Genomic DNA, 144,179 nt, shown 5'->3' with positions numbered 1-144,179 from the left:
ATCGGACCGAGGCCCCCAGTTCATCTCAGGTTTTTGGAAGGAGTTCTGCCATCTCCTGGGTGCCACCGTCAGCTTGTCTTCGGGTTACCACCCGCAGTCCAATGGCCAATCAGAGCGGATCAACCAGGAGCTGGAGACCTGTTTGCGGTGTCTCGTTTCCCAGAACCAGGCATCGTGGAGCAAGCACCTGGTGTGGGTCGAGTATGCTCACAACACACTGCCCACCGCAGCTACTAGACTTACTCCTTTCCAGTGTGTTTATGGTTATCAGCCACCCTTGTTCCCTGCCAATGAAGGTGAGGTCACGGTCCCGTCGGCACACGCCATGGTCCGTCGGCACCGCCGGATCTGGGCAGGTGCTCGTCGTGCTCTCCTGCGCAGTGCCAGCCAGATGAAGAAGGTGGTGGATCGGCATCGCAGACCTGCTCCATCCTATAGGCCTGGACAAAGCGTTTGGCTGGCTACCAAAGACTTACCCCTTCATGTCATGTCCAGAAAGCTAGCCCCAAGGTTCGTGGGTCCTTTCCAGGTGTCTAAGGTGATTAACCCAGTGTCTGTGCACTTACGTCTACCCAGGTCGCTCAAAGTCCATCCGACGTTTCATGTGGGGAAGGTCAAGCCTGTAAGAGAGAGTCCTCTGGTGCCCGCCTCTAAGCCCCCACCGCCTCCCCGGATGGTTGATGGTGGTCCTATCTACACTGTTAAGAAACTGCTTGGAGTCCGTAACCGTGGTCGAGGGAAACAATTCCTCGTGGACTGGGTTGGTTACGGTCCCGAAGAAAGACAATGGGTCCCTGCAAGCTTCATTGTAGATCGGAGTTTGATCACTGACTTTTATCAGGATCATCCAGGAGGGCCTGGGACTTCCGGAGCAGTCCCTAGAGGGGGGGGTACTGTGGTGTCTCGTCAATTGTGTTAGTCGTGTTTGTTTTATGTCTGTCACTTCATGTTTAGTCAGGTATGTAATTCCAAGTCTAGTAAGGTTTCTATGTAGAGTCACGTTTTCTTGTTACTTCATGTCTTGTCTGTCTATTTCATGTCATGTCTCGTTTTCCCATTTCCTGTTTTATTTTGTACTTACCTCTTGTCTTTCCTTTCAGGTCCTGTTAATTCCTCACTTTGGGTGATTTTCCGTCATCGTCAGTGTCTGCCCCGCCCCTGATTGTTTCCACCTGGTCCCTATTCCCTCATGTATAAATAGTCCTTGTCTCCCTTTGTCTTGTGCCAGTTCGTCTTGTTTCAGTGTGCTTCCATGTCCAGAGACCCAGTATTAAAACCAGAGAGAAGAGTTTTGTTTGTTTGAAATCGAGAAGTTTTCTTTTGTCCTCGCTTGAGTGATCTTTTTGTTAAAACTTTGTTTTATTTTTTCATTAAAATCTGAGCCGTCGCATTTGAGTCCAGTATTTTTGTACCCCGTTCTAACACCAAGCTGCATCCCCAAAACGTTTATGTTACATCGTTTCAGATGTGATGTTTCAGTTGTGCTCTTGATACGCCATTAAAACAGTAAAACACGTTCAGTTTCCTTTTGCTTTTTGTGTCTCCTGTTCACCAAAACATACCCAGGAAAAAGAAAGTAATCAAAAAGTAATCTAAAAGTAATCTGATTACCTTTTTTAAGGCACGTAACTGTAACTGTATTCGGATTACTTTCAGAGCCATGTAATCAGTAATCGGTAACTGATTACATTTACAAAGTAACCCTCCCAACCCTGTCTATACGCTATCTATCGCTCTTCCCTCTACCGTTCTACTCAGGGGGGGGGCAAGGGGGGGGCAGCTGCCCCCCCGACTGTAGAGCCTTGCCCCCCCCAGCTGCCCCCCTAACTTTTGTTTCCCTAAAACTGTACTAAAACAAACCTACACTATTTCCACAAGCTTCTCAAGCAACGAAACAAGCATTACATTAGTTAAAAGTGAATCATTTTAAATATAAATTTAGGCCCGTTAAAAACGCAGCTACGGCCCTGCATTAAACTGCGGAGCGGCGTTCACACAGACCGCGTCTCACAGAGCTGCAGAGAGGGAGCGAGCTGTCCCAGCACCTATGGATCAGCTTCCCCTGGGAGCATTTCCCCTTCCACTAGTTTTGTTTTTTACTAAGGACGAGAGCTTGAAACTAAATATTAATAAAACGCTGCCATTTGAATCGATAGCGTTTAACAGATGGGCGCTGTTTGGGGCGTTACGTTACAAAATACTACGCAGACAGCGTTAGCTGGGAGATCGATCACTTTGCTAAACTACGCGGTAGCCTACTGTTAAATCCACGTAAACTACACATCACAGCAATGAGGCCAGATCAATGAAACCAGGATACGTCCTTTACCGTAAAAACTGGATCTAAACACAGAGCCTGTGTGCATTTGATAAATACATTCTGATGTTATATTTATGATATGCTACATATTAGCTACCTACATGGCCCTAACGTGTAAAGTTATACAAGCATTTGTACCAGTGCTTTTCACAAGTAGACTCTTGCAGGCCAGAGTATAGGAGTGATTCAACAACAACAAAAATACATATGATCAGGACGAACAGAAAGAGGAAAAGGAAAAGAGAGTTCACTGAAGAGACCAGGAGGGTCAGAGCAGGAGGAAGAAGAGGAGATGAAGAGACCAGGAGGGTCAGAGCAGGAGGAAGAGGAGGAGATGAAGACATTAGTGAAGAAGAAGAAATATATGTGAGGAATAAAGATGAAGTATCAGAAAGAGGGCCAGAGGCAGGGATCAGGAGGCAGATGAAACTCCAGCTGGACCACATGGTATGTTCTTATTCTCCTCATATTCCATTACAGCAGCACAATCTAGCAGCTCTTAGTATTGACAAATATTGATTGAAATGTGTTGCTGCACAGGTCACCTGTAGCTCTCTGAAGAGATGGGTGATGTCATTTGTGTACTTAATTATAATTAAGTACTTACAGTATGCATAATTCTGAGTATTCTCTGAATCGGGTGCCTTTTTTGGTCTTTATATCTTTGAAAAATGAAACCAAAATGTTTGGTCATAACATCTGGTAGTGGACTACTTACATTTTCCCACCTCAGGCACAACATATAAATAATTACTAGGAATTTCCTTGAAAAAATGGAAGAGGGTTGAAGTTTTTGACAAAAAGTAGGCATGAGACCTTGTTTGCTAAGATATGGCACCACATGGAAGTCAAGGACATTACAAAACTGTAATATTTTGCAAAACTATTGTTTATTTTGTAATAAACAATTATTTACTATTATTAATTCATATAACAGAGTTGAAATGTTGAGCTTGTAAATCTTAATCTGAAAATACAAAAACTGAAATATAGGTAAGAGAATAAACTGACACTTTTGTGATGTAATTCCCTCCCTGCAGATCACACATGGACTGATCCATTATTTTAATAGGAGGGTAAATGCTATGGCATGACGGGGTTGAAACAAACTGAGGGACAATATTGTAATTTCATAGATAATTCAAGTATTTTTTCAGAATTTCTTTTTGATCAGTTAAAGTTGACAAGCATATGATTATATTAGCAGCAACATGTTGGGATAATTGGCCATTTTGATTTGTTTAATATTAAATGAATATGTAATAATGCTTAGTGATCTAATACTAAGACAACCCATTTTTTTAAAACAAAATATATCTATTTAGTTTTACATTGTAATGCAAAACAACCTGTTCCATTAATTCATTGTTTTAAAATACATTTTGTAGTTTCCTTTCATTTAAAATTATTGAAGTAAGCTTGGGGGACTCAAAGGGCACCCGATTGTTTGTCTGAACACCTTGTTTCTCTTGTGCATTAAGAACACTTGTGTTAGGGCATGAATGAACAATAAATAGGTTATATACAGTATAAAATACCACGTACTGTCCGCCCTCCCATGCCACCCTGGCATGACCTCTTGACCACCCATGTAAAATGTTCTAGAACCGCCACTGGCTCTACTGTAGACCGGAAGTTTACAACCGCACACCCAGCCGCCGGAAGTTGATAGACGCCATCTTGTGCAACGAGCCAATTATACAGAGATCGGGCTCAGAATAGACTGGAAACTATTCTTTCACCGTTCAGTTTGAATTTCACAATAAAGTTAGTAGTAATATTTTGTTTTGATATTATTGTTTTTGATTAATTACTAGACTGCTGGGTCATGTTAAGACCATCTTTTCTGTGTTGCTGTGGGTTTTTTCCATCGCTTTTGTGTTACAAATATCAAAACAATAACTAAATATATCCGTCGTAAACTAAACCAGAAACAGCAGTATATTTTATTTTGTAACACTGTAAACTTGACAGCTTTTTAACCCAAACCACCTACTGGTTAAAGCACATTATTACACGTCTAGAGTAATGCAATGCAGGTAGATTGTGTTGCTTTTTAATGACTGTTTAAAATGACTTTTTCTTAATGTCTTTTATTATTATTAACTACTTGTTACTTGTTGCTAGGGACGCTGCTATCGATATTATTTCTGTTATGTTGTGTAACTGTTTAATGGTGTTATCTTTATTGCTACCCCCTTCCCCGTCAATGTGTTGGTCCACAGCGCAAACGTATTAGTTTAACAAAATCTGCATCTAAAATGGTGGCATAGATAGCCTACATTATTTTCCCCTGTGCAATTCTCCATTTACTCAACAATAACACAGAATTATCCTTTTGTTTATTTATTTGTTTGATTAATAAACACAAGTTGGAGTCCGTCAGGACCGAGGGTCGGAGCAGCTCATTTGCTTTAGAGAATATTACACCCGGAAGTAAGTATTATCTCCTCTTCGCTTGACAAACCCGTGATAGTCCTCAAGCTCTGTGATTGGAGAGTGTGCCCCGAGGGTTACGCCGAGCGTCGAACAGCACTTGAAATGGGATGGAACCACGGCAGACTGTCCAAAACTGGATTTGAACGGGTCCACCGCGTGCCCCCCAACCCCCACCCCTACACATGCTGGCTATTCTGTTTCGCAACATGTTCTCTTTGGCACGTCTCTACTGGGAGTTGTAGTTTTAAAAGACGTTTTCGTATTTCCCATAATAAGAAATTGCCAGTATTAAACTGTGTACATTCCTGGAGGTTTTGGGGATAGGAAACACTCAAATTTAAAACATATAATTAATAAATGGGTGAAATTTGCTTGTGCCCATAATGGGCAGCATTAATATATATACCCACATGCCAGCTAAGGTCAGAAGAGCTTTATTTAACAGCTGGTCTTATGTTTGTGACCCCTCCTGTTGTTCATTGATAACATTACATTACATTAATTGATAAGCCTGAAACATGCACTTGTCAAGGTTCAGAGGCAAATTTTGCAAATATGGCAGTAGCCATCGATCAGCCATAAGATATACTTTATTGATCCCAAGTTGGAAACATTTGCGTTACATCAGCATCTGTAACTTTTAAATATGCAGAGGTGTTTATTTGTAAATAATTTAGTATAATCACACACATTCTGTGTTTTATATTTAACAATTCTGTGTTCTTTATTTATTGATTGTTCAATACCTGACAAGGCCGGAGATGAAATATCTACATACTGTCACGATATAATTAATAAATGGGTGAAATTTGCTTGTGCCCATAATGGGCAGCATTAATATATATACCCACATGCCAGCTAAGGTCAGAAGAGCTTTATTTAACAGCTGGTCTTATGTTTGTGACCCCTCCTGTTGTTCATTGATAACATTACATTACATTAATTGATAAGCCTGAAACATGCACTTGTCAAGGTTCAGAGGCAAATTTTGCAAATATGGCAGTAGCATCGATCAGCCATAAGATATACTTTATTGATCCCAAGTTGGAAACATTTGCGTTACATCAGCATCTGTAACTTTTAAATATGCAGAGGTGTTTATTTGTAAATAATTTAGTATAATCACACACATTCTGTGTTTTATATTTAACAATTCTGTGTTCTTTATTTATTGATTGTTCAATACCTGACAAGGCCGGAGATGAAATATCTACATACTGTCACGATTCTCATGTTATGTCACGTTTGTAGTTTTGTATGTTTGGGTGTTTGCTGTCATGTTTTCCTTCTGGGTTATTGTCTGGTCCTTTTCCCTGTGTTTTTCCCCTGTCGTTAGTTTCCCTGGTGTGTCTAGTTGTCTGATTGTTTTCACCTGTTGTCCTTGTGTTTCTCCTCCCCTGCCCGGCTGTTTCTCGTCTCGTGATTACCCCTCCCTGTATTTAGTCTTGTCTCTTCCTGTGTTCAGTGTTGGTTCGTCTTTTGTTGGTGACTGAGTTCACCGGTGAGTGTTCTGTTTTGTCTATGTTAGTTTCATTATCCTTGAAATAAAGGTTTATCAGAGTTTATTTGGGTCCTGCTTCCTTCACTCAACCGTGACAGTACGAACCAACCAGAAATGGACCCAGCAGATGATCCTTTTGAGGTGGAACTACAACATTTTTCCTTTTATTTGGCCTACTGCTATGATTGGTGGAAGGGAGCATCCAGTGTTCTGCAGAAGGAGGCCGCTCTGGTAGTGGCGCACCGGTTGGCTATGGAGAAACCAGACTTGGTGAAATTCTTACCTGGCTGGATTTTGAACTTCCTCTGGGTGTGTAATTTCCAGCCTGCTGACTACAAACGTCTCAGTGTGTTCCGTCTGGAGTCAACCCATGGTTCTGCCCCAGTTCCTGCTCCTGTCCAGGAGTCGTATTCTGGAACCCGTCTGGCTTATGGAGGTCCACGGAGTATTCAGGCGGCTGCTAAGAGAAGGAGTCGCAAGGCCAAGCTAGCAGCCCGAGCCCCAAGAGCCATGGTTCCAGCCCCAGTCCTGGCCCAAGCAACCATGGTTCCAGCCCTGGTTCCAGCCCCAGCAGCCATGGTTTGGGCTCCAGTACAGGCCCCAGAAGCCATGGTTCCGGCAACAGAACCGGCCGACACAGCCATGGTTTCGGCCTCAGTTCCGGCCCCAGCAGCCATGTTTCCGGCTTCAGTACCGGCCCCAGAAGCCATGGGTCCGACTCCAGTTTCGGCTACAGGGCTGGCTCTCCAGCCGACGCCAGCTCCCTGTGTCCTGTCGGCGTACCGACCGACAGTAGTTCCCTCTCAAGTCCCCTCTCCACTTCCCTCTCAAGTCCCCTCTCGAGTCTCCTCTCGAGTTCCCTCTCAAGTCACCTCCCAAGTTCCCTCTCGAGTCACCTCCCGAGTTCCCTCTCGAGTCCCCTCTCAAGTCTCTTCTCCAGTCCCCTCTCAAGTCTCCTCTCAAGTCACCTCTCAAGTCACCTCCCGAGTTCCCTCTCGAGTCACCTCCCGAGTTCCCTCTCGAGTCACCTCCCGAGTTCCCTCTCGAGTCCCCTCTAAAGTCTCTTCTCCAGTCCCCTCTAAAGTCTCTTCTCCAGTCCCCTCTCAAGTCTCTTCTCCAGTCCCCTCTCAAGTCTCTTCTCGAGTCCCCTCTCAAGTCTCCTCTCGAGTCTCCTCTCGAGTTCCTACCCGAGTCCCCTCTCGAGTCCCCTTTCAAGACAATTCTCAAGTCACCTCTCAAGTCACCTCCCGAGTCACCTCCCGAGTTCCCTCTCGAGTCACCTCTCAAGTCTCTTCTCAAGTCCCCTCTCGAGTCACCTCTCGAGTTCTCTCTCAAGTCCCCTCTCGAATCACCTCTCGACTCCCCTCTCAAGTCTCCGTTCAAGTTCCCGCTCAAGATCCCTCTCAAGTCATCTCTCAAGTCGACTCTCAAGTTTCCTCTCGAGTCTCCACTCAAGTCCCTACTCGTGTGCCGTGGGAGGTTCCGCTGGGGGTCCTGCCAACCCTATGTCCTGTGCCGTTGGAGGCCCCGCCGACTACTCTTCTGCCGGGGGTCCTGCCAGCCCTATGTCCTGTGCCGTTGGAGGCCCCACCGACTACTCTTCTGCCAGGGGTCCTGCCAGCCCTATATCCTGTGCCGTTGGAGGTCCCGTCGACTACTCTTCTGCCGGGGGTCCTGCCAGCCCTATGTCCTATGCCGTTCGAGGTCCCACCGACTACTCTTCTGCCGGGGGTTCTGCTAACCCTATGTCCTGTGCCGTTGGAGATCCCGGTGACTGCTCTCCTGCCGGGGGTCCTGCCAACCCTATGTCCTGTGCTGTTGGAGGTCCCGCCGACTACTCTTCTGCCGGGGGTCCTGCCAACCCTATGTCCTGTGCCGTTGGAGGTCCCGCCGGCTACTCTCCTGCCGGGGGTCCTGCCAACTCCTGGTCCTCTTCCGTGGGGGATCCTGCCGAAGCCTGTCCCACCAGCTCTGGTTCCTGTCCGGCCGACACCGGGTCCTGCCCGGCCTCCGGAGCTGTCCCGTCAGCGTCTTCCTGCCCGGCCTCCGGAGCTGTCTGGTCTTCGCCCTCGAGCCCGGCCCTCTGAGAGCCCAGCCCTCTGAGAGCCGCGGTCTTCGCCTTCGAGCCCGGCCCCCTGAGAGCCGCGGTCTTCGCCTTCGAGCCCGGCCCCCTGAGAGCCGCGGTCTTCGCCTTCGAGCCCGGCCCCCTGAGTGCCGCGGTCTTCGGCCTCGAACCCGGCCCCCTGAGAGCCGCGGTCTTGGGCCCCGAGCCCGGCCCCCTGAGAGCCGCGGTCTTCGCCCTCGAGCCTGGCCCCCTGAGTGCCACGGTCTTCGCCCTCATGCTCGGCCCCCTGACTCTTCCTGTTGCCGCCTTCGCTCTCATGCTCGGCTCCCTGAGTTTGCCCGCTGTGGTCTTCGACCCTCCATGGACTCTACCTTGCCCCCGGGCCGTCCGCCCGAGACCCCCACCTTGGACTTTGCCTTGCCCCCGGGCCGTCCGCCCGAGATCCCTTCCGGGCCCTCCGCTGTGCTCCTGGGCTGTCAGCCGAAAACCCGTCCTCCAGACCCCCTCCACCCACCCTGGTGTCCCTAGTGTTGTGAAATAGTCATTATATACAGTCTTTAATTATCTATTAGTAGAGAATAACGAGTAATGAATACTTTATAGGGATCCTATTAATATCTAATAATAAAAATAATACATTTCAATAACATGCTTTAACCACTAGGTGTCCCTTTATATCAGCTGTGCACCTTTATGGTGTAAATACAGCCTATCTACCAATTGGATCAAATATATAAGTCAGCCGAATTAGTGTTGATACTGCAAGGAGACGTATTGTGTGAAAAGAAATGTAAGATGTTTAATGGCTGATATATTTATGATCCACGTCACGTTTTCAGTTCCTCATGTTTGTCTAGAAGTCTTCTCATCAGGGCTCTATAAATAGAGAAATACGGCAGATATGTAATTTGTAATGCAGCCGAACCGTGTATTACAATGCCGGTATGTGATGACTTTCAAAGAGAAAAGCAAGCACACTCGGAATAAAGTATTTTTTTTTTTTTAAATGTTTTCGGTCTGTTTCCGGTATTTGTTAATGACGATGTGCTCTGAGATGTGAGACTGGAATTGCACAGGGGAAAATAACGTATCTTTAGATGCGGATTTTGTTAAACTAATACGTTTGCGCTGTGGACCAATACTATACTTTGACGGGGAAGGGGGTAGCAATAAAGATAAAACCATTAAACAGTTACACCACATAACAGAAATAATATCGATAGCGGCGTCCCTAGCAACCACCTTGGTAACAATGAAAACGTTCTATGGACGCAATTTCCTGAAGTAATCTTCGTAATAACTAGCAAACTAAAGATCATGTACATCCACTGCACACATAATCTGAAATAACAACTCATATTTCTCTCATCAAATGACATCAAAACGCATTTTAATGGCCAAACTAACTTTAAAATAGGCATTTTCCACCGAGAATAAAACGAAGTTCAGCCATGTTTTTTTTTTCTGCATGGAGAAATTTGAAGATCACGTGACAGCCATTGGAATGAATGATGAAAAAAACGGGGTTTCTCAAACAGAGCACATGGTGTAGTCCTAAACGATAGCTGGGGATTCTGGGTAGTGTAGTGTCTTCTGCCATCCTTTACTCGGAGGCGAAAAATACAAAAGCATTTGTTACGTGCCGTAGTGTGTGTGTGGTCGTGTGTGTGTGTTTTCCTCTCTCTCCCACTGATTGTCCCCAGGTGCTCCTAATTGACAATCAGGGCTTCCATATAGGACCGGAGGAGGACGGCAGTGAGGCCTTCTTTCTCTCCTTCTCGTCTGGCTGCATGTGTGCAGCATGTCTCTGTGTGAGACCCAGCATAGTTGTGTGCTGTTTATTGTAAGCTTGTTTTGTAATTTGGCTGGTGAGCCGCCTTACTTATTTTCTAATTAAAACCTCACTTAAACTCCTTCAGCATTCAGTTTCCTCTCCTTTTTCTCTCGTCCGGCTATCTTGTGTGTCGCTACTTCCCTTGGTACCCCTAGATCTACAAGGGAACGTAACATGGGGGCTCGTCCAATCTTTGAGACAAAGAGTGAGTATTTGGTTGTTGGTTAGTGTTGATATTGTATTTGGTGGTGAGCAGTAGTGTATATAAGTGTAGAATTGGCTGTGAAATTATTTACTGTTGAACAGCTTCCTCAGTTTAGACAGGGGAGTGTCTAGCTGGACTGAATCAGTCCTTCCTTCAGGCACTCATTTTTTATTTTGCCTTTTTTATTTTCGGGGTAATCCTGGGTGGGGATTTATTCCCTGTTGGGGGCAGGCGATTCAGGGTTTCGGCCACTGATGTTTGCCTTTAAAGTCGCCTCGAGCCCGGCACGCTCCAGAAGATAGTTGGGTAAAGTTTGGTAGGCAGGATCTGGGGAAGTTTGTAAATAAATAAATAATAATATTTGTAAGTAGCCGTTGCTAAGGATGGCTTATGTGTTGGAGCAGTTTCTGGCCAGTCCTACTGTGGGTCAGCTAGACGGGTGCAGGAAGGTTGATTTGCGATTAGTTGCTGACCATTATCATGTTTCTGTCTCCTCGGCTCTGGTAAAAAGTGAACTCAAGGCTACTTTGATAACTGGACTAGTTGAACAGGGGGTTTTGAGGCGGCCTGCTTTAGTGGAATCTCCTGGCACGGTGGTTCAGAGTGCTACGGAACAGGCAAACATTTTCACCACACCTCAGTTTGACTCGTTTTCGGCAGGATCCTCACCTACGGGGTCTAAATTAGATGCCAGGGTAAAAGTGCGTATGGCTCGTCTCCAGTGTGAGAGGGGTGACCGTGAGCGAGAGTTTCAGCTCAGGAGGGAGCTGGAGATCAGGAAGTTGGAGGCAGACACTGCTGTCCGGATGCGTCAGCTAGAGCTCCAAGCAGCTGTGGTGGGTGATTCTGCCGTTACACCTTCAGGTTCTGCTGCTGTTTTTGATGTTGGTAGCAACATTCAGCTGGTCCCTGTCTTTCTTGAGTCGGAAGTGGAGATTTTATTTGGTGCATTTGAGCGCATTGCTGCTGCTCTGCGCTGGTCCGAAGACGTGTGGGCCATACTTGTACAGTGCAAGCTAGTCGGCAAGGCTCAGGAGGCTTGCTCTTCTCTTTCCGTTGAGGATTGTTTGGTGTATGACAAGGTGAAAGGTGCTATTCTCAGGGCATATGAGCTTGTGCCTGAGGCCTACAGGCAGCGTTTTCGCGGCATGAAGAAAGCTGCTGGCCAAACATACGTGGACTTCGCGAGGGAGAAGAAAGTCCTCTTTGACAGGTGGTGTAGAGCATGTAAAGCGGATGACATCGCTTCAGTATGTGAGCTGATGATGGTAGAGGAGTTTAAAAACTGTGTACCGGAGCGTACGGTAGTCTACCTGAATGAGCAGAAAGTGACTACCCTTCAGCAGGCTGCCACTCTGGCAGACGAGTCTGCGCTGATACACAAGAGCGTTTTTTTTCAGCGGGATCCTCCTCAGCGGGACACTTATCGGAGAGCTCCTGATAATTATGTTCCCTGTGCCAGTGTTCCATTGTTAGGTCCCAGGATAGACAGAGCTTGTTATTTTTGTCTTGACCCAGGTCATATGATAGCAGACTGTGCAGCTCGGAAGCGAAAGCAGGCCACCACTATGGCGGATGAGGAAGGGCTTGAGCTATCACACAGTGGTGTTTTGGCTCAGAGCGATTCTCCTCATCGTTTTGGTTTCCGGAAAGCTCGTAACAGGCGTGCCACACATGCTCATTCTGCTTCTCTTCCAGGACCCAAGAAAAAGAGATTGTGTTTCTTTTGTCTTGATCCTGGTCATCTAGAGGCAGAGTGTGTAGCTCGGAAGGAGCAGGTGGCAGCTGCTCTGGAAAAGCCAAAAGACCGGCACCCGGTTGCGATGCGACAGAGTGGTGAGTTGCAGTTAAGTTCTGCATCCATCTGTGACAGTGCTGTGGGTGTGGGTGTTTCCGTCTCCGAAGCGGTGGGTGTGGACCTAGCTCAGAGCGATGTGGATCTGTGTTCAGTGAGTGGTGTGTGTGTGTTGTGTGTGTTCCATGTGTTGCTCCGGTGTTGGCTGCTGGTGAGCAGTATAAGGTGTGTTTTATGGGGGGAAGTGTTACGTGCCGTAGTGTGTGTGTGGTCGTGTGTGTGTGTTTTCCTCTCTCTCCCTCTGATTGTCCCCAGGTGCAGCCTTTCCCCAGGTGCTCCTAATTGACAATCAGGGCTTCCATATAGGACCGGAGGAGGACGGCAGTGAGGCCTTCTTTCTCTCCTTCTCGTCTGGCTGCATGTGTGCAACATGTCTCTGTGTGAGACCCAGCATAGTTGTGTGTTGTTTATTGTAAGTTTGTTTTGTAATTTGGCTGGTGAGCCGCCTTACTTATTGACTGATTAAAACCTCACTTAAACTCCTTCAGCATTCAGTTTCCTCTCCTTTTTCTCTCGTCCGGCTATCTTGTGTGTCGCTACTTCCCTTGGTACCCCTAGATCTACAAGGGAACGTAACAGCATTGCACACAATTTAAACCAATCAATGTTGTGTAATTAACAAGGATAATCTGGTGTTTTTGAGTCGATGAGTAGTGCAGATATCACTGTAAAATCAATCTACAGTAAGGGGAATACTTACTTCAGGGTGTACAATTCTCCGTTATCCAATGGGAGTGGACGCTCACATTGCCTTTAAGGGCAGCCGACACAAACGAATGCCGTGCTTCCATGAGCGTCAAATCCCGACGCAGATGGGAATACATTGCAATCAGTTGAAAGCTATTTGCGTCCCTTTATGACGCTGAAGGAGCCTAGGAGCGTCACAACTGCACGCCACGGACACTGACCAAACGTCGCTCCTGGACGATTATGGAGTGAGAGTGTGTTGGTCAGATAGGAAAACATTCAGGATCTGGATCAGTCTTATGCGACAATGGAAACTCAACTAAAGAGAACATTTGAAACTTTAGCAGTCTACGTAATCTGCCTGTAGGGAGGGGAGGGCCGGCCCTGCGAGTAAAGTAACGAGTAAAGTAATGAGTAAAGTAACTAATTACTTTATGTAGAGAGTAACGAAGTAGTGTAATATATTACTTTTTTTAAAGTAATATGTAATATGTAATATATTACATTTTTTTAGTAACGACCCCATCTCTGGATAGGGGTTCAACAAACGCTTCAACCTGTACAATTTTGAATCTGTATTTTTGAATATCGGTCTTAACTTGGCTTGAAGTCGTGCGACCCTGCTGTCCTCAGCTGTAGTTCGTTTATAGCATAACGTTAGCATGTTGCTTCTGGCGATTAGATTTATGATTATAAGATGTTGGTAGACATGTGGATATTATCCGGCTGAACAAAACGTGCATTTATAAAACAGGTTTGTTTTCCACAGACCTTATTTCAAGCTACACTGAACAAAAATATAAATGCAACACTTTTGTTTTTGCTCCCATTTTTCCTGAGATGAACTTAAAGATCTAAAACAATTTCTATATACACAAAATAACCATTTATCTCAAATATTGTTCACAAATCTGAAAGAATCTGTGATAGTAAGCACTTCTCCTTTGCCGAGATAATCCATCCCTCCTCCCAGGTGTGGCATATCAAGATGCTGATTCGACAGCATGATTATTGCACAGGTGTGCCTTAGGCTGGCCACAATAAAAGGCCACTCTGAAACGTGCATTTTTCTTTATTGGGGGGGTCTGGGGCGGTCCAAAAACCAGTCAGTATCTGGTGTGACCACCATTTGCCTCACGCAGTGCAACACATCTCCTTTGCATAGAGTTGATCAGGTTGTTGATTGTGGCCTGTAGAATGTTGGTCCACTCCTCTTCAATGGCTGTGCGAAGTTGCTGGATATTGGCAGGAACTGGAACACGCTGTCGTATACGCCGATCCAGACCATCCCAAACATGCTCAATGGGTGACATGTCCGGTGAGTATGCTGGCCATGCAAGAACTGGGATGTTTTCAGCCTCCAGGAATTGTGTACAGATCCTTGCAACATGGGGCCGTGAAATATCATGCTGCAACATGAGGTGATGGTCGTGGATAAATGGCTCAACAATGGGCCTCAGGATCTCGTCACGGTATCTCTGTGCATTCACAATGCCATCAATAAAATGCACCTGTGTTCGTCGTCCATAACATACGCCTGCCCATACCATAACCCCACCACCACCACCATGGGCCACTCGATTCATAACATTGACATCAGAAAACCGCTCACCCACACGACGCCACACACGCTGTCTGCCATCTGCCCTGAACAGTGAAAACCGGGATTCATCCGTGAAGAGAACACCTCTCCAACGTGCCAGACGCCATCGAATGTGAGCATTTGCCCACTCAAGTCGGTTACGACGACGAACCGGAGTCAGGTTGAGACCCCGATGAGGACGACGAGCATGCAGATGAGCTTCCCTGAGACGGTTTCTGACAGTTTGTGCAGAAATTATTTGGTTATGCAAACCGATTGTTGCAGCAGCTGTCCGAGTGGCTGGTCTCAGACGATCTTGGAGGTGAACATGCTGGATGTGGAGGTCCTGGGCTGGTGTGGTTACACATGGTCTGCGGTTGTGTGGCCGGTTGGATGTACTGCCAAATTCTCTGAAACGCCTTTGGAGACGGCTTATGGTAGAGAAATGAACATTCAATTCACGGGCAACAGCTCTGGTGGACATTCCTGCTGTCAGCATGCCAATTGCACGCTCCCTCAAAACTTGCGACATCTGTGGCATTGTGCTGTGTGATAAAACTGAACATTTTAGAGTGGCCTTTTATTGTGGCCAGCCTAAGGCACACCTGTGCAATAATCACGCTGTCTAATCAGCATCTTGATAAGCCACACCTGTGAGGTGGGATGGATTATCTCGGCAAGAGAAATTTGAAAGAAATGGTTATTTTGTGTATATAGAAAATGTTTTAGATCTTTGAGTTCATCTCATGAAAAATGGGAGCAAAAACAAAAGTGTTGCATTTATATTTTTGTTCAGTGTATTTTCCAAAATCCTATGGAGAAATCTCATTGCTTTTTTGTCGAAGGAACCCATGCGCAGCTTACTTCCGGGTAAATACATCATCCCTGCACCACTCTATTTCCAGATGTAGTTTGCAGCGCTGTCATTGGTTGAGATCAGTCCGGCCGTGCGTCACACCTCTTTTAAACATCACTGTTGCCTCCGCGGAGGATCCTCGATATAGCTCCTCCAGAGAGGATGCTCCTCTCTGTTGCTCCTCTCTGATGCTCCATGCTCCATCCTCGGTCCTCGATGTGCATTTAGAGAAATTAAATGTTCTTCAACATGGCGCACTGACATCGATTTCCGGATCACTACCGGAGGACCGAGAAGTCGAGGGGTCGATCTCAAGTTACTTATTCTTCATTTCCTCACTCCTCGGTCCTCGGTCTCACCAGAAGTTGATTTTTCTGCACCATCTTGAGGAGCGTCACATGCAGGCTTCGATTTTCGTCATTTTAGGGGCAAGGCCATTTGGCCTTTGGTGTCACACATTTTTTCAAGGCGGAAAGGCCACATGCCAGGGCACAAAGGCCATTGAGGGAACAATTAGGATTTGGAGCTTACAAATAAATAACTTCACTTTCTGATAAGAAAAACACACGAATGACATGAAAAGTCCCAGAACCTTATTCTCCACCATCAACCCCACCAACACAGGCCCCCCAGCTGCCTCTCCAGAACTTTGCATTGATGCAAAACAAGTGACATTTGATCTTGGTAGAGAGGTTTAGCAAAATAAAAACCACTTCTGGGGTCATTTGGGTGGATTTGCTCTTTGGGTGGATATCTCTGGCCCACCTCGGTTGATTTTGATGATTGACACCTTTTTTGAACCGTTAGAGCCAATATAATCGAGGGGATGTTCCTAAAAGAGGAAGAGGGTCTTATTAGAAGAGGAGCTATGGGGTAAGACCCTCTTCCAATAAGACCCCTCTTCCAATAAACTTTTATCATGGTACACCTGGAGTATTGCCATTTTTATCGCTATCTCTGAATTTTTTTTTTTTTTCACTTTTTATCTCTTAAATGTTATCAGTGTCTTTTGTTGTGAAGCGCTTCGGGATTTGTCTTGGCAGATGAGAAGCGCTATATAAATTGAATTTATTATTATTATTATTTAACAGCGGAGTGAAGATAACACATTAAAGGTGGGGTAGGTCAGTTTGAGAAACCGGCTCGAGATACACCTTTTGTTATAATCCATGGAATGCTCTTAACATCCCGATACCAATGAATATCTTAAGTGCTTTGACAAAAAATCCATACACATTTTTTATCAGTGGAAGCCGTAGTACTGTAAAAAGCACGACCAATCATTTTAGCCGGGCCGGCTAAAATAACTGGATGTCCTACCTGCCTATCAGCCTTCCATCTGTGCACAAACTTATCTCGTGCCCTCATTGGTCATGTGCGCGTTCGTGCGTGTTGGAGAAGTGGCACATTTTTTCCGGTTGTGTATTTTCAAATTCTAGTGCACTCGAGCTGGTCAGCTCCCTGGTTTACTCCCTGTCAGGAAGTAAATACAGCAGCAAGCTTTGGGACGGCCTCCCCTCTCTCGGGCAGAAACAGGAAATGCCGTAACTGTATGTAACAACGGTTTCAAATCAGCATCTCTTAGACAAAAAATGTAAATTAATAACTCAAATAAAACTCCAAACATCTTTCATTGTGTTGCTGTCATTAATGTCATCAGGCTTGAAGTTGACTGGTGTATTGCTGTACAGATCAAAATGAATAACAAGGAGTTTAGCATTCTCAATGTATATACACCATATGAGTCACAGCATAATGAAGATGAATACCTGAACAGACTTGCTTTTATACATTCTTTTATTGTTGATAATCATTCCTCCAGTGTTTATGTAGTGGGTGATATGAATGCTGACATATCAGACAAAAGGTCCTTGTTTGCTAAGCATATGCTACAGTTTTGTGATGATAACAATCTTATATTATCAAGCCAAATACTTCTGCCTACAGATAGCTATTCATATATAAGCGAGGCCTGGCATACAACTTCATGGCTTGACCATTGCATAAGCACCGCTAATGCCCATGACATTGTAAGATCAATTGAGATTGTGTATGAGGCATCAATGTCAGATCACATTCCTTTTATAATGTCACTAGATTGTGATAGTCTCCCTGAGATGTCTCAGGAGGCTAAACATGCCTGTACCACTAAAGTGGACTGGTCCAAGCTCACAAATGAGGATAGGCTATTGTACTATGGGAGAACTGATGTCCTATTAAGTGATGTATATCTACCCAAAGTGGCAACTCTGTGTGTTGATGTGGGTTGTAATGAAAGCTCTCACCGTGAAGACCTCTGTAACATGTATGATTGTATTGTGGGAGCTGTATGGGAGGCCAGTATACCGTGCTGTACCTACTCTAGGAAGAGACACAACGTCAAGCCAGGGTGGAATACACATGTGGCTGATCAATACGCTGAAGCCAAGAATGCTTTTGGGGCCTGGGTCCAGGCAGGAAGGCCCAGAGAGGGGCCTGTCCTGGATCTCAAAAAGCGTACACATGCTAGATATAAATATGCAGTTCGTTATGTCAACAAACACACAGAAACATTGAGAGCGGACTCGATGGCTGAAAAGCTCCTTCATAATGATGTGACTGGCTTCTGGAAGGAGGTGAGAGCTCTGAACAGGGCCAGTACGTCATTACCGTGTACCATAGAGGGAGTATCTGGAGCCGATAACATAGCTGAGATGTGGAGGCAACATTACTCTACTATACTTAATTGTGTTAAAAGTGACCCCTACAAAGTTGGTAGTGTTGTGAAAAGTGACACAGTGGGAATCACAGCTAAAGAGGTTTATCGAGCAATTGAACAGCTAGCTGATAACAAAGCATGCGGCTCTGACCGAATCACTGCAGAGCACCTTAAACTGGCAAGCCCGAAGGTTGCAGTTCTTCTTGCCATTTGTTTTACCGGCCTCATGACTCATGGTATGTTGCCAGACTCCATGTTGACGGTTACCTTGGTCCCTGTCATTAAGGACAAAGCGGGCAAGGTAGGGAGCTTGGATAACTATAGACCAATTGCTCTGGCCAGTGTGTTATCCAAAGTCCTGGAAAGAATTTTGTTGGATAGACTATGTTCTTATTTATGTACCTCAGATAACCAGTTTGGCTTCAAGGCTAAGCATGGTACTGAGCTATGCATCTATGCTTTGAAGGAAATGGTAGAAACATATAGAAGACAGAATTCCACTGTTCTGATTGGTTTCATTGATGCCTCGAAGGCTTTTGACCGAGTTAACCATCATAAACTGTTTTTAAAATTGAGACAAAGAGGTGTGCCTAACAGTATAATTAGGATCCTGGCTTATTGGTATGCCAACCAGAGCATGCGGATCAAATGGGGGAATGCAGTCTCGGCGCCATTTGGTGTTGGTAATGGAGTCCGCCAGGGGGGGCTCCTCTCACCGAGCCTTTTTAATATCTATATGAATGATCTATCGGATGATTTAAGTGTCTGTAAAACAGGGTGTGTGATTGGTAATGTGATTGTAAACCATCTTATGTATGCCGATGATCTGGCAATTGTTTCTCCTAGCAGTGCTGGTTTTCAACAGTTGCTAAATGTTTGTTCTGATTACGGAGTCAAATTTGACGTTAAATACAATGCTAAGAAGAGCGCTGTAATGATCTGTAGAGCAACAGGGGATAAGAACCTTTGTTTTCCAACATTCTATCTGTCAGGACAGGTGCTGTCTGTTTGCTGTAACACGAAGTATCTGGGACACATCATCACAGATGAAATGGCTGATGATGATGACATGTATAGACAGCGGCGTGTCTTATATATACAAGCCAACATGTTGGCTAGAAAATTCTCTTGGTGTTCAGATAAGGTTAAGGTGAACCTCTTTAGAGCGTATTGCACTCCTCTCTATACTGCCCCCTTGTGGGTCAAGTATAAGAAGGCGAGCCTCCGGAAGCTCCAGGTTGCATATAATGACTGTTTGCGTATACTGCTTAGAAAACCAAGGTGGTGCAGTGCAAGTGAAATGTTCTGTAATGCACGAGTCAACACGTTCCATGCTCTTTTGAGAGGTCTGATGTACAAATTCATCTGTCGATTGAATGTTTCTCATAACTCTGTCATTATGCTGCTTTCAAATCCGTGTCTCAGTGCTGTACGATACCAGTCACCTCTGTGGAAACATTGGTATGGCTGCCTTTTTTTAGTTTGTATTTGAGTGTTGTATGTTTTGTAATAATGGACCAAGAGTCTCTTTAAATAAAGATGATGATGATGATGAAAGCTCTTTTAGTTTTAAACATGATGTTTATAAGCTTCTTAATTTTTGCAACAGTCTGTAAATATACACAACTTTATAATAAAATGCAGACATTTACCTTTTTCTAGACTAAACACAGGTATGATCCTAAGTTAAAACATATGAGGTTATCATGAGGTTGTTAACATTACCGTTTATCAGTGGATGTTTGCTGGAACTACTTGTTAACAGCTTGTTTCCTGACGGACACACACAGCGTGACTCCGGTCAGGTAGAGACCGGTCTCAAGTCAGCACCGATGCAGACTCGCTGTTTGAGGGCTTGATAGCCCACTCCCCCTCCACACCGCTCCACACTCGTTGCTTTGGAACAGCCCTCAATATGGCGGACCCTCCGCGTGAACGTGTGGGGTGGGGTGTAGGGGGGCGGTTTGGGAATGGGCCAAAATGGCCCGATTTTTGAGAGAGCGAAACGTCACAGATTACCCGTCATGCCTGAGAAGTACCCGTGTGTGCGCTCATAGAGCATGCGCAGCTTTAACCACGGCCCCCAAAAGGCTCATTCACATTAAGCACGTCAATTTGTATACGTAACAGCACCGTGCGTTCATGACAGCATGGTACTGGATTGTTATATGATGGATTTTGATATTAACGAGGCGGCAGCGGCAGTTAGCAGCTAGCGGCTAGATAGTAATTATGCTAATTTACACATCAATCGTTATGTACTTTTATATTACGCTGTAACAGGATCTAGTGATATCCAAGCAACAGAGCTTAGTGTAACGGGTCACAACCGTAAGCGACCTGTTATCGATCAGGAAACGACAGCGAAGCATCTGGGTGTCTTTTCTGGCATTTATTCTGAGAACAAAAATAATATTCTCTTTGCATCCGCGTTGCACATCCTCAGCAGTGGTCACTTCAATGTCATCTAGTATTTATTTATACATTGAGAAATTATTAAATTACCAAGAAAATCTTATTTTTAAGTAATAATGCAAAATACAAACATACCTGAGAACAAATATAATATTCCCTTTGCATCCGCGTTGCACATCTTTACAAAAGAAAAGAAAGAAAACTGAGAAAGTGTTGACATGTAAACAAAGAAAATAACGCAGATCACGTGTATTTCCCGCCAAAACCACACCGTAGATATTACTCAAAAATACAATTTCTTACGGTGGAAACTTAACAAAAACGGGTTAATAATATACCCAAATTGACACTTAACACCATACGTCTCATACAAATAAAATTCACAACCTGTTATAAATCGTAATTTATAACTAATAATTATGTCTACATATTTGTAACTCCGTTACACACACCCCCACTGAATTGTACTCAATATGAGCATAAACTATATAATAGTCACCTGACATTACACCACATCAGAACATAAACAACACTGTGGGGTTTTACATAAAACAAACCAACATGAAATGTATCCCTTTAGTATGAAGTTGTATGAGAGCAGCGCTTATCTCTCAACCCAGCAACTGGTAACAGGGTGCCTTATACACCCCCACTAAAACCCCTACACACAGTGTAGTACAGCTCATCACAAAAGAAAAGAAAATCAGCAGAGTGTAACATCAAAGTCAATATCTCGGAAAACAAACAAAAATAGAAATAAACACATATTACTGTCCAAGACCCTTAAACAGTAAAAGCTTGAAATGCAGACCTTCAAACAGACTTAACATTAAACCTGAACGGTATAACGCCCTGTCGGGACATGGTCTGTATCAGTCTGTCCATGGGTTTGACCAGCCGGCCAAGTCGTGTTCTAAACTGAGTCTGCACAGTGGAAAAGAGAGACTGTGCTCGTGAAATCTGGTCAACGGAATTTAACACCTCTGAGTCAGTACCCCAAGTTACGGTGTCAGAGTCCGACAGTCCCACTTGCGATCGAGAGTCCACAGCAGTCACAAGCACAGGATACAGTGTCATCCGGCAAAACCGAGATGCCTCTGGGGTTAGAGGACGTACTCTGCAGGTCAGAAACATCCACAGAGTTCGGACCAGTCAACGGGCTCTGACTTTCGCCACCATGCACAGATGAGTTCATGTCACATTCAACATCAAGACTCCCACCGGCTGTACTAGGAGACACTCCACCACCCTGAGATTCGGACTCTTCATTCACCCTCACGAGGACAGCCTCTGAAGTCGACGAATCTGTAACAGGCTTGGATGAAGCAAGTTCAGATGTTTCACTAACGTCTGATCCGTCTCCAGCAGGGAGAAAACTAACCAGTGTGAGAGAATAATTGTAGCTTTACTAAGATATTTGACCTTTCGGCCTGTTGACGTTTTACGACCGAGCCGAAGTCTGTTATCTGTCTTAAGGAATGGGAAGTGTCAGCTATCTTGATAAACCAGTTCAACTCTCGGTCACAAAATGGTTTATCGCTGTGGGAACGCTGGTTTCTAAACACCACTGACAAGTGATTGAGTATTTCTAGTTTGGGGATAATCTCCTCTAGCTCCACAGATGTTTACGCCTCCCCCAATATGCTGATTAGCTCTCTGAAGCTAATCAAAAGGTCTGCCAAGGCAGATCGCGTCTATTTCCCGCCAAAACCACACCGTAGATATCACTCAAAAATACAATTTCTTACGGTGGAAACTTAACAAAAACGGGTTAATAATATACCCAAATTGACACTTAACAACATACGTCACTTTCATAAACTTAAATAGCCGGTTTACCACACAAAATGGTAATGAACTATAACACAATTCCTAGCACAGCTTACCCTCAGCAGTGATCACTTCAATGTGAGGGGAAAGCGAAAATGACATACAGGAAATGGGAAATGATGTGCAACGGGAAAGTGTTCCCACCAGAAACATAACTCAAAAACATCAAAAGGAAACAATCTCATAAATATAAAATTCACAACCTATTATACATCGTAATTTATAACTAATAATTATGTCTACACATGTTTAACTCTGTTACATTAATGAAAGAATTATTGCACTGTATATATGTATATATATGTATATATTGTGGTGACCACCTATTTATACACTGGGTACATAATTCATACATGGAACTACAGTTGGGGGTATTGTTCCCACACGGACATGTTATGTGTTTTCTATATATGTTGTGTGCCCTCCTGACTTCACTTTCTTCTTCCCGGACTGCAACCGGACAACATGACCTTTGCTGTTCCCAAATAAAGTACCCTTTTGCACCTTCCTTGCACCGCCTCTGACTCCCTATCTTTCGGCACTACACTGGTGACCCTGACAAGTCTCGAGAAGTTTCCGGGACGGACCCGAACACGGCAAAAGGAACTCAAGTTTCTTTCTCGAAATGCCGGGGATTTTTTGGAATTGTCCATGGCTGCCACCGGCACGCGGACTGAGGCTCGGTGCTGTTGGAGTCAGAGTGGTTTTAAAACCCACCTCGGCTCCGCGTGTTCGTTTGGGGAGCATCTTGTAATATACGTACCACGACAGCCATTCAGGAAGAGAGCACAGAGCATAAGAATGTTACAGTATTTATACACATAAGCGCGGAGGAGTTTGGCTGGTTTTACTTCTGGGCGAACCCTAAGCAATGAGTCAGCAGTTTGTTGATTCCATCTCCTTACAGTGTGTGTGTGTGTGTGTGTGTGTGTGTGTGTGTGTGTGTGTGTGTGTATGTGTGTGTGTGTGTGTGTGCGTGCGTGCGTGCATGCGTGCGTGCGTGCGTGCGTGTGTGTGTGTGTGTGTGTGTGTGTGTGTGTGTGTGTGTGTCTACCCTTAGGCAGTCCCACAGTCATGCTTTGGAGTAATTTCACAGACAGGGGAGTCTTTAACAGAACGCACACACATTCCCCCTAAAGCATCTTTAACACACACATCTGTTTAAACTAGGGATGCACGATAATTATCGGCCCGATAATTATCGGTCCGATATTAGGAATTATGACGTAATCCCGATAAACCCGATACCAGTATTAATAGCCCCGATAATATACAATATATTTTTTGGGTAACAAAAAAGAAAAAAATACTGCGGTGTGGGTGGATTGGGATGAGGGGCGCTTGTTTTTCACTCGGCTCCTCCCGTTTTGCCAGTACTGTGGTATTAGTGGTTTAGGAAGAGGGGAGTTCTTCACAAATCCAGCGCTCCCTAATACTTAGAACCTGATCAGTCACCTGAAACATCGCCATCGCTACGATAGTGTATTAAAAGCATACGAAGACAATAATACAATACAGTGTGCGGGTCCGTGATCGGCACGGGGTGGGCCCCTGCTCAAAAGGAAAAAACCCCCGCAGGACTTGAAACGCCCCCTTGATAAATACATTTAATTATAATGAAACCAGCTGCAATGGATTATGGATCCACCAGGGGGAGCCGTGAAAAGCTGCCACACTGAAACTCATGTGAAATAAACAGCTGATCTACAGGTATCTGATATAGCGGATATTTGTTAAGATCCATATATGTCACGGATAAGATCATATTCTGTGCTAAGTAAGAGACATGTAATCATTTACTAAACATCACCATGTTTTTATTTAACAAAATAATGTTTAATTCACGTTGGCGTAATATACGCCGCGTAAGTACAAAACCATCGCTATGTTTTTAGATCAGGAAATGCATCCAGGGTCAAACAAACGATGTTCGATCGTCATCCTCGCATTCATTTAATGTATCATATGTTCGCGAGTTGAAATGAATGCACTACATTTAATCCAGGTGAGTTTACAACAACAACAATAATCGCTTTGTTTTTATATCACATCCGACCGGAGGAAAATGCAGCGGCTCTCACTACCGATCACCCTAATCCCACGGGCAAACAATAATATGTACAGTGTTAATAGTGTACTGTATTATTAGTGTCTAATATTACTGCTATAATAATCACACATTGAGTTGTTGAAATCAGACCGTCGTTTTTTTTAAACGCTCTGAATGAAACGGCAGCTCTCAGGTGATCATATATATAAAATATGCATAGTAATTTAATACCTTCCAACACACATTGTAAGAACAGTTCTGTTTCATATGAGTGTTGAGAGCTGTATCCACAAATCTACTAATTTTGCCCTCAGTGCACCAGATTGATGCATTTAACTTCAATTTAAATAAAAACATATTCTGTTGTAACAACAATAACATTATAAATAGTAACATAGCATGGTATTGCACATTTACTGTAGCTTTGAGTGTTACTGGCCTAAGATTTTTTTATTACATGAATGAAGGTGACTGAGGCTTTTTAATATAGACTTTTCAGTGTCCCACATTTTGCACAGAACTGTCCCACATTAGGAAAACAGATTGTCTGAGACAACTTGGCACTAAGAGTACTAATATGTCTACCATTTATTTTATGAGTTTAATATCTGCATGTTCTCTTTTGGTTTGATTAGGACACATCCTGGGGATTTCAGAATGTTACTGGATTTTGATTTATTGTATCGGCTTCATGTCGCAATATATTCCCGAAGTCTGAAATGCAAAAAAAATCCACATTAGGGCAATTCACCCTACATTTAATCATTTTGTTTATTTTTAACGAAATAAATGTGCTTTAATCCATCATGAAATTAATGTAGGCTATTTACTTAGTACATATCTGACATAAACGATTAACACACTGTTCATACTGCTCACAGGCTGATATATAGTGTATTCATACCCCTCACTGTTTATTCATCATTCAATTCATTATATATTTTATTCTGTAGATTGTGAACATTACTTTTCACTTTACTGCTTGTTGCTCCTGGTTAGAAGCTAAACTGCATTTTGTTGTCTCAGTAGGCCTACCTGTAATCTGTGCAATAACAATAAAGTTGAATCTAATCTTGAGCAGGAACTAATGTAGGCTATTTATTTAGTACATATCTGACATTAACGATTAAACACGTTTGTGCATTCTTTATGAATGCAAACCGAGTCAACCAACCCCCCATGTGTCCTATGTATGTTGGGGACCCTTTGTTTAAAACTAATTGGCCATCGGAATGTGTGGAGTCACATTCCACAGCTCTCCCCCCTCCTGTGATCCCCCGCACACAGAGAGAGAGAGGGAGATCGCTCTTCTGGAGTGAAGAGAGCGGAAATAATGATATTGCAAGTTAGAAACGTAAAATGCATTTTGACAGACACTTGGGGGAAATATGCTGCATTTTGAATGTCCGATAGTCCACCATTAACACCTTAGTCTGTCTCGTCTCATCAACGAAAACTAAATATACATGACATACTCTGTTTTAGTAGATTTCGCATGAGAGCAAAAGAAGAATATCCGTGTGTAAGAGTGAAAATGAATGTATGTAAAATGAGAATATATGTGTGTAAGAGTGAAAATATGCTGCATTTTGAATGTCTGATAGTCCACCATTTCCACCGGAAATATCAAACATTTAATAAAAGTGAAAAACAATGAACAAGACTTAACGTATTCATCATAATTAATTATATTTATTTCGTTTGGATGTAGGATTTTTGACTTTGTTTAGAGCAGTGATCTTCTACTATATGAACATGTTGGACCCAAAATCACAACAAAAAAAACGTAAAAACAGATTTTGAAAATGATTTTATTTTTCATAACACAAACATACACAACGAAACCATTTAAAAGCTGGAAATATATACATGGGATGTGACTATGATAATGTGAAAGTTTGATTGAGGTAGCATTGGATTTCATTCTGATAAGGCAAAAGTGTTATTATAAATATAATACAAATATATATATATATATATATATATATACACATTATGTACAACAATCTGTTTTTTCTGTCTTTATCTGTGCCACGCTTCAAAGCGGTTTCTGTCAACTACGACACAGAGGGCAACATCACAGATTTCTCCTCCTCCATGTCAAAAAACAAGCTTAAAGCTTGACTCACGTTCAGAGTTCTCTTCATCATAGTTGAGTCTTCAAAACTCAAAATCTATCTAACTATATCTAAATTCTAAATGTTTGTCTGTCACTTTACTTCAATCGCAGTCTCCCGCAGCCTCTCTTCGTCTCCCGCCGCCTGTCTTCGTATATCTTCGTCTCTCTCCATTTCCCGCCGTCCCTCTTCGTCTCTTTTCGTCTCGTTTCGTATCACTCCGTTTAACTGATTACCTCACCCCCTCCCTGGTAAATACATCCTGTTGAGCAGAATCTACAGTTTCAGTTTTTTCCGTTTCGTAAAATGATAAAATACGGCGAAGATATTAAAATATGTGCTTCCATTATTCATACTTCTGAAATATATCTGTATTAACTTTATATCATCATATGTCCGTGTTTATTGGGTATTTTTGCATGAAACAAAGACTGGCATATAGTTTCAAGCCAGTACTTTCGACAGAAATACACATATACATCCTGTTGAGCAGGTAGAGATGGCAAATCCGGATCATTTTATGGACTCGGAGTCTTCTGAGTCAATCATTGAAGAGATCCGGATCATACGAGTCATTTGAGTCATTTGAGTCATATGAGTCAGCATGACCAAGACCGTAGAAATCCTACAGGTGAAACCGAAAAGTTGTTGCATTTAACCAGCATATTAAACTAACGTTACATTAACCTCCGCTACACAGTGTCTTTTGCTTTAATAAAACATGTGTGTGTGTGTGCATTTTAAAAAATAAGTGTTTTGCATTATATGTATATAGTTATTTTAATATGTTCCTGTACTTAAGCTAATTTTGCACAATTGTGTTTTCATTTAATAATAATAATAATAATAATAATAATAATAATAATAATAATTGTATAATTACATTTTATATATTCTAACTGTTTTGCAATTTTCTATCATTTGTTTCTTTTTGTGTGCCATGTTCAAAATAAACGAGTTTCCAAGTAAGATCCTTATTGGAAATGCAGATATTATTACAGGAGACTGTTGCACAACATGACCATTTTGTTAGAAGTCTACACTGAAACTTAATTTAGAGCCGGAAAAATCGCGGGATCCGTGAATCCAGGTCAATGATCGAGAGAGACCAGTAGCCTACGAGGACTCAGAGCCGTAACATATAGCAGGCAGCAGATCCAGAGATCCAGCAGACTCGTCCCCATGCACGAATCTACAGCAGACTCAGCCCCTCCTCCGAGTCCCACGGCTCCCGCGAGTCCCACGGCTCCCGCGACGAGTCGCAGCAGACTCAGAGATTTGCGGACTCACGGCTCACGGCTCACTCACGGCTCACGGCTCACTCACGGCTCACGGGACTCTCGCGGGAGCCGGAGGAGGGGCTGAGTCTGCTGTAGATTCGTGCATGGCGACCACCATAGACTGTATATAAAGATGGCGACGAGTCTGCTGTGGATCTGCTGCTATATGTTACGGCTCTGAGTCCGCACGAGACACAAATATGTCATGATGGGGTCAAATAACTGAAAAATAAGAAATTAATTAAAATGAACTGTTCATTTTATTAATTAATTAAAATGAACTGTTCATTTTAATTAATTTCTTATTTTTAGAAATTAACTTTGAAAAATAAGAAATTAATTAAAATGAACATATATACTATGTTCATTTTAATTAATTTCTTATTTTTCAAAGTTATTTTATCATGGGTGGAGATACTTAGTGAAGTTGTTGCAGTGGTGATTTGTTGACCCCTTGACCCAATAAGGTACACTCTTCAAGACCTTTCTGATTGGAAGGTTAGGGGTAGTCCCCCTCCCCCTACTTGTCACCAACCATCCCCCACTATCAAGATTCTCCCAAAACACCTCAGACAGAAGTGACAAGAGAAGAGAGAGTGACATTGACTGAGGATTATTTGCTAAAGATAAGAGGATTTTTTTTGTTGGAGATGAGTACTCGGAAAAGAAGTGATATATGGATGCATTTTGTTGGAGTAAATCAGGCACAAGCAAGATGTCAGTATTGCAAAAACCTGATATCTGTTCATGGAGGGAGCACATCAAATATGAGGAGGCACTTAAAAACTAAGCACCCCACTGCACTTTTAGCAGACACTCAGCAGACAACAACAGGGACAGCAGAAGCAGCAGCGACAACATCTGCAACGGCATCAACCAGCACAGATTCAGGTGTGGCAAGTACATCAACTCAACTTGCAACAGCCACCACCACAGCACCACAAGCAGCCAGAAAAAGGCCAAAACAAACCACTATGGGAGGCTTTATAAACAGGCCCATTCAACCACTGCAGCAGAGTAAAGTGGACCAGGCTTTGGTTAAAATGATAGCCACTGATTTTCAACCGTTCACAATTGTTGAAGACAGGGGGTTCAGAGCATACACAGCGGCACTGGACCCATCATATGTGCTGCCAAGCAGAGGCACTATATCAAAGCGGATGCTGCCCAACCTTTTCGAAAAGGTCAGAGCTGAACTCCAAGAGCAGATTAGGACTGCTCCTGCTGTATGTTTGACAACAGACTGCTGGACCTCCAACACAACAACAAGCTACATGTCAGTGACATGCCACTACATCACTGACTTTAAACTCAGATCCAATTTACTGGACTGTTTTGTTGTCGCAGAGTCGCACACATCCCAAAATCTGGCGCAAGAGTTGAGCCGGGTTGCAAAAGAGTGGGGCATTCAAGATAAAATTGCAGCCTGTGTCACTGACAATGCAAGCAACATTGTCAAGGCCGTGAATGACATTTTGAAGTGGAACCATGTGAGATGCTTTGCTCACTTGCTGAATCTGACGGTCAGATCTTCAGTTCACCAAACTGAAATCCAGGCCTTAATTCTGAAGGTCAAATCTATCGCAGAGTATGTGCGCAGAAGCACAGTGGCCTCTGCAAAGCTTCGGGAAATGCAACTACAAATGGGGCAGGTCCAGTTGCGAATGAAGCAGGATGTAGCCACACGGTGGAATTCAACCTACTTCATGATGCAGCGTGCCATCGAAATCAAGGAACCTCTTGTCTCCACAATGGCACTGCTCAATCCACTGCTACCAGCCTTAACTCCCGAGGAATGGGATATCACAAAGGAGGTGTGTGATATTCTTAAGCCCTTTGAAGAGGTGACTGTGGAGATGAGCTCAGAGAGGTATGTAAAAATAACGCAATTTTATGAATTACATTTTTCATACATTATATGCTGTGTTGATGGTCATTAGTATAAGGCCTGATGGTCATTAGTAAAGAAGGCTGCAACTGCAAGAAACACAATTTTTTTTCACAGGTTTGTGACAGGCTCAAAAGCCATTCTGATGGCACGGGGGCTCCAGAGAATTGTTGCCCACAGGCAGAGAAACCCCTCCACCCACGAACCTGTCAAAGGGATGGTTAATTTCCTTGCAGCAGATTTGGAGAAAAGATTTGGGCAAATTGAAAGGGTCAGAGTGCTTGCTGAAGCTACACTTTTGGACCCTCGCTTCAAAAAGCATGCCTTTGTGATTGAAAGGAACGCAGAGGAAACTGTGTCAAGAGTGGTGGGAGCAGCAACACATGCGGCAACACCAACATTACCCAGCACAGAGGAGGAGGAGGAGGAGGAGGAGGAGGAGGAGGAGGAGGAGGAGGAGGAGGAGGAGGAGGAGGAGGAGGAGGAGGGTGGCACAACTGTGAATCCTCCAAGTGAGCCAGTGCCTCAATTCTGGGCTGACTTTGAGGAGCGAGTGACCACTCTGAGGCCAGGGGTCCAGAACCCGACCACTGGGGCCATGCTGGAGATCAAGGGATTCTTGGCAGAGCCACTTATCCCCCGAAAGGCTGACCCCCTGGAATGGTGGAGAGTTCGAGCCCTGGTGTATCAAAATATATGCACAGTCATGAAGACCAGGCTCTGCATTGTGGCCACATCTGTCCCCTCAGAGCGTGTTTTCTCGAAAACTGGGCAGATCATTACAGACAGGAGGAACAGGCTCAGCCCTTCAAAAGTGCGTGAGCTTGTCTTTCTTAATGCCAACTTGTGAGTGACACACTTAAATAATGCACTTGCACAATGCACATTATGTATATAGTTATTTGATTATGTTCCTGTACTAAGCACATTTTGCACAATTGTGTTAATTTAAAAAAAAAAAAAAAAAATCTTAGCCTATATGCCAACTGATTTGCACATTGTTCTCTCATTTGTTGTTGGCAAAAGATATGCTTGATTTTTTTGTGTGTGCATTAAAAAAAAATAAGTGTTTTGCATTGTATGTATATAGTTATTTTAATATGTTCCTGTACTTAAGATAATTTTGCACAATTGTGTTTTCATTTAATAATAATAATTGTATAATTACATTTTATATATTCTAACTGTTTTAAAATGTTCTATAATTTGTTTCTTTTTGTGTGCCATGTTCAAAATAAACGAGTTTCCAAGTAAGATCCGATTCCTTATTGGAAATGCAGCTATTATTACAGGAGAGTCTCCTGTAATAATAGCTGCATTTCCTGAGGAGACTGTTGCACAACATGACCATTTTGTTAGAAGTCTACACTGAAACTTAATTTAGAGCCGGAAAAATCGCGGGATCCGTGAATCCAGGTCAATGATCGAGAGAGACCAGTAGCCTACGAGGACTCAGAGCCGTAACATATAGCAGGCAGCAGATCCAGAGATCCAGCAGACTCGTCCCCATGCACGAATCTACAGCAGACTCAGCCCCTCCTCCGGCTCGCACGGCTCCCGCGAGTCCCACGGCTCCCTCGAGGAGTCGCAGCAGACTCAGAGATTTGCGGACTCACGGCTCACTCACGGCTCACGGCTCACTCACGGCTCACGGCTCACTCACGGCTCCCGCGAGTCCAACGACTCACGGCTCACGGGACTCTCGCGGGAGCCGGAGGAGGGGCTGAATTTGCTGTTGATTCGTGCATGGCGACGAGTCTGCTGGATCTCTGGATACAACAACGTTGTAATGTGATTGTACACGTTATAAAGAGAGTAAAGAGTGACGCAATTTATAGTTTTAATTGTTACGTCACATCAGGTGTAGGACTCAAAGGACTCGGGTTAATCGAGAGGGAGACTCGTCACGACCGGCTCATTACTAGGATCCGGGTTAATGATCCGGATGAATCATGACTCGCCCATCTCTATGAGCAGGATCTACAGTTTCCAGTATTTTCCGTTTCGTAAAATGATAAAATACGGCGAAGATATTAAAATATGTGCTTCCATTATTCATACTTCTGAAATATATCTGTATTAACTTTATATCACCGTATATCCGTGTTTACTGGGTATTTTTGCATGAAACAAAGACTGGGATATAGTTTCAAGCCAGTACTTTCGACAGAAACACACGGCAATGTTGTCCGGACTGTTGTTTTTTATGCGGCACCGGCTTGAACAGGTCATGTGATCTGATCACGCCGGCGTGACGGTCGACTCCAAAGGGTTAATATTAAATACATATAAGTATTTTTACAACTTGTATTTAGAAATACTCTGTTGTAATTATTGATGCATACATGTGTTCATCCATTCAATGTGGCATCTGCTATAATGGGGTTAATGTATGATATTACTTAATAATACAATACATTATAATATATGATATGATAATTACATTTTAGTTTTATTCATTTCTTATTTCATCGTTTCTCATTATTATTATTTTTATCGCTCATCTTATTTTTGATTTTATTAATCTGTGTGAATCTGTGCTGTCCTGTTTTTCACTCTCACCCTGTTGCTGTTTGAACTATATACTTTATTTGATCTAAAATATTGATGTTTCTACAACACCCATTGTGTATTTTGTGAATGAAGCGCCATCTCATGGTTAAATCCTGTAATTGAACAAATAGGGAAATTGGGCAACACCCTCTAGCAATTTGGCAACACCCCCAGCCACTGGCATCCGCTGGGCTTTTGACTGGGACACACCCATTTGAGTCTGATCTGGAGTGCTACATCTGTAAAGCTAAGAGCTTAGACAGTAGTTTGAAGTCTACATTCAGCAAGCTTATAGGACGAAACGAGGCACAGGACAAAGGGTCCTTATTCTTTTTCAAAATGAGGGAAATCGAGGCCTGAGTGAGAGTCTGGGGTAATTTAAGAGATTCAAATGAGTCATTAAACATGTCAATTAAAATAGGAGCCAATTTATGTAAAAATGCCTTATAGAATTCAGCAGTGTAGCCGTCTGGTCCTGGACACTTGCTACTTGCAGTAGCCATTTCCTCAATAGTAATATTTCTTTCCAAATCATCAACAAAGTCAGGGTGAACGGTGGGTATATGAAAAATTATCTGTGCACCCAGGTGCTTGAGATGGTGCAAAACTTTGCTGCGCTTAACAGGATTGTTAAGGCCCCTACAGTTCCAGGTACAAAATTGAAGCCCCTCTCCATCTTGTTGTATTAATTTAGGTGAAACCATAGAAGCATCTTAGGAGGCAAAGAGTGAAGCATAATATAACATATTTAGCAGAATGAGGTATAACGAATAACAGCATTTCAACATGTACAATGTTGATAGACCAAGCCGACACGAAAAACACAAAAAATAAACAACCAAAAAAAAAAAACACAATATAGAACAACCCTTTGTGGTAAAAGAACCACGTTACTCCCGCCCACCTTGGCAGAAGTGCCTCCCCATGCGAGACACGCCGATCAAACCTTATAGGAATTGCTAAACGCTCCGTCGTAGCTACCATCCTAGGCTACTACTAACACAGCCTAAGCTACCCAAAGAGAAAGGTGACTGGGTAAAACAAGAGTAAACACGCACAAAATAAACAGAACATTAGTACGTTCGTCACACGTTTAGACATGTTGTCAGTGACTAATTATCATGGAAAGCTACAATGACTTACTGGGAGATGCAGTCCAAGTTGTCATGAACAAAAAAAGAGTGTGACAAGGAGCCGGCTCTGCTCCGTCACACAGCACTTGGAGTGACTGCTTTCTTGAGTTTTGTATTGACAAAGTCATTTGCAGCTGTAGGATCTTCAAACTGATGTGTGTCTCCGCTCAGCAGCGTGATTCGGAGAACCGCTGGGTAGAGAAGTCCAAACTTAATGCCCGGACATGAGTGCAGTGGACGCTTGACAGTTCCAAAAGCAGCTCGCGACGGTGGAGGTGTAGTCAGCAAAGATAGAAATCCTCTTACCCTGATAGAGGAGGGGAGACAGTTCCCCGGCCCGACGTAGGATCTCATTGCGAATGTGAAAGTAATGAACTCTTACGACGAATGGTCGGGGTGCATCTCCCTCTCTGGGCCTGTCCCGCAGTGTATGATGAGCTCGATCTAGCACGGGCTTTTCATCCAGGCGAAGTATTTCCTGAAGTAGTTTGGCGATAAACTCAGTAGGACGAGGTCCCTCCAATCCCTCCGATATGCCCACCAGCCGAATATTATTCATTCTGGATCTCCCCTCCAGGTCCTCGCACCGATCATCAGCATGTTTAGCCTGAGCCGTTAGCCTGCTAACTGTAGCTTCCAGCTCCGTTATCCGGCCGCTATGGTCCGTAGCAGCTCGTTCAAGCTCAAGCACAGTTTGCCCGTGTTGCTCGACTTTAGCTTGTAATGGTCCTATTGACTCTTTTAGTTCTTTTCGGACAGAGGCAATCTCGGAGCGTAGGCTGGAAGATAAAGAGTCAATTTTGCCAAAAATGTCGGCTTTCAGGGAGTCCATCATACTTTGTAATAGTTCGGCGTCGAGTGCGTTAGCTTCAGTCACCCCTCGAGTAGCGTTAGCCGGGTCAGTGAAGAGTATTATCATCTGATATTTAAGAAGTGTGTTACATTTGAAATGGCAGAAAGTCTTGTTGCAATTTCCAGATATTAAAAGAGGTCCCTTGAGTTTCTCTGGTAATTATCAATAGTAGCAGTTAAGTGAATACTGTTCAAACAATACCTGTGTTTGTGTTTTATATTGATTTCTCTGTTTTATCCTTTCATAAATGTGAGGACTAAAATGGCTATAAACAAGGGCTGGTTGGAGTAAACAGGGTTTTATTGCTCTGTGGGTTAGGGTAGGGTTAGGGTTAGGTTGGGGAAGAGCGGTGGTGCACTGGCTCTCGGTAGATAGGTGTTTTAAAAAACATTAAAAACCTCCGTAAACATAAACCTTATTTAAACCCTTTTAAAAGCATCATAAAAGCTCCGTGAGGACAAGACCGTTTCAGATGTATGGTTAAAAAGTGCAGAGCGGAGCCGGACCACGGAACGGCGGCAGAGTATGCCCAAAAAGCAGATCTCCCCGTCCCAGGATCTGGAGGGTGGTGTGTGTGTGTGTGTGTGTGTGTGTGTGTGTGTGTGTGTGTGTGTGTGTGTGTGTGTGTGTGCGTGCGTGCGTGCGTGCGTGCGTGCGTGCGTGCGTGCGTGTATCTACGTGTGTGTGCGTGTGTGGAGCTTGTCCCAATGGAATCCGTAAAATACCTTAAATGAGAGGGGGATCTAAAATGGCCAACTTAAAAGTGAATCCAGTTCTATTAGTAAAAGCCGTGCATGGTAGTGTAAGTGCAGTTAAGACACAAGTGCAATGATACAAATATAAATAATTAAAACATTCTCCCCAGTAATATGAATTTAAAAAGTAAAGGGAGTGTTAAAATTAACTAATAATAATAAAATAAAGGAAGGCACACCGGGTTAGTAAAATCGTATATAATGAACTGGATGTCACTGAAAAACAGAAACCATTAAAATCGAGGTCGGGAAGTTTAAAAGATTCCAAAGGGTAGCCGTTTTTTATTAAAAGGGTGGCAGGGAGGTGAAGAGTTCCCCCCTGCGGGCGGTTTCCCGGCCTCCAGGTCATAAAATAATTTAAAATAAATATAAATAAACAAATAAAAGCGTCCCTCCTCATGTGGCTTTGATAATTTTCAGATAAAAACATAAATACATTTAAAATTATAAAACATGTAAGAAGTAATAAAAACATAAATATGAACACCATTAAGATAAATAAGATAGTGCTGAAAACATGCGATAAAAATGTAGCACACCAATAAAAAAAAGTCCAGATGAGGAGGATCTATAAATAATTAATAAATAAATAAATATAAGTGCTAAAATACGTGGAGGGCGGATTAAAACAGGCTGACACACCCGCAGAGAAGGGAACCCAAATCACCCACCTGCAGGGGAGAGACCCGGGGGGGGGAGAGGAGATCACACAGGTTAAAACATGTTAAGTGGTGGGAGGCGGACCCATCAATTATATTTTTCATTTAGTCCGCCCGGGTCAATGGTGCCCAGGCGATGGATCCACCTCCGCTCCGCCGCTCGCCTCTGGCCCGTGCTCCAGCCGCTGCTGCTCTCCAGGCCCATTGACTGCACACTCTGGAGGCCATGGAGTTTAAAATGGTTGTATAAAATGCTCGTGCCGTCCCCGTCTCTAATTCGATATTGATGTTGTTTAATTCTGAGGCTGATCTCGTTGCGCGTTTCCCCCACATAGAGTCTCTGGCAGGCCTTGCACCTAATTGCATAAATAGCGTTTTTTGTGTTAGGTGTCAAGGCCTGCCGTACATTGCTCCCCTCTCGAGAGAAGGGATTGAAAACGTGGGGGAGGCGAACGAAACCAACCTCAGAGACCCGAGGCGCCTCCCTAGTTTTGATGCCTTTATTTAATTTGGTGTGGACCAGGAGGTCCTGGAGATTTTTATTACGTCGGTAGGCGGAGATCAGCCGGCACGGCCGCAGCGCGTCACAGCCGCCCCTGGCCCCCTCAAAATTGGCCTAGGAGTAGGTTGTGATGAGGGGACCAGGGCAGGGCCGGACGGAGATGTCTCTGTATTTATCTATGAAGGTGCGGCTGACCTCCGCCTTAATGCTTCTAAGGAAGCGCCTCGAATAGCCCCTGGGTCTCAGCGCACTAAAGAGGATTCTGGTAGCCTCCTCCACATCCTCCGCGAGGGTGCATATCCTGTGGAAGCGGATCAGCTGGGACTTAATCAGGCCTCTGTACGTGTGCCCAGGGTGATAGCTGGTTTTGTGGAGGAGTGCGTGGCGATCTGTGTCCTTAAAAAAAACCCTGGTGGCAAGTGTCTTGCTGTGGTCGCTGGAGCTGCGGAAAAACACCCCAGTGTCGAGGAACTCCACAGTGTGTGTATGTAACTGGTGTTTGAGTTTTATTTTAGGGTGATGTGTGTTGAGGATGTCTGAGAAGGTGAGGAAGTCCTGTTCTGTGTGGTGCCAGAGGCCAAAGATGTCATCCAGGTACCGGAAGTACAGAAGGGGTTTGAGGGGGAGTTTAGTAAAGACCGTTTCCTCCCAATGGGCCAGGTAAATATCCGCATAGGCTGGCGCGTATTTCCGGCCCATCGCACAACCGCACAGCTGGAGGTAGTGGTTATTGTTAAACATAAAATCATTGAGGGTGAGTGTGAGGTGGAGCAACTGAATGATTTGGCTGTCGGGTCTGGATGGGTCTGGGTTTTTATTAAAGGAGTGCTGAATTGCGGTGAGGCCAAGTGGGGTTTCAATGTTGGTATAAAGTGATACTATGTCTATGGAGAAAATGAGAGTGTGGCTGGGTACTGTGAGGTTTTTTATTTTGTTGACAAAATCATACGTGTCTCTGAGATAACTGGGGTGGAGTTTTGAAAGGGGATTAATAAAATGATCGATGTATTCTGTGATGTTGTATGATTCTGAACCGCAGTCGCTGATGATGGGGCGGCCGACCGGAACCACAGAGGGGACCGTCCACGTCTCCACAGGCTTGTGGATCTTGGGGAGCAGGTAGAAGAGGCGGGGCCTGGGCTCCTCCGGACCATCCAGATATTGTTTTTGTTTTTTGTTTATGATTTTGTTGGTGTAAAGTGTTGCTGTGATGTCCCTAACTAGTGTTTGTGTTTCCAATTGAAGTGGGTGCGTCAGTGATCTGTAGTATGTGTTGTCATTTAACTGCCTATGTGATTCCAATATATAATTGGCCCTATCTTGTATGACTATTTGGCCCCCCTTATCTGCAGGTTTGATGACTATGTGTTGGCTGTTACCTAATGTTTTAATAATTTGTAATTGTTCCTGGCTAATGTTGTGTGTGCTGTGTGGAAGGGGGCGCCAATGTGTGAGTGCTAGTAGATTTTTATTAATTAGTTGTGTTATTTCAGGTGTTAATGTTGCCGTGTGTGGTTAGGGTTAGGGTGTAGGTATGCAGGACAGGGGGCTGGGTGGATGAGAGTATATTCTGCTTAAGATCTCTAGCATGTCATGTTTCAGGGAAGTCTACATATCTTGAATAGTATATGTGTGTGTTTAATTACTTTGTATTAATAATAAGCAGTCTGTGTAACCAGAAGTTGGAGATATGAGAGATGAAATCTTTGTGTTATCTTTGTGAGCAAGGGAATATCCTTTAGACCCAACTGTGGTCTCTGGAATGTGGGGGGATGTGTGTGTGGAGGCTGCAGAAATATGAGACAGTGAATGCCAGAGGTGTTTGTTTGAGATGACCGGAAAAGACGACCCGTTAAACTCCACCCCTTCCTATCTGTGTTGGTATTGAGAGCCTGTTCATCCTTTTGTTCTGCCTCTCTTCTCGCGCTGCCCAGACCGGAGGGTCGAAGCAGCACGTGAACAAGGCCAGGAGTAGGCATATTCCTGACATTACGCATATGATATGATATGGCTTTGTATGGTATGGTAATGTAATATATTGTATTGCATTATTACCTTTTATAATTAAAACAGATTGTTGTTTAACCCTCGTCCTGGTTGTTTTTGAGTGTTCCTTCTTTTGAAGCAAACTCATGGGATCGGCGCGGAGAAGTGCTATCTGCTCCATCAAATAAAGTCAACATTTCACAGTCTTTACTGAGCTGTGTGGAGTTTGTTCAACTTTTAAAAGATGTTTGAATGGTGATATACACAGTGATAGATGTTAAGGACTAACGTTTATAATAAATACATTTGTATTGATTTTAAGATCTTTTCATAGTTCATACAATCTTTGGGATCATTAGTATTAATGTGGACCGGAGGGAGAGGGTGACGAGTAAGTTTCACTTTCCTTTTTTATTTAAATTCCAACTTTGCTCATGAAGAATATGTTTCTCTGTTGTCCACGTTCATAAAGCAAAACAGCAGCATCAGAGCACGGTGCAGAGTCTCTAGATGAGTTTACATTAGTCCCTCGTTCTTATTAAACATCCATGTTGTAGTCCGCTGTATTGAAAATTGTAGTTTCCATAGTTTCCCCACAGCAGCAGACGCACATTCAGGACGTCCGCTGGCGCATCATAAACACGTCGGATAGTGAAAGTGCATTCTGATTCTCTAAAGCACTGCAATCTCTTCTCCTAAGTCCTTTTGAATTCTCCTATCCACTATCCCTTAACCCCGTGACGTTTCACTCAGAGGTCAAGGAATAGACGATAGGGTTAGAACTTAGGAGCTGATTTTTAAACTATTCGACTGCAGCTGTAGTTTCCTCCGGAGCGTCACGTGAAGCGACTTCCGTTTGTGATGACGGTGCATAGCTGATCGTCTGACAGCAGAGGCCTTCGTTGCGTTCCGATAATCCAAAAATCAGCTCCTAAATTCTAACCCTATCTCCTATTCCTTGACCTCTGAGTGAAACGTCACGGGGTTAAGGGATAGTGGATAGGAGAATTCAAAAGGATTTAGGAGAAGAGACTGCGGTACTTTAGAGAATCCGAATGCACTTTCACTATCTGACGTGTTTATGATGCGCCAGCGGACGTCATGAATGTGTGTCTGCTGTGGGGAAACTATGGAAACTACAGTTCTATTTCCTCCCTAATGACCGCCAGAGGCGGTGCTTTAGCACTGGATATGTCCATCGCACGCATGTGCAGTTCGAGTACCAATAACAACAAAGTCACCTGTGACCCACGTGACAACGGCTACATAGGCCGGCGTCATTAGTGGATCGGTTCCTTTTCATCTTCTTGCTTTGCGAGAGTACCGTGGCTACATTCTTGTAGCCTACAGCGTTCAGGTTTGAACGTTTGATCTGAGGGATTTCTCTGCAAGCAGCTGGCCGCGTGCAGCTTCGCGACTGACAGTCGGAGCTACGGGTTGTTAACGCGTCCTCCAGGAGCTGTGGCCGGCTGTGCAGAGCCTCGACGGACAGGTTTGTGTCAACTTGTTGCTGGTGATGGCTGTATTCCCGCACCCTCTCCCAGCTAAGTTGTCCTGATTGCTATCTTATTTATTGTTTGGCTTAGACTTTCTGGTGACGACAGTGTTCCCGCTTCCTCTCCCATAAAGTTGCCCTTATTATTCTCTTTTTGAGAGTTCTGCTTGTGGCGTTGTGCCCGAGCTATCATTAGCATTTGAGTCCCAGCTTTAGCTGCGTCTCTCATTCAATTTAGTATGGAAAGCCAAGTGTGCCATAATTGGCCCGTTTTTTGTTTAGATGCAGAGAGTAAGGTAAGTACTGGCCATAGTTACTACTGTAACTACGGTCCTATGTAAGCACTGGCTATGGTTACTACTGTGACCATGGCCTACGGTTTAGGCGGGCTGTTCTATTCTATAGAAGCTAATTATCTGGTCTTAACATTGTGTTTTGACTTGGTTGCTTGATTGTTAGCAGCAGCCGCTTGGCTAACACCTTGCATGTACTGTTAAGCTTCATTATTTAACTCAGCCGGTGAGGGCAGTGCTCTCGCTCCCGCTCCCGGTAACGCATGGTTTTGATTGCAGTAGCGCTATATCGTGGTATTTACTGCTCCTATTACTAGACTCTATCTATTACCACTGTACTAGGATGATATGCAGAGAACAATATTCGATGTGTGCTCTGCATGTGTGGCCATTAAAGAGGATTTCATCCTCCCAATATTATATTATCTAGGGTGCAGCCATTGGCTGACACTTTTAGACGCCGGCCACAGTTACTACTGTAACTACGGTTCTAAGCCGTGTAAGTACTGGCCATAGTTACTACTGTAACTACGGTTCCAAGCTGCGTAAGTACTGGCCACAGTTACTACTGTAACTACGGCTCTGAGCCGCGTAAGTACTGGCCATAGTTACTACTGTAACTATGGTTCTATGCTGTGTAAGTATTGGCCAGAGTTACCACTGTAACTACGGTTCTAAGCTGTTTAAGTACTGGCCATAGTTACTACTGTAACTATGGGTCTAAGCCGTGTAAATACTGGCCATAGTTACTATTGTAACTACGGTCCTATGCCGTGTAAGCACTGGCCATTGTTACTGCTGTAACTACGGCTCTGTGCTGTTCTCTTCTTTAGAAGCTAGTTGTCTGGTCTTAAACATTTGTGTTGACTTGATCTCGCTTGATTGTTAGCAGCAGCCGCTTGGCTACCGTCTTGCGTGTACTGTTAAGCTTCATTATTAACTCAGCTGGTGAAGGCAGTGCTCTCGCTCCCGGTAACGTATTATTTTGATTGTTAGCAGCAGCCGCTTGGCTAACATTTTGCATGTTTTGTTAAAGCTTCTTTATTTAAACTCAGCTGGTGAAGGCAGTGCTCTCGCTCCCGCTCCCGGTAAACTTATTGTTTTGATTGTTAGCAGCAGCCGCTTGGCTAACATCTTGCATGTTTTGTTAAAGCTTCTTTATTTAAACTCAGCTGGTGAAGGCAGTGCTCTCGCTCCCGCTCCCTGTAACGTATTGCTCTGATTGTTAGCAGCGGCCGCTTGGCTAACATCTGGCGTGTTCTGTTGAGCTTCGTTGTTTAACTCATCCAGTGAAGGCTGTGTTCTCGCACCCGCTCCTGGTAGAGGTGATGCTTGATTCTTAGCAGCAGCCGTCTGGCTAAGCTGCCCCGTTAAGCTTCTTTATTTAATCCAGCTAGGTGAAGGCAGTGCTCTCGCTCCCGCTCCCTCTGCCGGTAACGTGGGTGTAGTTACATCCCTCTCTGTGTTCTGCGAGTAGGAGCATTGCTCTACTCTTTCCGTTCAGCAGGTAGCCGGTGAAGGCTGTGTTCTCGCACCCGCTCCCGGGTACGCTGCACCTGGCATTCGTTATGAACTCAACCAGTGAAGGCAGTGTTATCGCCCCCGCTCCTGGTAGACGTGTTGCTTGATTCTAGCAGCAGCCGCCCGGCTAAGCTGTCCTATTAAACATCTTTATTTAATCCAGCTAGGTGAAGGCAGTGCTCTCGCTCCCGCTCCCTCTGCCGGTAACGTGGGTGTAGTTACATCCCTCTTTGTTTTCGGCGAGTAGGAGCATTGCTCTACTCTTTCCGTTCAGCAGGTAGCTGGGGAAGGCTGTGTTCTCGCGCCCACTCCCGGCTACGCTGCATCCGGCTACCTATAGACTGGCTCATTCATGTCGCGCCTGTATGGCTTCTCTTGAGCCCGAGGATGGCCATGACCGCTGCCCTCCTCTGCCTTGGCCTCGAGCATTTGAGGGAGGGTCTCACGCAAAGCGCCTGCTTGAGCTGTAGATTCATGCCTCGGGCGCTCAGAGTGGCTAGAGTCGCAGAGGTGGCACCTCTCCTCGTCACAACTTCCTCCAGCTCAGTCTGACCGTTCCCGACGACTTGATGGAGGGATGGCTATGGGTTCACCCCCCAGGTAGAGGGCTAGAAACAGGCTGTCCTCTAAGGTGGGTCGGTTAGCTGCCGTCATGGAGCAGACGAAGTCGCTCCTGTTGGCCCTGCAGCCAGGGGCCGGTGCGGGGGCTACTAGCTTGCCGCCTGGCCCTCCTTCGGTTGCCACACCTCTACTTGAGGATGCCATGTCGCTAGCGGCTCCGGACAAACCTCTTCTATGAAGGGGGGGGCGGAGCCCAGCTCACCCCCGAGGAGGCTTCCCACTCCTCTGCTCAGAGCTCTCTGCTCAGAGCTCTCTGCAGAGCACGGAGGACGCCTTCATGGCGGCCATTATTCGTGCAGCCTTGTTACGCTTGCAGCTTCAGGTTCCGCAGGCCGACTCGGCTCAGGCTAGCGCCTTTATCTGGCATAACCCTGCCCCTTTTCACTACCACTGTTCCTCCTTCAGAGGAGTACCTGAGAGACCTCCATGCAGGCTGGAGAGACACCAGGGCCCTCTCCCACTCTGCTGCCAGGCAAGATCCGGTGAGGGTGGGGCTGGGTCGCTTGCCATCCATTGAGCCTATCATCGCCTCCCCGATTTGGGCTCCTGATGCCAGGTGCCCTCGGCCTCAGTGCAGGGTCACAAACGAGCTGCTTTGTAGGGCCTACGACACAGCGGCACACATCTGATACTGGCTTTCTCTACCTCTCTGCAGCAGGCGCCGGCTGAGCCTTCTTTGCTGGGCCTCAGTGATGCATCACTGTAAGCCTTTGCCCTAATGTCTAGGGAAGGGGGACGAGTTATGTCCTTATTGGTGCAGACTCGTAGCCAGGTCTGGCCTACGACCATCGTAGGCTGCTTTCCCAGTTACAGCTCAGTTACTGGGCTGTCTGTACTTCCGACCCTTGGGTGGTTTCCACCTTAACCCAGGGGTACGTACCGCAGTTCCGGCCCCTAGCCTTCGGCCGGGCCAAAATGACCCTAGAGGCCCTAGCTCTGGCCCAAGAGTTGTCCGTCCTTCTGTTCAAGGACGCAATCGAGCCAGTAGACCCTCTGCTTAGCCCAGGGGGTTCTACTCGGCGTACTTTCTCGTGAGGAAGAAAGTCGGCGGATTTCGCCTGATCTTGGACCTCAGAGGAATATACAGATTCTTGAAGGTGCTGCCACTCTATATGCTGACCACAGCACATGCACAGCCATGGAATTGAGGGATGCCTACTTCCACGTGGGCCGGGCAACATGGTGCCTTATATTCAGTTCCTTCGGCCCTTGGGCAGGCTGCCTCGGCTATTGTGCCCTTTGGCCCGCTGTCGTTGCGCCCATGCAGATGTGGCTGAACAGCCTTCACTTGGACGCCAAGTGGCACAGGCGCAGGGAAGTCAGGGTGTCGCAGCGTTGCCTCCACTCTCGGTCACACTGGAGGGGCCTATCTCCTGATGGGCGTGCCCATGGGCGCCATCCCATCCCGCCAGGGGACCGTCACCATAGGTGCAGGTCTCTCAGGGTGGGGTGCAGTACGGCAGGGCAGGACCGTTCAGGGTCAGTAGTCTGCCCAGGAGTGCACGCCATGCCAACGTGCTAGAGCTTCGGGCTGTGCAGCTTGCACTCACGCACTTTCTACCCCTACTGGGGGGCAAGAATGTGCGTGTTCCTTGGGACAGCAGGTACGCTGTTGCCCAGACAGCAGTCCCTTCTAGACAGTGGGCGTTCTCACTCCACCTTGAAGGTCTATACGGCTGCTATATCTGCCCGTCATGTGGGAGTGGACGGCGCCACAGTGGGGCGCCACAGGTTATCGTCCCTCTTCCTGAGAAACTCAGTCTCACGGCATTTCGTGTTCACCAACACGATTTTTAATCTATTGATTCGTGTTCACCAACACGATTTGCCCCTTTTTTTCGTGTTGCACAGCACGATTTTAAAAGCAATGTATTTCTACTGCCTGCAGTACGTCTTTTTCTCCGGTCGGGTCGTGGGAGACCGGAAGCTGTGTGGTTCATAAAAACATGTTCTTACTCAATATCAAGCCACAATTATTGCTTTTATTTTAAATCGTATAATTTCGGACTTTTGTTGTCGTCTGTGAGGAAAATAAATGGGGCTCAGAGCCTCAGGATACTGAAATCTGTATTTTTAAATATGTTTTCCTTCTAATTTGTTATTCTTTTCAAAATAACACACTGTTATTTACTCACCAATAACACACAATTATCCTTGCTTTTATTTATTGGTTTAATTCCATAATCTCGGGCTTTTTTGGTGTCCGTCAGGAACTGAATTTCAAAATAAAAATAACCGGAAACAGACGTAGGCCTATAAGGGACATTTCGAGCATCATTGCGATTGTCAACATTTCTGAGTTTAGGATGGCCGAAGACACTACACTACCCATAATCCCCAGCTATCGTTTAGGACTACAGTTCCCGTAAGGTTACGCAGAGCGTCAAACAGCTGTGTGAAATGGAACGAAACCACGCCAGACTATCCAAAACTGGAATCGAACACCCCCCCAGAACTACACATGCTGTCTATTGTGTTTCGCAAAATGTTCTATGGGACGTCTCTACTGAACGTTCTCGTTTTTCCAACAATTAGAAGTTGCCAGTATTAAACACATTGGTGTTATCAAATGTAAAACATATAATTAATAAATGGGTGAAAATCGCTTGTGTCCATAATGCGCAGCATTAATATATACCCACATGACAGCTCATTGCTACTTTGTAATTCTACTCCACGACAATCCAGAGGTTAACCTGGTATTTTTACTCCACTGCATTTATTTGAGTTACTTTGCAGATTCTGATTAATTATGTGAAATATAAACAACCCTTAAATCAGACTTTAGTTACACCTGAGTAAAATTCAGGGAAGGTTATTGTGAAGTGCCAACAATCAGAAGAGATGTTTGAGAGTTGGTGCTTGAGAAGACTAAACATGTATCTGCAATTGACATGAATGGAAACAAGTAATAAAGTATATTCATTACTCGTTATTCTCTACTTATTCTCTGTTAATTAAAGACTGTATATTATGGCTATTTTGCACATCCCTTTCAAGATTTTCAAAGGTTTATTGACATATCCTACACAACTACGGTGTAGTTATGCAATGAATGAAAAACTTGGGTCACAGGTTCCTCAACAGTGCATACAAGACATCTATCAATATGTGTGTACCTCCACCATTAAACTGTCATATTCTGCACATTTCTTATTCTATCTAAATACATAAGAGTATAATTAATGTGTATAATATCAGTTAAAATAAGTGCTTCAACATAGTTAACATTGCAGGAAAGCAATATATTAGACGTTAAGTACTTTGTCAGGCTTAATATTTATCTGTAGATAGATACTCCCAAAGACCTTAATCTGTTATTTAATGTTTAAATAAAGGTTAATCCGTTTTTCTGTTTTGCACCTCCTCCTATTAATATCTGTGTACATCCTGCACTAAACTGTTTTATTGTAGAGATCACTTATAGTATCTTCTTGATTTTATATTCTATATTTCTATATTTATACTTTGCCCCTATGAAAGTATGTACTCTCAATATTTTTTTAATCAAATATAACACATAAAACAATAATTCAATAATGTGCTTTAACCACTAGGAGGTGCACACAAGGTACACACAGCCATAATAACTTTGTATTATTAGTGTGTATGTACAACATCTGAAGATGTATAGTTTTATGCATGCTTTCACATCATTTTACAGCATATTGCTATACTATTTCAGACTCAGTATTTACATTCTTACATTCAAAGAAAATCAGTAATATCTTTAAAAACTACAGTCCTTTTCTATCAGCTGTGCACCGTTATGGTGTAAATATAACCTATCTATGAATTATATCAAATGTAAAAGTCAGCCGAATTAGTGTTGATACTGCAAGGAGACGTATTGTGTGAAGAGAAATTGAAGATGTTGTTTAATTGTTGATATATTTATGATCCACGTCAAGTATTCAGTTTCGGCGGCATTTCTTCCAGTTTTTCCAAAGGTCTTCTCATCAGGGCTCTCTAAATAAAGAACTACGGCAGATCTGTAATATGTAATGCAGCCGAACCGTGTATTACAATGCCGTTATGTGATGACTTTCAAAGAGAAAAGCAAGAGCACTCGGAATTAAGTATTCTTTTATTCTTTTAAAATGTTTTCCGGATTTCATATAATATAAATACCAAATCCCAGCATGCATTGCGGCTAACACATCCAATCAGCGAGCTTAAAACCATAGCTGAGGATCTTGGGTAATCGCTCGAAATGCCTACGTCTGTTTCCGGTTATATTTATTTTGAAATTCAGTTCCTGACGGACGCCAAAAAAGCCAGAGATTATGGAATTAAACCAAGAAATAAAAGCAAGGATAATTGTGTGTTATTGGTGAGTAAATAACAGTGTGTTATAACAAATTAGAAGGAAAAAAAGATTTAAAAAATACAGATTTCAGTATCCTGAGGCTCTGAGCCCCATTTATTTTCCTCACAGACGGCAACAAAAGTCCGAAATTACACGATTTAAAATAAAAGCAATAACTGTGGCTTGATATTGAGTAAGAACATGTTTTTATGAACCACACAGCTTCCGGTCTCCCACGACCCGACCGGAGAAAAAGACGTACTGCAGGCAGTAGAAATACATTTCTTTTAAAATCGTGCTGTGCAACACGAAAAAAAGGGGCAAATCGTGTTGGTGAACACGAATCAATAGATTAAAAATCGTGTTGGTGAACACGAAATGCCGTGAGACTGGGTTGTCCTGAGAGGGGCTTTACGGCAGCGTCCCCCTAGCACCCCGAGGGCTCCAGCTTGGGACTTGCCCCTAGTGCTGAATGCCCTGTCATCTCTCCTCCCTTCGAGCCCCTAGCCCAGGTGGAGCTTAAGTGGCTGTCCCTGAAGGCAGCATTTCTGCTGGCCATGACCTCAGGGAAACGAGTTGGAGAGCTACATGCCCTCTCTGTGAGTGATACATGCCTGAGGTGGAACTCCGATGGCTCGGGTGTTGCCCTCTGGCCAAACGTGGCGTTCCTGCCCAAAGTGCTTCCACTAGCCCACTCCAATCGGCCTATCCAGCTGGCGCGCCGTAGTCACGTGGGTCACAGGTGACTTTGTTGTTATTGGTACTCGAACTGCGCATGCGTGCGCAGTTCGCAGTCTAAAGCGATGGACTAAAGCGATGGACTAAAGCACCGCCTCTGGCGGTCATCCGGGACTCATAAAACCGTAGTTACAGCCGTAACTATCGTTTTCTATACAGCGGACTACAACATGGAAGTTTAATAAGAACGAAGGACTACTGTAAACTCATCTAGAGACTCTGCACCATGCTCTGATGCTGTTGCTTTATGCTTTATGAACGTGGACAACAGAGAAACATATTCTTCATGACCAAAGTTGGAATTGAAATAAAAAAGGAAAGTGAAACTTTGTAAGACATTGTTACCCTCTCCCTCCGGTCCACATTAATACAAATGATCCCAATGATGATTGTATGAACTATGAAAATATCTTAAAATCAATACAAATGTATTTATTATAAACGTTAGTCCTTAACATCTATCACTGTGTATATCACCATTCAAACATCTTTTAAAAGTTGAACAAACTCCACAGCTCACAGCTCAGTAAAGACTGTGAAATGTTGACTTTATTTGATCATTTCAGTAAAAACTTTCATATTTCTCTTTTTGATTATAATACTGATGAACGTTCAAAACAAAGCACTTTGGCAACTTTCCACATACGTTTTAAAATGCTTAATAAGCACCGTAACTTTCATGATATCATTTCTCGGTCATAATCGGTTTGAAGAGAATTGGAACGGCACTTATCATGACTGCCAGTGACGTACTTCCGGGTCATTTAACTCCATTAGGAAGGTTCCTAAGCTAAATGGACTATTGGAACGCAACCCTGGGCTGAAGTCGAATAGTCCATTTAGCTTAGGAACCTTCCTAACCGAGTGAAATGACCCGGAAGTCCCTCAATGTCAGCCATGATAAGTGCCGTTCGAATTCTCTACATGATAGGAAAGGAGGTTTCAAACTTCCTTTAGCTTAGGAACCACTGGACCTCCCTCACCGAAAGGAGAGGAGAAAATGCTGCCCCACAATGCCTTGCAGCCGCAGCATTTGCCGTCACACAACAGTCGGCCGTTCACGGAAACAAACGATTATGACGGAGAAATTATATCATGAAAGTTACGGTGCTTATTAAGTATTTTAAAACGTATGTGGTAAGTTGCCAAAGCGCTTTGTTTTGAACGTTCATCAGTATTATAATCAAAAAGAGAAATATGAACGTTAGTTTTTACTGAAATTATCAAATAAAGTCAACATTTCACTGAGCTGTGTGGGGTTTGTTCAACTTTTAAAAGATGTTTGAATGGTGATGTACACAATGATAGGTGTTAAGGACTAACGTTTATAATAAATACATTTGTATTTATTTTAAGATATTTTCATAGTTCATACAATCTTTGGGATCATTTGTATTAATGTGGACCGGAGGGAGAGGGTGATTAGCATAAGTTTCACTTTCATTTTTTATTTCAATTCCAACTTTGGTCATGAAGAATATGTTTCTCTGTTGTCCACGTTCATAAAGCATAAAGCAACAGCATCAGAGCACGGTGCAGAGTCTCTAGATGAGTCCGTCGTTCTTATTAAATATCCATATTGTAGTCTGCTGTATAGAACACTGTAGTTTCCATAGTTTCCCGCAGCAGCAGACGCACAAAATGACATCTGCTGGCCAGTGGCGGCGCCAGCGATTTTCTCTAGGGGGTGCTGTGGGGTAGCTTGACGTTTCATAGAGGGTGCTCAAACATTAAGGATTTCCCATTAATGCACCAGCGCTACAGTTGAATTTTCTACTGTAACACTCCCCACACACACACACAGTGTACCCGCGACTGTAACAATGAAGGCTCGATAATCAGCTCACGGCATATAGGTGTAAGCAGGGGTAAAGTGCTATTTTTACAAGTGGGGAGTGGACCTCACGTCCTCTAGGATGGTCCTCACCTCCTCTCGGGGCATGTTTCCCCGGGAAGATTTTTTTTAAATATTGAAGTTAAAAGCATCAATCTGGTGCACTTTGAGAGCAACATTAAGAGATCTATGGATACATCTCTCATCACCCATATGAAACAGAACTGTAAACAGATTTTCTATTTCTTCATAGACATTTTACAAATCACTCCCAGTCCCCTTTTAAAACAAACCGTTTGAGACCCACTGAGATAACTAGACTAAAGTTAACTATCTAAACACTGAGAGTCCTTTACTTCACCTGAGCTGAGGTTACCTGAGACTCTCCGTCTGACAGGAGAGAGTTCTCCCTCCACCTTGTTGTTGAAAAAGCTCCTTATACTGTGGAAATTGATGTGAGATATTGTACCAAAGAAGTGTGTTACATTTGAAATGGCAGAAAGTCTTGTTGCAATTTCCAGATATTAAAAGAGGTCCCCTTGAATTTCTCTGGTAATTATCAATAGTAGCAGTTAAGTGAATACTGTTCAAACAATACCTGTGTTTGTGTTTTATAGTGATTTCTCTGTTTTATCCTTTCATAAATGTGAGGACTAAAATGGCAATAGACAAAGGGCTGTTAAGAGTAAACTGGGTTTTATTGCTATGTGGGGGAGGTGAAGGTATGCAGGACATGGTGCTTGGTGGGGGAGAATATATTCTGTTTAGGATCTCTAGCAGGCCATGTTTCAGAGAAGTCTATATATCTTGAATAAGTATATGTGTGGGTTTATACATTCCTGTGTGTTAATAGTTGAAGGAACAAAAGGTACATGTTTCCTCTCAAATATAGAGAGGTTTTTTATAGATTCCGAAAACAATGTTCCCTTTTTCTTAAAAGTAGATCAGCGCAATAGTTGTTTTCTTTGACTGTTTACCTGTTTATCAAAAGAGTGTTTTAAGCTATTTGTGAAGAAGGAAGATGCAGAATTAATGGTGATTTCTGTTTTGAGTGTAAAGATTATCCCTGAGAATATTTTTCTGGGTTAAACCATCGATAGGCTTTGCAAATTGGGAGGGACATTTCCCCTGATTTTTAATGAGGTGCATCCTGCAGGCCTTCCCAACACCTGTGGCTTTCAAAGCTGCCCGCGCTAATTCCCTGTGAGACAGCGTGTTGGTATCTCCCAAATGAAACTCCACCCCTTTGTTGGTTTTGGGACGTGCAACTGGTTGCTTCGTCCTCTCTTCACGCTCGGCCCGGACCGGGAGGTCGGGGCAGCCTGTGAACAAGGCCAGGAGTAGGCATACTCCTGACATTACTCATATGATGGCTTTGTATGGTAATGTCTTATATGGTATTGCATTATTACCGTTTATGATTAAAACAGATTTTTGTTTAACCCTCGTCCTGGTTGTTTTGAGTGTTTCTTCTTTTAAAGCAAGCTCATTAGGAACGGCGCGGAGAAAAGTAGTCCCAAAACTCCTTCAATACCCGTTAGCTTGGCTAGCTAGCACCAGATGCTAACCACAACGATCTCCGGTAGATACCTTTATGAAGAAACACACTCTTCAATGTCAGTTTCGGTACTTTAATGACAAGGATGACGACACCCTGAAACAGAGCAATGCAGCAAGATAAGCTGACAAAGTACTACATCCATGCATGTCATGACCAATACACATATATTCAACAACACAGAGTATAGACACACCAAACAATAGTGGAAACAATCTTACATGAATGAGTGGATGAACGTCTCAACTCGAGGCGGAGTGAATGACCAATGTTTTAACTAAAATGGCCGCTCGGCACTACTGGGTCAGCACGGCATATCCGGACAGCGACAGCAGTGACGCTGCCCTCTAGTGGCCGGCGATAAACTCTTCACTTTATATACAGTCTATGGTAGCTTATATAGAATCCCTCTCGCTTTCAGGTGGTTTTGATTGAGTGTCCACACGTGGACATTTAAGGACTAAAACACGATAATTGTTTTCACTTTGCTGTTAGCAAATCATTTGGCGCTCTAGCTAACAGGAAGTCACTCAAGTGTCACAAAGTAATTTAGCCTATGGGTAGGTCAAAAATCGAATGGGTGCTGGCCATTGGCCTAATCATATCACCTGTGTTGGCTTTATGTTTTTGGTCAAACATTTTCTTGTTTTACATTTGCATTGATGTAATCAATAATTTTTCTAATTTAATTTAATAAAAATAGTAATAATAATTTTCAGGAAAAAAAACACATTTCTTGGGGGTGCTTTGGCAATCCTGGGGGGTGCTTCAGCACCCCATAGCTCCCCCCTGACACCACCCCTGCCGCTGGCGCATCATAAACACGTCGGATAGTGAAAGTGCAGTCGGATTCTCTAAAGTACCGCAGTCTCTTCTCCTAAATCCTTTTGAATTCTCCTATCCACTATCCCTTAACCCTGTGACGTTTCACTCAGAGGTCAAGGAATAGACGATAGGGTTAGACGTTAGGAGCTGATTTTTGGATTATCCGACCGCAACCCTGTACTACGAAGCTGGTTCAACCTAACCTGGATATGTTTGAGTTAGCCGGTTGGCCTAATCCAAAACATTCGCGCTCTCGCTAAACTGTACTACGAAGGTGCGCGTTCACATGAAAGGGGTGGTATTTGGAGCATTCGACCAATCACAAACATGGAGAAGCATACTGACAGCGCAGCGTCATACTTCCTGAATGAAAAGTCAACTATAATATTAGACATATGAAGAAGTTAAACTTTAAACATCCATGACTTAAACACTTTATCCAGGATAAAAGCCACATAGCTGCACCTGCAAGGTGAATACAGCTGGTAAAAGAAAAAGTGTTTGAATGCGTACATTAACAGGTTTATGATATCACTGCAAACACGAGTGGATCTGACTTTAATTACATTTGTCTCGAGTGTTTCGTCAACTTAATGTGTTGCTTAAAATAATACTTCTGCATACAGTGAGTGTTGCACAGCCAGATACGGCTCAGCTGACTCAGATAAGGAAATATATGAGACATTGTGATGTGATATGCCGCAGACTGTACTTAATGTTACTCTGATCCGGTTACTTATGTTGGGGCAGATATTTAAGTAAGCTTTCTTGACGCTAATGTTATAATAGTCAGATTGCTCTGAAGATGGGAGGTGATATTCTATTAATGTTCACGTTCACACAGTCGGTGATTTTTGCCGGCCGTCTTTCCTGCAACGGCAGCTTTTCTGTATTTCCTTTCTCCTGTAATATGACTTGATCGCTTTAAACTCCGCACACTGAGCTCTGATTGGTCAGCAGGCAGTGCTTTCACTCAGTTGAGCTCTTAGCCTGCAACCTAACCTGGGGGGTATACTACGAAGCAGGATTTTCGTTTAGCAAGATAACTTCTGGGATTTCGGGTACTATGAAGCTGGTTCACTTTTTAGCGGGCTAGATCTCCATGGTGACTTATCCTGGAACCTAGTCTGTGCTCCGAAACAGGATATGTTCCAGGATAAGAGATCAACTCAGCGAAAGCACCATGCCTGCTGACCAATCAGAGCTCAGTGTGCGGAGGAAATACAGTTTACACTGCGGTTGCAGGAAAGACGGCCGGCCAAAATCACCGACTGTGTGAACGTGAAAATGAATAGAATATCACCTCCCATCTTCAGAGCAATCGGACTATTATAACTATCATTATACTATTATGTTAAGAAAGCTTAATTAAATATCTGCCACAACATAAGTAACCAGAACAAAGTAACATTACATAGCCTAGAGTCCGCGGCACTGTGAGTGCAGACGTCGATGTGTCCCATTATCATTCATATCACATCATATCACATGCATCATAATGTATCATATATTTCCTTATCTGAGTCAGCCGAGTCGTATCTGGCTGTGCAACACTCACAGTGTCACATACTGTATGCAGAAGTATTATTTTAAGCAACACATTAAGTTGACGAAACACTCGAGTCAAATGTAAATAAAGTCAGATCCACTCGTGTCTTGGACGGGGCAGTGATATCATAAACCTGTTAATGTACGCATTCAAACATTTTTCTTTTACCAGCTGTATTCACCTTGCAGGTGCAGCTATGTGGCTTTGATCCTGGATAAAGTGTTTAAGTCAATGTCATGGATGTTTAAAGTTTAACTTCTTCATATTTGACTAATATTATAGTTGACTTTTCATTCAGGAAGTATGACGCTGCGCTGTCATTGGGCTTCTCCATGTTTGTGATTGGTCAAATGCTCCAGATACCACAACACAGTAGGCTTGTTTGAGACAAGCAAGACCTGCGCAGTTGCGATCAACGTCTTGCTAGTGCGTTGCATGATGGTTAGTCATTTTGTCCGACTTGCTCTGGAGGCTCGCCCACATGAGACTTTGAAATCTCGTGGGACAAAGACACCCGCAGCCTTGAGAGCGAGGCGAGTGTCACTACCCGATCCGTCCCCTGCTCGATCGGTACTGCGCATGTGCGAGATGGTCCGCCATATTGGACAACTCCGGACGGCAACCCAAGTAGGACAACATTGACACAGTGGCTTTTGGCCAAGCTCAAAAGGAAAACTCGAGAGGGATGAGTTATTGTTATTACAACGTGACTTCACTATTATTTAACAACTCTTTTTATTGGGTTCTTTTATTTGGGGTTAAGTACATTGTCAGAATAAGTGAGAAATGGATTTAACTTCTGTTGGACAGCCATATGCCATACATGTTTGCATATACATTCACAGTAAATATTTATTCAGTATGATAGCTGTCTAACAGATGTTAAATTCATTCCTCATTTATTCTGACAATGTACTTAACCCCAAATAAAAGAACCCAATAAAAAGAGTTGTTAAATAATAGTGAAGTCACGTTGTAATAACAATAACTCATCTCTCTCGTTTTATTTTTGAGCTTTGCTAAAAGCCACAGTGTCAAGTGTCCATCTTGGGTTGCTGTCCGGAGCTGTCCAATATGGCGGACCATCTCGCACATGCGCAGTACCGATCGGGCAGGGGGACGGATCGGGTAGTGATAGGTGAGGCGAGTTGGCGCAGTTGCTCTCCACAAGCTGCGGAAGCGAAATGCTTGATGGGAAACGGCTCGCTGGTATCTCGAGCTGAGCGCTCATTGGTGGTTTTTACCACGTGCTGCTGATGAAACTCTCCAATTGGCTGGCAAAAGTTTATTGTTGTTTTTGTGTCAGTTTTACGTCGCCACATCCATTCCCATTTGTCATCATTGTTCCACAATGTTTATCATCATGAAATTAATATCTATATATTTTATACTATACTGCTTACCGTTTTCATACTTTATATATCTTAGCATATTCATACACACTGTTCATACTGCTCACAGGCTGATATCTAGTGTATCCATACCCCACTGTTTATTCATCATTCAATTCATTCTATATGTTATTCTGTAGATTGTGTACATTACTTTCCACTTTACTGCTTGTTGCACCTGGTTAGAAGCTAAACTGCATTTCGTTGTCTCAGTACCTGTAATATGTGCAATAACAATAAAGTTTCTCTTTAAGTTAAACCAAATCATTAAAATAAAATCTATTGTAATGTAATGATTTGGTTTAACCTTATTTATTGAATACATCATTTAAAATGGCAAGATTAAATCAAATTACATCCATGTTGTACAAATCATAAAGCTTAAAGTGGCAGCTAAATAATTAACACAGCAGCAGGTCTGTTCAATTCATGCTTCATGTGTGCGGATCTGAAGGGACTGATCATTTGTAGCCTGTCCACCTATCAGTTTTGCAAACATTAAGAGGGAGGAGCATTTCTAATTATGGAACCCAGTCACTGGTGTGGTTCATCATCATGACTGAATTAACAAACCTATATAAAGCAATGGAGATCACCTTTGTCTACAGTGGGTAAAATGGAATTTCCGCCATTGCAAACCCAGCCAGTCAAGCCGACTCCGAGTCCGAGCTGTCCGATTTAAGACGAGCTTTTTGACACCTCCCCCGGCTACGATCGGCTACTCTCGTCTACTTTCGAGGCGAGCCGCAATGTGTCTCAAACAAGCCTACTCTCACTCCCTAAGCGTCCAATAGCGACGTTTGGTCAGTGTCCGTGGCGTCCAATTGTGACGCTCCTAGGCTCCTTCAGCGTCATAAAGGGACGCAAATAGCTTTCAACTGATTGCAATGTATTCCCATCTGCGTCGGGATTTGACGCTCATGGAAGCACGGCATTCGTTTGTGTCGGCTGCCCTTAAAGGCAATGTGAGTGTCCATTCCCATTGGATAACGGAGAATTGTACACCCGGAAGTAAGTATTCCTCTTAATGTCGATTGATTTTACAGTGATATCTGCACTACTCATCGACTAAAAAACACCAGATTATCCTTGTTAATTACACAACATTGATTGGTTTAAATTGTGTGCAATGCTTTTGTATTTTTCCCCTTCGATTCGGAGAAACAAATATTTTTTCTGAGTAAAGGATGGCAGAAGACACTACACTACCCAGAATCCCCAGCTATCGTTTGGACTACACCATGTGCTCTGTTTGACAAACCCCGTTTTTTTCACCATTCATTCCGATGGCTGGCATGTCACATGATCTTCAAATTTCTCCCTGCAGAAAAAGAAAACATGGCCGAACTTCGTTTTATTCTCGGTGGAAAATGCCTATTTTAAAGTTAGTTTGGCCATTAAAATGCGTTTTTATGTCATTTGATGCGAGAAATATGAGTTGTTATTTCAGATTATGTGTGCAGTGGATGTACATGATCTTTAGTTTGCTAGTTATTACGAAGATTACTTCAGGAAATCGCGACGTTTTCATTGTTACCAAGGTGGTTGCTAGGGACGCTGCTATCGATATTATTTCTGTTCATTTCATTTCATTTCAAACCTTTATTTATCCAGATTGGTCCCAATGAGATCATAGATCTCTTTTTCAAGGGAGACCTGCAGCATATAGATTCCACATGAAACATAAAACAATAAAGGACATTATACATTATATTTACAGGATACATAGTTATAGACATTTACAAGTGCCCATTGTATCAGCAAGCATTTCATTTTGCCTAGCTTTAAAAACATGCAGTGGAATGAGATTGCTCAGTTTCAATTCTTGCTGAAGATTGTTCCAAGCAAGTGGAGCTGCGCACATAAAAGCTGTCTTACCGAAGACAGTCCTTGCTCTTGGCACATCTAACAAGACTACATCATGTGACCTCAGACAATAGCTGCTTGCAACTCTCTGTGTTATCAGAGAGCAGATATAATACGGGAGTTTACCCAACAAAGCTTTATAGATAAACGTGTACCAATGACTGAGCCTCCGTACAGAGAGTGATGGTAAACCTGCCTTGGTATACAGTGTACAGTGATGTGTAAGCGCTTTACAATTTGTTATGTTGTGTAACTGTTTAATGGTTTTATCTTTATTGCTACCCCCTTCCCGGTCAATGTATAGTGTTGGTCCACAGCGCAAACATATTAGTTTAACAAAATCCGCATCTAAAGATAGTCTACGTTATTTTCCCCTGTGCAATTCCAGTCTCACATCTCACAGCACATCGTCATTAACAAAGACCGGAAACAGACCGAAAACATTTAAAAAACAAAATAATAATACTTTATTCCGAGTGTGCTTGCTTTTCTCTTTGAAAGTCATCACATAACGGCATTGTAATACACGGTTCGGCTGCATTACATATTCTGCCGTAGCTCTGTATTTATAGAGCCCTGATGAGAAGACATCTAGACAAACATGTGGAACTGAAAACGTGACGTGGATCATAAATATATCAGCCATTAAACAACATCTTACATTTCTTTTCACACAATACGTCTCCTTGCAGTATCAACACTAATTCGGCTCACTTTTATATTTGATCCAATTGGTAGATAGGCTGTATTTACACCATAAAGGTGCACAGCTGATATAAAGAGACACCTGGTGGTTAAAGCATGTTATTGAATTTAATTATTGTTATTATTAGATATTAATACGATCCCTATAAAGTATATTCATTACTCGTTATTCTCTACTAATAGTTAATTAAAGACTGTATATAATGACTATTTTGCACATCCCTTTCAAGATTTCAAGATTTTCTAAGGTTTATTGACATATCATATAGGCCTACACAACTGTGGTGTAGTTCTGCACTGAATGAAGAACTTGGGTTGCAGGTTCCTCAATAGTGCATTACAAGACATCTATCAATATGTGTGCATACCTCCAGCAATGTTAACTATGTTGAAGCACTTATTTTAACTGATATTATACATAATGTATTATACTCTTATAAGATGTATGTAGATATTTCATCTCCGGCCTTGTCAGGTATTGAACAATCAATAAATAAAGAACACAGAATTGTTGAATATAAAACACAGAATTAGTGTAATTATACTAAATGATTTTCAAATAAACACAACTGCATATTTAACTGTTACACATGCTGATGTAACGCAAATGTTACAACTTGGGATCAATAAAGTATATCTTATCTTAAGCTGATCGCTGGCTACTGCCATATTTGCAAAATGTTCCTCTGAACCTTGACAAGTGCATGTTTCAGGCTTATCAATTAATGTAATGTAATGTTATCACAGGGGTCACAAACATAAGACCAGCTGTTAAATAAAGCTCTTCTGACCATAGCTGGCATGTGGGTATATATATTAATACTGCCCATAATGGGCACAAGCAATTTTCACCCATTTATTAATTATATGTTTTAAATGTGAGTGTTTCCTGTCCCCTAAACCTCCAGGGATGTACACAGTTTAATACTGACAACTTCTTATTATGGGAAATACGAAAACGTCTTTGAAAACTACAACTCCCAGTAGAGACGTGCCATAGAGAACATGTTGCGAAACAGAATAGCCAGCATGTGTAGTTCTGGGGACGGGGTGGGGGAGGGGGACGCGGTGGACCCGTTCAAATCCAGTTTTGGACAGTCTGCCGTGGTTCCATCCCATTTCAAGTGCTGTTCGAGAATCGGCTTCACCCTCGGAGCACACTCTCCAATCACAGAGCTTGAGGACTATCACGGGGTTTGTCAAACAGAGCACATGGTGTAGTCCAAACGATAGCTGGGGATTCTGGGTAGTGTAGTGTCTTCTGCCATCCTTTACTCAGAACAAATATTTGTTTCTCCGAATCGAAGGGGAAAAATACAAAAGCATTGCACACAATTTAAGCCAATCAATGTTGTGTAATTAACAAGGATAATCTAGTGTTTTTTAGTCGATGAGTAGTGCAGATATCACTGTAAAATCAATCGACAGTAAGAGGAATACTTACATCCGGGTGTACAATTCTCCGTTATCCAATGGGAATGGACGCTCACATTACCTTTAAGGGCAGCCGACACAAACGAATGCCGTGCTTCCATAAGCGTCAAATCCCGACGCAGATGGGAATACATTGCAATCAGTTGAAAGCTATTTGCGTCCCTTTATGACGCTGAAGGAGCCTAGGAGCGTCACAATTGGACGCCACGGACACTGACCAAACATCGCTATTGGACGCTTAGGGAGTGAGAGTGTGTTGGATACCACCCCTTTTATGTGAACGCGCACTGAACTAGATAGGACACGGCTGGCTTGAGCGAACGAGTTGATAGCCAGCGTTGTAGGACAGTTTAGCGAGAGCGGCTTTGTTTTGGATTAAGCCAACCAGATAACTCAAAACATATCCAGGATAGGTTGAACTAGATTTGTAGTATACCCCCCTGGTCTCGACCAGGTTAGCCGCACAGCATAAGTTACCAGGAGATCTAGCCTGCTAAAAAGAGAACCAGCTTCGTATGACCGAAAACCCAGAGTTTTCCCTGAAGTTAAGCAAAAATCCTGCTTCGTAATACAGGCCTCTGGTCACGACCAGGTTAGCCGCACAGCATAAGTTACATAAAAGAATAATCTAGATGCTTCAGTAATGAACAATTACAGGCCTATATCAAACCTCCCATTTCTAGGTAAAATCATTGAACAAAATTGTTTTTCAACAGTTGAGTAATTTCTTGCATTTAAATAACTGTTTCGATGTGTTCCAGTCAGGCTTTCGTCCAAACCACAGCATTGAGACTGCTCTTGTAAAGGTCTTTAATGACATCCACTTAAACACAGACAGTGGCAGAACTTCCGTGTTAGTATTATTAGATCTCAGTGCTGCGTTTGACACTGTTGACCACAGCATATTACTAGACCGACTGGATAACTGGGTGGGTCTTTCGGAAACAGTTCTAAATTGGTTTGAATCCTACCTAAAGGACAGAAACAACTTTGTTTCTATAGGTAAATACACATTTGAGTTGACAAATATGACATGTGGAGTTCCTCAAGGCTCCATCCTGGGGCATCTTCTCTTTAACATCTACATGCTGCCACTGGCTCAGATAATGAAAAACAACAAAATAAGTTACCATAGCTATGCAGATGACACACACATTTACGTAACAATTTCACCAGGAGACTATGCTCCAATTCAAACACTGAGTAAGTGCATTGAACAAATCAATGACTGGATGTGTCAGAACTTTCTCCAATTAAACAAAGATAAAACTGAGGTAATGGTTTTTGGAACCAAGTCAGAACGTATACAAGTTAGCGCTGAGCTTCAGTCTGCAATGTTCAAAACAACAGATAAAGCCAGAAATCTAGGTGTAGTCATGGACTCTGACCTGAGTTTCAACAGTCACATTAAAACAGTTACTAAATCAGCCTACTATCACCTAAAGAATATATCTAGGATTAAAAGACTAATGTCACAGCAGGATTTGGAAAAACTTGTCCATGCTTTTATCTTCAGTAGACTCGACTACTGCAATGGTGTCTTCACAGGTCTCACTAAAAAATCAATTAGGAATCTGCAGCTGATTCAGAACGCCGCTGCTCAAGTCCTCACTAACACTAAGAAAGTGGATCACATCACTCCTGTTCTGAAGTCTTTACACTGGCTTCCTGTTTGTCAAAGAATATATTTCAAAATACTGCTGCTGGTTTATAAAGCACTGAATGGTTTAGGCCCAAAATACATCTCCAACCTCCTGCTAAATTATGAACCATCCAGATCTCTCAGGTCTTCAGGGACTGGTCAGCTTTCTGTCCCCAGAGTCAGAACTAAACATGGTAAAGCAGCGTTCAGTTAATATGCTCCAAACATCTGGAACAAACTCCCAGAAACCTGCAGGTCCGCTGCAACTCTGACTACTTTTAAATCCAGGCTGAAGACTTTTCTTTTTGTCGCTGCTTTTAATTGAACTATTCATATCTTAGACTGCACTGTAACTTTTATCCATGTATTTTTTCTTTTAATGTTTAATTGAACTATTCATATCTTAGACTGCACTGTAACTTTTATCCATGTATTTTTTCTTTTATTGTTTCTTTTATTAGCTTTTCTTTTTAATGACTGATTTTAAATGCCTTTTTCTTAATGTCTTTCATTTTTTGTAAAGCACTTTGAATTGCCTTGTGTTGAAAAGTGCTATATAAATAACCTTGCCTTGCCTTGCCATGCCTTGCCTTGGCATGGCATGGCATGGCATGCCATGGAGATCTAGCCTGCTAAAAAGAGAACCAGCTTCGTAGGACCGGAAACCACAAGTTTTCCCTGAAGTTAGCCGGCTAAGCGAAAATCCTGCTTCGTCGTATACCCCCCAGCTATGTCCCCGTTTTTTTCACAAACACCCCCGCCTCTGTTAGTACACATTTAACGACATAAACATTTGTATCATCTGTTGTAGACCCAAATAAATAAAATCAAAGAAGAACTCATTCTCAAAAAAAAATAAACACCATTCTTAAAATGTATAAACGAACAATAGTTTGATTAACATTGATTAGAGTGCACAATAGAAATAAAATAATTGAGAGAAGAAAAAGAGATATGTTATCTATCAAAACCCAGTTAGATTAACATTCATTGGATTGCACAGTTTGTTTGTTTGTGTGGATATGTAGCAAATTAACATTTTAAATAGTAGCCTACTTAATGACTGACTGAATGGAAATGACAATAAATGAAAATGTAAAAAGAAAAACGCGATCATGAAAATGTTTCCAATCAATGAATACAATAATTTTTGACCATTTTGTTGTTTAGATATACCACATGTTTGTAACTAAATTATACATTAATTGAAAACACAGTATAAACTGAGGAGTGAGTCCCGTGAGTTTCATGTGTTTTCTTCACTCCGCTGGGAAACGGCTCTCATGTCAAGAAGCATCAGATCAGTGCATGCGCTGCAGCGTCCAATCAGAGAGCGATACACAGTAAGGGGGCGGGACGAGTGTCTGAGGATTTCACCGGAAGATGGTCTGGTGGTTCCTCGGTTATCGCTCCTCGATCTTCGGTCCTCCGGCAAAAATAAGGCCACTGGGACCATAGCCATATAAAGAGCTCTTTATATGTCTATGACTGGGACGCTACTCAAGATGGCGCAGACAAATCAACTTCCGGTGATACCGAGACCGAGGAGCGAGGAAATGAAAAATAAGAGAAGTGAAACGCTGCCACGGCCAGAGGGTGGAGGCAGTGAGGTGGAAGAAGATTGCAACACAGTAGAGAGTTAACGGGGGGAGGAATGAAGCAGAAACACAGCAGCGGAAACTCTCCTGTCACTCAGTTCAGCGGAAGTGGAGCTCGAGTAAAGTCGGTGCGCAACAGGTGTTTTGAGTGACTCCTCTTTGTAAGCTCAGAAGTTTTAGGATAGTAAAACAAAAGTTTTAATTTGGTAGAAAAGTACCAACATGTCAAAGCTCCGCCCCAGACAGTGTGTGCTGGAGAAAGGGTCCAGTGGCTACGGGTTCCACCTGCACGGAGAGAAGGGCAAGACCGGACAGTTTATCCGGCTCGTGGAGCCAGACACTCCCGCCTCCGCAGCCGGGCTTCTCGCGGGCGACCTTCTGGCCTTCGTGAACGGAGAGAGCGTGGAGGGCGAGAGCCACCAGCAGGTTGTCGCGAGGATCCGGGCCACCGCCGAGGCTCTGGAGCTTATCGTGGTGGACTCCGAAACGGCCGAGCTGTTGAAGAAACAAAACCTCCAGTGCCGGAAAGAGTTCGTCACGGAGGGGATTCCCCTGCCTGGCGGGGACAGCGACTCTGAGCACGGGGACACACAGAGCAACGGCACCCCGAGGGAATGCACCCCTGCCCCGCCGGACAATGGGGATGCTGCCTCGGAGAGGTCGGAGAGGCTGAGTGTCAGCTCCAGCACTAAGGTACCTTAATTAGTCTGGACTAAACTTGTCCGTAATTCATAATTATATTGTGTATATTACAGCAACGGGAGACACAAGCCTTGTCTCTGCTTTAGGCTCTGATGAGTCTCACTAACAAGGTAGACTCTTCGGTCAGAAGGTCAGCCCTTAACCTCCCGACCTGTGAATAAGCGATCCTTGTGAATACATCTTCTATCATGTCATTTTATCTAAGGACACTATAATAATGAAGTCAAAAAAAGAAGTTAGAAACTTGACCATGGAAATGTATGCTTGGCCTTTTGAATCAGTGTGTGTTACAAAACATTATTGACTGTTTTAAAAGTCTATTCATTTTTATCAACTGTAAGTTTCGTTGCAAACTATCCAGGCTAAGTTTTTCATTCATTGCATAACTAAACAGTAGTTGTGAACTTGTGCATATGACATGACAGGGGTGCTGCATATTCTGCATTATTTTAATAATATTAAAGGGGACCTATCATGCAAAATGCACTTTTTGATGTATTTTATACATAAATATATGTGGGGGACATATTTATGTATAAAATACATCAAAAAGTGCATTTTGGTGTGTCAGGGAACTCACATAGCGTCAGAAAATAAACCCCTCTCTTTTCCTCCGAACCCAAATGGCGGGGCTCTGTAAGGAAGTGGCAGATTTTTTACGGCTGTGTATTTTCAAATTCTAGCGCCCTCGAGAGCTGATTTCTCTACCCCACCTTTAAAGAGCAACTTGCAGGTTAGAGACCCTAGTGAATAAATGTGTAGGAAAATTATCTATACACTAGATTTTCCAAAAAATAATAAAATCTGGCGTCTTTTTTTGACGCTGCCCGCCTCCTGCGTCTATAGAAAAGAGATACATTCAGTGAAAGCACCACCCCCTGACCAATCAGAGCTTAGCGGAGTTTAAATACATCAAGTCATATTACAGGATAAAGTAAATACAGTATAAACTGCCTTATGCAGAGAAGACGCCGACGTGTCGCACTTATAATTTATCATTCATATCACATCATCAATCAGATCATCGATCATATAATATCATAATATGTCATATATTTCCTTATCTGAGTCAGCTGAGCCGTATCTGGCCGTGCAACACTTACATTGTCACATACTGTATGCAGAAGTATTGTTTTAAGCAACACATTAGGTTGACGAAATACTCAACTCAAATGTAATTAAAGTCAGATCCACTCATGTCTTGGATGGGGCAGTGATATCATAAAACTGTTGTACGCTTTCAAACACTCTATAGTTTATTTATTTTTTAACCAGTTGTTCTGTATTCTCCTTGCAGGTGCAACTATGTGGCTTGTATCCTGGATTATATGTGTAAATCATGGATGTTTAAAGTTCATATTTGTCTAATATTAGTTTACTTTTCATTAATGAAGTATGACGCTGCGTTGTCAGTACACTTGTCCCTGTTTGTGATTGGTCAAATGTAGCTAATCTACACGTGAACACTTTCACGTGAACGCGCTCTTAGCTGGAGAGAGAAACCCTGGCTTGATTTACAGAGTTGACAACCAGCGTCGTCGACGAGCGAGATCTCATTTGTTAAGGTTAGTTAAGATAACTCAAACATATCCAAGGTATGTTGAACTGGCTTCGTAGTACAGTTTACAGGTGGCTGCATAGCAGCGCTAATGTCAAAGACACAAACATTATACATTATATTTTTATTTTAACAGGATGCAATGACACAAATATTTGGGAAGGGGCCTTAGAGTATTTGTGGGGCTCAAGTCAGTATTTGCAATGCAATTACATACACGCTATATCGCCCCCCTTGACAGTGAAACGCCACGCGTGAGGTTTAGATTATTTCCCTGTCTCAATCCAAATTGAACTGTATGAAAAAAAACGGCACATTTGTGTTGTAGTAAATAAAAAGGGTGACCTGGAGCCAATCCTGCAATTTCCCCATGTGAAAGAGTTGACATGCTGAAAACCCAACCCCTGCAGGGGGGTCTGGGGGGATTTTCCCCCAGGAGATTTTTTGAAATACTAACATAAAATACACATTCTGGTACTCTCTTGAGAAGAAAAATAAATACATCTATTACTACACGGCATATTTAATATATATCCACCTCCTCACAGGGCTAAAACAGAGGGATATGAGAGATGTCTAAAATGCATGATCTTATCGGTATTCTGAGCAAAACGCATCATGTACATGTTTTTTATATATTTGTATATATATCTGAGACCCATAATAAATGCCTAAAATTAGCATACTAGGAGAACTTTAAACTATATTGCTCGGGTAAAATTGCAGACTATCTCTCTTCCATAACTACTTGTTGATCATTGATTTCATTCATATACCAGCACTAATAACCTGTGTTATTAATATGGCTGTCTTTTATCTTCTTAACTGATCTGAGGCTGGGCCTGCCTCTGAGCTGCAAAGGTTATGTGGAAATAGATCTCCTATTAAGTAGCTACTTCCTGTGCCAGTGGAAGGCTACTGGCTGAGGCAGAACGGTGACACAGCTCAGTGAAATGTTCCTGTTCAACACTGTCCCCGTCATCAAACCGCCAGTCAGTCTCTGCTTCCCGTCTTTCCCCGCCAGGTTTGTCTTGTCGGACAAGATGCACATCGGCGAGACGGAGTAACATTAAGCTCTTTATATTAGCTGATAGAATAGGGCTCTTCTTGCACAGGCAGAGCATCTATACTTCAGGGACGGATGACGGAAGTGTTTTTTTATTTGGAGCTAACAGGATAAATGCGTACTGTTACAAAACAACAAAGATCCTGGAGGGAACTTGGTGTCAGACCTGCAATTATATCCTCATACTTGAATATCTATTTTGTTGTAGCTGGACTTAATAGTTATTGTCATTGTAAATTATTTTATCGTCTTTCTATGTCTCCCAACAGGAGGCTAGATCAACCATTCAGAGTGTCTCTGGTTGGATGGTTATATATGTATGTGTATATATTAGGGCTGTCAAACGATTACAATTTTTAATCAGTTTAATCACAGCTTAAAAATTAATTAATCATGTCCAAAATATGCCATTTCTTTATGTATATTGTTGTGGGAATGGAAAGAAGGCGGATATATCCATTTAACATGTTTATTGTAACATTTTTCTGCGTGTAAAAATGAAAGACACCCCACACACCTATCAATCATCAAACCGTGGGGTTTTAATTCATTACGTGTTGATTTCCATCAACGGGGGAGTACTTCAGGAAAGTTGACGGGGGGGCTAGTGGAGTACTTCGTGGGGGGAGTCTCCCTCCGCAGCTGGTTGGCGTAGTTTTGGCACAATTCCGTTGTACAGACCGACGTTAACAGCAGCCCTGTCTGTGCAGACGAAGACCGACTCTGTCGTCCGGTGATCTAACCACCTTCTGGAAAAGCTTCACAAGTACGTCGGTACGCAAATGCTCTTTGTGACACAAGTGACGGTACGCATTTCAGATTACGCACATAACCTGCGTACCAGTTATGTGTTACCTGTACTACAGCAAAAGTATTCTCCGTCAGGACTTCCTGCAACAACACCACGCCGTTATCTTGATTCTGATTCTGGTCTTCGGTATTTCCAGACAATTGTCTACTGAAATCAATCTTACTAACTGCTGTCTGTGCAATTCTCGGCGCGAGTTGGTGGACTTTATTTTGCTTACTTTAACATCATTTCTCATTGTGGGGCTAAGCCATTTCTTGGTATGGCTGTAGCCTACCCCAGCCATACCCTGGCGCTGCCACTGGTGGGATGTATGGGGCGGGCCATTCTGCACATGCGTTAAATGCGTTAAATATTTTAATGCAATTAATTAAAAAAATGAATTACCGTCGTTAACGCGATCATTTTGACAGCGGGGTGTAACGGTATTATTCGGTACGGGCCCTTCGGTTCGGTACACGTGTGTACCGAACGAATATAACGTTAAACATAAAAAAATTGAGAATGTGAACAACTTCTTGGAAGTAATCTCAGGTGCTGCGTCGCAGCATTCAGAGTAATTTGCTCCCAATGTGTTCAACGCGTCAGAACGAGCAAGTCATTTCATTGGACGAGCTGGTCAGAGGGATGCGTTCAAATGTAGTCAGTAATTTGAGGAACTGTCGAAATGGCGAACGCAGATAAAGTTGAGCTCGAAAATCCTCAAGCATCATTGAAGTCTCCGGTTTGGGAACATTTTGGTTTCGCAGTTACCTACAAGGATGACGGACAAAGACAGGTGGACCGAACCAAAGCTGTTGGTCGGTGTTGTTCAATTAAAATTGGTTACGCGGCTGGCAATACATCAAACTTGCACACTCATTTGAAAAGGCATCACCTGAATGTGAATATCACCGGTACCAAAAGACTGAAGTGCAAACCCAACTCCACATTTAAGCCTCCACCACTCGCAAAAACTTCAGACCGAGCCAAAGCTATTACAAACGGCAAATATCCTTATGTTGCCATGTTAGCAAAGCGCTACCTGGCTGTATCTGCTACTACCTCTGTCCCTAGCGAGAGGGCGTGTTCTCCACAGCAGGAGACATTGCTAGTGCCAGCAGATCTGCCCTTTCGGCAAGCAATGTGGACAAGTACATTTTTCTTTAAAAAAACATGAAAATACAATGACAAGCAAGTCATAATGTCAAACTGGCTGCTTAGGTACTAGTACAGTACAGTTCAAATACAGATTATTTCAGTTCATCGAAAAGCTGCACCTTAATGTTTATTTTATTATATTTTATATTTATTTGAGTGAATATTCATAGTTTAATAATAATTAAGACCCCAAAACTAATAGTTTATGTTTTGTGAGTACTAGTACAGTAAAGTTGAAATACAGATTATTTCAGTTCATCGAAATGCTGCACCTTAATGTTTATTTTATTATATTTTGTATTTATTTGAGTGAATACATTATTCACAGTTTAATAATAATAAAAAAAATATATGTTATGTTTTGCGATAATTTTTTCTGCTGTACCGAAAACGTACCGAACCGAACCGTGACCTAAAAACCGAGGTACGTACCGCACCTATATATATATATATATATATATATATATATATATATATATATATATATATATTATTAAACTGAATAATGTATTCACTCAAATAATAATGTATTCACTCAAATAAATATAATAAAATAAACATTAAGGTGCAGCATATCGATGAACTGAAATAATCTGTATTTGAACTTTACTGTACAAGTACTCACAAAACATAAACTATTAGTTTTGGGTTTTTAATTATTATTAAACTGTGAATATTCACTCAAATAAATACAAAATATAATAAAATAAACATTAAGGTGCAGCATTTCGATGAACTGAAATAATCTGTATTTGAACTTTACTGTACTAGTACTCACAAAACATAAACTATTAGTTTTGGGTTTTTAATTATTATTAAACTGTGAATATTCACTCAAATAAATACAAAATATAATCAAATGAACATTAAGGTGCAGCATTTCGATGAACTGAAATAATCTGTATCTGAACTGTACTGTACTAGTACCTAAGCAGCCAGCTTGACATTAGGACTTGCTTGTCATTGTATTTTCATGTTGTTTAAAGAAAAATGAACTTTTCCACATTGCTTGCCGAAAAGGCAGATCTGCTGGCACTAGCAATGTCTCCTGCTGTGGAGAAAACCCTCTCGCTAGGGACAGAGGTAGCAGATACAGCCAGGTAGCGCTTTGCTAACATGGCAACATAAGGATATTTGGCGTTTATAATAGCTTTGGCTCGGTCTGAACTTTTTGCGAGTGGTGGAGGCTAAATGCTAGCGGGAGTTGGGTTTGCACTTCAGTCTTTTTTCTTTTGGTACCGGTTATATTCACGTTCGGGTGATGCCTTTTCAAGAGTGTGCAAGTTTGATGTATTGCCAGCCGCGTAACCAATTTTAGTTGAACAATGCCGACAAACAGCTTTGGTTTGGTCCACCTGTCTTTGTCCGTCATCCTTGTTCGTAACTGCGAAACCAAAATGTTCCCAAACCGGAGACTTCAATGATGCTGGAGGATTTCGAGCTCAACTTTATCTGCGTTCGCCATTAATTTTCGACAGTTCCTCAAATTACTGACTAAATTTGAACGCATCCCTCTGACCAGCTCTCATAGCATGCCCTCTCATCCAATGAAATGACTTGCTCGCTCTATGACGCGATGAGCCCAATGGGAGCAAATTACTCTGAATGCTGCGACGCAGCACCTGAGATTACTTCCAATAAGTTGTTCACGTTCTCAATTTTTTACGTTTAACGTTATATTCGTTCGGTACACTTCGGTACACACGTGTACCGAACCGAAGGGCTCGTACCGAATAATTTCGGTACGTGTACCGTTACACCCCTAATATATATATATATTAGGGCTTAGGGCTGTCAAGTTAACGCGTTAATAACGCGTTAACGCAAACAAAAATTAACGCCACTAATTATTTTAATGTGATTAACGCATGTGTATTTTTTTTCCTCGGCCGCCCCGTAGTTTCAGAGCGCATCGAGTTTAAAATACCATCTACAAACTGATGCTGCTGACAGCCCCGCTCCTGCCGCCTGCTTGTGGCAGACCACACTTCCACGCTCACCGGCAGGCACCGACTGGCCATCGGGAGGACCGGGTGGGTGTGGCCCGAGCGAGCGAGAGAGAGACCTTACGTGCATTGTTGTTGTTAGCATCGGGTGCTAGCTAGCTGCGCTAACGGATATAAGGAGCTGTTTAAATGAAAACAGAGGAGCGCTCTATCCACACAACTGCGACTAGCACTTGACTTTATGCAGGAAGCCAGATAGCGGGACATTGTAGGAAAAGTCAGCACACTCATGATTGCAGCAACATGATTGCAGCGTCCAGGCAGCTCCTGTTCGAGCATATGCCTTGAGTTGCACATAGCTCCAACGATCCAACACACACACACACACACACACACACACACACACACACACACACACACACACACACACACACACACACACACACACACACACACACACACACACACACACACACACACACACACACACACACACACACACACACACACACACACACACACACACACACACACACACACACACACACACACTATTGTATGAGAGAGTTTCCAGGTTGAATTGAGGCGAATATTTGTAATGTTCAGAGGTTGTTGTGTTTAATATTCATGAGAATATGTGTCATTGTTCAAATGATAATAAACATTAGCATAAAGCATATTTGTCCACTCATATGTTGATAAGAGTATTAAAAACTTGAAAAATATTCCTCTAAGGTACATTTAGAACAGATCAAAAATGTGCGATTAATTTGCGATTTAATCGCGATTAACTATGGACAATCGTGCGATTAAATATTTTAATCGACTGACAGCCCTAATATATATATATATGTCCATATATACGTCCCTCTGTGAGAGCGAGTAGAAAACAACACAAAATTGGTTTCAAAAAGAAAAAAGCTTCAAGCGGCTGCGATGCTGCACATCTCCAGTTGCATTCCACCCTGATGGGACACATAGCAGAGTGTGAAAGCTCTGACAGCAACCTGTCGGGGGCCCCCCCCCCCCCTAACTGCTTCAAACAATAGTTATTTTAGCCTGATTGTGTCTGGTTTGTCCAGGACTTGTCGTCAAACTGTTTCACACTTTATTACGTTCCCAAATTCTTTCATGACTTCAGTGATTGAGCATCTCATCATATTATGGTAACATCCTGGTCTCCAACCCACTGAGCGGGGGCCTTCTGTTGGTCTCCATAGAGACCCCCAGCAGCAGAAAGAGGCTTTGTACAGTGTTTGCATGGGGAGAAAAGCCTGTGGGCCTGGGAGGAAAGGAGAAGGGACTCTCACCTCAACAAGGAGGCCATGCTGACCCTGAAATACCTACTTTCTCACTGAACACTGCCAGGAGGGCTGCAATACTGTGAGGGGATTAAACAGCAGTTTGTTCAGGCTTTGTATATGTGAACATTAAGGGTCAACCGATTATCGGCCTGGCCGATTATCGAGGCCGATATTCCACTTATCGGTATCGGCTTTTTTTTAATCAAATTGCCAATACAACTTTGGCTCTGATGCGGCCGTTTCTCTGGCTGCAGTCACCACTGTTCACAAGCAATGTCCCGCCCACAGCGCTATCTGATAGGCTATTACTGAAGTGTCAATCAACACTGAAGATTTTCCGGGCTGCAGCCATCCAGAGAGGCGGGACCTTCTCAGATTACAGGCAGGTGCGAAGAACGCAGACACAGACCGAGGCAAACAGCAGCAGTGAGCAGTGTTTCGAAGGTAAATCAGTTGAAAGCCGAAGTTCAATAAACATCCCAATCCCCTATGCTGAAGTTGCAAAAACACCACGATCTCATGATCCACTTCTATCAGTTTCCCAAAGGGTGGGTAGCGTCTCGCAGCGGAGAAACTGTGGACGACTGGGACTGTGATGGCTGCTAGTGGAGCCTCGCAGCAACTCTGCTTTCTGCACCACAATCTGGTGCTGCTGAATTGGGACTACTAAATGAGTGAGACTCAAATATCAGAAGTTCAGAGCAAGTTTTAGTAGTTTTTATTGTATTTTTACTTCATTTACTTTACTCAGGGTCACAGAGAGGAAACCAGTTGAAAAGTTGATTAAACATAAAAAGGCATTTCAAAGAAGTTGTGTTATTCTACATTTTGACACCAAGATTATCTGATTTTACTGCAAATGTATATCGGTTCCAAATATCGGTTATCGGTCTCCTTGATTACTAATAATCGGTATCGGCCTTGAAAAAGCCATATCGGTCCATCCCTAGTGAACATAGACAAAAAGATTACATTTTAGTATAATAAATGATGGGGGCTAGGGCCAGGTTTAATATATTGAGGTTTTTGACCAAAAGTAAAAAGTTAATTCCCAACAGTGTAATCATTGGAGTTTCAGGCTCTGCACTTTCCCTCCTCACCTCATACCTTAAAGACCGCACCTACAGGGTTACTTGGAGAGGGTCCGAGTCCGACCCTTGTCAATTAACTACAGTGGTCCCTCAAGGCTCTGTTCTTGGTCCCCTCCTCTTCTCCTTGTACACAAACTCGCTCGGATTAGTCATTAGCCCGCATGGTTTTTCATACCACTGCTACGCTGACGACACCCAATTAATCCTGTCCTTTCCCCGCTCAGAGACCCAGGTCGTCGCACGCATCTCTGCTTGTCTAGCTGACATCACTCAGTGGATGTCTGATCATCACCTCAAGCTCAACCTTGACAAGACTGAACTGCTTTTCCTTCCGGGAAAATATTGTCCCACTCTTGACCTAACAATCAACATTGGCACCTCTGTTTCCCCGACTCAGACTGCAAGGAATATGGGTGTGACCCTAGATAACAACCTGTCCTTCACTGCAAACATCGCTGCTACAACCCGCTGCTGCAGATATACGCTTTACAACATCAGGAGGATGCGTCCCCAGCTGACCCAGAAAGCGACGCAGGTTCTGGTCCAGGCTCTCGTCATCTCACGCCTAGACTACTGCAACTCCCTCCTGGCTGGTCTACCTGCATGTGCCATCCGACCTCTGCAGCTCATCCAGAATGCAGCTGCTCGCCTGGTCTTCAACCTTCCTAAATTCTCCCACACCACGCCGCTCCTCCGCTGCCTTCACTGGCTTCCAATAACTGCTAGAATCCACTTCAAGACAATGGTACTTGTGTACCATGCTGCGAATGGATCTGGCCCTTCCTACATCCAGGACATGGTTAAACCGTACACCCCAGCATGTGCACTCCTCTCTGCATCAACCAAACGGCTCGCTGCACCATCGCTGCGAAGGGGACCCAAGTTCCCATCAGCAAAAACACGTGGGTTTGCTATCCTGGCTCCAAAATGGTGGAATGAGCTCCCCATTGACATCAGGACAGCAGATAGCTTACACACCTTCCGGCACAGACTGAAAACTCATCTCTTTCGACTCCACTTCGAGCGATAGAACTATTAACAAAGCACTTATATACTAATAAAGGGCTGGCTTATCTAAAGCCAGTTGAGTAGCACTTGAAATGTTTTTGCTCTATGAAACCTGATGTACTTATATGATTCTGTTTTCTTCAAGTTTGTATTTTGTTGGTCGAACGCACTTATTGTAAGTCGCTTTGGATAAAAGCGTCAGCTAAATGCAATGTAACATGTGGAAATGTTACAGACTCACAATATGTAACCGGTCTGTGTGCTCTGTACTTCCACTCCCTTTTGCAGGTACACATATCCTAAGACTTTGAACCTCACTCTCAGAATGAGTCCTTAAGGCTGCCCTCATCTTTTTTCCAACGCATCATTCTTCTTCAGTGTTTCACAATGTCTCTTATCTCTCAGCTCATATAAGCCTGGGAAAGAACAATTAATCTGCGGTTGTATTGATTCAAGAGTAGTGAGTGCTATAAATCAAGATTACTGTTGTGTTACTCAATATAGCAGCAGATTGGCTGTAGTCATAATGGGCCAATATAGGGGCAACATACTTTCCTCTAACCTGCTCATGAAGCCTGTCTGTGGTATTGGAACTTTTAGACCTCTAGAGATTAGGGATGTTAAGATTTACTGATTTGCATCAGTTCACCGGCATAAACGTTAAAAATGCGAGTGCACCGGTTGAAAGAGTGCACATCGGCTACAGTTTGGGTTGAACTCGCGATGCATCGATTGTAGCGCCTTTGCATCGGTAAAAAAAACGATTCATTCATATAATATCCTGTCAGCACTCCGCAGAGACGATCTTTGCTTCGCACTACGGAGGCCGAGAGTCTCAGTTATCAACACACATGGAAGTCGAGGAGAAATCGCATAATGTTGAATCAAATCGTATCGAACTGTATCGCAACAGGGGTGAATCGTATCGTATTGTATTGCCTGGCTCTTCAAATGTATCGTTACTGTATCATATCGTTGGCAATGTATCGAGATGCGCAACGTATCAAGATGCGCATCGCATCGGCCTCAGTGATGGAGATGCACATTCCTACTAGAGATAGTGATATATCAGAGTTTCTCTTAGATTGTGGTCATAGTCTTACTTAAGTTAAAGTTCAAAAGTATCAACATCAAATTATACTGAAAGTACCAAGTACTTGTTATGCCTAAAGGCCCACTTCAGAGTCATATATATATATATATATATATATATATATATATATATATATTGAATTACTGTATTATTATCAGTGGTGGAAGAACTATTTAGATCCTTTACTTAAAGGGCCCATGTCATGCTTTTCCGGTTATTACCCGTCCCCTTGTTTTTTAAGCATGTAAACGGTCTGCAGAGTAAAAAACCCTCAAAGTACACCCTGTAGCGAGTAAAACTCTAACACAGAAAATACCTGTCTATTAGGGATCGACCGATATGGCTTTTTCAAGGCCGATACCAATACCGATTATTAGTAATCAAGGAGACCGATAACCGATATTTGGAACCGATATACATTTGCAGTAAAATCAGAAAATCTTGGTGTCAAAATGTAGAATAACACCAACTCCAACACAACTCAACACAACTTCTTTGAAATGCATTTAAGCATATATTATGTTTAATGAACTTTTAAACATCTTACAACTGGTTTCCTCTGTGCCCTTTTCTTTAGTGCAGCCATCTGCAATGAGTTAGAGAGAGAGAGAGACAAGAAGTGGGGCTGCGTGTGTGACGTGCAACAACATTAACCTTTCTGTTGGTCGCTTGTTAGCAGACCCTTCACGCGATGGCAGAGCGAACAGGTACAGGCAGGGCCCATAATGATAGCCCTATAGTTTAAATCTACTACCCACACATGAACATATGGAAATGGGTTACTATTTAAAAAAATAAATGTATTTAGGAACCTATCCATGTGATTTTTAGTGGGGGTCGACCTCTATGGGGGTCCAGGGGCATGCCCCCCCGGTAAGATTTTATTTTTTATTTTGGAGTTAAATGCATCAATCTGGTGCATTTTGAGGGGAAAATATAGAGACTAGATCTATGGAAACACCTATATTAAACAGAACTGTATACATTTCAATAATCATAAAATCATGGCCATAACCAATAACATACCATTTCCAATATGAAAAAAACACTGAAACTTGTTTATTAATTTATTTTTGGTTCATTTATAGTTGTGAGTGTGTCTGTGCTCCTGAATCAGCCTCTCCTGTCTCCCTCCTCTCCCCTGCTCCTCTTTGAGGCAGCAGCAAAGACTAGTTTTCTCTCAACAAGTTTTAAAAGTGTATCTTACCTTTTTTCACCTTAATATGTGTTTACATAACTGGTGACCACACTGTTTGAGACCCACTGAGAACTTAGACTTAACTATCTAAACACTCAGAGAGTCCTTTACCTCACCTGAGCTGAGCTTATCCCGAGGTTGAATGACACACAGAGATCAATCAAGGGCTTTGATTTATGATCTGTATGACAGTGGCCATGTCGGCAGGCCACATCATGTGGACAGCCAGTCACCCTGAGTGAGGCAGGCCACTTAACAGGCCAGAAGGAGGCGAGATCAGTGCAAGGGAGCGAGGGATCATTGTCCACAAGTTAATCGATCGCAGATGGCATCGTGGTCACGGACGAATAAAAAATAAAATTATTTAAAAAAAAAATTATTAAAAAATTATACAAAAAAAAACAACCTAAATGGGTCGCGAAATATACATGGGCGGCCGTTAATATACTTCGGCGGCCCGCCCAAGTATAGTCTGTGTGGGAAACCCTGGGAGGTTCTGCAGGGTGTATGGGTTGAGACAGTTTGGCTCTAGTCCTGGGTGGTGTACCATGCACATAATAGGTGCTGGGACTTGATTCATTCGTGTTACAACCTATAGGAAGGTAAGATATGTGTAACATAACACGTTTAGCAATCAAACCAACTATGGCAAGGTTTACAAAATAAACATTCAATTACTAAGGAAGAAATAAAAGGGCATATAATAGTCTATTGACTTGACAAATATGTATGGTGTATAATTTGGCATATAATGTTGTCTGCTACTGTTGGTGTTTTCAGCTAGCTGGCTACATAATGTTGTAACTTACATCTGAAATGTAAGAGCGATACTAAATAAAAACTTTCCACTGTGAAACCGTCTGCTCTAGTTTGGGACGGTGGGACGGTGGATCAGGTCTATCTGGTCTGTCTCACTTTCAGGATCGGACTCCGATTCAAACATATACGGCTGTACCAACGCCATTGTAAAACAGATTTTCTGCTCAGAGCCGAAAAAGGACTGTTAGACATGGTGGTTGACTAATCAGAACAGAGTGGCCGAGCTGACCAATCGGAGCACACTGGGCTCACAGGGAGGGGGGGAGGGGGCAGGAGCTCCAACAAGCCATTTAAGACACAGTGAATATACATACTTTACAGAGATGCTGTATGAGAAACCAATGTGACTTTTAGTATACCTCAATAATGGAATTATGATCAGTAGAAATGGCCATGACATGGGACCTTTAAATAAAAGTATGTATTCTTAACCAGTTAGGCCCCCGGTCACGGAGCCAAAACGGCAAATACGTCTTACCTTTGCTGTTTTCTGATCAAAAGTGTGTTCAATGGCATTAAAACGCATAACAACGCTGCTGAAGGTTTATCCAATGTTTTTGTGTCACTTTGAAATTATTACTGATTGTTATCGTCATATTTATGGCAAAAACTGAGTTTTCATATATAGTTACATTGAGAGCTACAGTACGAGAGTGTATGAGATAGGGCCGTGCGATTATGGCAAAAATCATAATTACGATTATTTGGGTCAATGATTGATATCACGATTATTTGGACGATTATTCATTGACCATTTATTGAACTTTAAAACAAATAATATTTTACCAATAAACAAGATCAACAAATATGTTGGAGCGCACTTCCAAAACCATACTAAACATATATTATTAATATGATAAATAAAAATAAATTAGACCAAAATAAATTAAATCAAATATGATGCAGTGCACTGTCACAACCTACTGAAAACTCCTTAACATATAGCCAACATTTTGGTAAAACATATTCAACATATTCCACTCAGTTAAACGTTGAAGGCTGGCCAACCGTCATGGTCCAGAAGTAACAGGAAATAAATGTTGAACTACAATTCAAGACCAAATAAAAAAATGTTGGCCACCATGGCAAATGCTGGTAGGGCTGCTCATGTCATCTCTTAAAGATTTGTTGCAAGAAACACCAGCCTGTTGACATGGTCTGGTTTCAGAGATGAGCGCAGGCAGGTAACGATATTGCCACCTGTACTGAAGACTCAGCCACTACCCGACACATGGGGTCACGCCGGCCAATCACAAAGCTTTGATGCGTTCAAGTGCATTATTCTGGCACAGGAAGATTATGTTACAGGACATTAACGATAAAACAGAATATTGTTGTTCTATTTTTAGACACATCTTGCGATCGACTGGTTGGGCATCCCAGGGCTAGACCATAGGTCCGTTGTGGTCGCAAAGTAGTCAGCTGAAGCCACTTCTCTCTCAACTTCCCCACGGCATTTGTCACATAGCGCAGACCTGCTGAAATAATACCGAGACGGCATCGCGTAACGCTTGTCCAACGTGTTGACAAGTTGCTTAAAGCCCTGGTTGCTAACAGTGCTAACTGGGCACATATCTTTAGCGATGTGAAATGTAATGGCACCTGTAATATCTCTGTGTCTCTGCGAGCTCGTCGCGTAGGCCGTTGCGCTGTACAATGCGTCCTGAATCGATGACTGTGATGATGTGGTGGATGAAATCAAGCGGGCATCTGCTTTTTGTTGTATTATTGCCCGGTCGTATTGCACTTTGTGGTTGTATTTCAGATGATTAAAGAGATTGGTTGTGTTAGCGTGTGGTGCCAACACAACCTAGTAACAAATCCTGCACTGTACTTTGTTTTGCTCCACGTCGGACTCCTGAAAGCCAAATCAATCAATCAATGTTTATTTATATAGCCCAATATCACAAATGTTACATTTGTCTCAGTGGTCTTCACAGTGTGTACAGAATATCAGTATGACAATACGACACCCTCTGTCCTTAGACCCTCACATCGTACAAGGAAAAACTTCCAAAGAAAACCCAGTTTAAAGGGAAAAATGGGAGAAACCTCAGGGAGAGCCACAGAGGAGGGATCCCTCTCCCAGGACGGACAGACGTGCAATAGATGCCGTGTGTAAATTGAAAAGATAATACATTTGCAACATAGGTAGTCCAGATGTTTGGAAATGCATGTGTGTATAATAGGAAGATGAATCCACGAGGATATCCATCCAGGACTTATGATCCAGGACCACAGCCACGACTCAAGATCCAGCGCTCGCGATCCAGGACACAGGACCGCAGGATCATCCATGACTCCGGATCCCAGCGTATATAGACACCAAAAGAAAGACATTTGGGGAAGCTGGGTTAATCGGAACATGAGAGTACACAGGTATAGACAGAGAGAAGGAAGAAGTAAGATGACCCCCGACAAACTAAGCCTATATCAGCAAAACTAGGGGCTGAATCTAATCAGCCCTAACTATAAGCTTTATCAAAAAGGAAGGTCTTAAACGCACTCTTAAAAACGGATAGGGTGTCTGCCGCCCGAACACAAACTGGAAGCTGATTCCACAAATGTGGAGCTTGATAAGAAAAGGCTCTGGCTCCCATTGTACTTTTAGAGATTCTAGGAACAACCAACAACCCTGCATTCTTGGAACGCAATGCCCTAGTAGGACAGTAGGGTATAATGAGTTCTTTAAGGTAAGATGGCGCCTGCCCATTAAGGGCTTTGTAGGCGAGAAGAGGAATTTTAAATTATATCCTGTGTTCTATAGGGAGCCAGTGTAAGGCAGCCAGAACAGGAGTAATGTGGTCCCTTTTCCTAACTCTGGTTAGTACACGAGCCGCAGCATTTTGAATCAGCTGAAGCGACTTGATTGACTTCTTGGTACTCCCTGATAATAAAGAGTTACAATAATCCAGCCTAGAAGTAACAAATGCATGGACTAGTTTCTCTGCATCGTTTTGAGGCAAGATATGCCTGATTTTTGCAATGTCACGTAGATGGCAGGGTTTCCGCTAGGATTTTTTCTCAACGGTCAAATGTCCGGGCAGATTTTATTTTACCGGACAAATTTGAAACTTACCGGTCATATTTCAATAATAATAATAATAGTTGTGTAGCAGAGTTTCCGTTAGCAGGTAATTACCGGACTATGAGCAGATATGCTGATGTTTAAAACTCAGTTCACGGGGCTCATTTTTATATTGCTTCAGTTTATAATCGTAACAGATCGAAAAAAATTCAGATTAATTTTTCAATAAATGATTCCACAAACAACAAACAACATAATTATTACATTCAAACAAACTACTTGTAGTAGATAACGTACATTATTCAGAAGTTTACATCAACTTTGAATAATAACACGGGAGAAACGGAGCCTCTCTTTTCCCCTCTCCCTCCCTCTCTCTCACAGCAGTCAGTTTCTTAAGCAGCTCCTGCAGCGCACTAAACAGAGGGCGGGGCTTCAGGTGATTCTGCAGAGCTGCGTGTCTCGGTCAGACTCAGCAGCTGATCTGATCTCTCTCTCGCTCCGGTTACACTTCACTCGCGTTCATGTCCATATCAATCAGATCCAGCTCTCCTGATCGGCCTTTATAGAGAGCACCGATCAAACTATTAAGAGTGAATATCGGCCGATAATGACCGGCGGCCGATCGATCGGAGCCTCCCTAATTATTACCAGACATTTTGACCGTCAGGTTTTGAATTTACCGGTTTTTTATAAATTTTACCAGCTAAAAACCGGTAATTACCGGCTAACGGAAACCCTGGTAGATGGAAGTAGGCGGTCCTTGAAATTGATTTTATGTGGGCGTTAAAGGATAAATCCTGATCAAATATAACACCAAGATTCCTTATAGTCTCACTGGAGGCCAAATTAATGCCATCCATAGTTGGTATATCTTTAGATCATTTGTTTCGTAGATTCTTCGGGCCAAGTACAATAACTTCAGTTTTGGTCGTGTTTAACATCAAAAAGTTTAAGGTCATCCACGTTTTTAAGTCCTTAAGGCAGTCTTGAATTTTATTTAGATTAATTTTATCAGGCTTGATTGATAAATATAGTTGAGTATCATCCGCATAACAATGAAAGTTTACAGAATGATTCCTTATAATATTGCCTAACGGAAGCATATATAATGTGAACAAAATAGGTCCGAGCACTGAGCCCTGTGGCACTCCATGGCTAACTTTGGTTTGCGTGGAAGATTCATCGTTAACACGTACAAACTGAGAGCGTTCAGATAGATAGGACCTAAACCAGCCTAAAGCAGTTCCCTGTATGCCAACTAAGTGCTCTAGTCTTTGCAATAGGATATCATGGTCGATAGTATCAAATGCAGCACTGAGATCGAGCAAAACAAGAATAGAGACAAGTCCCTTGTCTGAGGCTATTAGAATATCATTTGTGACTTTAACCAGAGCTGTCTCTGTGCTATGATGTGTTCTAAAGCCAGACTGAAAGTCTTCAAATAAATCATTGTTTTTTAAGTAATCACACAACTGTTTTGCGACCGCTTTCTCAAGAATTTTTGAGAGGAACGGAAGATTAGAAATAGGTCTATAGTTGGCTAAAACCTCTGGATCGAGGTTGTGCTTTTTAAGAAGCGGTTTTATCACTGCTACTTTGAATGATTGTGGAACATAGCCTGATAATAAAGACATATTCATAATATTTAATAAAGAAGTGCTAATTAATGGAAAAACTTCCTTCAACAGCTTAGTTGGAATTGGGTCTAACATGCACGTTGATGGTTTAGAAGAGAGAATCATTGAATTTAATTGTTCAAGGCTTATGGCTGAAAAGCATTCTAGTTTCCTATCTAGTGTAATATTAGAACTTACGTTTCCGGGAGCTGTTGATAACACTATACTGGTCAAAGGCAAGAGGTCATTAATTTTGTTTCTAAGAGTAACAATTTTATTGTTAAAAAAGCATATAAGTTTCCTCCCCTACATGCAGACATGCTATCGAGTTAAGTATTGGTGGAATCTCTTCCTTAAATGTGGCTATAGCACTAACAGATTTCTGCTGCAAGAGCTTTTGACTAATGCTTTGTAGTCTAGTAACAGCACCCCAAAAGTCACCAAGAAATGGTCGGGCAAAGCAGGATTATGCGGTTCGACTAATAGTTGCTCAATTTCAATACCATAAGTCAGAACAAGGTCGAGAGTGTGATTATAACAGTGGGTTGGTTTATTTACACTCTGACAGAAACCAACAGAATCTAATATAGAGTTAAATGCAACAGTAAGGCTATTTTTATCATCGTCAACATGAATATTAAAGTCACCTACGATAATTACTTTGTCTGTTTTAAGAACCAAAGTTGATAAAAACTCAGAGAATTCTGATAAGAATTCTGAATAAGGACCTGGTGCACGATACACTGTAACAAATAAGATTGGCTGCAAAGTTTTCCAGGTCGGATGCGTAAGACTAAAAACGAGGCTTTCAAAAGAGGTATAATTTAATTTTGGTTTAGTACTTCCAAATAGTGGAAATAGTTGTACCCTTCTTTTTAACGAGTTGCTGCTCTTGTTCTGACATCTTCGCTCGCGCTGAACACTCACAACACATGTCACTCCCACGTGGCCGAGTGGGTTTTTAGGGAGGGGCGAAAGCACACCCAGCAATATAATCGTATTTTGTCAATTATGCTGTTTTCATAATCGTCGCAAGCCATAATCGTAATCGCGATTAAAATACGATTAATTGCACAGCCCTAGTATGAGAGCTTCCGGTTTTGGGCATTCTGGCTACGCTCACATTACTCATTCACCAATGGTAATGTTTAGATGGATTTAGGAACTTCCCTCTCGATTCTATTGGCTCTATCGGTTAAAAAGAGATGTCGATCATCAAAATCGACCGATGGGTTCCAGAGATATGGAAAATGCACCCAAATGACCCCAGAAGTGTTGTTTTTTTTTCGAAATCTCTCTAAGAAAGGTCAAATTTCCCTTGTTTTGCATCAATCTTGATACAGGGTACTTATTATATGTTATAGTTTGGATTCCTAAAGCTTTTAGTCTACTATCCCATCATTCAAGGGTGGTTTTCACTATAAGTAATGGGGCGTTACTAGAAGTATCTAGAGAAAATGTACTTAAAAATATGAATTCTGAAGAAATATGGCCTATGTATGTTTGACAAACAATGTTTTTTTTTTTTTTTTTTTGACGAGCAATGTTTTTGATAGACAAATTATTTATGTTTTTATAATATATTGTATAATGTTGCTTTTTCGTACCTTAAAGAGTTAGTCCACCAGTTACATTCTCAGAGATGCATTATGTTAAACGTGTATTACATGTTTTTTAATGCAACATCTTAATCCAAAAAGTAACTAAAGCTTAATAAATAAAACATTAATTAATATATGTAGGAGAGTAAAATTACATTATTTCACTTTAAATGTTGTGGAGTAGATTTCAAGTTAATATTTAAAAATTGTAAGTACAGTACTTGAGTAAATTTCCTTTTTTACTTTCCATCACTGTATATGTGCAATGACATACTTATCATTTTGATGTGGTTGTTTATTAATTTTACATTTTACAGACAAAGCGATTAGTTGAAACAATAATCGAAATAGTGACAGGTACAGTCTCCTCTCATTCAGGAGCTGCTCTGCATCTTTTGAATCACATAATCTTCCTCTGCAGGTCCAGTGTCCCAGCACTTTAGGGCCAGCCTGTCCACGCTGTTTTTTGAAACTGAAAAAAAAGATGGATTAAGGCGAGACACCCCAGGTGAATAGGGTAATTTTTTTAACTTAAAGGTATCAGCTAGAAATGTCTCCAGTTAATTACTTACAATAAGGCAATTGTTTTTTGTATTACAAGTTTTCTGAAATAGCATGTTTAAATATTCAAATTACCCATTATCTCATTAAATATGCACATATTTTAACACATTTCAGGAATCGAAATCTGAACTTTGGATAAAGCCAGGTTCAAAATTCTTGTTTCATTTTGTAGTCATATTAGCATCTAAGGCTTTTACAGAAGGGATATTGGATATCTCTTTTTATCACTCCATACAGTAAATCAGAAAATACTGTCAATAGCCCTAAAATATCAATTTCCGCCATGTTTTTAGGTATACAATGTTGTATAATTCAGGCTATGAATGATATATGAACAAACCCTTCTGTAAAAGCCTTCATAATATTGATAGGAATATAACTGGAAGGTTTGGTGTATGTAAGTGCAACTGAAGTGGACATTTCGAACTCGGAGTAGGAGAAAAAACTCATTTTGAGAAAACGACCTTTAAAGATTGCAGTGAGGCGCGAGCTAACCCTCCTGTTCTTTGGATGACAGCTTGCGCATCAACGCACTCCGTGAAGGTATTTCATGTTCGGGGTCATTTGTTTTTTGTATAACCTTGCTTCGTGCAAGTGACAATTGTTGTTGTCTTCTCTGTGAACGTTTTTTTCGCCGTTCTTTTGCCATTTTGAGTTTTCAATTTCTAGCGAAAAGCTAACCAGGAAGTGTTTTAGCACACCACGTGACGCATCTGAACGAATCACGTTGTCAGAAATTGACACCAGCCAATGAGATTTCGTTTCTTGGTTTAAGACCCCTTTGTGCTTTCACGATTGGTTGCTGATACAAAGGGAATGACCATATTTGGATCCGATGAGATTGTGTAGGAGAGACGGAGCTTTCCAACGATACCTCTGTTGACATGGTGCACACAGCTGTCGCGGTACTTTATGTTACCTTAGAATGCTAACTTTTGGTGAATTTAGGAGAAATCTACAGACGCAAATAGACAAACTATAGTAAAATAAACACTTAAATGTGTATTTTGTACGTTTTCCTTCCAAAAGCCTGAAAGAAAACATGTTATAGAATCAAAATAGCACAACATCTCAAAATTGACCAGTACTTAAAAAACGATGTTTTTGCCTGCCGTGTCTCGCCTTAATTGGGCGACTGTGGCTGCGAGGGAGTGCGGCCGTCTTTCCACCAGAAGGTTGTGGGTTCGATCCCAGCCCGTGCAGTCAACATGTCGATGTATCCTTGAGCAAGATACTTAACCCTGAGTTGCTCCCGATGGCATGGCCAACGGTGTGTGAATGTGTATGTATGTTAGTGCATGTCCTAACATACACTGCTCAGTATGAATGGGTGAACGACATGTAGTATGTAAAGCGCTTTGAGGGGTCTTAAAGACTGGATAAAGCGCTATATAAGTACAGTCCATTTACCATTTACCATTTAATTGATCATTAAAATTACAGCCTGTTGTTTCTTTCATACCTAAGTTCTTTGGTAAAAATCTATGTATGATTTACAAAAAAACTATTTCTAGTGCCAACTCAGCATTTTCAGTTTGACTGGCAGCCTGGAGGTCAGAAGGCAGCTTCATGTAGCCTAGAGTTTGATATTGGTGCACAAAAACATCCAGATGGGTGTCCTCACATTAGATGATTCCAATGATTTGCTAGAGCACGTGTTAAATTATTTTTCCTGCTGACAGAATGCAAATTATTTTTAAATTCCAGAGACATCTTTAGAGTAGTATGTGGTATTTGTTTGACCCTCATATGGGCTGGCCTCCAAAACACACTCCATAAAGAGCTGTGCGCATCAGCTCACACACACACACACACACACACACACACACACACACACACACACACACACACACACACACACACACACACACACACACACACACACACACACACACACACACACACACACACACACACACACACACTGTGGACACAGAGTTCTCTAGTTATCCAGGTGATGATTAGGAGAACACTGTCAGCAGTCTGTGCTGACCTTTTTTCAGAGCAAATTCATAATAAATACCTTAACCCTTAATACATTTGAAACCAGTCCAAAAATGACACCATGGTTAATGTGCCATTACAAGAAGAAGACATTCACTATATAGACAAAAGTATTGGGCCACCTACACATTACACCTACAGGAGCTTTTATAATTGTCACCGTGGATGTTCTCTTATGCTCCAACACACAGTTGCACGGGGTGCAGAATAGTTTCCCCCCAGACATCGGGGTACTGCTTTGCCCGGTCTTTAGCAGAAATGTTCGTCGGTAAATGAGATGGATTAGATTTTCATCTTGGTGAAGAGAAACTCCACACGTTCACTCCACGGTGTTGTTTACCTTCTGTGATGCGCAAGCTGATGACGTCGCTGACAGTGTTCTCCTAATCATCACCTGGATAACTAGAGGTGTGTGTGTGTGTGTGTGTGTGTGTGTGTGTGTGTGTGTGTGTGTGTGTGTGTGTGTGTGTGTGTGTGTGTGTGTGTGTGTGTGTGTGTGTGTGTGTGTGTGTGTGTGTGTGTGTGTGTGTGTGTGTGTGTGTGTGTGTGTGTGTGTGTGTGTGTGTGTGTGTGTGTGTGTGTGTGTGTGTGTGTGTGTGTGTGTGTGTGTGTGTGTGTGTGTGTGTGTGTGTGTGTGTGTGTGTGTGTGTGTGTGTGTGTGTGTGGTGTGGTGTGTGTGTGTGTGTGTGTGTGTGTGTGTGTGTGTGTGTGTGTGTGTGTGTGTGTGTGTGTGTGTGTGTGTGTGTGTGTGTGTGTGTGTGTGTGTGTGTGTGTGTGTGTGTGTGTGTGTGTGTGTGTGTGTGTGTGTGTGTGTGTGTGTGTGTGTGTGTGTGTGTGTGCGCGCGCGCGCAATTGCTTTTACATTGAATAAACATTGAATGTGTTTAATTGAATAGTAAAGGGGTTTAACGTTAGTGGCAGGTTGTGTGTGAGAGAGAATAAATAAGACAGCCCAATATTTATTTTTTCCGCATATTTCGCAATTTCACCGCATAAAATCACATAAAACCCAGCATGTTTGATCGCATAATCAAGGATTTTAGCCCGCATAATCAAGGATTTTAGCCCGCATAATCAAGGATTTTAGCCCGCGATCGACCGGTGAGGAGATTGCGACTGGGAGATTCCCAGTCGATCGCGAGATGTGTCTAAAAATAGAACAACAATATTCTGTTTTATCGTTAATGTCCTAAAACATAATCTTCCTGTGCCAGAATAATGCACTTGAACGCATCAAAGCTTTGTGATTGGCCGGCGTGACCCCATGTGTCGGGGCGTGGCTGGTGGGCAGTGGGCAGTGCACTAGTTCGCTAATGTTGTCCGTGTCAACCATTGTCAACACCAGGAGTGACAGTCCGCACACACACAAGAAGCAACACATATATAATTTTCACTCCGAGTGGGAGGATGATTATTTTTGTATCTATTCCAATTCAAAGTCCATCTGTCTCATCTGCCATGCGAGCGAGGCTTTATCGAAGAAGGGTAATTTAGGAGCGGCATTTCAAAACAGTGCACAAACGCTACGAGATGGAATTCCCTCCTAATTCTGCGCTCCCAAAAGGGGAGGGGCCTGAAAGGACCGCTAAATGCAAAGCAGTCCATTTTCACCAGGCCCAACAACAAGAGCAAGGCTGCTACCAGAGCATCTTATCGTGTCAGTCGCGTTCTTGCGTAACACATGAAACCTTTCAAAGATGGCGAAGTTGTGAAAGAAGCATTCCTGGAGGCTGCCGTTGCGTAATAAAAATAACAGTAGCATTTCAACAGGTTTTTGATATGATAAAAACTCAAGTTAGATACCGTTATTAATCAGCTGTAAGTTTGAGTTTGTTTGAACTTATTCATTATAATTATAATTATTTACCTGGTAGTAGGCTGTCAGTAATGGCTACGCCTCTCTATTTGGACTGGTAGATCTCGGCAGACTGGCAACTTTAAAAGTAGCTCTCGGTTCAAAAAAGGTTGGGCACCCCTGGTCTATATAGTGTATTTAATGACAGTGATCATCATGTTTGCACTCTCTATGTACAGGCCTATTATAACGTTACCTAACCACCCCGCCCCCAAGCATCATGATCGACGGCTTCCCTGTATCCTTCACCAGCCAAGTCAAAAGCCTTTGCGTCATCCTGGACAGCACCCTTTCGTTTGCACCCCACATAAAAAACATCACCCGGACTGCCTTCTTACATATCCGCAACATTTCCAGACTCCGCCCATCCCTTTCACAATCCAGCACCGAAATCCTGGTTAAGGCATTTGTCACATCCCGGATTGACTACTGTAATGCTATCCTCTCTGGCCTACCCACAAAACTACTCAACAGACTCCAAATCATTCAAAAGTCGGCTGCCCGGATCATTACCTGTACCAAATCGTCTGACCACATCACCCCCACCCTCATCCAACTTCACTGGCTCCCTGTTCAGCACCGGATTGACTACAAAAACCTTCTGCTTACATACAAAGCCCTCAACAACCTCACCCCCACCTATCTCTCAAACCTCCTCCAGGAATACACCCCCTCCCGCTCCCTGCGCTCATCCTCAGCCGGACTCCTGACTGTCCCCACCTCCCGCCTTAGCACCATGGGAGCCAGGGCTTTTAGCTGCACCGCACCCAGGCTCTGGAACTCTCTGCCTCCACACATCAAACAGTCTGACTCCATCACGACATTCAAATCCCACCTGTTTAAACTGGCCTACTCACTCTAAAACACATCCAACCTGCTATCACAGATCCCCCTCTCACTCGTCACTCCACACTCTTGTCCTGCCTGTGTTATGCTTTTATGCTGCTGTATTGCCTTGTCGGTTCCATTAAATTGTGTTCCATTTTTGTTTTAGCTGTTTTAATTTTTAAATGCACTGTAAGGCGACCTTGGGTGTCCTGAAAGGCGCCTCGAAATAAAACTTATTATTATTACCTTATATTATTTTAAAAATAAAATGTGTCATCGTGTTATTATGGCTACCTTAGCCATATTAGTTAGTAGTCAGATTTGGAAGAGCTGAGAATGTTGTTTACTGAGGATTTTATAGGTTTATACGTGGCTCAGCTAATCATTATCAAAGACCCAAGCTAACATATCAATGATTATTAAAAGAACATTTTGGGTCTCAGCTGTAACAGCGTACCGACTAGGCTAAGGACCCAATCCCACCTGTGGCCCTCATGTCATCCCCTCTCTTACTTTGCATTCTGTTTGTGCTTACTCTTTACTAAAAGTAATAGCTTACTTTGAATTTAAACACATTTGTCCACAATTCTTTATTCAGCAAAAGATCTGTCTAAATCTATCAATATTTCGTTTCTTATTAGAATCACAAACAATGTGTTCAGAGGAATAGTATATGTCATGCTATGTACTGTTAAATTCAGTGATTTCGTTTGTTCTAGTATAACTAACCTGCTATGCCACTTGTTGCTGGAAATGTTCCCGCTGTGGGACTAATAAAGGATTCCTGATTCTGAAATGCCATCGCACCGAGGCATGCAGGTGACCTGAGCTGGCGGAGTGTCTCAGTGTGCAGCACTCACAGCCCTGTAAGATGTTACCCCTATCTTTGTGGAAAAGATCAGGATGTTTGAGATGTAGCTTGGACATGTTTCTCCTCACACAGTTAATGTGTCAGCCTCAGTTCAAGGTCCTCCCTCCAGCTCTTACTGTGGCACCCTGTTGGAAACACAGGATCTGATGTTTAACTGCAGCTGTAAAACCATTAACCTCGCACTCGAACTGATTAATTCCTGCTGCTGCTGTGGGCGGCACATCACTGTTGTGTTTCTGAGGTCTGACATACAGATATGGTATTTCCCCCCACAGAACTCTTCCCAAAAGCATGTGTTAGCTGCACACATTGTACATGATGTCAGGGATGGCATGTTGGGGAGAGGCTGTCATCATGCAGCACTCGCTCTGCTCAACCTGCTGATTCCTGTGCACGCAGACATGAATAATCACTGAAAAGAGAAAGTAGTACTCAAATGTTCTCCTACAGTATGTGTCACTATGTGCCATATTGGTGTGGAACTTAAACATATATTTATATACACAGTAGATAGATATTTAGAGTGAGATAATTGTAGTGTTCAGCCCTCCGGTTGTGTACTTTGCACCTCACCTGTTATATCATCCTGATCATCTTTATTAACAGCCACAGATGATGTCTGCTGGGTAATAAATGTGCAGTGCTATCCAAAGGTCCACCCAGCATCGCACTGACTCACTGAATGTTTCAGCAATCATCAACCCCCCTGCCATTTAAACTCAATGTGTAATCCATATGTGTGGGTGAGAGGCTGAGGGGTGGGGGGGGGGGGGGAGGTGTCTGTCCAGAGTCTTGAATGCTGAGCGTGCAGTGGTTGATATTTGATGCTCGCTTGTCAGGGAATCATTTACAGACACACTGATAGTGTAGATAGCTGAGCGTTTATCAGATGAATAAGAGCAACAGGTGGAGCTTCTTATCAGGGCACAAGCACATGTTTGCTAGAGATGGGTGTGGAGTATGTGTTACTAAATGAATAATGAAACGACAAAGAAAGTGCAATGTTTTTATTTTCCTTTCAGGAATTTGCTCCCACACATGTCTGCAATCCACATGTCTGTACTCAGAAGATTTACTTAAGTTAAAGTAGCAATAAACAGTGTAAAAATACTGTGCTAAAGTAGAAGTCCTGCATTCCAAATTGTACATAAGTAAAAGTAAACAGTATTAGCTAAAAAAAAAGAAGAGACTCTTAACAAAATTAAAAGTACACGTTATGCAAAATGGCTATTTTAAGATAAAATAAGATGTACTTTATTGATCCCAAATTGGTGCATTAATGTGTTCATCACTTTAATGTTGCATTTGGTAAAAGTGGGGTTTATTTGAATTACCTTACATACTTCTGGATAGCTTGACCTATGATAATATATTACAATATGTGTCGATTTAAATATAATGGCAAATAAACTAAATATGTAAAATAAAGGTAGTTGAGCAAAAACTTAAACATTAGCTTACAAAATGTAGTAGAGTAAAATTATAAAGTGGCCAAATGTGAAAATACTCAAGTATACTACAAGTACTTCGATTTTGTACTTAAGTGCAGTATTTGTGTACATGTACATAGTTACATTACACCACTGCAAATACACATCAGACAAACGGTATGTATAGGGAAGTTATATGAAGTGCCTCCCTGACATGTGTGGCCGTGGAATCTGTAGGACTGTATTGGAGAAATCTGAGATAATAGCATACAACATACAATTAAATATGTATCATATGTCACCTTAATTTAATCTCTACTGGTCACATGACCATAAAGACAGGAGTATTAGAGATGTACACTCTGCTGCTAACAGCAATTATATTAACATCTGTAGTTCTGTTAACGAAAATGTGCGTAGTTCTCATAGCTTTGGAAATTACGCCCATTCTCCTCGGCATCACGGATGTCCGAGTTATCCAGTGTGTCGATTTCGTCGGACGTCTGCACTGAGGAGAGCAGCTGCCATGGCAACTTGTTGTTCTAGATGGCATTCAATCTTGTCCAGACTGCTGTTCCAGCTAATCAAATACAAATTAGTTCACACCCTGGGCCGTTTAAAACAATTGCATCGCGATTAGTTTTTTAGCTCAACCGATTTTAATCTTAACGCAGCTGTACCGATTTTTAACCGGTTCACGGTACATCCATACCTTTCAGAGTTTGTGAAGAATTGTGGATTTCCAAAGTCAATGTCCTAATAAATCAAACTTTTCACCCAAAATAATTGTGTGTGTGTGTGTGTGTGTGTGTGTGTGTGTGTGTGTGTGTGTGTGTGTGTGTGTGTGTGTGTGTGTGTGTGTGTGTGTGTGTGTGTGTGTGTGTGTGTGTGTGTGTGTGTGTGTGTGTGTGTGTGTGTGTGTGTGTGTGTGTGTGTGTGTGTGTGTGTGTGTGTGTGTGTGTGTGTGTGTGTGTGTGTGTGTGTGTGTGTGTGTGTGTGTGTGTGTGTGTGTGTGTGTGTGTGTGTGTGTGTGTGTGTGTGTGTGTGTGTGTGTGTGTGTGTGTGTGTGTGTGTGTGTGTAGGAGAGGGGGGGTCTGCGGCCTCGTCTCTGCCACATGCAGAAAGGCAGCGGTGGTTACGGCTTCAACCTGCACAGTGAGAAGTCCAGTCCGGGGCAGTTCATCAGGGCCGTTGACGACAGTTCTCCTGCTCAGCAGGCCGGACTCAAACCACAGGACAAGATCCTCCAGGTACCACACACACACTGAATGGATATGGATGGAGTGAAATGGTAGAGCAGAGTTGAAGGATGAGAACAGAAAGACTCTGCACGCAGATCAGGTTTCTGACAGCTATTAAAGAAACAGTGAGTCAGCAGACAGAATACTTTTTAATCACAGCGGGGAATCCACTGTGTGATTTGAATAATAGATACTTCAGGAATACTAATGAATACTGTCCACTGCTTTTTAAAGGGCTATTGTAGCATTTATTTCATACACGCTCATAAGAGATCCAAAAACACGTCATCCTACGCACACACACACTGCCTGCTTCCTCCCACTGTGTCACTGTGTAAACAGCAGGTCTGAAGCCGTGTTGAACAGGGTCTGCGTTAATCCATTTACTAATCCCACCCTGCAGGGGGGGGGCAGAGATAGTATTAATGAAATAAAACCAGAACTGTACAGACTCAGTGAGATGAAAGCTCTTTCTGTGTGGGTCACCGAAGAGGAATGAAGTAGAATGTTCCGTACCAGCTGTCCACAGCCTGTGGGAGTACACCTAGAGATTCCTGACGATATTCCCACTTGGACCTTCCTCCCCCAGAATTCTTCAGTTCCTTATCTCCCAGGAGTCGATTAGTTTGGGCTGTGGGAGTGTGCTGGTGCCCTGTAGTAACACTCCACTCTTCTATCCATCATCACTCCTCACTACATCAACAACATTGGCATCTTCCCTTACCGTACGAAAATCAGCATTCACAGACTTAAAACACCGGAGTATTTTCATTTTAAACAGCTGTCATGTGAGATCCATAGTTCAGGTGAAGTAGAAATAATCGTTTTTAGATATTTTAATCATCAGTCATTTTTAATGATGCCTTTTATGATATCTTAAATTGAATAAGAATATATGACTCATAAAAGTTTAAAGTGATAACATGTTCCACCTTTAATATGGAGGCCCAAAGTGTTCAATATTTAATAACTGAGGCATTGTGGAAGCTCATTGATCTGTGTGAGTTCCTCTGTTAGCCTGCCGTATGCTACCTAATGCTGGCTGTTGCCTTGGTTACAGATCTGCAACAGTGACTCCACATCTGTTTACCTGATCTCAAGCCGTTACCGCAGCAATTCCCGATGTGCACACAGAAAAGCATTCACATTTCTGGTTATTACAATACTTTATATGGCACTTGCCAGAGGTGTGGACTCAAGTCACATGACTTGAGTCACCAATTTGATGACTTGAGACTCGACTTGACAAAATCACAAAACACTTGCGACTCGACTTGGACTTGAACACCAATGACTCGGGACTTGACTTGGACTTGAGCCTTCTGACTTGAGGTGACTTGATCATTTAATTCAGAGTTCTCCAACACGCCGATCGCGAGCTGCCGCTAGAAGAGCAGACTCCCGTTGGGGAGAGCAGAATCTTCAGCCGCTCCTACTCTTGCTGAGAATCCTTGCAGGCAGGGGCGGGACTTTATTTAGCTGGGCCACCATGCGGCCAATAATATGCGAGGATACACTAGGATCATACCATTATGTGAAAGAAGGGTGGGGGGCACAGACGGTGTAGTGGTACAGGCCAGCTGCACAGAGCGACGGGGAGACGGATTTAAATGCAAGTGCGTCGGAAAAAGTCAAGAAATTAGCGAAAACCGAAAAAAGAAGCAGCATCTGGCTGCTTTTCAGTGATGTTGGAGAAAGCAAAGCTGAGTGCAGGATTTATAAAATTAAAATAACCTTACCTTTATTTTGGTAACCACTCAGGATTTACTGTCAGAGGTGGGAGAAGTTCAGATCTTGTACTTGAGTACAAAAGTACCAGAGTGTAGGAATACTCGGTTACAATAAAAAGTCCTGCATTCAAAATGTTACAAGTAAAAGTACAAAAGTATTGGCATCAAAATATAGTTAAAGTACCACCTGCAGAGGGATCTAGATGCCGGTGTTCTCTTCCCCATAGAGACCGCCTCGCTGCACATTATCCCTTGCATAAAGATAGATAGTGGGTCCCTTATAACATGTTGTACACAGTGATAAACATTCTGTCACCTCAACATCAGGGATCTTATACATTAAACTCCTTCTGAATCAAACCGTCATGGTAGCCTTACCTTACTGATCCCTCTTAAAATAGAAGAAAAACGTGTTACTTTACCAGCAGAGAGAAAATTGATTATTAAATTATTAATGTGACTAAAAAAGAGCAATTTGATTATTAAGTATTATTCTGTTGATCAATGTCATTACATTTGGTGAAAAGCACATAATGACTTGTTTATGACTCGTTTTGTCAACGTTTAGGACTTGGACTTGACTTGAACTTTCCCAACCTGACTTGAGACTTGACTTGGACTTGAGCGCAAAGACTTGAGACTTGACTCGGACTTGCAAAACAATGACTTGGTCCCACCTCTGGCACTTGCAGACATAATGAAATATATAATCATATCAATATAGTCAGGAATCTGTCACGAAGCACCTGATTTTCTCTGATGTTGCTTCAATATGAACAACAAATCTGTGTTGAGCTAGCTAATATTAGCTGGTAGCAGCCAGTCCTGCACTGAGCTAACTGCTAACGCTAACGGGTGCTTCATGGGGAAAACTATCATTTCTATTAATAAAATAATAGTATTTAGCAAAGGTTACATCATAATGTTTTCATGATGTAATGTTTCATGTAATGTTCAAATACAAGGGTTTGGAATATGATATATTAGATAAATAATTTCTAAGTAGCAGCTAGATGAATGTTATGGATGTTGTTTCAAAGTTCAAGTGTTTAACAGTCTTTTGGCCTGTGGGATGAAACTGTCTCTGAGTCTGGTGGTTTTAGTCCGGATGCTGCGGTACCGCCTGCCAGACTGCAGCAGACAGAACAGTTTGTGGCTGGGGCGATGGGGGTCTTTTATAATCCTGAGGGCGTTCTTTAAGGTTAACCTGGTATTTTTACTCCACTACATTTATTTTAGTTACTTTACAGATTCTGATTAATGATGTGAAATATAAACAACCCTTAAATCAGACTTTAGTTACACCTTAGTGAAATATGATTGTCAAGTGCAAACAATCAGGAGAGATATTTGATAGTTGGTGCTTGAGAAGACAAATGTATCTGCAGATCCCTATAAAGCATATTCATTACTCGTTATTCTCTAATCGTTCATCAAAAACTGTATATAATTGCTATTTTGTACATCCCTTTCAAGATTTAAAGATTTTCAAAGATTTATTGACATATCATATACACAACTACGGTGCAGTTATGCAATGATGACAAACTTGGGTCATAGGTTCCTCAACAAGAGATCTATCAATATGTGTATACCTCCACCATTAAACTGTCATATTTTGCACATTTCTTATTCTATCTACATACATCTTATAAGAGTATAATAAATATGTATAATATCGGTTAAAATAAGTGCTTCAACTTGGTTAACATTGCAGGAAAGTTGATTGTCAAGTCCCAAAACAAACCATGCAATATATTACATGTTAATGACTTTGTCAGGCTTAATATTGATCAGATACCCCCAAAGCTTTTTGCTTACATGTATTTAAAAGAAGACCTTAACCTAAAGTATTATTTAATGTTTAAATAAAGTTAAATTAGTTTGTCTGTTTTGCACATCCTCCTATTAATATCTTTGTACATCAGGCACTAAACTGTTTTATTCTAGATATCATTTACAGTATCTTCTTGATATTTTCTATTCTATATTTATATCATTGACCTTCTACTTTCCTCCTATTTTGTATGTACTCTTAATATTTAAATGTTTTCATAAAATATAACACATTCAAAAGTGCTTTACAAAAATGTAAGACATTAAGAAAAAGGCATTTTAAACAGTCGTTAAAAAGCAACACAATCTACCTGCATTGCAAATACTCTAGTTTTCAGTGTTAACAAAATAAAATATACTGCTGTTTCCGGTTTAGTTTACGACGGATACCTATTGTTATTGTTTTGATATTTGTAACACAAAAGCGATGGAAAAAAACCACAGCAACACAGAAAAGATGGTCTTAACATGACCCAGCGGTCTAGTAGTTAATAAAAAACAATAATTTCAAAACAAAATATTACTACTAACTTTATTGTGAAATTAAAACAGAATGGTAAAAGAATAGTTTCCGGTCTATTCTGCTGAAGCACCCCCAAGAAATATGTTTTTTAAAGGACTCTCTCAGTATTTAGATAGTTAACTTTAGTCTAGTTATCTTTGTGTGTCTCCAACGGTTTGTTTTAAAAGGATTTGTAAAATATCTATAAAGAAATAGAAAATCTGTTTACAGTTCTGTTTCATCTGGGTGTTGAGAGATGTATCCATAGATCTCTTAATGTTGCTCTCAAAGTGCAACAGATTGATGCTTTTAACTTCAATATTTAAAAAAAAAAAATCTTCCCTGGGGAGCATGCCCCCGGACCCCACTAGAGGAGGTGAGGTCCACCCCCACTTGTAAAAATCCCGGTCAAGTCACGCATCCAGTACAAACTCCTCCTGCTAACCTACAAATCTCTCCACTCCCTAGCCCCTCCATACATCTCTGACCTCCTTCAGCCCTACACCCCCTCTCGTCACCTGCGGTCCTCTGACAAAGGGCTGCTCTCCATCCAGCGCTCCAAGCTAAAAACATTTGGCAACAGAGCCTTCAGTGTCGCAGCCCCCACCCTCTGGAATTCTCTGCCCTCTGCAATCAGGAATGCAGACACTCTGGACACCTTTAAAAAAACACCTCAAACACCATCTGTTCACTCAGGCCTTCGGCCTCAACTAAATTATAGTCACTTATTTCCTGCTATTGCTCTGTATGTCTATTATTACCTTTTGTTTTGTTACTTCTCACTGTAAAGCGTCCTTGGGTTTCGTGAAAGGCGCTATATAAATTTAAATTATTATTATTAAAAATAGCGCTTTAGCCCTGCTTAGACCTATATGCCGTGAGCTGATTATCGAGCCTTCATTGTAACAAGTACACTGTGTGTGCGTGTGGGGAGTGTTGCAGTAGAAAATTCAACTGTAGCGCTTAACCCTTAATGTTTGAGCACCCTCTATGAAACGTCAAGCTACCCCACAGCACCCCCTAGAGAAAATCTCTGGCGCCGGATGTGTAATATTTAATGCAGCCGAACCATGTATTACAATGCATTCATGTGATGACTTTTAAAGAGTAAAGCAAGGACTGCTGAATAAAGTATGATTTTATCTGTTACGAAACGTTTTTTTTCATATGGAATGCAGTTGGAGGTCAACCAATCACAGAGCTTGAGGACTAATCACAGGGTTTGTGAAGCAAAGCACTTGGGCCCTTTCTCATTTCATCAAATACCCCTCCTCGACCCTCCGGTAGTGAGAATTTCAGCGCGCCATGTTGAAGGACATCTCATTTCTCTAAATGCACGTCGAGGACCGAGCATCGAGCATCGAGGAGCCTCTCTGGAGGAGCTATACCCGAGGATACACTGATGGGTCCTCCATGGTCCTCCACGGCTCCTTCGTGGATGCATTTCCGGGAACAGAGATGTTTCAAAGAGTCGTGACGCACGGCCGGACTTATCTCAGCCAATCACAGCTCTGCATGCATCCCCTGGATATTATTTTAGAAACTGCTTTCATCGCAACGCGATGTTTAAAGTGAGAACAGCTGTGAGGTCCGTGCAGAAAGCAGAGCAGTGTGTATAATATATATCACTCAGTATAACAGGCCTACTCTCTTTATTTGCTTTAGTTTAGTAGATATCTACAAACAAAGAGTCGATATTTTTCTAAAACCATTTAGTGCTTCACATAATAAAATACACAACGGCTGTAGCCTGTTTTAGGAGCTGTAGGTGCGTGTGTGGTGAAGGTGTGTGTGGTACAGTGTGTGCGTAGATGCAGCGGACAGACGGGTCTCAGTTGGTTTGTTGTCCTCTGCTTACTTTTAATACTTGTAAATAAAACTTTTGGCCCGTAAATTATTTTCCTCATTGTAGCGACCAGAGAGGAAACGTAACGACGTATTGTAGCGACCAGAGAGGGCGGATAAACGTAACACTATATCCAGTCTCTGATAGTGTTACGTTATTATGAGAGTGCTCCGTTTGAGTGTGTGTGTGTGTGTGTGTGTGTGTGTGTGTGTGTGTGTGTGTGTGTGTGTGTGTGTGTGTGTGTGTGTGTGTGTGTGTGTGTGTGTGTGTGTGTGTGTGTGTGTGTGTGTGTGTGTGTGTGTGTGTGTGTGTGTGTGTGTGTGTGTGTGTGTGTGTGTGTGTGTGTGTGTGTGTGTGTGTGTGTGTGTGTGTGTGTGTGTGTGTGTGTGTGTGTGTGTGTGTGTGTGTGTGTGTGTGTGTGTGTGTGTGGCCTGTTATTGTCTCATCATACCGCACTGTGAATGAATCAAAGTAAATATAGAAGTGGTCATGAACACATGTGTCCATCTGACAGAGGGCTGCTGAGCCTCCTGTCATCATTAATGGACGTCTCTTTAAAATGACCGCTCAGAGGAGAGGAGTTCTCATTTCTCTAACCGCCTGCTGCTTCCGCTCCTCTCTCCTCGGTTCCCCTCCTCGGCACCTCGGCTCGCATCTCCTGTGAGCGGGACTAGGAGTCGAGGAGGGGAATTAGTGAAATGAGAAATTAGTTTGTGTGCGTGCGTGTTGCGAACGAGCCGATTCTTTTGAACGGCTCTTTGGTACGAAAGAGGGGAACCAAGTCGTACTCGGTGAGAGCCGTTCTTTTTATGCTTCAATCGTTGGTCCGCACTCACTGCCTGCCAAAATACACTCGCCTTTTAAAAAGCTTGATTGTGTTCCCCAAACGTATTCTGTGAAGACCCACCCCTACTCTGATAGGTTTCAGCACGAGGAGTGAGATGGGGTGGGTCTTAACGGAATACGCGAGAGAGAGAAGTCATAACGTGTGGTACAGGACAGGTAGACGACGTGTTTTTCGGATGGGAAATGAGCCAAACGCGAAAACGCAGCAGCATTTGGATGCACTTCAACCGAAACCCAGGCAGTGATAAAGCGCACCATTTGTAAAGGCAAAATATCCTTTAAAGCAGGGTCAACAAATAATCTCCATCGCCACTTAAAAACACAGTATCTAATATTAAGAGTTGAGTGAATTTCATTCAAGGCAAGGCAACTTTATTTACTTAACACATACAGAGGGTAAATTCAAAGTAGTACATTCACTGACATGAATGACATGGATATGGCGCCACCTTGTGTCATGTTTACAATGCAGATTATTGACATTAGGTCTGGCAATACAGTCAATCATTATCCTGGTGATTATTTTGCAGATAAACCTAGTAACCCCGCCCCCTTTAAAAAAATGCTTTTTTTAACAGCTCTTTGAAAGGAACAGAGCCATAAGATCTATAAGATAGTGTCTCCCCCCGTCCACCCGGCCCGTCCACCCACCCAGTAAAAAAATCTCCACTACACTACTGCCCGAGTGATGAGATGATTTAGTGATTACCCAAACAACTGACAACTAATCTGCAAAAATGTTTATTAGTGAATTGTAGTTTTAAAAAAATATATATGGTTTTAGCTTCTGAGAGGATTTTAAATGTAGATGTAAGCTACAAAAAGATAAGATAACTATTTGATGGTAAAACATTGAATAAGACTGTGTTCTGGTTAGAGGATCTATAACGAATAACTTCTCCCCCCGTCTCCTGACTCCTCAGGTGAATGGCGTGTCAGTGAAGGACATGCAGCACTCGGAGGTAGTTGCGGCGATCAAAGCAGGAGGCGAGGAGACATCCCTGCTGGTGGTGGACGCAGAGACTGAAGAGTTCTTCAAGATGTGTGACGTGCTGCCCACTGAGGAGCACCTCAGCGGTACCACACACACATTTGCTCTGAGCTTTTAAGAGCTGCCACTGTCGGGAACTAAATCACTGCCATTCCATGATGACTGTCACCATGTTAAACCATGAAAGCTAAATTATGAGTGTCTAATAACTACGTCTTCCTCCCCTGCAGGGGCTCTGCCTGAGCCAAAAAAGAGCAGCGGAGGAGGTGAGGAGCACCACACACACGCACACACAAACCCTACACTTCCCATCATCATCATCATCATCATCATCATCATCGTCTGGAAAAATAACCCTGAGTTAACAAGCAAAATGGTTCTTTATTAAGCAGTCAGTATGAACTAAAATATACCCCCACACACACACACACACACACACACACACACACACACACACACACACACACAGCTTGGCCCCTCTGGTGACATTGTGTCTGACCCCATGGCAACAGGAGCTGAGCAGTGCAGTGTATTTCCTCTCGGTCTCAGAGTCCTGGAGGATCATGGGATTGAAGTGGCTTTAACTCGTTGGGGATTATGCTAATGAGAAGAATAGCGAGCTGTTCACATACACACACATGCTGCAGAGCAACAACAATCCCTCATTCAGCAGCCCTTACATAACATGTGTGTGAGTGTGCATTCTAACAACGTCTGCTCTCACTCCTAGGTTTGTACACAGTCCTGCACTCTAAAAAAGTATTGTAGTATATTTATAGTCATTTAAGTTTGTTATAATATATTCTGAACAGAGCTAGTTTTCTGTTTCTGGTTCAGCGTCACAAAATGAAGTTGACTAAAACTGTCTGTCAGAAATGTATTTCAGAATCATAGATCCAAAAAAAATTAAAAACTACTCTTCACAAAATGTCCTCAAAAGATCCTCAACAATCCCCCCATCAACTGAGGTCTTGACCCAGTGGTCTGCAGCATAGAGGACAGCACCGGAGCAGTGTGTGTATATGTGTATATGTGTATATATACTGAACAAAAATATAAATGCAACACTTTTGTTTTTGCTCCCATTTTTCATGAGATGAACTCAAAGACCTAAAACATTTTCTATATACACAAAATAACCATTTCTCTCAAATATTGTTCATAAATCTGAAACAATCTGTGATAGTGAGCACTTCTCCTTTGCCGAGATAATCCATCCCACCTCACAGGTGTGGCATATCAAGATGCTGATTAGACAGCATGATTATTGCACAGGTGTGCCTTAGGCTGGCCACAATAAAAGGCCACTCTGAAACGTGCAGTTTTGCTTTATTGGGGGGGTCTGGGGGGGTCCGAAAACCAGTCAGTATCTGGTGTGACCACCATTTGCCTCACGCAGTGCAACACATCTCCTTGGCATAGAGTTGATCAGGTTGTTGATTGTGGCCTGTGGAATGTTGGTCCACTCCTCTTCAATGGCTGTGCCAAGTTGCTGGATATTGGCAGGAACTGGAACACGCTGTCGTATACGCCGATCCAGAGCATCCCAAACATGCTCAATGGGTGACATGTCCGGTGAGTATGCTGGCCATGCAAGAACTGGGATGTTTTCAGCCTCCAGGAATTGTGTACAGATCCTTGCAACATGGGGCCGTGCATGCTGCAACATGAGGTGACGGTCGTGGATGAATGGCACAACAATGGGCCTCAGGATCTCCTCACGGTATCTCTGTGCATTCACAATGCCATCAATAAAATGCACCTGTGTTCGTCGTCCATAACATACGCCTGCCCATACCATAACCCCACCACCACCATGGGCCACTCGATTCACAACATTGACATCAGAAAACCGCTCACCCACACGACGCCAGAGATGTTCACAAGTCTTTTTTTGCAAGTCCAAGTCAAGTCTCAAGTCTTTGGTCACGAGTCCAAGTCAAGTCTCAAGTCTTTGTGGGGTGAGACTTGATCAAGTCTCAAGTCTTTGATCACGAGTCCAAGTCAAGTCTCAAGTCTCTAAAAAAAATAAAAGTCTCATGTCTCTTCTGGTTGTAATAAGCCTTCTATTGTCTGCTGCTATCCAGTCTGTTAAGAATACTGCACAGCTATATCTAAGAGATTCAAAGCATTTACTGTGTTATTATACACTGGGTCTCTAATGATATCTTTTAAGTCTACTATTAATAAACATATTCCTCTATCCTCTCACTCAAAGCCAGTGTCATGGTAACCTGATAAACCTGTAACATTAACGCTACGTGGTCAACAATAAACCTGTAACCTGCCTATAAACCCACAGATGTATTTATGTATGTAACTATGTATTTTTCTACGTTTAACGTTAGCCAGTAGATGGTGGCAGCAGGTAAAGATTAACGTTACCGACCTTTTTTATGTCATGTCAAGAGTTGGATGTCAACGCCACTCAACTCAAACAAGTGTGACAAGCAATTCACTAATCTTTTCAAATATTCAGTTACAAAGCTAGTAGCAAGCTAAGTTAACATTACATAGCTGATGCTGAGCTAAACATGTTTGCTAACCGTCCATGAGTTAATGTGACTGACCTCTCCGGGTGAGTTTTCAAGTGCCTGATGAAATTCGACGTTGTTGCGCCAGCATCCTTGATTTTGATATTGCAGACTTTGCAGTGTGCGCTCCTTTTGTTGGTGCCGCCGGCATTTTGTTCGAAGTTTTTGTAGTTGAACCTAATTACAAGCGGTACAGCCGCAGGTGTGCCGCCGGTCGCCTTTGTGTTACTACGAGGTAGTAAGAGAGACGCGCACGTCTGCGTAATGAGCCCGGCTAAAGTAACTGGATGGCCTACCTGCCTGTCAGCCTTCCATCTGGGCACAAACTTATCTCGTGCCCTCATTGGTCATGTGCGCGTTCGTGTGTGTTGGAGGAGGCGGGCTCTATAAGGAAGTAGCAGCCTCGAGTCCGAGTCGCAGACTCGAGTCCCCATCTCTGCACGACGCCACACACGCTGTCTGCCATCTGCCCTGAACAGTGAAAACCGGGATTCATCCGTGAAGAGAACACCTCTGCAACGTGCCGGACGCCATCCAATGTGAGCATTTGCTCACTCAAGTCGGTTACGACGACGAACCGGAGTCAGGTGGAGACCCCGATGAGGATGACGAGCATGCAGATGAGCATCCCTGAGACGGTTTCTGACGGTTTGTGCAGAAATTCTTTGGTTATGCAAAGCGATTGTTGCAGCAGCTGTCCGAGTGGCTGGTCTCAGACGATCTTGGAGGTGAACATGCTGGATGTGGAGGTCCTGGGCTGGTGTGGTTACACGTGGTCTGCGGTTGTGAGGCCGGTTGGATGTAGTGCCAAATTCTCTGAAACGCCTTTGGAGACGGCTTATGGTAGAGAAATGAACATTCAATTCATGGGCAACAGCTCTGGTGGACATTCCTGCTGTCAGCATGCCAATTGCACGCTCCCTCAAAACTTGCGACATCTGTGTCTTTGTGCTGTGTGATAAAACTGAACATTTTAGAGTGGCCTTTTATTGTGGCCAGCCTAAGGCACACCTATGCAATAATCATGCTGTCTAATCAGCATCTTGATATGCCACACCTGTGAGGTGGGATGGATTATCTCGGCAAAGGAGAAGTGCTCACTATCTATTTTTTCAGATTTGTGAACAATATTAGAGAGAAATGGTTATTTTGTGTATATAGAAAATGTTTTAGATCTTTGAGTGGGAGCAAAAACAAAAGTGTTGCATTTATATTTTTGTTCAGTGTATAACAGAGCCAAGATCTCTGTATGACTTTAGTAAACTTCTGAATTGAATTAAAAATAAGTGTAAACAACAGTGCAGGTCACACATATATCCATGTCACCACAACTGATGCATTGATCAGTTCATATTGGCCCTTTCAGTCAGTGTGAATGCTTCTCTGTCAGCAGGTGGCAGCAGAGGTGAAGCCCAAAGTCTCTGTGAGCTCTTCAGCTTCCAGCGCGTCCTCCAACGCCTCCCTGCAGGAGCCGGGCAGCAGCGAGCCCCCTCCCCAGGTACAGAACAGCTCCTCACCCCCCTCCTGCTTTATACTGCTGCATAATAAGTCAATAAAAATAAATAAGCAATAAAAAATATAAAAATAGAATAAATGAATTTAATGAGATTTCACTGCAGAAATACAGCCAAGCATTTGAATACCCTTAAAATAATTGATAGCAGTAATAATGGATATGCTGTAAGTCATGACGTTTCAAGGTTCCAAAAAGTTTTGGACTTGGTAAATAAAGCGGAAACATTTCAAGGAAATGACGTAGAGATCTTTTTGGAGATATGTCACACAAAAAAAACTAATATTTGAGTTGAAGACATCATTTGACTTTTGATATTTTACAACAGTACAGTAATACTTAGTGGTCCTGGATTTTAGTAAGTGCTGTACCTGACCATTATGTTGATATTGATGGAAAAATTAAAAATAAAGTAAAGAATGTGATCAGATATTGTGCTTTACTGATATATTCAAATGAAAAAAAGAATATAACTACAATTATTGTTAATCTGGAACGTTTATCATATTTCTATTCAAGTATGAATTGTTTCTCTAATTTCAATCAACGTCCAATAGAGATAGTTGACGTGTGTGTGTGTGTGTGTGTGTGTGTGTGTGTGTGTGTGTGTGTGTGTGTGTGTGTGTGTGTGTGTGTGTGTGTGTGTGTGTGTGTGTGTGTGTGTGTGTGTGTGTGTGTGTGTGTGTGTGTGTGTGTGTGTGTGTGTGTGTGTGTGTGTGTGTGTGTGTGTGTGTGTGTGTGTGTGTGTGTGTGTGTGTGTGTGTGTGTGTGTGTGTGTGTGTGTGTGTGTGTGTGTGTGTGTGTGTGTGTGTGTGTGTGTGTGTGTGTGTGTGTGTGTGTGTGTGTGTGTAGCTCCCCGCCCCGGCTGACAGGCTGGGTCTCAGCTTGTCTCTGGCTCAGGTTAAAGAGAGAGCTCGTCAGAAGCGATCGGCCAAAAAAGCTCCGACCATGGACTGGAGCAAGAGGAACGAGCTGTTCGGCAACTTATAAACCACCTCCACCCCCCGTCCATTTTCCATCTTCACCCTCACCAGCTCTACCCTTACCCTGCTCCCCCTCAACCTCACTCCGCTCCTGTCTGCCATGTGGATTTGGTTTTCACTTTTGAGAGACACCAGATTCCTGTGGACTCATGAAAACAGTATTATTTGATGATTTTTCTTTTTTTAATTTAGCTTTTCCACTTTTAATAATGGTCACACACAGGAAAGAATGATAATACTTTAAGAAAAATGTTTTAAAGAGAAAAATAATGTAGTTTGCACTTGAAAAGGACAACAAAAGGATTAATAGGACATAGGGGAAAGACTGTTGAATTTTAAATGTCAGATTTTGATGAATGCAATCAGCAACTAGAATGAAAGAATATATCTGCCTCATATGAATAACTCCGTACTGCCAGCATGATGTATGTGAGGGACTGCGTCTGAAATCCTGTATTATTCAAGGTAATCACATTGTATTTTTCATTTGGCTCTTGATAGATGATTGTACATACATGAATAAACGTTGTATTCGACTCCCTTGAGAGAAATGAAGCTCATCGGTGGTTTGTGTGATTGTTCTGCAGTGGAGCTCTGTTGTTCTGCTGCTCGTTACATTGATGGGCATGATACATGTAACATTTGGATCAAATGACACCAAGTCTGCTTTTTTTTGCACTATTCACCTTTGAAACAGTAAATTGATCATGAATCAATATTTTTTTTATAAACAAATGGCATCACCCAGGATGAGAAGGCGGGGGGGTTTAAGCAAATTGTCCTTTAAATGATTTCCAGGATGATGCACAATTCATTGGAAATATTAATTCAAATGAAAAAATACAACAGACTTGAACAACTTTCATTTTTATAATGCATAGTTTAAATGTACTATAATAGATCAATTTATTAATTTATTATATTTTAACATAAAAGTCTTTAATAATTCTGTGTTAGTGTTCAGTCACTTCGAAACGAACATATTCCGACACACGTCACTGCCTCTGAAATGTTTAAAAGCATCTCCATTGTGTGAGAGAGAAGAGCTGTAAACACCTGTCAAATCAACTCAAATACGCTACTATAAATACCACATAACTATATTTGCCTTATGTATAAACAATAACATATTTACAACACAGTTGTGCTAATATATGAGAACGATTGAAACAGTGAAATTATACGAACTGTATTTGTTAATACAAAAATAAAGACATAAATATACTCTATCTGACACAGTGATACATTTACAGGCCAACTCAATGGACTCTCATTCCCGTCCTAGAGTGATGACGCCCTGCTGCTCCGGATTGTTGCATCATCAGCTGGGTCCTGAGGCAAAGGGCTCACGTTGAAAAACTGGGCAATAATGAGGAACAGTTGTGCAGGAAATCCTCAAAATGTGCACTTCTATAAAAGTATCTGTTATTTAATCAAAGGATCATCTGTCTGATATCTGTTGCTCTCTGGGAAACTGGGGGGGGGGGGGGGGCACTCTAACATGGCGTCCAGCTGGTCAGCCAGGTCATCCAACATGTTGCTGATGTCGTCCAGAATGTTTCCTGCTGCCTTCACTGAGCTGCCGCCGCTGTGGGACACAGGACTGCTCCAGAGCTGCTGGAAACAAGTCATGTGATGATGATACGCTCATTTCTAAAATGAATGTTCCTCAGGGTGCGAACTGGAGGGGAGCAGGGGGAGCTATAGCTCCCCTAGTGGTGACATGAGCTCCCCTGGGAACATGGTTTGTGAAATTTGGGGGGAGCTCTCTAAAATACTGATATGATGACCAAATAAATTCCATTTTGGGCATGTTTTTTTTTTCAAAGGTGTAAAATAAGTGAAATAAAATTATATTTAGAGTTTATGATTCATGAAAAAAGTGTCGCCTGCTTGCACGCTGCCCGCAGCTCCACCCACTACCCACTCACAAGCTCGTTTAGTTAGCGCTGCATGTTTACCAGGCATTGTTGCTGCTGCTGACATGTCGAAAAGAAAAAAACAACGTACCTTGGGCAATTTCTTTAAAAAGACGGCCAAACAACCTGATCAAGAAGACCAACCGAATGTAGCTGGTGGTAGCATATCGTACTGCTGCTACAACAGAACCGAGAGAGGAGGGAGCTAAGGTCAGTGCTAGTGCTAACTTGACAGCTAACGTTAACTTGGGGGCTGAGAGACACAAGAAGACGAGCCGTTGTGTAGTGTGTGTGTGGCGTCGCGTCTCTCCAGGCAGTGAGAGGGTTGTGTTGTGCTATAGCTGTGTTATTAATATTAATATTGTTCATGGTTGGTGCCGCTGGCTGCTCTTATCGCGTGTGTTCGGCTCTGTGTAGGCTACAGCCATAATAGGCTATAGCCCATGTGAAACAATGTAGCCTGTTTTTGAGTCATTTTAAATTGATTTCATTAAACAGTCAAACGTTACATTGGTGGTCCGTGGATTATTTATTATCAAGTTGACTGAAGTTTGCGTAGCCCATACATGCTCGGGAAATCTGTTGACATGAACATGATCCATCGGGACGTTTCATGTAAATGTAGACCTGTGTCACCAACCTGTGTGCAACAGATTTTCTCTTTATAATAGGCCTATGTCTGTGCTGTTGCTATTAATGCACGGATCAGCATTTACCCACCCCCCCCCGCAAAAAATAATAATAATCCCGGCTCCCCTGGAGACCGTGGTATAGTTCGCACACTGATGTTCCTTATGATACAATGATAAAAGGATACGTGTTTTTTCCAAATACCTTTCTCAGTTCACTTGCTAGCTAGCTTAATAACCACACGGTATTTGACACATTTTGAAATAGATGGACAAATCATGTCTGAAAAGGTAAGTTCCTATCTGAATTTGATGCCTTAACTGTTCAAATGACTACATTTTTCTTTAGCATACTCATATTTATTCATATTATTCATATTGTCATTAACGGTCTACATTATATTCATATTTATTTGGTGGATAGTGTCTGTATATACTCTATATTTTTATACCTGATCTTTAGTGTATTACATTTCTATACTGCTGTTTATAATGGTTATACCTACTTATAATGTTGTATAATATATACATTTTATTTTTTTATGCCTGAATAACCACTTTCTGCTTGTTTAGATGCTAACTGCATTTTGTATAGTACTTGTATAAAATGTAAAATATATAGCATATAACGCAAATATTTTTATTTTACAATTACTTCCTGTTAATTTTCATAAACTTCTGTTATTTCTCATAGAAGGTTTCCACCTTGCAGTTTCCCAGGAGATTGTGTAACCCTGATTAGTATCAATTACCTGTCCACATCGCCCCTCTTGTTCTCCACCACCTTGAGAGCTTCCTCCAGGGACGTGCTGGTCTGCTCCAGCCTCTGCTGAGCCAGAACCTCCTGGGGGGCTGGACGCAGCGCTCTGGGCCCTGGTGAGGTTCAGTCCTGAGAGACAAGCTATAATCCGGTATTTAACATTATTACACGGTTTAGTTGAATACTCGATTCTGATTGGTCAATTCAGAACACGTGACACGTTGTTAATCCAGTAGTACAGACCGCTCTCAAGGATGTATTGACTGTTGTTAAGGACGCTCACATCTGCAGAAAAACGTCCGGTTGATTTAACTGTAGCCTATACAGTTTGGTCGAAACATGGTCAAACTGTTTGCTTGGCTTTAGTTTTCCGTTGTCTACCGTCTGAGAGCAACATGGAGGATTTTAATATTAATATATTTGGTGAGCACAGTAATTTGAATGAATGGTTAGTGGCTGATGAGTCCCCAGTGAAGAAAAGAAAAAGACAAGAGGGACAAGAAAACAGCGGAGAAGTAACGGGGCAGAAACCCTCAACACGGAGCTGCGGTCCTTTGTATGCAACGGTCCAGACATAGACATCAAACGGCAACACATATTCAGTTGCCAGTTACTTTGGCATTAGGGCAGGGATATAGATACTTTCCAAGGTTTTACATAATTAATTGTGCTATTTTAAAACAAGCAACGATGATTTCCAAATCTGTAATCAAAACGCTATCGAAGCAGTTCCTGCCGTTGCTACGTAGTTCAAACGGTAACAACGGACTATTTTTCTTAGCGGATGCATGTCAATTTAAATCAATAACACTATTTTTTAAATCAATAATACTATTTTTTAAATCTATAAAAGCATTTCAATTAATATTGGGAGTCATGTTGTTACTTTGTTGAGAATGTGGCCATGTAATAAGCCACATTCTGATCAAGATCCCTCCGCTTCGCATTGGGCTCCTGATCAGCCTGTCGGGGTCCTGGCTGCAGCTCTCTGGAGACTCCCAGGTCTGGGGCAATGTGCAAATGGGTGTGTGTGTGTAGCTTCGGGGAGACGGTGTGGACCTGAACGCTGGTCAGTTTAGGAATTGCTGTTGGTGCACCAGCTCGTCCTGTGGAGAATGTTTTCTGGGGGGGTGCTGGTCTGCTGTTTGGGGGGGGGGGGAGGACTGGAAGGTTTAGAGGACACTGGAGGCTTGGGGCCTTTTCCAATAGAGCCCTCTCTCTGGAACACATCCCCCGGCCCCTGAGCTGGATCCTTGCTCAGCACCCTGACATCGCTGTGGCCTCTGTTGGGGGGGGGCACCCTGACATCGCTGTAGTCTCTGGGTCGGTGTCGTCTCTTCACCGTGTCGGACTCTTTCAGGTTGAACTCTGGGAGCTCCAGGGTGTGGGGGGTCGGAGTCTTGACTTCAGCATCAGCGGGGGGGGGGCCACAGCTCCCCGGGCCCGCTGCTTCATGGTGTGGTTTCCTTATTCAGCCAATGGGAGATGCCCCCCACTGTGGTTTGGAGACGCAACGCCCCGAGACACTCTCTCACTCTTCCTAGGGGGGGGCGCGTCGTCCTCTTCGTCTGGCTCTCCGTCAGACAGAGCGTGGCGGGTCAGGCTCTGGGCGCGTTTCTTGTGAGGGCCGCCCTTCGGACCTTCGTCAGCCGGGTCCCGGGCAGGCCGTGGGGCCAGCAGAGGGACGGCTCCAGGCAGTGGCATGGAGAGCAGCCAGGGGGCCCCACTGACCCCCCCCGCCTTGGCGTGGAGGTAACTGAAGGCCGCCTGCGTGGGGGCAGGCTGCGGGGATGGAGAAGAGGGGGAGGAGGGCTGGAGGTGTTTGGTCTTGGGGGGTGGGGGCGGGTAGGCAACGTGGGGCATCTTGCAGGGAGTAATGGGAGGGATAAGGGGGGCAATGGGGACACTGTTGGGGGTGGCAGAGCGACAGCGCTCCAACATCTCTGAGGGTCTGTATCTGCTCCTGACTCCAGGACTGCTCCACCCACGCCCCTCCTCCCCCCCCCCCCCACTCTCCTCTGAGTGCATGGCGGTCCCTGCATTCCAGGGGTTTCGAGAACATCCTGAGTTTGAGTTCCCGGAACCTCTGGACCACGTGCTGATGCTCTCCTGACTGACATACATGGCTGCTGCAGAGCCCACCCTGATGCTGAACGCCTCTGCAGACCCCCCCAGCGCCCTGCCCATCATGGCGCTTTGCAGCTCGGCGCTCAGCTTGCTGTCCTGGAAGGAGAGCAGGGTCCTGGGGAGGCGAGGGGAGGGGCAGCAGTCGTCAGAAGGAGTGTGAGTGTTGAAGGATAAAGATAAGGAAAAAGTAACTGTGAATATAAGATATAGTAAATCCTGTTATAGGAAACATTGAGCTGTCTGAGTGGAAAAATAACGTGTTAAAGTTTACTGCTGTTAAAGTTTACTGCTGGCCGGCTACATCCTGTTATCTTCAAGGACGAGATGTGGGGCCCTGATCCTCACCAGACGCAACTGTCTTGTGAGAAAACCAGTTAAAACAGGTAATTAGAAAAAGGGAGTATGGCCCTGGCCTGACCTTAGCTAAAACTGTGTGTTGCTGGGCAGAAAAGGCAGACTGCAGCACAGAGAGCACCAAAGGTGGGGGCTTCACAGCAAACACTATAAAGAACAAGATATATTCAGAATTCGGCACTCACTTCAACTGGGATCTCACACTGACGAGCCTGTCACGGTGGGAACTCAAGAAGGAGTCCAAAGCGCTTTGTGGTATAGTACGGATTGATATATCTTTGTTGAACTGTGTAATAAAGTGCTTATTTGAAGAAACAATTCATTGGAGTGCAAAGTCTAGTTTTTGTACAGCTAACAGAGAATAGTGTCTAGGACACAATTCCTTTTCCCTCAGAACTAAGAAAGGTCATCGGCAGATCCGGACGGCGACCCCGCTCTGGCCATATCCAAACGATCTGCGCGGAGGACGGACCTGGTCCGGTAGACTCCAACAGGTTGGTGACCCCGACGTGATGGTCTAGAGCGGGAAGTCCGGACACCGATGACTTTCTGAGAGGACACCAAAAAACATTGAGTTTACGGCTTTTACAAGAAACCATCTCACACAATCAAAAACCCGGGCAATTCAGAATCAAGGTAAGCATCTGCCTGTTACAACAAATAGATGTGTTTGAAATACCACTAAATGTTAGGATTGTGTGAAAATGGCAGAAATAATTGTCTCAGCTAAAAAGTAAAGATAAAATGTAAATAAAATGGTGTGCACTGAATAGATCAACAAGGGTATAAACAAATCTGTGATGAGAAGCGGGTGGAACCCGTAATTTATGAGGATCCGCCGCGGTCCAACGGGAAGGTGTCAAACTTGTCAAACAAGTAGCCAATAGTAAGGTGTCAAACAAGTAGCCAACAGTAAGGTGTCAAACTTGTCAAACAAGTAGCCAACAGTAAGGTGTCAAACTTGTCAAACAAGTAGCCAACAGTAAGGTGTCAAACTTGTCAAACAAGTAGCCAATAGTAAGGTGTAAAACTGGTCGCCGTATCAGTAGCTAATATATCTGTGTACAATGTTTGCTGTTTGTTGATTGTTCTGTCTGTTGGTTGTCATTGTTGATTCGTAAAGACCTTGTTTTATGTTGGTAAATGTTTTGGTATACCAATAGTTTGTTGTTAGTTGTTGAAAGAAGCCCCCCTTCTCTTGAAAAGGCTGAGAGCTCCAGCCGGAGCCGGGGTGTCAGTATTTGTCTGTGAAAGAATCTCCCCCCACTTTCGGATTCTGTAGAAGAATACTCTTTGTTTCAATCAGAAAAAGAGCAAGCTATTCATCACAATTGTATTTTTAGGTTATGAATAAAACAAAAAGTAGTAGCCTAAGTGATAAACAGGAGGGTTTTTGAACGCTTGTCAGTCAGAAGGAATATATTAATGTTTATATAACAGGGGAAGCTCATTTGTGGTCAGCTGCCCTCTGTTCTTCAATATTCTGTGTTGCTCCACGGACATTCAAATAAATAAGAATAAGGACATTAAGAGTAACGACAAGATTTGTCCAGTGTATTAATAAATACAAGTGAACACATATTAACCTAGTCAGATAAATAGATACGAAGTCATTCTTGTTTCAAGGAAGCCCCCCCTCCTCATGGAATGCCTGTTCAAGCCGGGGTGTCTGTGAGAGTACCCACACCCCCCTCCTTCTTTTTTCTCTCTCTCTTCTTAAAATGCATGAAGAAAGAGCATTGAATTTAAAACAAGTGTGTGAATAATCGAGTGGTCTGAAGAAGGAGGGAATAACATTGAAGATTAATAGATCAATGTGTCGTAGATATTTGAAAGAAACATTGCATTGTGAATTTCGTGGTATTTGTTATTTACTGAGAAGTTTACTTATATTTCGAAGGCATTTATTGCATACAGTAACGTTGAGGGAAAGTAATAATACTGTTTGCTGAGTATATGAAGCAGGTTAAAGTTTGATTCAAATTGAACATAATAGTGGATTATTCCACCTAGTGTTTTTATAATATCATTAGTAGACATTAATTGTGTTTGTAAGTTTATGAAGAAAGAGTAGAAAGTAAACGGGAGGTTGTTATGAGTTTGTCAGTCAGAATGAATCTGTTAAATGGTTACGCATGACAGAGGTGTTGCACAAACACACCGGTGATTGATGAGAGGAAACTTGAGCCGGCAGCTGCAGGGCACAGGGAGGAAAGAGAAAGACAAGTAGATGTTTTGAAGAGTTCAGAGAGAGTAAAACTTGTTTCTAAATAATGTCATATTGTTTTGTGAGTAAACATAAAATAAAAATATATTTACTAGATATAACAACAACAGGCTTAACTAGGTTGACAGAAAACTGCTATTAACCAGTTTCAGCAGCTACTGTCATATCTGTGTTCTAAAGAGAACATATGTTGCATTTACAATTCATATTAAGGAAGTCCACAATTGATACCATTAAAGACCTTTTGTGGTTTCAAATTAAAGAAGATTTTAAAGATGAAGTAAGCAGGACTTCAACTAGACAAAAGAGATTTTACAATGTGGTTTTACTACTTTTAATGGAGTAAATAATCCGGGTAGACTACTGCCATTGATTTGTTTTAACATTCACATGTTTCAGCATTCCTGACCATATAGACACTCAGCCGTTTTATTTTGTAACCCTTTGGGGGAGAGATTTAAATTGAGTTTATCTCCAGTTGCTGATTTATTGTGATTACACTGGAAAGTTGTGCGCCACCTTTGGGTTGTACTCTGAATCAGTGTGTTGGTGAAGAGTTGCTCACTACAGAAACAGAAGAACTGTGCAAAGAACGCATCTGAGGAGGGTTTGACATTTTGCGTGTACCTCGTTGCCAAGGCAACAGTGGTGGGAAGAGGAACAGCAGTTTTGGGGGATTCCTGCTGTGCAGAGGACAAGTGTGTCTGCTGAATGTAGCACATTGATCCAGAGGTGCCTTCCCCCTCAGGACATCCCAGTGCAAGAGTTTCATTGATCCTATTGACTACAGCTGCAGAGGACAACGCATTACTGACTGTTCACAATGTGACAAGATCTTGAGACAGGCTGGTCTCAGACGGTTCAGACTCTGAGGAAAATATGCGATGATTTGACAGCATAACTGTGCAAGAGTTTTCCAGAGGGTGGTGTACAACAATAACATTAGTGTTTGAGAGGGGAGGCTGATTGTTTAAACGATGGTCTGGAATGCTGAAAAGATTAAAGTTTAATATTCTTGGTTGACAAACAAGACATCTGATTATTAGGTCACACATAATAATTTAGACATATAAACTAACTATGAGTAAAGGGATTAATGGATTTCATATCCTAGGGAGGGTTAGTTAGGTTGCAAATACTTCGCAGGGTATTTGCTAATGTATTTTGAAGAACAAATAACAAGGACACAAGTCCAATTTTGTTTTGTTTTTAGATTAAATTGTCCGTTACCAAAACTGTTCACCTTGTGTCTAGATTTGGACTTTGAGGGTAAGGGAGTATTTAGGCTTATTTTTATACATCTGACATTTTAAAATATGTTGGCTGTTCACCAGATAGACATTGGTTAAGAACTTTTCTGAAGATTGAATATTTGTTCCATTTCTACATATTCCTATTTAAAAAGTAATTTTAGAGTAAAGAGGGCTGATGCTGAAATGGGAAATAATGTGGGGCCTTCAATCACCCAGTAAGGGTGCATATTATTGACGACCAATAGGGAGGAGGGGTCACTCGACCCACCCTGCAGTGGTTTTTAAATCTTACTTGCAGCTTCACAGGAAGCACACGGCACCAGATTATGAGTTTAGAGGACTAGCGGCACCACCTCCTAATGGACATTCATTTAGTTAGTAATTAACCGACATTTAGAGATGTTAAAAAGTAAAAACATACCTACCATGAGGGATGATTCCTAAGTTCAGCTACAAACCATTGATGAAATTACTTCTGTTTTTAGGTCCTTGATAAGGGAAGGAGTGATTGTTACATGTTCAGGACACCCAGGGTTCCACGCACTGTTAAAGAGGGTAACATTGTTCTTTAAGTGCACCAGAATTGAAGATAAATTAATAGAATGAGTTATGGAATACATAGCAGAGTTTTACAGATCCTGATAATGTTTTGACACAAGATAATAGTGATGTACACAAGTTTCTGAATTACATCTATTAGACGTGTTGATATTGATTAGGTGTAAATGAACTGCAGTAGTAGTACAATAAGGAAGTGACATTTTTTGGCTAACACTTTTCAGGGAATTTGGGAAAACAGAGATATCTTGAACATTATAGTTGTAATTGTGAACTAATAAATGATGGCGCTCCATATATACAGATTTCTATAGACGGAGGATGCTGGCCTGTGCTGGAACATCTCTGCAGGGCACGACACATGGCCAAAAAGACTGAGACCAACTGACCTTTGACCCTGACAGACAGGGTAACTTGGGAAGGCACTGTCAATGACTGACTCTGAGGTGTACCTGACCAAAACCTGACTTTACAACCTGACAGTGTGAGTGAGTGTATGTTTGCATCTGATCAGTGCAACTGCATGATTTAAAACGATGACTAATCAAGCATGTTTTGGACTAACACATTATTTCTGTGTGATAATAATGTGTGAAATGAGAGGTTTCCTAACATTGCACAAAAGGGGAAACCGTTTCTAACCTACTTGATATTTCACTCCCACAGGAGGTGGCGGTTTGCAGAATGTGAAACTCAAACTATGACATTTGAATATTCTGTTTCTTTTAGGACTGAAAGATGGAGAGAAACACTTACTGGAGTGTTTACTGTGGGAAATGATGGATGTACATTTGGGAAAAATGTTTGGTATTGTCTTATAATCCATTATGACCTGAAGGTTTTCTTCCCATACAGGTTTTTGTTTACACATGAGAAAATGTGTAAAAAAGGGGGGAGTGTAAACTTTACGATGTACATTTTTCATTTAGGGACTGAAAGGAACCTGCTGCCCAACTCCATTGTTCAATCTGATCATTGATTGACAGTTTTAGAATTGACCTGCTCCATATTTGGGGATAACACACTGTTTGATGAATGTTGACATGTCTCTAATATTGATTGAGTTATAGCAGGTAACACAGATAAAGAATCAGTGGCCAAGGGGCTACCAGAGAGATGGACTTAAGAAGCTGACCTGTGAGTAATGTGTCAACTAATGTGTCAACAGGTATTAAAGTAACTAAGGTTTGAAATGTAGAAAGGACATATTTACAGTTAAAGTTAAAACATAGTAATGTAATGAGATAGAATGTAATTTGGACAACATCATGTAACTAGCCTGGTAAAGAAGTAAAAGCCATAGACTTTATTGTTGAGGTCATTATGGGGATATACATTTAATCTAAATACATAATAGAAAGACATTTGAGGACAGTTTGTTGGAATTCTGTATTCATTTTTTCAGCAGGATAATATCTAAGCACTGACGGGTAGAAGCAGTATCACCAGGAAGCCATTCACTTTGTTAGTATTGTGATTTTGGTTGTTTTTGAATCCATAAGATTAGTGTGTTTCTTTACCAGAAACATTAGCAGTTCAAATCATATTTAGATTTTTAATGGGATCTCAGGGATTTCATTTAAAAATAAATACAGATGCTTGTCAGAAATTCAGAGCTATTGAAATATGTTATTTAGTTTACCTAAAGATGTTGGGGTTCTTATTTAGTGGGCACAGTCCAAGTATTAAGATTCTGAAGCTGCACAATTAATTTAGAAAACCTGTGCACAGACGTCTGTTGTTTTAAGACACCCCACCAACAGGCTCCAAGTGGCCACGCACTGGTGGGTCAAACAGCCGAGGGCCCCAGAGCCCGGAGCGTAGGCTTGAGGGATTTGTATCAGATTTCTCCACACAGGTTGCTGACGCCGAAAGGGGGACCCGAGACGCAGGAGGCTGACTGTCAACCCCAGGCTCTCCGGCCCCGACCGAGTGACCCAGAGGACATCCCATGCCGTCCGCCTACAAGGAAAGGAGGACACGTGGTACCACTGGAGCAGGTGTGTGGAAGCACCAGCACCTACCAGGACCCTCGCTGACACCATCCAGGACCTAGGCCAACTGAACATCAGGCAAACAACCGAAGCCCCCCAACCCCCAAGTGTGGACATCGACTCAACTTCCGAGGAGGAGGAGACAACAGGAGAACCAACGGCAGCCCAGGAGATAACAGCCGGCGAGGAGGCACAACAAGGGACCGCTCCCCCAAAGTAGGCGGTACACCACACGCATCACATACACACACCACACAAGAGACACTCACCTACACTGATACACCAAAGAACTTTTACAAGAAAAACGAAGATGAAGAAGAACTCAGGACCTAACCAACACCTCTATTGCTTGGCCTTAACACTTTGTTTTTTCATCATTGTTGGAATAATCATTATCATAGTGGGTGAAAGGGGGAGGCAAATCATTGACCAAAGTAATAATCCAAATTCCCCACAAAATGAAACTACACAAGATATCAATGGCCGTGTTTGCAGCAATTTTGACCTTGTGCGGGTGCTGCTGCATCCCATGTATCCGCTCAATGGTGGACAAAATAATTAGTACCGCCATAGCACCTTCTACTCCCCTGGGCCAACAACTCGCCTTGCTATCCTTAGAAAACAACCCAGACATTGAGGAAGGCGAAGAAGAAGCAGCAGCAATGGACACTTTCCCGACAGCACCACCAGTACCACCGTATGGCAGAATGTGGGAAAGAGAGACAGAAGCCTAAAACAGCTGACATAAATGTACATAAACAATAGCGTTGTTTTGTTGCCCCAATCATTAGAATGGGGCAAAAGGGGGATTGAAGGATAAAGATAAGGAAAAAGTAACTGTGAATATAAGATATAGTAAATCCTGTTATAGGAAACATTGAGCTGTCTGAGTGGAAAAATAACGTGTTAAAGTTTACTGCTGTTAAAGTTTACTGCTGGCCGGCTACATCCTGTTATCTTCAAGGACGAGATGTGGGGCCCTGATCCTCACCAGACGCAACTGTCTTGTGAGAAAACCAGTTAAAACAGGTAATTAGAAAAAGGGAGTATGGCCCTGGCCTGACCTTAGCTAAAACTGTGTGTTGCTGGGCAGAAAAGGCAGACTGCAGCACAGAGAGCACCAAAGGTGGGGGCTTCACAGCAAACACTATAAAGAACAAGATATATTCAGAATTCGGCACTCACTTCAACTGGGATCTCACACTGACGAGCCTGTCACGGTGGGAACTCAAGAAGGAGTCCAAAGCGCTTTGTGGTATAGTACGGATTGATATATCTTTGTTGAACTTTGTAATAAAGTGCTTATTTGAAGAAACAATTCATTGGAGTGCAAAGTCTAGTTTTTGTACAGCTAACAGAGAATAGTGTCTAGGACACAATTACTTTTCCCTCAGAACTAAGAAAGGTCATCGGCAGATCCGGACGGCGACCCCGCTCTGGCCATATCCAAACGATCTGCGCGGAGGACGGACCTGGTCCGGTAGACTCCAACAGTGTGCAGAGTGTGTGTTGGTGTGTGTTCGATGGCCACCAGCTCCAGGGCTGCGGGGGGCTTGCGCTGGAGGGTCCCGCCTCCAGCTCTGTCGGCATGGTTATGAGAACGCTGCAGGTCACATAGTCTCTTCACCGCTAACATCAGCTTCTTCTGGTGGCCTGAAACAGAGAGAGAGATCTACCTGAACACACACGCACGCGTGCACACACACACACACACACACACACACACACACACACACACACACACACACACACACACACACACACACACACACACACACACACACACACACACACACACAGGGGCCTCTCCTCAGACACACTGCACTGTGAGGAGCTGTATTGACCTTCACACAGTGTCTCAGTGGATTGAAGGTGTAAGCAGCGCAGCACCAGAGCATCTAGCAGTGGCTGTTTTTCATAGCACACTTTAAGAACCCAAGAACAGGAAACAACCAATAAAAGCCGGCACATTTCTGTCCTTCATTCCATAACTATGGCTCTATGGTTAATACGGAGGAGCATTTCAGTGCAGGGCCACGCAGAGCTGACACACCTGTCCAGTGTTTCCTGTTTTCATGTTGTTTGCTAAAATGCCACATGGTCATATATATCCTTTGCTCTCGTGTTATCAAGTGCCGGTATCCGACACACACTAACACACAAAAACTCACACACATAGGTACACACACACGGTCCATCTCATCGTTCGGGGTTACTCAGACTATTGTGTTTTAACGTTTGAACCATTGTTTTCTATGTTGGTCACAGGATTGGCCCTAGAGTCGACGCACCACATTACTAAAGCGAGACCTTACATTGACTCTTCACACAGGCATACGATGGCTGCTGGACCCCCACCACTAATGCCTGGCACCCCCACTACGCTGTGCTGTGAGTTTTCACAGTGTGAGTTGATCCATGTAAATGTATCCAGCTGCTAGTGCTGCCACCCCATAACAGTGGTCTTCAATGAATCACCACCAACATGGATAAGTTTACGTTAGCAGATAAAATAGCCTGTTAATTGAATGCTTTGATTTAACATCCCACTTGTGTGGAGGTTATGCAGGCGATGATTTAAAGCAGTCTTTACTGAAGTACTGTGTTCACTGCTAAAAAATATACAAAATAGATGAATGTTTACGTTATATATTCAAAGTAGAGTGGGAATGTATCAAGTGAATAGCCGCTTTCACACCGCAGGACTTGCGGTACTTTAGTATATAAAGCCCATCCGCTGTATGAGGCGTTTGTTTACTTTCCGACCTCAGACATGATGGAGTTCATAAGGGTAATTTACAAATAAAATACCCCATTATAACAACGGACTTTATCTTTATGTATTTATTATATATTGCCCCCTCAGGCTGATTTTGGAAAAGGACATCAACCCTTGTTTGGTGTTTTTCCCTTATTTATCTAAAACAAATGACATGATAAATTACTTGTGTTTATGTGTGTAAGACTTGTGTTTCTGATAAATTCAACCACCGACACCTGTCTGCTCTCACATTCTTGTATTCTGCACATTTGGGGTGGGACACAATAAATAAAGCTTCGCCAGTTTGATTGTTTTATTGCACAGTCGAGACATAACAATAACGGCATCATGCTGTTCCAGGTGTGTCGTATGCATGTACATTGAAGTTAAATAACAGTGTGAAATGTAAAATAAAGTGTAAGTAGTTTCAAAACAATGTAACAGTGGCAATATATATAGCAGCAGACACGCCTTAGTGCAAGTTAGGTGTCAGTATTAAAAAACAGTGGCAATATATATATATAATAACAATAGAAAATCGTTACCACTCTTATTATTGTGGTCTTTAATTTTTTTATAGTCCTGCCTGAGTTTCTTTATTTTTACCCGGCATCCGTGTGCACTGTGCACGATTCCCAGCTCAAGTAGCGAACATCGCTCAAAACATTTGGAGTTGGGAACTGCTTTCTGTAGAAGCTGCTGCATCCCGTCCTTGGAGTAAATTGCCAGAAGCGCCGACACTTCCTCATCATTCCACCGCTCCGGTGTTGTAGTACGTGTGGTCATAACTGCTTTAAAGTACAAAAAAACCACTCGCTCAGGTGTGGATGTGGTTTTGTAGCGAGGAAAAAAATGGCTGCCTAACAAAACAAATTCAGAGTCTAACGGGGCGTGGTTTGCAATTCGCCCAGCCAATAGAAATAGAATAGAAATTGGCACTCTTTTGTTACCAGGTTCGTACCACCTCTCTAGCAGGCACTAAAAAGTACCAAAAGAGTTCCCGGCACTGAGTAGTCCCGGCGGTGTGAACGCGACATTATTGGTACTAACGGAACTAAAGTACCAGGGAAAGTCCTGCGGTGTGAACGCGGCTATTGTTGGAGTCTGAAGCCCACCATGTGTCAAGTCTGTGTGGAGGCACAGTTTAGCCTCCTGCTAGCATTAATGGACGCACACAGATTTGAGGAGAGGTGAATCCACTGAGACCACAAGCAAGGGATCATAGTCTGCTACTGAGCAAAATCAAATGCTATGGCTTTGGTTCTGTTGCTATGTGTTGGACGGAGAGCTACCTGACTAGGAGAAGGCAGCGAGTCTTTTTCAATGGGAGCTTTTCTGAAAGTAAGGTGTTGCAGTGTGGGGTCCCACAGGGGAGTTCGCTTGGGCCTTTGTTGTATTCTATATTCACAAATGACCTTCCTTACGTATTAAATAAGTCCAGTGTAATAATGTATCCTGATGATTCCACAATGTACAGCACAGCATCAACATGCAGTGAGTTAGTAAACGAGACTAAGTTGCTTGCCATTGTTCTTGATTCTGGTTTAAGGTGGACAAAGCAAATAGACAGTATCGTAACTAAAATGGGAAGGAGCATAGCTGTGGTGAGAACATTTACAAAGTATGTAACACCAACCACTTTGAAACAAGTCATTCAGTCTCTGGTTTTGTCATCTTGAGTACTGTCCGGTCATATGGTCATCAGCAGCAAAAACACATACAGAAATTACAAATAGCTCAAAACAAGGCTGCCAGACTAGCTCTCCACTGTTCAACGCGCACTCATATTGGAGTTATGCATAGAAACCTATCTTGAATTCCGGTTGAGAAACGTCTGCAATCTCGTGTTATCACTTTTCAATTTGTTTTCCCAATTTAGCAAAAAAACACTTTTTATGATCAAATAGTTTACACATGAGACGAACACGACCATAAGACTAGACAAGCTACAGCAGGCCATCTACCGGCACCTAAACCCAGGACGAATCTTCTGAAATCTTCTGTGTCTTATAGAGCTATAATGGAACTCATTGCCAAACTACCTCGCTGACAGAGTCCAGAGCCTCTTTCAAGAAGAGATTGAAGGGCCATCTACTAATGACCATGTACCCTGTGAGCTGGGAACCCTCATTGAATTTGATTGCATACTTTGTACTGGTGGGTGTCTTGTGCATTCATCCTTGGCTGAGATTGATATTGAGAGTGGATGAAATTGTTGATGATGTTGGAGATTGTTGATGATATTGGTGATGTTGTTGATGTTGTTAATGATGTCAGGACTTATGTCCTGAATGTTGCTGTATTACTGTTGTATTATTGTTGTATTGTTTTAAGTGTCGGACCCCAGGAAGAGTAGCTTTTGTCAAGAGCAAAAGCTAATGGGGATCCTTAATAAACAAAAACATTTCAGAAAACTCACCCAGATTGGTGATGCCTATCTCATGCAGGTCCTCCCACGTGATGTATTTGACGATAGAGATGGAGTCATAGCCGTTTTCACACAGCCTCCTCTGGTACTGAGGCAGTCCGATCACACTCAGCCCCTCACCCAGCTCCGACTGTGAGCACCAGACACGAAACAGAGACAGAAGTCAGAACCATCCTGGACGTGGTGCTTTACTGATTCTAAGATTTAGCTTGTGACCATGATGTTTCCTCACAGGAGTGTAGTCAGGGAGCCACTCAGGGAGGCTCAGCCGGCCGATCTCCAGGGAGATCTTCTTCCTGTGGCCAGGTTTGGTCACTCCGATGGCTGTCAGGTCTTGGAGAACAAAATAAAATGAATACACAAGTTTCATCACACAATGATGCTGGTTAATTCATATAAAAGCCACATTTTGTAGTGAATCACTGGCTGTTGATAAACAGTAACACATTATGACAGTATGCATATCTATATGCAGTGGTGGAAGGTAACACATTACATGTACTCAAGTGTTGTACTTGAGTACCTTTTTTTATTTTTAATATTTTCATGTATTGCTACTTTATAATAATAATAATAATAATGCATTTTATTTATGGGCGTCTGTCAAAGCTCTCAAGAACACCTTACAAAGCATAATCAAAAACAAGCAACAAAGAAGGTCAAACAGTAATTCGAGACTTAAAAAACAAAGACTTAAAAACAACAATCAGTTTAGAGGAATTATGAAATAGAATACACCAGTTTAAAAAGGTGGGTTTTCAGGCAGGATTTGAAGGTTGAGAGTGAGTCCATATTGCGGATGTCTTGTGAGAGAAAGTTCCAGAGACGGGGGGAAGAGTGGCTGAAGGCTCTTGACCCCATGGTGGTCAGTCGGGCAGAAGGTACAGTGAGTACCAAAGTTTTCTGATGAATAAAAGTCCGAAATAAAGTTTCCAGTTCGATTCAGTACATTTATTTCCTTTTCACTGGTTTCCATTTAACTTGCTTCTTTCTATCATTCACCATACTCAATATTACGGTTCACACAATACCTTTTGCAAATATTGTGTGTGTGTGTGTGTGTGTGTGTGTGTGTGTGTGTGTGTGTGTGTGTGTGTGTGTGTGTGTGTGTGTGTGTGTGTGTGTGTGTGTGTGTGTGTGTGTGTGTGTGTGTGTGTGTGTGTGTGTGTGTGTGTGTGTGTGTGTGTGTGTGTGTGTGTGGAGTAACGGCAGCAGTTTTGAAAGCAGAGGGGACGGTTCCATGGGACAGCGAGGAGTTGAAAAGGTTAGCAAGATAGGGGCAGAGGACGGGGAGGCAGGACTTCAGGAGAGGAGTGGATAGAGGGTCAAGGGAGCAGGTTGTGGGATTTGAGGAACCGATCAGATGGAGTATTTCAAGTGGGGTAACCAGGTTGAACTGGGAGAGGCGGCGCTGGGGAGGAGGAGTCAGGAAGTCAAGGGAGATGGGGGGAGAAATGGTAGCAGTGGAGGTTGGGGGAGATGCTTGTATGTCAGATGGAGCTGAGAAGGAGTGGTTAATGGCGTTAAAGCCAATAGAATCGAAGGAAAATCTCCCCGCACACATGTTAAAAAAAAAGATGGCATCTTCGCGTACACAGTTTTGCTCCAGAGTGACGCTGTCTCTAGGTCTGACATCTCAAAACCGAAAAGCAGATTTATTACTCATGGATTATCAGAAATCATTCAAAGTGACACAGACACATTGGATTAACCTATGGATTAACTTCAGCATCGTTTTTATCGTTTTAATGCCATTGAAGATCACTTTTGACAAGACTACCACACAGGTGAGCCATTTTGCCGTTTTTAGCTAACTAGCTCCATATGTTTTGTGTTCTTGTCATTATCTCAGAGAATTTGTATAATTGAGTGATAATGAGGGTACCCATCAATTCTGTGTCCCCTCACAATATGAAACGATGGGTTGAGATGTGCAGCAAAGATAAATAATAAGGTTTTGTGAGTGAATTTCGGTGCAGTCATCTGTTAACCTTTTTTCGCTCGTTGCTAATTCAGAGGCTCAGCGTTAGCATTGTGGGGTTTTTTTTGAAAAAAAAATTAAAATGATCAGTTAGATGAGTTTCTTTCCGTTACATGGATATAAAACATTCATAGTTTATTAAATGAACATGCCCTCAGACACTGTTTTCTGCAAGATATTGCAGGAGGCCCCCGGAACCGGGGTCTCTCGGGCTTAACAGGTTAAATAACTCATTATACCCTACTGTCCTACTAGGGCATTGCGTTCCAAGAATGCAGGGTTGTTGGTTGTTCCTAGAGTCTCTAAAAGTCCAATGGGAGCCAGAGCCTTTTCTTATCAAGCTCCACATTTGTGGAATCAGCTTCCAGTTTGTGTTCGGGCGGCAGACACCCTATCCGTTTTTAAGAGTGCGCTTAAGACCTTCCTTTTTGATAAAGCTTATAGTTAGGGCTGATTAGATTCAGCCCCTAGTTTTGCTGATATAGGCTTAGTTTGTCGGGGGACATCTTCCTTCTTCCTTCTCTCTGTCTGTACCTGTGTACTCTCATGTTCCGATTAACCCAGCTTCCCCAAATTTCTTTCTTTTTGGTGTCTATCTACGGCGGGATCCGGAGTCATGGATGATCCTGTTGCTGTGGTCCTGAATCCTGGATCGCGAGCCCTGGATCTTGAGTCGTGGCTGTGGTCCTGGATCATAAGTCATGGATGGATATCCTCGTGGATTCATCTTCCTATTATACACACATGCATTTCCAAACATTTGGACTACCTATGATGCAAATGTATTATCTTTTCAATTTACACACGGCATCTATTGCACGTCTGTCCGTCCTGGGAGAGGGATCCCTCCTCTGTTGCTCTCCCTGAGGTTTCTCCCATTTTTCCCTTTAAACTGTGGGTTTTCTCCGGAATTTTTTCCTTGTACGATGTGAGGGTCTAAGGATAGAGGGTGTCATATTGTCATACTGATATTCTGTACAAACTGTGAAGTCCACTGAGACAAATGTAACATTTGTGATATTGGGCTATATAAATAAACATTGATTGATTGATTGATTGATTGATTGATTGATTGATTGATTGATTGATTGATTGATTGATTGATTGATTAGATAACTTTAACAAGATATGCCTGTGTGCTTAGTACCAGGTTGTTATCATACCAGCAATGGGTCTTGCTCGTTCTTTCGCTTCCCGTCTGATGAAAGGACCAGGAGTGACTGGATCAAGTTAGCTACCTAGCTTGTAGCAAGCACGTTAGTTAGCATTACAGCCTTAGCCTTGTCATTTTTATTAGCCTTAACATGAAGTAACATTAAGTAACCCAAAATGTTAAACAATAAGAGTAGTAGTCATATTTTGTGAACCCTTTGTACTGTCACACCGGTGTGATCGTTCTAAAATACACCGTTTAAGCACGGATGCCCCCTCCCCCGGGGGCAGACATGCTAACGCTAACGCTATATTAGCATTGGCGATCTTTTCTACTTCATGCTATCTACACAAATGGTTAACATTGAACATTAAAAAGATCAGGCAGTTCAGGGAGAATCAAAGGAAGGCAGGCAGGCAGCTTTGCATGACATTCTTCTGGACGTGTTTCATTGTGGTGATCGTGAGGGTGGTCAATCCCTTTTTTGGCAAGACAGTAGTGACGGCCATCTTGGTGACGTGTGCTGTTGTACGAGACCAGAGATGTAGTTCATTGAGCGGTTTCACACAATAAAAGTCTTACTTCACAGTTTTACGGCAAAACATATTTTTTTTACTTGCAAAATTATCTTTTAAATTGACAAACATCATATGTGTGATTCGTGGCACAATTCAAACGGGATCGAAAGATAACTTTTCTCTCGCCATTGACTTCAATACATAATATTCCCGAAATAAGGTCACATGGAGCTCCACCGGAAAGGGAGGGACTTCGCCTCTCAATATATCACGCAGTCTGTCTTCTGGTTTCCTCTTTTGAATGACAAATACACACTACCGCCGCCTGCTGGTAAGGAGAGTTATTGCCACTCACGCATGCGCAGTGCGTACGTGCTACTTGGCCGTCGGCTGAAGTCTTTGCGGTGTGTTCCAGTGCGACTTTTTGGCCACGACGCAGGAGACGTGAGGCGACACAACAGTCGGGTCCGTCGGGGCGTGTTCTTTGGTGTCAGTTTGGTGTGTCAGGGCCAGCAACATGCAGTGGTGGAAAGTAACTAAGTCAATTTACTCAAGTATTGTATCATTTAGAGCAGGGGTGTCAAACTCAATTTCATTGCGGGCCACATTAGCATTATGGTTGCATTCAAAGGGCCGGTTGTAACTTTAAGACTATATAAAAATACATATATAAGTATATAATATATATTCAATAATGTATTATATAACATTATTGGCTCTGCATTGGATTATTATCAGTTCTGGTAAAACTACGTCTGAAAGCAGAAGTCTAGGGCAAATGATTCAAAGCAAATATTCAACAATTACACCAATTGTATTTTATATTATATTCTTTGCAAGCTCTTGCGGGCCACCATTTTTGACAATTTTGGTTACTACACTGAACAAAAATATAAACGCAACACTTTTGTTTTTGCTCCCATTTTTTATGAGATGAACTCAAAGATCTAAAACATTTTCTATATACACAAAATAACCATTTCTCTCAAATATTGTTAAAAAATCTGTGATAGTGAGCACTTCTCCTTTGCCGAGATAATCCATCCCACCTCACAGGTGTGGCATATCAAGATGCTGATTAGACAGCATGATTATTGCACAGGTGTGCCTTAGAATGGCCACAATAAAAGGCCACTCTGAAACGTGCATTTTTGCTTTATTGGGGGGGTCCGAAAACCAGGCAGTATCTGGTGTGAGGGGTAGGGGTAGGGTTAGGGGTAGGGGTAGGGTTAGGGTTAGGGTAATGTTGTGAATCGAGTGGCCTGTGTTCGTCGTCCATTACATACGCTTTCCCATACCATAACCCCACCACCACCATGGGCCACTCGATTCACAACATTACCCTAACCCTAACCCTACCCCTCACACCAGATACTGCCTGGTTTTCGGACACCTGTCTGCGCTGTGTGAGCAGTGAGTCTGAAGCACTGCTGGAGGATATGAGCGGTCAACACACTCTCACTCCCTAAACGTCCAGGAGCGACGCTTGGTCAGGGACCCTGTGGCGTGCAGTTGGGATGCACCAAGGCTCCTTCAGCTTCATAAACGGACGCAGAGAGCTTTCAACTGATTGCAATGTATTCCCATCGGCGGCGGTATTTGACGCTCATGGAAGCACCAAACCCATTTATGTCGACAGCTCTTAAAGGCAATGAGAGCGTCCATTCTCATTGGATAACGGAGAATTGTACACCCGGAAGTAAGTATTCCCCTTACTATCGATTGATTTGACAGTGATATCTGCACTACTCATCAACTGAAAAACACCAGATTATCCTTGTTAATTACACAATATTGATTGGTTTAAATTGTGTGCAATGCTTTTGTGTTTTTCGCCTTCAATTCTGAGAAACAACTTGTTTTCTCTGAAATGTGGAGCGCCAAAGAGACTGCACAACCCACAATCCCCAGCTATTGTTGTGACGACCATAGATATATATATAAACACTAGATGACTCACCCGCGCTGCTGGCCAATGGAGACCGACGTTGCCACTTGGCCGCCATCTCGCTACAGGCAGTGCTCTCATTCATAACATTATGGTTTACTATTTAAATAACCATAGCTTGCTCAATTTTCAACCAATTTTCAAACAGTTTGTTTTTTTATAAACATCAAAGATGTAATTATGATACTGCATAATTACATGCATAATCATGCATAATCATGGACTTTCATATGAAAATAACATTAATCAGATAAAGCAATAGCTATACACACACACACAAGGTATTTATATTAAATATTTGCCGGTGTATATATTTCCATTTATTTTATTATATTGTTAATATTTAAAATAAATTATAAATAAATTATAAAATTAAAATACATTTATATTTTATATATAAAAATCGGTCTCATGTTACCACTCTGAAAGCCAAGAGTTGTTAATTTAGCAATGCCTTAGCTTGAAGAACAGGGACACAACTAATGACAATAGCATATGTTGCTATATTATTTAGATAATCACACCTTTATCAGAAGAACCAAACCAACATAAAATGTGCTCACAGACAGGCCAGTTCTGTCTAATTTATCACAATTATTTTTGACATGAGATCTTCATATCATCCTTGTTTTGTATTTAGTTTCTTGATTTGTAAACAAATCCAGAACCTTTGAAATATGTTATTGAAAAAAGACCAAGAATAATATAAACTGTACCATGTGTCCTTTTGGTTTGTCTTGTCTCACCCCGGCTGATATATCACAAAATCCACTGTTTAAATTGTTCCCTATATTGCCCCTATGCCCCTGTAAGGTGTCCTTGGTTGTTATGAAAGGCGGCCCCCCCAACATAAATGTATTATTATTATTAAGTAGAACAACTTGGTGTGGTGTGGAGGGGATGTAGGAAGCAGGAACAGGTGGGGAGAGATGGGGCTTCAAGGTTCAAGGTTATTTGTTTTAAATGTGTCTTGGAGATAAGGACCAGCTGCACACAATAAAATACAGTATAACACAAAACCAATAAGACACACGGTGACACATGGCACACCAACAATCAATCATCGTCCAGCCTCAGCTTTGGTATTCTTTCACAACCATGTTATGGGTTTATTAGACTGAGCAAACATAAACATGTGGTGATCCCACGGGTTCTTGTTTGCAGACAGCGGCGATTGGAGCATCCGTAGGCTGCACAAAAGTCCGGCATAGTCAGGTACTCAGGTACTTCTGTAAACACAAAGCCAGCAAATTCCTGTATCATAATGCAAGATGTTTTTAACCAGCCAAACCACTTGGAAGAAATCATGTGTAACTTAAGTTATGTTGAAAAGAAAGAGCAGTTCTACCTCTCCCACTGGTGTAAAGTTGCTGGGTCAACTTTGTAATACTAGGTCTCACTCACAGCTTCTTGTTATTAGCCAGCTAATAAATACAACCACATACACAAAGAAAAGCTGCAATTGCAACATGTCCAAGCATCCTGTATCATAGCCATGCTAATAATGTTTATAATAAACCAAACCGTTTGTAAATCAGTCAAGATTTCTGCGAGTTAAGAGTATTTTTGTGCAGATCACTCACCTTACAACAGCTACTATAATGCGAATCAGAGTAACTGTTGACTGTAGCAAGATGGCGGCCGGTCAGCTACGCTGGAAAATCTCCCATGAGCCATCTAGTGTTTATATATATCTATGGTGACAACGCCTGTCCGCTTTGCGACAAACCTTGTGATAAGTCAACAAGCTCTGTGATTGGATGAAACATAAATTCATACAACAAAAGTTCAACCCTGTCTCCTAAAAATTACGTTCCCACAGAACTAAACTGCATTCTCAATTACGTTTAGCTAGAAACGTATTTTCTCCCACGTTACGTTTGTTATTAACGTATCTTAAATACGTTTATTTTCTACATATCTTTGCCATTTATTGTCTTGCTTATAATAATGATAATAGTCATTTATAAATATCATTTTAGAGAACACATTTGAAATCTAGAATCAGGCTCGATATATGGTTGAATTAAAATCAGTAGGCGAGGCTGTAATTTTGCCAGCTGTTACTCTCATGAGCGAGGCAGAAAATAATATTTTTAACATGCCAAAAAGCTGCTGTGTCGTTTATTGCACCTCAAACATTACAACCAATCCAGAGTTACGTGTTTCTGTACTTCCTCTAAGAAGAAAGGACAGTAACAGAAGATCTCTGTGGCTTCAGGCTTGATCGCCGTTCAAATGACCATGTTCGTTTCCCCAAAAGTGGGCGGGGCTGTAAAGTGACGTAGATTTTACTCTCATCTATTGTTCAAAACGATTCGATTTATTCTAACGTAAATTACATGCCAGTGTTTTATCTTTTTATGACTTATATTTTTATACTTTATTTGCTATGAGTTATATCTGAAGCACATTATGTTTCTGAAGATGTGTAGTCAATTCCACCCTTCAATGTAGCATAAATGTGAACTCTCATTACAGGAACAATACCGGAAACAGACGTAGGAAAGATCCTCAGATCACTGATTGGATGTTTTAGCCGCAATGTACGTTTTTAAAGATATTACTGATTTTCTTTGAATATAAGAATGTAAATACTGAGTTGAGAGAATAGTCAGGGGATTTGGGTGATGGGAGACATCTATGGAATCACAATTTCAATAGCTTACCATTAAATGACGGATATACCTTTCTGTCTGTGATGTTTTACAAATCAGATATTAATGTGTAGAAGTAAAACATGAGAAATAGTACAGCAATATCCTGTACAAACATGAATAAAACTACTTATCTTCAGATGTTATACATACATAAGTGTCCTACACTAATAATACAAAGTTATTATTAGTATGCTGTGTGCACCTTGTGTGCACCACCTAGTGGTTAAAGCACGTTATTTAATTATTTTGGTTGAATAATGTTATTTTTGTTGAATAATGTTATTTGATGAAAAAAATATTAAGAGTACATACTTTCATAGGTGGAAAGTAGAAGGTCAATGATAGAAATATAGAATATATAAAAAAAGAAGATACTGTAAGTGATCTCTACAATAAAACAGTTTAGTGCAGGATGTACAAAGATATTAATAGGAGGATGTGCAAAACAGACAAACTAATTAACCTTTATTAACACATTAAAGAATACTTTAGGTTAAGGTCTTCTTTCAAATAAGAAAAAAGCTTTGGGGGTATCTATCTACCAGTGGCGACTGGTCATTAGGGGCAGGTGGGGCACAGCCCCACCTAGTGTCAGCAGAAAGTATTAAAAATAATGATTACAACAAAATGCAAAAAATAAATTAAAAAATATATAAAATATATTTTAAGATCATGTTTAATCATCTGATTCGTCTGTACATTGCTGTTTTAGTATGTGTTCTTCTAATTAGTGTCTACAGTGTGTGCCTATTGAGCTGTTTAGAGCCATGTGGGACAAAACCTGATCCTGCCCCTCCCTCTGACTGTCTAAGTGAACGGTGACTGCAAAAACTACACTGCGCATGCTCAGAGTATTTTCCTATTTAATGTGTGTGGCAAAGAATAATGACCATAGGGGCAAAGTGCTGCCATCCCCACCATACGTCATCTCACATCCTTCAGAGCTGATTGGCTGTAAGTACGTGTGCTGCGAAAAGTGTGGTGTGTGAAGAGGAGGAGAGAGAGCTGCATGAGGCGTCCTAAAACCAGGAAGTAAGCTGCGCATGGCTTCCCTCGACCTAAAAGCAACGAGATTTCTCCATAGGATTTTAGAAAATAGCTCAAAATAAGATCTGTGGGAAACGTAGCTGTTAGATAAATGTACGTTTTGTTCAGCCGGATAATATCCACATGTCTACCCTACTTTTATCATTTTCGAATCAAACATCTATTGATTAGATTAGATTTATGATACACTACAAGAAGATAAGGAGGACTTTTACAAAAAAGTAATAGAGATTTTTGTCCAGAGGGATAGGCAAATGGACTTCATCTTCAAGTCAAGGTAAGACTGCAATTTTATTGAAAATGGAATCTTACTAAGAGAGAACAATTCAATATTTAAATGATAAAATTACATTTTTTTGGGTATCCTTCTGTTGAACTGTCTGTTTAAAAGTAATTGAAGCATCAGACAAAAAAAGCTTTTGAAAATAATATTATATTTTTAAACCTGAAGAGTCAGTGCCAGTGCCTCACCAGCCATGAACCTCTCTGCAGAAGCTTATATATAGACATCTGAGTTTTTTGTGCCCCACCACTTTTGTACATATAGAAACGCCACTGCTATCTACAGATAAATATTAAGCCTGACAAAGTACTTAACGTCTAATATATTGCTTTCCTGCAATGTTAACTATGTTGAAGCACTTATTTTAACTGATATTATACCATAGCCTGTATATATAAATGGACGTAGGGTCCGTGACGTCACCCATAGAAATCTGCAGAGTTGCCGTGAAGCCCTTAGTAGGCGGAGTCGGCCACTAACGGCTCGACAGTGACGTTAGAGTTCAACTCCCGCCTGTTCCAGCCTGCTCCAAATAAGGGCAAAGAGGCGGAGCCGAGGCGGGACCTGCTGCCACCGAGCTGGAAGTTCCAGAGCTAGCTGAAGCTACCAAGCTAAGCTAACATGCTCCCCATCTGCACACTGCCGTCGCATTTTACGTTTCTAAGGTAAGCGGACATAAAACTATTCAGCAAAACTATAAATAATAATCTAAGTTATTGAGTTTTTAGCATAATACTTCAGAATCTTAAAACCCCTTAATGTTTGTATGCAATTGTGCTAAATTCAACACTGGAATCAAGCAAATATTAATATGTTTGCATGACATTAGTTATTTGTATTTTGATATCACTTAATTATACGTTTAAGTCAAGCTAAGGTACATGTGATGGTAGCTAGTTAGTGCTCTTACCTGTGAGGCCTCCTCCAAACAGCATAATAACCAGACTGTATCATTAAAACTAAGTACCATTTCTAGATCCTTGACTTTAGACAAACAATTCAAAAGACAACATGTATTTAAAGACCAATCTTTATTTGAATGTGCCTCTTAACCTGATATATTAGTTATACAGTAATAGTATTGACAATCTAAAAAAACTGAGCAACTCAACAGTCAACTTTATGTTTCTTATTGTCTAAAGCATTTATTATTTTCATTTTCCCCCTCTCATATTCAGTGTGGACGGATTGAGACAGCATGGTGTCCAGAGGGCTGCAGAGACTTCAGGGAGAAACCTCCGTGTGATGGACGTCCCGTCTGTTGGTGTGGAGAGGACTGAGGGTCTTTCCTCAGCGAGGAGGACCAGGGCTGATGGAGGAGCCCATGCTGGGCACAGCTCATACCAACTGCACAGGCCTAGTCTGTCACGTTATTTGACTAAATGTGTTTACTTATAAATGTAATAGGTTTACACCTTCTGTCCATATGTGCTTTTTATTTAAAACATTTGATTAACTTTTGGTTCACATTTCAATAAATTGTATTTGTATTTGCATTCCTTTTGTCCATTATTCTTACTGAACATGTTAGATTACACATTCACATCTGACTGAAGATTGGCCCCATTTATTTGTGATGTTGCAAACTCTGCGGTACAAGGCACAAGCAATGTGAAGCTCATAAAGTGAGGCAAATAGAAATAATCAGCTGATGGAGTGTCTCATAACATCAGCTTTTAATGTTCCTCTTGGATGTTCTTCTGGACCCTCAGAGAAGGAGAAGATGTCGTGTCTTTCGGGCATGTCCTTTCCTAACAAAAATGACAGGAAACATAAAACATATTATTGCAGAACAAGTGTGTTATTTATGAAAGCGTTGTGTTTGTGTGTTTAGGGGCTGTAGATATAATTATTTTGTAATTGTAATGGTTTTTTGTTTTTTTTAACAGTGAGCAATCAGATTATGAATGAACAGTATGAAGTTCATCAACATTGAAATATATGTTATTATCAAAATAATATTTAACTGTTACAAAACGTAGTGCAACTGTAGAAGCTTGCTCTGTTGTCTCACTGAAAGAATAACTTTTACCACGTTTTTACAGACAATATTGAGAGATAAATAGTAGCAGTTCTCACTGTGTTAAATATCTTTGCCTTCAATACATTAAATTAGAAAGCTGACAAAGTCATATTGCTAAATATCTAAAATGTAACTTTTTGCATGGAATAAACCCTCAACTTAACTGATGTGTAGGTGATCTAGTATTTAGTATTGTTTATTGTAATGTATATCAGTGTATTCAAGTCAATACTTCATTCATTTAAACCAATATCTTTCTTGATTCTTTGTACAGTATGAAAAAAAGAGTCTTTGTACCTGAGCTGAAGTTCACTGCTGTGAGGAGTCCAGTTCTGTCTCTCACTCTCTGGTCCAGCCTGTCTGCATCACCTGGACACCTTAAACAAACAGATATATATGTAAAGTACCATGTGTACAAACAATATGACTGATTCTCTTCTGTTGAACATGTTGGATTGTGTATTGTCCGAGTCAGGGTCCTTTTTATTTTACTGTAACTTTGGAAATTGTGTTACCAATGCTTACTGTTTATTTGATACCCATTTGGTAATGCAATTAATAAAAACAATAAGGTTTGGGTTCGTTCTTCAGATGACTGTGACTTTAACGTGTAAGCTCGATAATGAACTCCAGCTCAATCAACCATATTGTAATATCTAAGTAATCATCTTGAAATATGACATTAATAATTGTAATATACACACCTTATTGTGAGGTTGATTTCACATACACGACATTAGCTTGTCTACATACTTGAGCATAGCCAATTTAAATTAACCTTAGATGCATACAGTTCTACCTACATAATAAAATATCTCTAAATTACAAGGATGTAACCTTATTTTATCAACCTCAAACAGAAGCCGTTTGTTCAACAGTATTATCCCACTTAACGCTTGTCTATTTCGTTTTAACCTTTATATACAGTCTATGATTTTAACTTGGAGGCTACGATTAGCATCGTTAGCACCGATGTAGCTACCACTAGCTTACATGCTAACCCAAGCCTTACCATTCATTACGTAGCTGATTAAAATCATTAACACATAAATAAAGGACTCGAATTTTACTTACCGCATTGATGCACCGTCTGTTTTAACCGCAGAGCGAGTCACAATAGTCCGATATATAAGCATGAAGAACAAACAACCACGGCCGGCTACAAGTTGTGTTTCCTGGATGAGCTGAGCAGGCAGAGTCCCTGTAGCTAGCTTCACGGAGCAGCTAGCGGAGAGACAAGAAGCTAACAGCGGCAGGCACTTGACAGAGCCGTCACTCAATGTGACCACGCCCTAATTGATGCACAAACTTTAAGACCTAATATAAATAAAAGCGTTAGAAAACAATTCACTCACAGATCCATAATCATGAAGGTGGAATCTAACTATATCGATAATAAAATGTATGGAGCCAGGGGTAGAAACATGTTTTTTTCTGCTGTAAAATTGGGCATTTTAACATGGGGGTCTATGGAAATTGCTCCTTTCTGCAGCCATCGCCTATCGGCCAATATATGAACTGCAGTGTGTGGCACTTCCGTATTGGCTTCCCGGCTCTTCCCCAGAGTTTGCTGCTTGTATTATACACATTAATTATACTCTTATGTATGTAGATAGTATAAGAAATTTGCAGAATATGAGAATTTAATGGTGGAGGTATACACACATATTGATAGATGTCTTGTAATGCATTGTTGAGGAACCTGTGACCCAAGTTTTTCATTCATTGCATAACTACACCGTAGTTGTGTATATGATATGACAATAAACCTTTGAAAATCTTGAAATCTTGAAAGGGATGTGCAAAATAGCAATTATATACAGTTTTTAATTAACTAGTAGTAGAGAATAACGAGTAATGATCCCTTTCATGCATAGAGGTCACTACAGTGGACAGCTATTCAAAATGTGTTTTCTTGTATATGCATTGTTTTTGTTTGCATAGTTGCACAATCAGCCACTACATAGGACCCTATTTAGTTGGGTGGGTAGAAGGGGGTATCATGCACCCCCCTGAAATATACTTCTAATCAGCTTTTCTAGATTGGAAAAATTGTGTAGAAAACGATTAGCACGTATATTTGTTTCCGAAATTAGTGTTTATTTACCCTAAAAATCGAGTTTCACTCTTTTTACACCTTTCACTATATCTCAGCCATTATTGCAGATAACTGAACAAATAAGGTATCCAGATCCATGTTTTGAGGGTCAAGGAACACAATAAAACTATTATGTGATCACATGTGTCTGTGGCATGCTATTATGCTAATTAGTGCCGCCATTACAAGAAAATAGCATTTTAGTCTTGTACCAAGAACGATGTATTTTGCACCGACACAGAAATATACTTATAATCAGTGTTTCCTAAGTGGAAAAAGTATGTAGAAAATGATGAGCTATGTTAAAATGTTGTCTGGATGTCCCACATGTATTTTTTATGCAAATTAGTGTCACCATTACCAAAAACGGAATTTTCACACTTTTCACTCTATCTCAGCCAATATTGTTGTGGCGGAGTACAACGGTGTGTGAGTGTAATAAGACCTCATCTCAATTCAAGATGGGCATGCTCCAGTCGCTGCCGATTCCCCAACGTCCTTGGTCACACATTTCGATGGATTTTGTGACAGGATTTCCTTCATCCAGAGGCAAGACTACGGTCCTAACAGTGGTGGATCGATTTTCAAAGATGGCTCACTTCATCCCATTGACCAAGCTTCCCTCTGCTAAAGTCACCGCAGAGGTCATGATGAATCACGTATTCAGGATCCATGGATTCCCTGATGACATTGTTTCCGACAGGGGTCCACAATTCATTTCCGTTTTCTGGAAGGAGTTTTGTCGACTCATAGGTGCCACCGTCAGCTTGTCATCAGGATATCACCCTCAGTCAAATGGACAGTCGGAGCATCTGAACCAAGAACTAGAGACTACGCTACGTTGTCTCGTCTCCCGGAACCAGACTACCTGGAGTGACCACCTCACATGGGTCGAGTTTGCCCGCAATACTCTTCCTACGGCAGCCACAGGTCTCTCTCCATTCCATTGTGTCAATGGTTTCCAGCCTCCGCTTTTCCCTAACAACGAAGAAGAGGTGATGGTTCCATCGGCTCGTGCCGTGACCAGACGTTGTCGCCAAGTTTGGGCTGGTGCTCGCCAGTCTCTTCTCCGAAGTTCAGCTCGGATGAAGGCTGATTTGTGGGTCCTTTTCCGGTGTCCAGAGTCATCAACCCGGTCTCTGTACGCTTGCAACTCCCCAGGCCTATGAGAGTGCATCCAACATTTCACGTCAGTAAAATCAAGCCGGTGTGTGAGAGCCGGGGCGGTGGAGCCTTCAAGCCCCCTCCACCGCCCCAGTTCTTTGAAGGGGGTGAGGTTTACAAGGTCCGTAAGCTACTGGAGGTCCGTAATAGGGGGAGGGGGAAGCAATTCCTGGTAGACTGGAAGGGTTACGGTCCTGAGGCTAGGAGCTGGGTAGCTGCTTCATTTATCGTAGACAAGACTCTTATCCACGACTTTTACAATCAGCCTGGGCCATCAGGAGTTGGCCCTAGAGGGGGGAGTACTGTTGTGCACCGACAGAAATGCTAGAGAGGTTCATGTTGTTTATGTTTGCTTTCTCTCATTCCAGGCTTCTTGATTGTTTGCACCTGTCATCCATCCTGTGTCTCCGGTGCTCATCAGTGTCAGCCCCACCCCTGATTGGTCCCACCTGTGTCTTGTCACCCTGTGCAAAGCGGACAGGCGTCGTCACAACAATAGCTGGGGATTGTGGGTAGTGTAGTATCTTTGACGCTCCACATTTCAGAGAAAACAAGTTGTTTCTCAGAATTGAAGGGGAAAAACACAAAAGCATTGCACACAATTTAGACCAATCAATGTTGTGTAATTAACAAGGATAATCTGGTGTTTTTTCAGTTGATGAGTAGTGCAGATATCACTGTCAAATCAATCGACAGTAAGGGGAATACTTACTTCCGGGTGTACAATTCTCCGTTATCCAATGGGAATGGACGCTCACATTGCCTTTAAGAGCCGCCGACATAAACGGATGCTGTGCTTCCATGAGTGTCAAATACCGCCGCCGATGGGAATACATTGCAATCAGTTGAAAGCTCTTTGCGTCCGTTTATGAAGCTGAAGGAGCCTCGGTGCGTCCGAACTAGGGTTGTGTACCGAGAACCGGTTCCGGTTCGGAACCGGTTCCAACATTTCGATTCCAACGGCATCATTTAAACATGTGAATTTCGGTTCCGCTTTTCGATGCCTGAGGAAATGTTTCTTGCCGCTCTCCGTAGCCTACTGTAACCTGAGACCAGGGCCGGCTCGTCGCACTGGCGTTATAGATGTTCGCCTTGGGCGCCAGATCTGTGGAGGCGCTGCGCTGACAGCTTTGGGAGGAAACAAAATGTTTTGACCATTGGTGCGCATCCTAATGTTCGGCCTTGATGTAACAACATTCATAATTAAGTAAATGTAACACCCCGGTTACACTTTTCATTTGCCCTGTACGATAAGTCACTGTAAGTGATGAAAATGGGGGATGTTGGCTTATCTGGCAACCGCAGCTCACAGCCAAAGTGCGAGTAAGCGTGGGAGCGAGCGAGGGAGAAAGGGAGGGTGCACCGGTACGCGCTGTTGTTATTAGAATCTGGTGCTATAGCTGCTCTAACGGATATAAGAAGAAGATGTTTCTACAATGATGTGGAGGGAGAGTCCTCTCCAGTCAGACTGAGTGGCTGATAACTACAGCTCAGTGAGGTAAAGGACTCAAACGGTTTGATCACAATTTATGTAAACACATATTTCCAAGGCACTCCTTTATAATTATTGGGATAAAACAGGTTTGAAATCATTCCAATGTATACTATAGGACAGTAAACCAGACATATCGTTTTAAACTGGAGAGATACAAAAATATGCATTAATAAAATAGTAAAATAAGATATGAATGAACAACAAAAATAAAATACGTTACATGTATTTGTTATTGGCTATGGTAGGTTACTGGTTATGTTCACATACTTATGTAATTATTCAAATGTGAACCGATATTTTTCATATGGGTGTTTAGTAGGGGTGTAACGGTACACGTACCCGTACCGAAATTATTCGGTACGGGCCCTTCGGTTCGGTACACGTGTGTACCGAAGTGTACCGAATGAATATAACGTTAAACGTAAAAAATTGAGAACGTGAACAACTTCTTGGAAGTAATCTCAGGTGCTGCATCGCAGGATTCAGAGTAATTTGCTCCCATTGTGTTCAACGCGTCATAGAGCGAGCAAGTCATTTCATTGGACGAGCTGGTCAGAGGGATGCGTTCAAATGTAGTCAGTAATTTGAGGAACTGTCGAAATGGCGAACGCAGATAAAGTTGAGCTCGAAAATCCTCCAGCATCATTGAAGTCTCCGGTTTGGGAACATTTTGGTTTCGCAGTTACGTACAAGGATGACGGACAAAGACAGGTGGACCAAACCAAAGCTGTTTGTCGGCATTGTTCAACTAAAATTGGTTACGCGGCTGGCAATACATCAAACTTGCACACTCATTTGAAAAGGCATCACCCGAACGTGAATATCACCGGTACCAAAAGACTGAAGTGCAAACCCAACTCCCGCTAGCATGTAGCCTCCACCACTCGCAAAAACTTCAGACCGAGCCAAAGCTATTACAAACGGCAAATATCCTTATGTTGCCATGTTAGCAAAGCGCTACCTGGCTGTATCTGCTACCTCTGTCCCTATAGAGGGTGTTCTCCACAGCAGGAGACATTGCTAGTGCCAGCAGATCTGCTCTTTCAGCAAGCAATGTGGACAAGTTCATCTTTCTTTAAAAAAACATGAAATGACAAGCAAGTCATAATGTCAAACTGGCTGCTTAGGTACAGTACAGTTCAAATACAGATTATTTCAGTTAATCGAAAAGCTGCACCTTAATGTTTATTTGATTATATTTTATATTTATTTGAGTGAATATTCATAGTTTAATAATAATTAAAAACCCAAAACTAATAGTTTATGTTTTGTGAGTACTAGTACAGTAAAGTTAAAATACAGATTATTTCAGTTCATCGAAATGCTGCACCTTAATGTTTATTTTATTTTATTTTGCATTTATTTGAGTGAATACATTATTCACAGTTTAATAATAATTAAAAAAAAATTTGTTATGTTTTGTGATAATTTTTTCTGCTGTACCGAAAACGTACCGAACCGAACCGTGACCTAAAAACCGAGGTACGTACCGAACCGAAATGTTTGTGAACCGTTACACCCCTAGTGTTTAGAGTTGTACCCCCTAGATCTAATCTCTAGAAATTCTGCTTAAAGTGCACCAGATTGAAGCATTTTACTTTAAAATGTTCAAACATGTCTTCCCGGTATGCCTGAGAAGGCAGATATGCTTGTTTTTAAATGGGGGGGGGGTTCCTTTAAACGTTAGATTGTTTCACTGTTGTAGCTTCAGTGGTTCTCAGGTTAAAGTTACATAGCAGTGAAGATAAACAGACTGATTAATGTGAATATTACTGTAAACTAACCTGTGTAAAAGTTTCTCGAATAAATGTAATTTTTTTGCTGGAAGAAGCATGTATCATTTTTTTACCCTGCCCCTCAAAGAATCGGAATTGAGAACCGTTAAGAACCGGAATCGAAAAGTAGAATCGGAATCAGAATCGTGGAAATTCAAACGATACCAAACCCTAGTCCTAACTGCACGCCACGGGGTCACTGACCAAGCGTCGTTCCTGGACGTTTAGGGAGTGACAGTGTGTTGGAGCGGTGTGGTGTTACACATGCTCAAAAATGAGGCTCATTTGAAACTAATGCACCAGTACTTTCTATGGTGTGTGAATGTACCTGCAGGTTTCTTGCTGTTCTGAGTTTGTATCTTCGTGATTGAGTGCACTGTGAGTCGCTTTGAATAAAAGTGTCATCTCAATGCAATGTTATGTTATGGATGCTACCCTTCTGCAATAACCCTATTTTTTCATGCTGTAAATTTCCATAACTGTCAATATAACTGTAAACTACAAACTGTCAAACAAGTTAGGGTTTGACAAATAAAAAACGAAATGCTCATCAACAATTACATGCTGAACAACAAGTAGCATGGGACTTAATTAAAAATAAATTCCTTAAACTTGTAGACAGTTTTCCATATAATAAGACTTTAGGACAGAGTTTTAAAACCACAAAACTAAAATGTAGAGAATAAAGTTATGATATAACAAAATTATACCTGAGGAAGTACTTGAGGAAGTTTAGTTCTTATGTTTTCAACGATGCAGTATGCATGGATATGCATAGTACTAATGTAATAGTAATAATGTATTAAAAAATATTACGAGTTCATCATTTCATCATTACTAGTTTATCAAGTAAGGTTACTGTCAAACTCATAATCATAATACAAAATGTTTGCACTAATATGCTCATAAATATTTTTCTTTTTTAAATACAAATAAATGTACATTTAAAAACAACTTTTTGAACTGAAATATTACAAATATTTTGGTCAATTAGTAGCAAAACTAACTTTTTTGTGTAAAACTGATACTTCATCATCACAAGAAGAAATGTGCAATCCTATGAAGAAAAGGTCCTGGCATTCTAAGAGTATGGTTTAATTCTTGTAGACAGGTAGGAAAAATGGACAAAAAGCCGTAAATGAACTGAGTGAAGCCTGTCTTCCTTTCCTCCCCAGCAGTGAGACCCTGTCTCTGTGCTGAGACCCTGGCCCTTTCTCATTTCTCTAACTCCCCTCCTCGACTCCTATCCTCGAGACTTAGTCCCGCCCACAGGAGATGCGAACGGAGGAGTCGAGGAGAGAGGAGGGGAAGCAGCAGGCGGTTAGAGAAATGAGAACTCCTCTCCTCTGAGCGGTCATTTTAAAGAGACGTCTATTAATGATGACAGGAGGCACAGCAGCCCTCTGTCTGATGGACAGATGTGTTCATGATGACTAACTTAAAATATAATAACTTAATATTCTCCCAATGGAAGAATCTATCGAATTAAATGTATGGAATGGTAAAAAATAACCATGGAAACAGAAAAATTGGTAAGTGTTAGAATATAAAACATTTATAATTACCAGGTGGTAAGATGTGACAATAAATTTTTTTGGTATGAGTGTTAAGATTGTATCCATCATCATATTATAATTTTGTTTTTCCTTTTTTAGATACTTGGATTGTTATGTAGTTATTTCATGTGTTGAATATATTTATATAAAGGCCAAGAAGAGTGTGTGTGTGTGTGTGTGTGTGTGTGTGTGTGTGTGTGTGTGTGTGTGTGTGTGTGTGTGTGTGTGTGTGTGTGTGTGTGTGTGTGTGTGTGTGTGTGTGTGTGTGTGTGTGTGTGTGTGTGTGTGTGTGTGTGTGTGTGTGTGTGTGTGTGTGTGTGTGTGTGTGTGTGTGTGTGTGTGTGTGTGTGTCAGTCTCTGGGTGTCTGTCAGGTCACAGTATATTCCACAGAGGGAGAAACTAAAGGCATAAACAGTCACACAAATCACACAAATCACACAAATCACACAAATCACACACACACACACACACACACACACACACACACACACACACACACACACACACACACACACACACACACACACACACACACACACACACACACACGGTTCCAGAGTAGCGGCTTTGGACAGAGTAAAGCTAGCTTTTACCCGTATTCCCAGTGTTTAAGCTAAGCTAACTAACCATGTCCTGTCAATCACACACATTGACTCCACTGCATTCTTCAGACTTGACAAACACACTCCACTTACCCGTCTGAGTCTTGGTAGTTGATGTTGAGTCTCTTGGTGGAGCCCAGCGGCTCTGGAGATAGACAGAAAGTAAGGGGGGGTGGAAAACATCATTAGTATTTTCATCCAAAATCCCTCTATCCCTAAAGGTCTTAGGACTGAGGTCTTAGGTCCACACGGAGACGAAAACGAACCTTAGTCGTTTTCAAAAAAGTCTTCCGTCCACACGGAAACGGCTCAAGAAACGTGTCCGTCCACACATAAACGCTCGCAAACGCTGTAGTACATATGCCGGGCCTGTAAGTGGCGCTGTACTTCCGCCACAAACGGCTGTAGGTTGGTTTTGTACGTGTTTCCCCAAATCTCCACACAGTAAATCAGATATGGCAATATTAGTGTGTTATATAGAGTATACAATGAGTTATAGTCCAGAATGTATCTGGCTTTTCCCAATATTGCGAATATTTGCTTTTACATGAGTGATATGTGGTTTCCAGCTGATTTTGTGGTCTAAAACCACACCAAGGAACTTAATTTCATATACTCTTTCTATGTTTATGTTATCTAGTATTAATTGTATCTGTGGATTTGTTTTATGTTTTCCAAATAACATAATCTTTGTTTTGCTTATATTCAGATTGGAGTGAAAAGCCCCACGGCGTAGTGCCTTTGTTGTATAGTTCTTTGATGTATTGATTAAGCCAGTCTCTCTGACCCCTGCCCCTCAGAGTTGAGTAATTAGCCTTTGATGTTTGCCCTTTGATGTGATGTGTTATAACAGGCAGGTGTGATTTCACACCTTTGATGTTAATCTCTGTATATCTTTTGAAGCTATGTGTGAGAGTGCCTACCATCCCCCCTCCCAGCCTCCCCCCCACCCCTCCTGAGGCTATGAGCCAACAGATAGTGGGGGTAGAATTAGATGAAGATAGAAATACACTCAAACTAAATGAAAAAAGACAGGCATTTCCACTTACCTAGTCACTTTTCAAAAAAAGAAAAATGGCAAGAGACGCCTCGAATGGGGTTTAATCAGCCTGTGACAACTTACCGCCACCCGTCAGGAGCGCCAGTCAAGAAACGAATGCAGCAGCAGTGCGGGGTTCAGACGCCTACAGCCGAAAGATCTGTGCACAATAGAGATGTTAAGATTCACCGATTCGCATCGGTGCACCGGCATAAACGTTCAAGATGCGAGTGCACCGGTTGAAAGAGTGCACATCGGCTACAGTTTGGGTTGAACCGGGTTGAACTCGCGATGCATCGATTGCGTAGCGTCTTTGCATCGGTAAAAAACCGATTCATTCATATAAAATCCCCTCATCTTTTCAACGCTCAGCAGAGACGATCTTTGATATTTGCTTCGCCACTACGGAGGCCGAGAGTCTCAGTTATCAACACACACGGAAGTTTAGGAGAAAGAGAAACACAGCGCACCGAAAAATACCTACAAATCAAACGTTTGGTAACATTTCGGATTGTTCAAGAAAGACGGTGTAATAGTCCTTTATGCTATATAGCTGACCGCAGGTCATGGAGAGTAATAAGGTATCCGTAGACCTTTGTACGAGGTATCTTTATTACTTAACAGGTCTCCAGCCATGATACATAGATCCGTCCTAGATGCGGGCTTGCATACACACAGTATCACTCCGCAGCCGCACCCCATCAGTAACGTCCTGATGGTATATGTGCGCGGCACTATATACTACAGACGGTCAACTTGAACAATCGCTCGCAAATTGTAAACGATGCCGAGCCGCTTTAAAGTACACACGTAGTACGAGGAACTTAGCGACGCACATAAAGAGGCGACATGGGGTCTGCGGCTGAAAAGAGAAACCTGAAAGTTAGACTATGAGTTAAATCACTCAGTGAGGCGTTCTGTCAGAGAGAGTGGAGTTTAGTTTACAGCAGCCTGTGACGGCCAATAATAATTTAAATGTCTTCCTTACTGTTAGCAGTTATGAAATACCTGTTTGTGAAAGAGGTTATTTGTATTCTTTATTGTTATAGAACCCACTGCTTTCTGCTCACTGGTGAGTCAGCCTATGAGTGTTAAGCACATCAGGCTGGTAGCTGTTATTTGCACATTGTTAATCATGAGCAATGCATCCTTACATTGTTTAACTGTGAGGTGTTATACAATTGTACTGTACTCTGGAGAGCTTTTAAAGGTAAAAAGATAAACGGCATGATGGGATGTGCAGTACCAAATATGTAAAGCACTTTTTTTTTTGTTAATGTATGATTTGCTGCATATAAGGAATACAACTAAAATCCTCTGTCGTACCAAATTGAAGTATCATTATTTTTGCATCGTGTTGAATTGCATCGTATCGCACCGAATAGCATAATGTTGAATCAAATCGTATCGAACTGTATCGCAACAGGGGTGAATCGTATCGTATCGCATCGCCTGGTGTTTCAAATGTATCGTTAATGTATCGTATCGTGGCAACGTATCGAGATGCGCATCGCATCGGCCTCAGTGATGGAGATGCACATCCCTAGTGCACAAACTTATCTCGTGCCCTCTTTTGGTCATGTGCGCGTTCATGTGTGTTGGAGGAGGGACTCTGTAAGGAAGTGACAGATTTCCCCCCTCGGTCTGACTGTAAAAGACTCTCAAGAGCTGGCTTTTTTATGTGGGGGTCGAGATAAGCATGGAATGTATGTTGATTAAGACACTCTCTGTGAGGGGCGAGGGAAAAGGGACGGGGGGAGGAAAATTCAGAGGATGAAGAAGCAGAAAACATAACTTGTTTGTAAAACGGACAGCACGTCAGTTTCAAGAAAGATGATACCGTGTTTATGCATGACATGCAAAATATCTTAAAAAAAATAAAAAAAAGGTACAAGTATATTGTGTTGAAAATATCGCAAAAGTCGTAATATTGTATAATGTATTAGTTGCATGTTGTATTTTGTTAGAAATCACTATGTAGTTTTTCAAAAAATATAATGGAAAAAGGAGAGAAAGACAACAAACAAAAAAATATCACAGTATGTTGAAAAAATATGAAAAAAGTAATGTTGTGTTTAAAATAACATGAAAGAAATCAAAGTAACGCATCTAAAAAACATATATTTAGAAAAGTAATGTTAGTCATGTAAAGTTATCAAGACTGCTGTGTTTCATCGAAACAGTGTTAAATTCACAAACTTGCCTTTTAGAGAGACATAAAGAAAACGAATTCCTTACAAATTAATGAATATTTTACCCGGTTAAAAAGGTTTGCATCCATTACAGTGTAACTAAAAGTATCTTAGTAACACAAGAAAAAAGAATAAAGCATTGATGTCAACAAAACTGGATTGCTCCAATGAAATAATAAATAAATAATTTCAAAAAAGTGCTTTTAAAGAAAATGTATTAAGATAAAGTATTTTATTTTCAGAAATGTTTTAAGGTTTTGCATACATAAAAAGTGTATCTTACAGTTCCTTTGTGAGAGAATTACACACAAATCTGCAGAGTGTCTCTAAAAAGTTTTACACAGTGACTGACATTCTGTATGGGGGTTCACACCTGAGCTGCTGCAGGGGGAGGGCGTTGAAAAGGGGGTGAGTATGTTTGGCTCTCGGGGGGATGGTGTGTTAAGAGTCAGATTCTTAACGAAATCTTTACACATAAATCTGCTGAGTGTCTGTAAAAAGTCTTAAAATCAAAAAACTTGCCTTTTTAGAGTCATAATCCGAACGAGATCTCCTCAAACAGAGTACTTCATGGTAGTGGTCCACTTGTATACACAAAAGTGTATCTTTTCAGTAACTTTCTCAGAGAATTTAAGCA

The 144,179-nt window shown here is 42.2% G+C and overlaps 1 protein-coding gene, 1 long non-coding RNA gene and 1 pseudogene across 4 annotated transcripts; 2 read left to right on the top strand and 1 right to left on the bottom strand.

Annotated features, from left to right (window-relative positions):
• The first annotated feature begins 61,216 nt into the window (after positions 1-61,216).
• On the top strand, positions 61,217-102,966 carry LOC117439172 (Na(+)/H(+) exchange regulatory cofactor NHE-RF1-like). 3 transcript variants are annotated; one of them, XM_034074945.2, is made up of 6 exons: positions 61,224-62,135; positions 90,058-90,225; positions 97,900-98,053; positions 98,198-98,233; positions 101,892-101,999; positions 102,867-102,966. In XM_034074945.2, exons 1-6 carry the CDS (start codon positions 61,665-61,667, stop codon positions 102,881-102,883), a joined length of 954 nt encoding a protein of 317 aa, XP_033930836.1. In that variant the 5' UTR covers positions 61,224-61,664; the 3' UTR covers positions 102,884-102,966. The 3 variants fall into 3 exon arrangements, with proteins under 3 accessions (XP_071057851.1, XP_033930836.1, XP_033930837.1); XM_034074946.2 differs by having other exon boundaries at positions 61,226-62,135; positions 101,895-101,999; XM_071201750.1 differs by lacking the exon at positions 90,058-90,225 and having other exon boundaries at positions 61,217-62,135.
• Positions 102,967-104,422: 1,456 nt separating this feature from the next.
• On the bottom strand, positions 104,423-121,803 carry LOC117439370 (caskin-2-like; annotated as a pseudogene).
• An 8,357-nt stretch (positions 121,804-130,160) lies between these two features.
• Positions 130,161-131,093, top strand: LOC139432935 (uncharacterized). The gene is made up of 2 exons (XR_011642508.1): positions 130,161-130,262; positions 130,776-131,093. It is a non-coding gene; the product is annotated as an uncharacterized lncRNA (long non-coding RNA).
• Positions 131,094-144,179: the final 13,086 nt, after the last annotated feature.

The sequence above is a fragment of the Pseudochaenichthys georgianus genome, chromosome 23 (assembly GCF_902827115.2).
Source record: "Pseudochaenichthys georgianus chromosome 23, fPseGeo1.2, whole genome shotgun sequence".
NCBI lineage: Eukaryota > Metazoa > Chordata > Actinopteri > Perciformes > Channichthyidae > Pseudochaenichthys > Pseudochaenichthys georgianus.
Note: the sequence above shows the minus strand (reverse complement) of the source record. Positions and strands in the feature narration are given on the sequence as shown.

Coding starts and splice junctions, on each gene's coding strand:
- LOC117439172 (XM_034074945.2), top strand. CDS start 61,665: ATGTCAAAGCTCCGCCCCAGACAGTGTGTGCTGGAGAAAGGGTCCAGT. Junction 62,136..90,057: donor GTGTCAGCTCCAGCACTAAG/GTACCTTAATTA, acceptor GTGTGTGTGTAG/GAGAGGGGGGGTCTGCGGCC. Junction 90,226..97,899: donor CACAGGACAAGATCCTCCAG/GTACCACACACA, acceptor CTGACTCCTCAG/GTGAATGGCGTGTCAGTGAA.